The sequence below is a fragment of the Nuphar pumila genome, chromosome 5, assembly GCF_984573655.1.
Source record: "Nuphar pumila chromosome 5, dmNupPumi1.hap1.1, whole genome shotgun sequence".
Lineage (NCBI taxonomy): Eukaryota > Viridiplantae > Streptophyta > Magnoliopsida > Nymphaeales > Nymphaeaceae > Nuphar > Nuphar pumila.
The window spans coordinates 4674443-4803203 of NC_143253.1; the positions used below are offsets into that span (position 1 = coordinate 4674443).

A 128761-nucleotide genomic window follows, 5' to 3' on the forward strand; every position below is an offset into this window, starting at 1 on the left:
CATAACATGCTTCTATTTTGGTTTTGAAGCTCAAAAATGCAAACCCTATAAAGGTTTTCAACTCTGACTCAAAACAGGAAAGTTATAGGTCTATGTATCAACTTTCAACGACTGTAAAAATATAAGTTTTCGATGTTGGAGCAGAGAAATACATACTTGAGAACAAAGGTTATTCTGCAAAAAATATATATGCGATTTTCACATATATTTTCTATGATTTTCTCTTAAATATATATGAAGTTCCTTCTATATATTCAATTTCCTCCTAAGTATATGTGATTTCTTCCTATATATGAGATTTTCTTTCTAAAAATATGTGATTTTCTCTTAAACATGCGATTTTCTCTTAAATGTATGTAATTTTTTTGTTAAATATATGTAATTTTTTCTCTTTATATGTGATTTTCTTCTTAAATATATATGATTTTTATGGACAAAAAATCACATATATAGAAGAAATTCCATATTATTTAAGAAAAAATTACATATATTTAAGAGAAAATTTATATATATAAGAGAAATTTCATATATATTAAAAAAAAAATCACAACAAATATATATAAAAATCACATGTTTAGAAGGAAAAGCACATATATAAGAACAAAATCACATATATAGGAGAAACTTTGCATATATTTAAGAGAAAATCATAAAAAATATATGCAAAAATTACATGTTTAGGAGAAAAATAACATATATAGGAGAACATCACATATATTTAAGAGGAAATCACATGTTTAGGAAGAAATCATAAGAGAAAATCATATATATTTAAGAAAAAAATAACATATATAAAAGAAAATCATATATATTTATGAGGAAATCACATATATAGGAGAAACTCCACATATATTTAAGAGAAAATCACAAAAAATTTATGTAAAAATCACAGATATATTTTTTACAGAATATTCTTTGTTCTTAGATTTGTATCTCACCGTTTTGATGTCAAAAACCAGTATTTTAATAATCGTTGGAAAGCTGAGATATAGGCCAATAACTTTTCTATTTTGTGTCAGAACCGAAAACCCCTATAAGGTTCTTGTTTTTGAGCTCCAAAATCAAAATTTGAAAAGATAACATCTTGATCTATCTGTATCTTTTTTTTTCTCAATTTTCAACATTTGTAACAAGAAAATAACATAAAACAAACAGAAAAGGTGCAACCGCGTTTGTTTCAGTCTGTAGAGCATGTTTCTATTTTTGTTTAAAATACAGAAACGAGAACCCTAGAAGGGTTTACGGTTCTTACTTAAAACAAAAAAATTACAGGTCTATATCTCAGCTTTCCAACAACTATAAAAATGCAAGTTTTCGATGTCAGATCAGAGCTATAGATCTGAGAACAATGACTGTTATACAAAAAGCAATTACATATTTAAGAAAAAAATCATATATATTTAAGAAATCACATGTGCCAAGGGTAAAAAAAAAAATTAAACCGTATATTTGCAATTTTGGACATGGAGAGAATAGTGAAAATTGTAAGCCATTTCCAGAAAAGCATCATATTTGCCATATAGTACGATTATTTTTTTATATAAATTCATATCCAATATAAACCAAAGAGATCCTCTTTTAGGTAACATTTGGATGACAGGTGCAAATTTTGGTTTTGAGAAAACCAGGCTTTGCCTAAAAACCTAGTTTTAACTAAACTGTTTGGATGGCCAAAAACCTGGTTTTTAGATATTTGGTCACCAAACACTAAAAAACAAAAAAAAAAGGAAAAAAAAGGGGAGGCCATTTTCCAGCCAACCTGTACAATGAGCAGCACCATGGCCAGTACCATCCCGGCCATTTTCTGGCTGATGGGTAGCCAACAAAATGGTGGAAAGTTTACAAAATACACAACTTTTTTTAGGTGACACCGTCCCAGCCATTTCCGGCTGGTGGGTGGCTGAAAAATGGCTAGACAGTCAAAAAATAAAAGAAATCAAGATTCCAGCCATTTCTAACTGGCCACCGACAGAAAAATGACCAGACTGGTAGCAACGGGTGCAGGCAATACCAGTCCGATGTCTGCCAGGAAATGACCAAAAGAAAGGGCAGAGTAAGGGGGTTCAAGACGTGGAGGAGAAAGGGGTGGTGGGAGGTTCCAGGTTTACTTGAACCTGGTTTCACCCTAAACCTGGTTTTGAGTGTCATCCAAATCAGATTGAAGGTCGAAACATAGCGACTGAAGAAAGCAGGGGATTTGAAAAACAATGCATGAAGCGAGTATTTAGCAAATTCCCGTAATGTTGTCAGTATCACGTTGGCTCTGAATCAATTTTCAAAACAATGCACGTAGAGGGAAAATACAATGAAACAAGAAGTAAGAAAACCAAGCTCTCTGTTACCTGGACTTCTCATAAAATTTGGGAAATGTGAAATTAGTGCTTTTGAGGAGTCTTCTGGTAACTATGGTTAGAACAAAGCCCAGTCCTTCACCTTGGGCCTGGAGGAACCGGAGGAGAAGCCAAGTTTGACTAGACCCTGCCTGAGATAACTCTGACCAGGTTCAGGCCCAAAAGTTGGTCTGTTTATGTGCATTGTCAGGTGGGACTCAAGGGGATTCCTACAACCTAGGCCTGTGTCCAGCCTTATTTGGCCCATACCAAGCTATGCATAGGGCTAAGCCAATTGCAATTAGGCCCAAATAAAGCTTGCTCAAGCTCATAAGAATGCTGAATTGAGTGCAAGATAACTAATTTACTTTACCCAGTGAAGCATGAACAAGGAGTTCTTGGCCTGGCTCAGCTTTAAGGATGTCAATGAAGTGAATTTTATCTGATATCCGGCTGTATTCAATTTTGTTTTGTTGCATTTGGTAAGCCAAAACATCTGATTATATGCAGATGGGGATATCGATTTGATTTTTTGCGACTGGATCACAGAAATATCTGATTTTGATGGAGATCCGCTATGAGCTTATCACCATCCAAATCCGAATTCAAATTTGATTTAATAATTATAAGATAAATTTCTAATTTCATCAATTTAAGATATAAATAATGATTTAATAATTATTGAAAAACTGTGGGCATTACACCTAAGGCATGATCATAGAGTGCACCAAACGAGAGGCCTGAGTAACTTGACTGATCAATTCATGTGTGTGTGTGTGGACATGCATGTATCTTTGTTTGTATCATTAACTGATCAATTCATTTTCTTTTAAGACGAAAGTCCTTGTGTGTCTCTATGAGTGGACATGTGTGCTATTTATGTAAATATATTTATTTATTTATATAAATATAAAAATATGAATATATTAATACATAAATATAAAATATATAAAAAAGAATTTTTGTTTTTTTTTAAATGACTATTAGTGATGGCTAAAATTGTCACTATTGGTAAAGTGTTGTTTTTCAAAGCAAAGACCTATAGTGACAGTTGGAACCATCACTATTGGTAAAGCATTGTTTTTTCAAAGCAAGGACTTGTAGTGATGGCTGAAGCCGTCGTTGTAGGTACCCTCTTGTGACGGAACTGACCGTCACTAGAGATTTTATTTAGTGATAGTTTGACCTGTCACTAAAATATTTAGTGACAGGACATCTAATGATGACTTATATTTTTAGTCACATATTTTATGGCTTTTAATGACAAAAAAAGTGTCACTAAAAGTCTATTTTATTGTAGTGCACAACTTAATAACTTTTATGTTTTGAGTTAGAATTAAAACCCCCTTTATGGTTCTCGATTTTGAGTTCCAAAACCATAATAGAAATATGTAATATAGACTAAAACAACAGAATAATGAGTAGTTTCAGAGAACACTTCGACCCATTAAATGATGAATTCTGAAAAAACATAAAAAAGAATAAAGAAACTAGACAAAAATACATTTTCAATGACATCTGATTTTTTGAAAAACAATAAAGGGGGCTGAAATACAATCCTGACAACATTCTTAAAACTGAAAAAGGTCCTAATAAAATATATGCAAACTTGAGGATGTTCGCATATATTTTATGCAAACTTTTTCAAATTTTAAGAACATTATCAAGGTTGTATTTTAGTTTTCCTTCATCGTTTTTCAACAAATCAGGTATCACCGGGAAGATATTTTAATATAATAATTTTTTTTGCATTTTTTTGGAATCCTTCATTTTTTGGGTCGAAACTATTGGTATGTGAATATGGATTATGAATATGAATTTATTACGAATCCATATTCGTGATAAATATGTACACGTGTGATGTATTTTAGTGTTCTCTTCTTTAACCCCACTTATTATTATTATGTTGTATTAAGTGTGGGGGCAAATGTGTAAATGTATTTCTCCTTATGAAGTTATGATAAATATAATCAAAACAGCCCACACATTTCTAGTTAAGGAAACATTTTCTAAAGGCCTATGATATTTTTGTCATCTTCTTCTTGTTCATGCAGAGAAACTTATTATGGTATCAGAGTTAAGCGTGATTGATGAGACGTCTCTAAGGTATGTTTCCATAGACCTCGATTTCATTTTGTGATTTGTCTATTTCAAATCGACTCTTTCTCCTTTTTGATATTTTCCTTGTTTTTCCTCAAATATTTTAAAACTCTTGTTTCCCTCAAATCTCTCTTTCTTTTAAATCTCTCCTCAATTATGTTAGATATGTTTCTTTATTCAGATATGATTGAATTTGATGAAAATTCCATCTGATTTCATGTCAAGTCTATTTCCCCTCATTCAGATTTGATCATATCTGATTTTTTACATCAGATTTATTTTGCGTTATTCAAATATGATCAGATCTGGCTTTCTCATGATAAATTTGACCATAAGCCAATCAAATCTGCCTTCTTTCATGCCATATTTGATTGCAAAGTGCAAATTGTGTTTCCTCTATTATGTCAATAGTACTAGGCCTGATTCAAAATTGTGAATTGTTTTTTGCTTGAGTTTGTATCTTCTTCTTGATTCTTAGGTATCTAACTTTCTTTCTTTCTTGATAAACCTACTTCAAATTGTTGGTTCTTGTGTAAGATCAAATATAAATTCTTTAAAGGAAAAATGACTTATTTTTATATCAATCTAAGCAAAATTCAATACTTTCAAGGTTCACAACTTCAGATAAAAAAAAAAGAAAATAGGAGGATCTCATTTTCTGATATATATTTAATCTTATTGAAGTAGGCATTTTCTCTCTAACATCCTTTCTCCCTTTGATTTTTGAATTTGTCATACCATGACTTCTAATCCTTCTTCTATTTCTCACAATTTGTCATCAAATTTTTTACTTCAATTAGTCTATGAAAAACTCAATAATTCTAATTTCCTAATTTAGAAAAGGCAAATTACTCCCTTTATAAGGAGTCAAGGTCTATTAGGACACTTGCATGGCTCTGTTCTGGTTCCACTTGAGTTTATTTTGTAGGATATAAAAGATGAGAATGGGCAAGTTATACCATTTATTTCGGTCAGCAATCCAAAGTTTATTAACTAGGAAAGAAGGGACCAAGCACTCGTGGCGTATATTACCTCCACTGTTTCTCAGAAAGTTCTGATTAGTGTTTTAGATTACTATACAACCATGCAATTGTGGATGCATTTGGCACAAATCTATTCTCAAATATTAAAGTCAAAGGTTATGTACTCGAAGCGTGAATTCCAAAATCTAAAAAAAGACAACAACGTCAACATTTTAGATTATTTAAACATGATCAAGACCACAACTGATCAATTGGCTCTAATTAGATGTAAAGTGTAAGAAAAAGATAAAGTGCAACAAAGACTTAATGGATTGGGGCCAGAGTATCACATGCTTGTTGTTACCTTAGGTTGCCAGTCAACTAAGCTCAAGGTTGCTTGAATATGAAATCACTCTCAAAGGATTGTTTGACAGTAAAAAATCAAGAGGAGTCTCATGATGTTCTCTACATAGGATCATTTTATGGGAGAGGTCGTGGATTTCATGAAAGAAATAATGGAGTAGGACGAGGTTTATTGCCTACTCCAAGGACACCTCCTTTATCTAATAATCAAGGACACAACATTCCCACTTGTTATTTGTGCAAGAGACCTGGGCACATAAAGACAAACTATTGGTTAAGGATGATCCCAAGTAAAATACTCAGTTAAACATGGTTCAAAATAATTAAGAAGTGGAAAATCCAAGACAACTCAATGGCCAATCAAATGAGACCAACAACCCTGTGCTTGATAAGAACATATTATTGGTTGCTTTTAATGGTCTGAATTTGGGGCAACAAATCATATAAGCGGTGATATGGATAAGTTTTCTACTTTGGTTTCTTATCATGGAAAAGGTAGTGTTATAATTGAAGATGAAACTTGACATTGTATATCACATGTTGATCAAGTTTTTGTTTCTATTTCCAGTTCTAAAACTCTTTCTTTGTCCAATGCCTTTTATGTTTCAAACATAAAAAAAAATTGGATCTCTGTTTTTAAACTTGTAGATGATACAAATTCAAGCATCTCATTTTACCCCTAATTCTGTTTATGTGAAGGATCTTCTTATAAAGAAGGTGTTCGCTAAAGGGGGGAGATGCAGGAATATATACATCTTTAAAGAGAGTCAAATCGGATCTGAAGAGTCAGTTACAAAGGTGCAACCAAAGTTGAAGTTGCTGTCATTATCGTCATCTTTTTTTTTTATGTCTTCAGTATCCTTCAGTCCAATAAGCCTAAAATATGACATAGTTGTTTAGCTCATTGTAATAAGTCTTTTGTTGAGGAACTTGTTTTAAATTGTCTAATTCCTGGGTCAAGTTTAGATAAACTGGCTAATGAGTCATTATGTCCAAGTTGTCAAGTGTGCAAGAGTCATGTATTGTCTTTCTCTTCATCAAATAATAATACTTTAATGCTTTTTTAAATTATTCACTCTGATGTTTGGGGTCCTGCACTCAAGACTTTGTTACCTAGGAGCAAGTATTATGTTATTTTTGTTGATGACTTTATCTGTTACACCTGGATATATTTTATGAAACATAAATTTGAGGTCTTAAATATCTTTCATTGATTCCACATGTTTGTTAGAAATCATTTTTCTAGTCTTACCCTTAATTTTCAATGTGATGAGGGTGGAGAGTTTTGTTTAAAGGAATTCATTGACTTTTTAAGTGAAAATGGAATTAATCGTAGAATATCATACTCGTATATACCTCAATAAAATAATATTGCAGAAAGAAAGTACTGTCATATTGTGGAGAGTAGTCTTGCAATGATTCATGCTAGTAATATGCCCTTATTCTTATAAATAGAGGCTTTTTAATATTTTGTTTTTGTTATAAACAAATTGCTTATAAAGAGGTGGACATAGGTCACCATTTTACATGTTATATGGAAAGCACCCAAATTATGATGAGCTGAAGGTGTGGGGCTACATTTGCTATGTCCATGTAGACAAGTCCTTAAGGATTGAGTTTGATAAAAGCGCCCTAGTGTCTAGATTTGTTGGGTATGCAAATGAGTATAAAGGGTAGCATTGTTTTGATCCATCTGAAAAATGCATCTAGATATCCAAAAATGCAGTGTTTTATGAACTATTGTATCAAGATATGACTAACGATAAATGTGCTCCAGTTACAACCAACATTGCAACTCACATGGATTTTTATCAGCCTTGGCTTAACGTTGCCTAATTGTTCTCCATGACAAAGTGCTCAAGATATGAATGTTGAGGAATTAAAGTCTCCTATGCAGAGTATTGATCATGGATCGCTTCAAGCTAATTTTCAAAGATTCAAAAAAGGTTTTGTTTATAGAAGAAGACCAAAAGATTCAGATATAGAGCCAAGAATAGAAGAACTTTCATATGATGCATGTGACAATGTTGAACCAAGGAGATCAACTGGGATTTGACATCCAGTTGAAAGATGGGTGAGTTATGATAATTTTTCAGCAGATCATCAATTATTTCTAGCTGAAATAACTAAGCATGATAAACCTAATTCTTATAATCAAGCTTCAAGACACAAGAGATGGGTAGAGGCCATGAATGAAGAGATAAAGGCTTTACATGAATGTCAAACATGAGAGATCATACCACGACCTAAGAAGAAAAATGTTATTGGCTCACGATGGGTGCATAAAATAAAATATAAGTCAAATGGATCAATATAGCGATATAAGGTAAGGTTAGTTGCCAAAGGTTTCACTCAAGAATATGGATTGGATTATGAGGAGACATTCAACCCAGTTGTTAAAATGTGTACCATCAGATTAATTTTATCTCTTGGTGTTTATTACAAGTGGCCCTTGAATCAATTAGATGTGAAAAATATATTTTTGCACGATGACCTACATGAAGAAGTGTATATTGAGCAACTATCAGGGTATGAAACATGCCTCAAGATCTGAGTTCAAAAGTTTTTCTCTAGAGATTAAAAAACACGGCTATTATTCACTATATATTTTCAAAAGGGAAGGAATAATTACATTGTTGCTCATTTATATTGATGACATTATTGTTATTGGGAATTCAGAAGAGCACATCAAAGAGGTCAAATCTCTATTGAATATGAGCTTTTACATGAAGGTCTATAGACAATTAAAGTATTTTCTAAGAGTTGAGGTTGATAGAAATGATGATGGCGGTCTCATTATGACTCAACATAAATACACCATGAATTTGCTTGCCAAAATAGGTATGAAAGATTGCAAACCAGCACCCACACCAAGTCCAATGCATCAAAAATTGAGTAGCCTAGATGGAGAATTATGCAGAGATCCCATAAAATACAATATCATAGTAGGTATGCTCCAATATCTCACCTTCACTCGTCCTGACATTACATATGCAGTCAATCAAGTGTCGCAATTTATGCATGAGCTGAAAATCAGTCATATGGAGCCAGAAAAAGAATGTTGAGATATTTGAAAGGTACCACAGGAGATGAGTTAGTATATAAAATAAGAAAATATGCATTGCCATTAATGGCCTACTCTGATGCTGATACTGGAGATTCAGATGAAAGGCGCTCAATTTCTGGTTATTGTGTGTTTATCAGTGACAATCTTATATCATGGAGTAGTAGGAAACAAAAGGTAGTTGAAAGATCCAGTATTGAGGCTGAGTATAAAGCTATGATAACAGACACTTAAGAATTGACATGGCTGAGATTTTTTTTTATAGAACTAGGCAAAAATGTATCACGGCCTATCTTGTTTTGCGACAACTAAAGTGCGATTAGAATATCACTGAATCCAGTTCAACATAACAAAACTAAGCATATTGAAATAGACCAGCACTTCATTAGATAGAAATTTGAAGGAGAGATGAAGGCCAAGTTTGTGGGAATGGAGAACCAGGTAGCTGATAGCTTCACTAAAGGGCTGACCGTATAAGGATTTTGGTATTTGAAGAACAAATTGTTCATAGTAAAAACCATGCACCACTTGAGGAAGGCTATTGGGACGTGAATATGGATCCGATTCCGATCCATATTCACGATAAATTTGTACACTTGTGATGTATTTTAGTGTTCTCTTCTTTAACCTCACTTATTATTATTATGTATTAAGCATGGGAGCAAATATGTAAATGTATTTTTCTTTCTGAAGTTGTGATAAATATAATCAAAACAGCCCACGAGTTTCTAGTTGAGGAAATGTTTTTTGAAGGCTTGTGATATTCTTGCCTTCTTCTTCTTGTCCCTCTAAAGAAACATATTAGAAATGTCATCTGAAACTACTCTTTATTCGGTTGTTCCAGCTTGAAGGGCATATTTCTATTCCAATTTTGGAACAAAAAAATGGGAACCCTATATGGTTTTCGGTTTTGACTTAAAACATGAAAGTTATAAGGTTGTGTCTTTGTAAAAAAAGTCACATATTTAAGAAAAAGTTTGCGTATACAGGAGAAAGTTCACATGTGCGAAGGGTAAAAAGGTTTTTATATATTCAGAAATTTGCGATTTTGTACATTGAGAGAATATAAAAAATTGTAGGGGTTTTAAGAAAACATGTCAAATTAGCTGTACAATACCATCATTTTTCGGATAACTAATTTACTTTACCGAGTCAAGCGAGAACAAGGAGTTATTGGTCTGCTTTAGGGAGGTCAATGAAGCAGATTTTGTCTGATATCCGACTGAATTCAATTCTATTTGTTGCATTTGGTAAGCCAAAACAATATCTGATTATATGCGGATGCGGATACCGTTTTGATTTTTTGCAAATGAATTCCAGTAATATCTAAATTTGATGGAGATCCGGTATGAGCTTGTCACCATCCAAATCCGAATTCAAATTTGAATTTGTTTCCATTTAATCGAATATGGTATTGGCACCATCTGATCCGAATACGAACCGTTTACCTCCCTACACAGCTCATATAAGGTTGTTAGAAAGAAAAAATTATACACTTCAAGAATCATTTTTGAACATAGCACATTGTACAGTAGTTGGTTGATGTATATAGCTTGTAAGTTTTTCTTTTTGATTTAGCATGGAGACACAGGGACGTCTCATTATGGGCTGATATGTGTCACGTTGACAGTGGGTCTGAGTTGTTGCCCTCAGTTCTACATGAGCACTCCCCTCCTGCCCAGATAGTTTCCCATTTGGCTTAGGTCTTGCGGCAAAGGATTCACACACCGCGTATCGAATTGTCAACCTCCTTTAACTTGAAAGCCTTAAGCCAACCCACCTAGCCAGGTGTGCGGATCACTTGTGGGCATATAGCTTGTAGGTTCGAGGTTTATATATTGCCATTGTCAACATCACAAAAATGGTCTTAACTTGAGATAAGCCAGCTCAAGCTCAGCTCAAGCTCAGCTCAAGCTCATAGCCAGTTGAGACAGCTCGCTAAATCTAAGCCTAAACAAGCCGAGCTTAAAAAGTTTGGGCTCGGTACATAAGCCTAAACAAAAATTCACTGACTGTAAGACTGTAGAAGTTAAGCTAAACATATTGGTGCTGCCATCCAGAGAATGGTAGGGCCATCCGTATCAACATAAAAGATTAAGCAAATATTTGAAAAATTCCTCCTACATTAATTAACATATGTTGGAAGAAAACTATGGGACTTCCTTTCTCAACACCACCGCATAAAAATCAAGTAACCAACCAAAAATTTCCGTTAACTAGTAACCAACCAAAAATTTCCGTTAACTAGCTGTATAAATTAGCAATCATATGCCTAAAATCATCAACGGCCAACAAAGGAAAAATGTTGGCTACACTCTATAATGCCATACTCTTTTGCAGAAACTCACAGATGCAAGCTTTATTTGATCAATCTGACCCATATATGTGCTCAACACAGTTCGTCTTTAGGAAATGCACTAAGAAGAACATAAGTTTTTCAATCATGATGTGTTACGGGTTGTTGATATAAGTGCAACCAGACAATCTGTTTTTTATTAAATAAACCATGTATATCATATCCATAGGGCTTGATCCAAATAATAATAATAAAAAAAAAAATAGAAAGCAAAAAAAAAAGGGTTGTTTCTTCGAGAGAGTATGGTATAATCAAGTGTAGCCAACATTTTCCCACCAACACACTTAAAACTTGTTATCTAATCTCTCTCTCCTGCTAAAATGTATTATTTATTTTCCCTTGTCATATATGACAAAAGTTTCATGAGAAGATTCACATGCATATCAAAAAGATCTAAATATGGTAGAGTTGTATGCATATATCCATATTGATAGTGAATTTACATGTCTACATGATGATCCGGTACACGTTTTCCTCTTCATGATTATGATTCAGTCAGACACTTCTCGTACTTTTGGTAGCACGATCCGTAGGAATCCATCTCTGCAGCCACACACACACATGCATAAACAACCAGAAGACTTTAAGTCGGAAAAGTGAGAATAAAATGTTAGAGCAAAATTTCAACCACCAAGATTCAACCGAGGGCTCAGGATCCTCTGAGTTGAATTGCTTCTCGTGTAGGTTGAACAAGTGAGCAGGATGATTAAGCCACTAAGTTTGCTTCAAAAGCCAATTTGGCTTGTCTACATCAAAAAGATCCTATTGGCACATTAGCAACCTTGGATCATAAGGGCAGTCTTTTCCATGTCAAGATTCAGCATAACATTTACTGTTGTTCTTTGGACCAATCAGCATAATAGACAACTACATGCAATTAACTGAAACGTAGGAGAAAGAATGAGTTTCCCTCAATTTCACAGACGAATGTGATTTCTGCATTGGAAAGTTGAGACTTTCTTGGTCATTCCTCTGTAAATTGGACTACTACGCAGGAAACTAGCAGTTTGCACGAATTTACATAATAATTAAGGAGTGTTGTAGGCAGAGCTGTCCGGGAATGTTTCAGACTAGAAGAATCAAGATGATTTGGATGAAGTTGAAATTACAGTTCTGTTCAATGGACCTCAAATACAGCAAGTCTGAAGAAACCTCTGAAACTTCTTATGAGCAGAAGGAGATCACAAAGGAACCCACGCTTACTATAAACAATAAAACAGTGCTGAGCCAATAACTCACCAAAGACTCAGGCCCATGTTGGCAAGGTGTGCCTTGACACTCATACGGGTGATGTGAATCAACCACAACCTCTTGCCTATGAAGTTCCTTGCGTGGAACATTAAGGGGGTTGGGAAGAAGGTGGGAAAGGCGCATAGTGGCCGAATTGTTTGGATTCCATAGGGTGGATGAAGCTTTCCTACTGGAAACTAAAGGCAGATTTTCTACCCCAGCTTTAGAAGGAATTCCCTTCCTATCATTGTGTTGGTAATTTTGAGTATTCAGAAAACAGTAGAATCAACTGTTTTTGGGACCATACTGCAGTCTCTATTTTGGTGGAGCTAATGACCGAACAACTTATGACCGTCATAGTTGATGATAAACAGGACCTGATCATGGTTATGGGAATTTATGGACATAACTTGAAGAGCAGTTCTTTATGGCAATTGATGGAACTTCACCGTAGAGGCGTTCCATGGTCAGTTTTAGGTGATTGGAACACTACTAGGTCTACATGCGAGAGGCAAGGAACATTGGCCGAGCATCCAGACTGTTCGAGATTTAAAGAAATGATTACTAATTGTGTGTTGACTGAGTTTTGGATTTTGGAGCATCCACAGTCACTTGGCAGAATGGTCAGCAGGGAATTAATTTCAGAGCAAGAAAGTTAGACAAAGCTCTTATTAATGATGCATGGATCGATAAGTTTCCCAACACGAATTGTTTGTTGATCCCCAGATCTGTGTCGCATCACAAGGGTATTTTGGTAAATAGTTGTCCTGGTATTAAGCCATAGTTTTCTTTCAAGTTATTCAAGTTTTGGATGAAGCATCAAGAATGTGAAAATATTATCCACGCAGCTTGGACATCTACATTCAAAGGTTGTCAGATGTTTATCTTGGTTAAAATGTTAGAAATGGTTAAGAAATATGAGTAGATGGTAAAAAATAGCTATAGTTGATATACCTTGTAGAATTAAGGAGATTTTCAATAATGTGGAACAATGCCAAAGTCAGGCAGATGCGGGTGATGCAGAAAGTATTGCTAAAGAGCTTTTGCTTAGAGACCAACTTCAAGTTCTCTATGAGATAGAAGAGTCTAGGTGGAGGCAAAAAGCTCGTTGTAAGTGGATTGATGAGGGCGGAATACGGCCCTTTTTCATGCCACTATCAAGAGAAAACATTATGAGACGAAAGATCCTTATACTAGAGAAAGAGGATGGCTCTCAAGTTAACTCCCCATTACAAATTAAAGAGGAAGTTGTGTGTCACTTCTATCGTTTATTCTTAGCCGCCAATACTTCTCAGGATTGCTTTAGTGGGATTGTTGATCCTTCTGTCTCGATCGAGGAAAATAATTACTTGTCTTCACACGTCACAGAAGAAGAGATAAAGACAATCGCCTTTGATTTACACTCAGAGTGCACCAAGGCCTAATGGTTTTTTCGTGATGTTTTTTCAAGAATATGGCACATAATTCAGAGACTTTTGTAAGGCTATTAATGATTTCTTTAGAAAGGACCACCTTCTACGTCAGGTGAACTGTACTAATATAATTTTACTTCCCAAAGTAGGACAAACATGATTGAATCAATTTAAACCGTTCAGCTTGGCTAATTTTGTATATAAAGTTATCTCTAGAATTATAGTTAATCGAATGTCGAGTATTCTTCAGTGAATTATTAGTCAAAATCAACGGGCATGTCCGAAAGGCAGGAATACACGACAGTGTTCTTCTAACTCATGAATTGCTCAAATTACCTAGCCAAGAGCAAAAGAAAAGCTGCCATCTTCAAAACTAATCTCTCTAAAGCATATGAACGAATAAGTTGGGAGTATTTGGAAGACACTCCTTTTCTTTGGTTTTGATATTTGGTGGTGTAACAGGATCATGGAGGGTGTTCAATCCCCCCTTCTCAGTAATCATTAACAGAGCGTCTACTAGACAGTTTTGGAGTAGCCGGGGTATAAGGCAAGGTGATCCAATGTCTTCCTATCTGTTACTACTTGTTATGGAATGCTTATCTAGACACTGGTTTCAAGCTGAAAGCCAGGGTATTATTAATCCTGTTGATGTCTATGGAAGCAAATGACTTCACTCATTCTATGCCGACAATGCCTTATTATTATTATTATTATTATTATTATTATTATTATTATTATTATTTCTTCTTCTTGATCATGGCCTGGACATGGAGTTTAAACTCTTGGACTCCAACAGCGCCAGGATGGGTGAAGGTTAATATTTATGGGATATACAGTCGTCAGTGGCATTTAGGATTTACAATCAGAAATCATACATGCTATTTCATGGAAGCAGGATGCTTTTCAATGGATGGCAGAATCGAGGATTTAGAATGGGTAGGCTGGCTGGAGGTGATTCAAAGAATCCAAACTCCTATGAAGGTGGTCATTGAGACTTGCCAACCAGATTTGGTGACTAAGATCAATGTTGCGATGGACGGTAGGGGATGCCTCTTTTGTGTACCTGATACGCTGCTCTCTTCTTTGTATAGCTTTCAATGTGTTCATGTGGATAAGGTGTACAAAAGATGTTCAATTTTTTGTTAGATCTTTAGCAAAGTTGGCAAAAGGTGGGATGGGCAAATTTTGGAAAGATCATCCCCCTAACTGGCACCCTCTGATTGAGGGATGATTTCTGTTTTGGCTTTTGTATCTCTCCTGTGTATATCAATAAACCGGTAGGGGTCCCCCAAACCCCAACTTGCCTATCAAAAAAAAAAAAAGACTGCCCTTTCACTGTAGTATAGGACATTGCAGGCCAAGATGGTTGTATCCCATGATTTAGACAATCTCATAAATGTTTAATAGTGAAGTTAGATAATAATCACAGAATGGTTGAGTTGAAGCTTCAATTGTAATGAATGCATTTGAAATGTGAGACAAAGAACATGAGATCGGTTTCATGCTTGTATGGCATTTCTGCAAGCTAATCTTTTGGAGGAAATTTCTTCTACTGATAATGTAAGAAGTTATCTACTAATTCCCAAATTTGTACAGAAGCGAATGTAGAAGGAATAAGAATGAAATTTGTGCACGAGACTTACACAAACTCTGCAGAGACACGATCTTTGTTCACATCACTGGGAAGAAGCCAGACAATCCGGTATGGACCCTGACAAATCTCCTTCCTGTGATATGTAACTGCTGTGTCGCCCCTTCCACTTGAGCACCATTGGTTCAAACGTCTCCCGGACACCACCAAGCTAAAAAAAAATGGAACAAAATTTCTGAAAATAGAAATCTAATAAAATGAGTTTACGGAAATCCAAGTCACATAAGCCATACTTTTTCTCATCCATCTCAACTCGTATATTCTTATTACTGACACCAGGAAGTTCTATTGCAAGGATATAATTAGAGGCACACTCTGCAACATCCATCCGTGGTGACCACTGCTGACCTGTGTTAGATTTCCAGATGAGAACAATCAACCCAAAAAGTTTGAAAGAGCACATTGAAACAGTAACTTTGTACCGCAATATGGAACACCATATACTTTTGAAACAGCAGCAGCAAATGTTTAAAACCAAGAACAGCTTGATACTTGGACACAAATGGTCTAGTTAAATTGCTGGTGGTAAGCTTCTGCTTTTTCTTCTTCTTTTTCTTTTAAATATGGCAAATAAGCTAGAGAGATAGACCATGAATAGATTATGGATGAAGATGAATAATCAAATTAAATTTCACAAAAAACCATAAATTGCAGAATTCCTGCTTCAGCACCTGTTTAAAAAAAAACATCTTGACATGTTTCCGGGCAGAAAGAAAAATATTAAGAAGCAGATGATCAATGGATTAAGGATGAATATCAAAAGAAGACACTTGACAAAAATACAATATTAGGTAGACAAAAGAGAATCAAGCACGCTAAGTTATAGAGACAGATACCCTTGACATTGGCGGTTTGTTTTGAGCAATGCTGTTTTTCTTCATAACATTCACCGGCCTTACATAAACCACTGCCAGGCCTTGCAAATCTAGGAGGCTCAGTTGTAACTGAATCAAAATTATTTATCACTGGTTGGTACTCTGTGAATTTTGGAAAATCTGCTGATTTCTGAACTGTCCTAGCAAATGTGGGTGGCTCGAAATTGCCCTGTTGGCATGAATTAACACAAACAAAGTTTGAACTTTCATAATAATATAATGAGAGCTTTTGCAGAAATGCTATAACTAATCCATCATAAGAATGTTTACTAGAACTTGGGGATCAGGACATAATAAAAAACCTCCTTGATTGAAACTTGACGCATAAAGCAGGCTTGAGACATCGACCCTTGGCGTGCAAAGAGCACTCTGTTATCACGCCTCTGGATAACAGAACTCAGTGTGCTGCTGCAATTCTGTGCAAGATGAAACCGGAATAAAAAAATCTTGTAAAGAGCACCAGACGACCAATGGAAGGAAAAGAGAAACAAATAATTTATAATTATTTTGGTTAAACTTCTATAATCTTATGCTTCAAACTCCAACATTATATGCTTGGGAACACACGTCTAAATTATCCATTCATGATTCATAATAACCAATAGAAATATAATTTTTATCATTAGAAAACGAGAACACTGAATCAATGAATCCCAATTTGATGTTAAACTTTTGATGATATCTGGTTCTGCAAGTGTGTAACACAAAAATCAAAGTGGACAAAGCCTTACAAGATGAAACATGGTGTAATGAAAGATGTTCTGCCTTCTCTTGGGCATTGTTTAGTGGCGTCTGCTCAATTTTTTAAGCCTTGACAAATCGAATCTCATACAAAAATAAATGTATGATATATCCCATCAGTTGGAAAACATGGTTTCATCGGGTAGAGTCACCCTATCTTAAACAAGAATCGGTTTCGAATCCCATCAGAGACTATTTCCCGGCCTGGCTATCTGGAATAGAAGAAGAATGCATGGTTTCAAACAAATTTATTCCATCATCAACCCTTCAGCTAAACACCAAAAAACCATCCACCTCCATTAGCAGTTTGAGCCTACTCACAGGCGCCTCAAACTCTCAAGAGTATAGTCCTTAGGTCTTAGCTTTCAGATTAATGTTTTTAATAAAATCAGGTCCAAATCAATCAGAATTCGACAGACAAAACAATCCAAAGGCCCCTCAAAATTCTACAAAAAATCTCAAAAAAGAAGAAACGACAAAGTATGCAAAATTAATAACAAAGCAAGCACACAACAGCCCTCCAGATATATAATCATAAACAAAGCGTGACTAAACCAGTCAGAAATTGTTAATAAAAGCAAACCAAAGACATCCACTAAAAGAATCTACAATATTTTTCCATGAGTTAACAACAAAGAATGCAAAAATAAAAATAATAATAATCAACCAAGCAAAACACCACCCAGATACTTAAATCATAAGATTAACATTAACAAAACCAAACTCCTTAATGGGTTCAAAATTAAAATTATAAAGCATCAAAACATGCCAAATATATCAAAAGCAAAGAGAACCCAAATCAATGAACTAAACAACATGCAAATTCTGCAGCAGAGAGAATCAAACACCCAAACCAAAGAAAACCATGATTCTGGGTCTTACCATAGGGAAGAGATGATTGCCCTTCACTTCTTCACTCCCACCAAGGTGACAAGCAATCATGGACATTCTCCTCTGCACAATTTGATTCTCCATCTGAATGTTTCTGCCAACCAAATCAAAGGATAATAGAGGGCACCCACTTAAGAGTTCCCCCAGAGGAGTGAGTTTCTCTTCTTATGTGGATGGTTTTTAAGATTGGGTAGTGAAGCTTTTGTTAAAAATTTAGCTAGATTTATAGGATCTTTGCAAGCTTAGGTGGTGGCTCTACAAACCAGTGGGCCAAACTCTTGAGATGTTTAAGCTTACTTTTACCTTTTCGGAAACTGACCTACCAAAATATCTGCATCCTGTTGATAATGCCAAGTGGACAAGGAGTATCCAGTCACAAACGACTAAAAACATCTACTAAACGGCCGTTAATTTATCGTCGAAATTTAAATCTCTCATATCTTTTGCGTTTTTATCCGGAATATATCGGCAAAATGAATACATATACAAGTTAGAAAATTTTAGTCTACTGAGAATTTCCAACACCTTTGTTGCAAATCCAACCATGCAGATGTGTTCGGGTGAATTATCAACTGTTAGATCTTGTATTTTTGATGAAAAAAATATAATTTTTGGATTTTTCAATATTTATGAAGGTTATGAGTCATTGATTTTAAAGGCTTAAAAAGTCTTGTTTATGTATGCATCATAATCGGATGGTCCTTATAAAACAAAGCATGTAGATCACATCCGTATGGTTAGATTTAAGAGAAGAAAAAAAATCTATGAAAATTATGGTTCACACAGTAGTTCTCATATTTCGAGTTCTCATATTTTAATAACTCAAAAATTATGGGTAAAAGTGATAACAAAAATATGTAAAAAAAATAAAATGTCGCTTTATTGACTAATGATAGAAATAACTTGGCCACAAATGTAACAATTAAAAAAAAAACAGAAGTGGCATTTTTGAAAATAACGTTTTATTTTGACCGCATAAAATGGGTAACAACGCGATATTTGTTACACTTGTAATATCATTAAGGAGCCACGTGATATGATGGCACTCCTTTGTTCTTGTGCCTCACTATGATCTGGACCGTTAGCCATGAAGTCCGACCCGCCAGATATTGTGGGTGGGACAATCATATACGCATATATCAAGCTGGGTTTGAGATGGCAAACGGATCTTTTTGGGTTAATTAGATCCTGACCGTCAATTTTGCATATGTGTAGATCACCCCTTTACTGCAATCTACCTGTCTCTTGGTTAAGCTCAAGATATATGGGTTGGACTAATGTCCATCATGAATGGTAGCCAAGGCTCGACTGTATGAATGAAGCCGTGGTCTCATATCACAGCCATGCGATGCCATGCATCCTACCATGATATGAATATCTGAGAGGCTGTATGGGTTCCATCCACAATGGACTTATTTTACAAGGTAGTAGGGCCTTATGAAGCGGGTGGAAATGGGGCTAGATTCAGTTAGGACCTGCGATTCAAAAGCGATGTTGTCAGAATCGTATCGGACCTTGAATCGATTTTCAAAACCTCTTGGGGAATGGAATCAGCCGATTCTGTTTTATTTTTGGTCCCCTTTAAAAACCTAATCACTTGCCATAATCACATGATTCAAAAAACATGCCCTACTAAACAAACCATGTAGATCAAATCCATAACATTTGATCTATAAAAAATATGGAATTTTTGAAGAAAAAAGTAATATCTACTCATGAGTTTCGTACCTTTATTAGTAGCCAATATTTACCCTTTATAATATAATAGAGTATTACTATGGTGCTCTGAGAATACCTACTCCCACGTACTAGAAATCATGGTTGTAGGCTGTATCTTATCAATCAAACCTTATGGATGAACTCAACATAGTTTATTTGATAGGAATCATGCTTTGGAACATGTGTTTTGAACATAAAAATAAGATTTTTTAAGTCATAGAATTTTGATACATTGCGAGATGATTTTTAAAGGTCTTAAAAAACATACATGTATGCTAAAATCAAATGATCCAAAACTTGTTTTCTACTAAATAATGCTTATAGATCATATCTATAAGGTCTGATCAACAAAAAAGTTGAAATTTAAAAATCTAAAACTTCAATTAAGTGGGAGTAGGTACTCCAGGAGCTACCAATATAGAGTATTGCTATGGTGCTCCAGGAGTACCTAGTCAAACATGTGTAGGTTGTAGCTTCTCAATCAAACCTTATGGATGAAATCACCATAGCTTATTTGATAGGAATCAAGATTTGGATCATATTTTTTAACATAAAAATAAGAATTTTTAAGTCATAAAATTTTGATACATCCTACTGTAACCTCTGTCATGAGGATGATGCTGAGGGTGTAATGCAAGAGCAGTGATGATATGGATAAGCATGAGACACGTATCATATTGGGAACCATTTTATGCGCATTTAGGACAAAGAAGTCTTGGTTCTATCTCTACCCTTTCTCTAAAATATCCACACATTTACCCGTGACCATCATGTTCCCAATGACACATCATCATATCACCATCAAGTCGGCCATCCACACAATCTTTTCATCACCAAGTCTCAAGAAAAATCCAGTTTCCATTTTCACACGGTCATAATAGTCAACTACCAGTTATCTTAAACAATGACCACACAAACAGGTGAGAACGCATTCTATGTGATCATTTTCCCTTCATTGTGCAAGGTACATTGGAAAGGAAACTCAAAATTCATTTTATATAGTGTTTTTATTCATCTATGATCGATAAATTATTCACATGAATATATACACTTGCTGTACAAACAAAATGGAACTCGTCAGAACTCTATACCAGAATTCAACTGAATAGAGAAAGCAGCTCTTCCGAGATTTGTAGTAGGAACTTCCATCCTCAACACTATCCCGGCGTTTCCAGCATGTCCATTCCATTTTGACCTGCCAAGCTTTACAAGAAAAGAAGGCAAACACACCCAAGAAAATGAATAACCATGCCAACATGCCAGATTAGTTGCCTGAAAAGAAAGTTCTAATTCATCAGAAACAAAGATAATTTCAACTTGGCAATGAACCTAAACCACCGCGATTGTATTTCCCTTAATTACTGAAGTCTGGAGAAGAAAACTTAGAAGAATCACAGCAAAGGGCATTCGGAGAAACTTACTGCAACTGACGCAAATGCAGAAGGATGAGTCGTGCAGGCATAGCCACATATCAGGTTTAGTTTTTCCCTCACAGAATGGATAAGCTCGGCCCGCAATCCAGGATTATTTCCCCCAAAAGTAGGAGATATACTGTTCAACATATGACAGAAGAGAACACGTAAGCTACTATCAAACTTCAATCTCTGTAATCCATACTTCTGAATCATTATTAACTTATTCTGAAAACTATGATCAAACTTCAGACTTTGAATGAACGTAGTTTTGCAATGACAGATGTGGTCCACTGATAATGTTTCAAGCACAGTGATCAATATCGCCAATATTATGAGAATATCATGATATTATCAGGTTTTTCATAGTAGCAGATAACAACTTCAAAATATTAGTCACAACATAAATATCATGATAATATCACAATATTATAAATTTTTTTAATGTGTTTGTTTTTAAGTATATATTTTTGTGATTTTTTGTTTCATTTATTTGTAAAAACTTTCCCCAAACGTTTCATTATATTTTCATAAGAAAAATACTGCTAAAACCTATTCTTTCTTATACTTTCTAATTTTTCATAATACTTTTTAACTTTTTAAAACATGTGAGATTTTCTGGAGAACAATTATTTAAAAAAAAAACAACAGACAAAACCCAGCCGAGAAATTCCTAAGAAGAACATTTGTTGACTATGGTTGCAAGACGTAGAAACCAAATGAAGACACGAGCATCCTGACCCCAGACATAAATTCAAATCACAAGGAATCGGATATTTCATCACCTGCGTAGGAGTCACAAACCCAAGTTACACAATGGTTACAAACAAATTAAAACTCTAAATTTTCATTCTAAACAAGAATATGTTTCCATTGAACAGGGAGAGGAGAAAAAGAACAGGACCATTGCAGCATAGAAGCCATGACTAGAGCAGATGCACATTTGCTAGAAATACAGAAAAGAAAACTGCATACACAGGGTTGGCAAGGTCAGGATGTTCACACCGCATTCAAGCTTAGTAAGCAATAGCTTGAGAAAGAATTCCTAGCTCAAGTTTGTCTTGTTTTATTTGTTCTATAATGTTGCCTTTTGCCACCGGTACTCATATATTAATCCTAAATCCTATCATAAATATTATAAAAGTAGAAGGGTAGTAGGTGTCAAAAATTAGAATTTTTATAAAATTTTCTTAATTGACATTGTTGCCATGTGTATTAAAATTTAAGAATGTAATTTTTAATTTGTTTGGTCATTTGTGTATCATTATTTTCAATAAACAAAGTGGTTACTTAGATGGCATTTTGTAATTTTTCAAAAATTGAAAAGATACCATTTAACGCAAAATAAAATAATCTCTCTCTCTCTCTCTCTCTCTCTCTCTCTCTCTCTCTCTCTCTCTCTCTCTCTCAGAGGTCTCCGTGCCTAGGTCTCATTCACACACACAATTCATCAATTGCATGAAAATGAACCGTTTTGGAACTTACCATTTTCAATAAGCTTACCGGTTTCAGAACTATAGCCTTTAGTGTTGCATGCATTGGATTTTTGGAAACCCATGCATTTTTTCAGTTTCCTTTATTTAAGACCAGCTGGTGTGGGATTGTTTGCGTTTTGTCAAGGTAGGTCTATAAAACGCATTTGGGATAGAGTTGAAATCCATGCCTAAAAGTTTCAACCCGTGACTTGCTTCAAAATTTGCTCCCTTTACAAATGGTATGCTCATTTTTTTATCTTTTAAGTTTTATTTTTCTTCGATGGGCATACCTTTTAAGTTTTATTACTATGGCATATATGACTTCTTCTTTTCTTTTTAATGTGGTAATTAAATATTATTTTTTATGTTACTTTCACTTGTTGGATAGTTGGATAGACAATTTTTTACAACCTTTTATATAATGGTATTTATTTGTTTCAGTTTTTTTACTTGCATGTTTTAAATTAAACATATAGTAAGCCATATAAAAAGACCACGTAGTTGTTTTAGTTATTTTTAGTTGTATGTTTTAAATTAAAATACAATATATTTTTTCAAACACATACATTTTTTAAATTTTTATTCATTTTATTTGTCATAAAAGTTTTAATAAAAATACACCTTGCTTGGGCCCGGCCACACGGACATTAATTATGGTAGTATTCTATAAAATCCTATGTATACTGCATATGTTTTTTTTTCTATCCTTTTTCTCCTTAAAAAGTTATTAATGGCTTAAGCTATCTCCTGAATATGAAAGTGATGGCATTAAAAAAATTCAGTCATGAACAAAGTAACACACTACCAATTAATTTGAAATTCAAGGGTGTTCCGACCAACGCAAGTCAAGGACACCATTTGACAGAAAAAAACTATTAATAGGTGACATGAATTGCAGTTTATACAATAACTAAATCACTGAAGAAAACTGTCATCACTTGTTTCCTACTTGTACTTTTGAGTTTTTTAATAGCACAAGATAATATACCTGAACTGGACAGTAGGCCTAACCATGAGACCGGATCTTTTCCATGCTAATGCTTGCATTATTCCAAGAGACAGAGACTTGTCTGGCCATTGCACTGTAGACGTAAAACGTGTACCCCGCTTGTTCTGGAAGACCAAATGAAAAATGAAAACCTTATAAAGACTGAATTCAACTCGAATTAACAGAAATAAAATCACAAATCAACCATTGAATCACAAAAGGCCAGAAGTTGAACAGCTCAGAACATCTCAATTTCTGGGACCTGTAGGTACTTGACTCGCCTGAAAAGACTTTTGGACGCATAGTACAAAACCCAGGCTGAGCCCAGAACCTACCCAACTCACTCCAAATTCTGCATGAACTATATAAAAGGACATGCTTTGCCATCTCAGTGTGTCACTTCATGTAACATGAATTACCATCAAGCAACAGTGATGGTATCAATAGTGAGATGTGCACTACCATTATAAATAAAAGGAAATTTTATCCAGGTGCCATCAAATTTCCGAAAAGAGAATTTTACCCAAAAGACAAACCTAACACAATAAAAAATCCTTACACATGATTCGTAAACCATAATGCCTTGCACAAGAAAATATTGCATGCAACTTAGAATGCATTGTCAGTGAATATTTCTAACCTTGCAAGAGAAACTTAGCCTAGTTTCTCCTGGATATCGACCTTGTGCTTGTAGTAGACCACCAAGGATGGGCAAGAAAGCACTCGTAGTCAATCCCTCACCAGCAACATATGTAAGCTGGCCATTAGGAAACTGCAAGTCCATAAACGACTGGAGCAAGGGATCCAAGTCAGATACAGCCAAAATGTTGACCTGATTCATGATACACGTCTAAAAACAAGCAGTTTCAGCAAGAAATACAACTCACGGTCATTCACAGACAAGTATTCATCAAACAAAATCACTAAATCAAGGTATGCACTATTTCCAGGAACTTCATAACAGCAGAGACTGAAAACATCAAAACTATAGGGAAGTCTAGTACAAACATTGTGAGGATCGACCAACAAGCGTACTGATCAAACAGAATAAATTAAGACTCCGGAAGAAGTTCATAGGATAGTATATGATGTCTGTGAGAGATTCTAATGCACTACTTTTCCTTCTTCAGAAAAAACATACATACCATGCTTCCAATTTACCAAAATGGTGCCTCTATAGTTTGTCCATTGCATATGGCAGCAACATATTCATGAATAATCAGCAATCAAATGCAATACAAACAAATGGATCAATCTGTGATACCTGTGTATGGGATACATGCATTAATATCCCCTCCAAATAGTAGTTCTTAAAGTTGTATAATTGGTCTCTCAGTGCTGTACTTTATACAGACCTTTAGTATCTCATCTACTTGAATCATGGATGCAATAATATTTCTTCCAGGGTCTTCATAATGACCATATCAGACACAAAACAGTGATCAATATCAACATACTTTGTCTTGACATAAAGAGTCCAGTTGCAAGAACCCACGTAGCACTTTTTTTTTTTTTTTTGGGGGGGGGGGGGGGGGCAGCTACAATATGCAGTTGAGTTTATATTTGTTTTCCAGAATCAAACAAAATAACTGCAGAACTGGGATAAGCATTCTCTCTTTTCTTTCCTTTTCCTTTTTAGTTTAAACTAAAATCAAGATCAGATAAGCAAAAAAACCCACAAAGGTGAAGCAGCATAAGCATCCTACTCATTTTATAGCAGTCTAATATCCAATTTTACAACTTGAAGATGGGGAATCAAAGAAAATATTTAAATCTGTTTATAAAAAGGGTTACACTTTCTTTGAGGGAAATAACATAGCAATACTTGCTAAACCAAACTTCAAACTTACACAAGCCAAGGGCTTGAGACAAATCATTGACATCAAGAGCCATCTTCTCTGCTTCGACCATACAGCAGGGCAAATCGAGTGAACACCATTCTGTGAGAAGCAATCACACATGTATATGTTAGAACAAGTGGATATTATGATGGAACAGGGAAAGGAGTCATGTCAACATTACAGTGAGTTCTACTAGCTAAAAATCTTGGAGATAATAAAATAAATCCATTAGTACACATGAATCAAGGATATTCTCAGACTATGCACATGGTTTTCCTTTTTTTAGTTCAAAAAAGAGAAAACAAACTACATACAAGGTTTTCCTTTTTTGTTATTCCAAACAAGAGGAAAGAAACCATGTGTTAAAAGTTAAAACTAACAGATGTACCGAATGCCAAAAGGCTAAAATACTCTACAATGGAATATATAAAGTCATACACTACATGCTCCCCGTACCATTGTCCAACAACACCATCAATTATGAAACCATTGTTTCTCAAATCTTAGCGGCTATTGGTATGCAAATGAGCTCCCTTCACATGATGATATCACAAGAATAGGCCATTTTTCTTGAAGGAAAGGACCAAAGAGGTAAGACTGTTACCTAGACACACCTAAGAACCAGAAGCTTCTGCGCCTAACACCTGTGTAGATAGCAATATTCCTTGGATGCTTTTGGGTACTAAAGTTTTTAGCTCATGGTGTGTATCATACGCCGAACACTTGTTGTAGGTGTCCAACACACAGAGACATCTATGTGCCCTTCTATCCGATTTTAGGACTTTTTTTTCAGTAAGGTAACAGAGAGCATATCCCAAGGGATACAAGATTGTGACAATCTTGGGTTACCAGACTTCAAGCAGTAGGGCTCCCCCTACCCTTGTTCTTAGAAACACACTATTGTTAATATTGTCTAATGTTTCAAGCATATTGATGATTTAGTATTGAAATCATAGCTTCATGTTTTTAGATGAATCATCAAACAAAAAATATAAAATAAAACACTAGTAACTTGTTGATGTTTAGACTTTCACACATTACATTACTGGTTTGACACCCAATATTTTTTATAGTTCAAGCTTCAAATCTCCAACATCACACATTCTTCACACACACACACACACACACATTACTAGTTTAACACCCTATGTTTTTCATAGTTCAAACTTCAAACTTCAAGCATCTCAACCTCACATTCTTTACATACATACTTTTTTTAATGTATGCAACCATATATAAGCATATTCGTTGTCACATGTAAGATTTTGGTACTTTACTGTTGAGTAAGTTACTACAACACATGTCACTGTAGCAATGTATCATTTTACTATAGCAACTTGGATCAATTGAAAAAAAAGAGGAGTTTTGATCTTGTTAAATCTGGGTACAGCCCAAACTGGTTGGTGGTATCAAAGCCATCAATACTCTAGAAGCATCTGCTCCTGAACAGATATCTCTGGTTAGGATCCAAAAATGCAGTATGAAGGACATCACAAAGGCCAAGTAGTGCCATTATTGGGCATTTTGAACAAGAGACTGTTGACAAGCCAAGAGATAGCCTAACAGAGCATTCTCAACAACCAATTATATCTTTAATGACTAATTTAGTTTAAAAGTAGCCTGAAAGGACCCAATAGTAAATGAAATCTCGAAAGCTTCTTGATCTTCTATCCAAGTAAAAAATGAAGCTTGGTTTTTATGTGTGTCCCCACGAAAGACCAAGCAATTTAAAGTTTGATCTAATACATCAAAGATGAAGGGGAGAAGGTACATGGTAAGTTGGTAACTCACTTCTAATTCTCAATGTACATAAGTTTCTAATCATTATTTTGTTGAAATCCTACAAGTCCCCAGCAGTAAAAAAAATATCCTACAAGTCCCTAGCAGCCTACTAGAACAACCATATGATAAAAATGTTGAGCATTCCTCAACAAAAAATAAAATTGCCAATTCTAAAGGAATTGATTACCACAATCCTCCTCATGCCATAGATCCAGAACACAATTACATAAATTTGATCTCTAAAACAGAAAATTGCATACTCTATCGTAGTTACCAAGAAGCGAAATGGATATGGGAAACGTGAAGTGGAAGTGGGGAAGCAAGTGTTAAAAGGCAGTATGAAGCATGAAACGGGATTCATTTTGAAAGCAATTGTGCAAGGGCTGTGAGAAGCAAAAAAGGAAACATGAAAGAAACAAGGAAGAAGCAAAAAAAATAAAATATTAACATGACAAAAACAAAAAAACAAGGAGGAAGTGAGTGGGAAGCGAGGGGTAAATAAGTGAGAAACAAAGGGGATGCCAGAGGGAAGTGATTTGAGAAGCAAGTGAGAGCAACTATTGAGACTTATGAAGAAGCACAAAAAGTTATGTTCTGAAAGTGAACCTATGAAAAAATAACCTTCGAGTGATTATGGTGACTCTTGAGACTTATCAAGAAGCAACTATTGCAGAAACTACCTTCCTTTATTTAGTGGCTGAGAACAACAACTAAATGCAATAACAATTGCTTGATCCAGTTCTTCACCCCCCCCCCCAAAAAAAAAAGAACAAACAAAACAATTGATTTACAGCATCTCAAAACTCGAAAAGCTTGTAATGGGTGAATTCTGACTAAATCATTTGCTTTGGCCAGCAGCAGAATGTCTAGAAAATAAAAACCAAGGACAACAAAACAGCATCAAGAATGGGCAATGACAAGGCAAGCACTTTCATGATGAATAATCTATAGACATGCATAAATCTTGTTTCTTAAGCTTGAGCCAATGCAGTCACTACCAAAACTAATATCAATTACGCAATAAAGTGAGGAAGATGATATAGTATAAAATGACCTTGTCCATAACCAGAAATAGAAAACAGTTTCCATACTTTGATTTTGAACAATTCTTGCAATTGTAATCAGAAGGCTCCAACACATCCCATTATTCAAACAACACATAAAAACACATAAGAAACTCAACAGCTGCATATTGTTCTCTCAAGAAACCCAATACTTAAAGATACTTTGCATAGTTGTACAGATGAAACCATACCTTCCTGTCAAAACCATACCAAAGCAGGTGTTGCTTTGATAAATGAACTGGCAGAAGGAGTGTTGTATCACGAACAAAAAGAACTGGCCCAAGTTGAACAAGGAAGAGAGGTGAACTGTCGTTTCCAGATGTCGAACTACCATGAGATGCCTCTATCCTCCACAAATCCCCTCTTGCAATCATAGAACTTTCAATTCCATGTGATCTACTATCATATGTTGATGTAATATTTACACTCCCCTGGTTCCAGAACAAACCATACAAATAGTTGGTATATACAGTCTTCACATAATAATGCATGACAGAGCAATATCGATTAAAAAAAAAACACTTGAAACATCAAGAAGTCACGGATGAGAAAGCAACTTCAATTGATTGATTAAAACTACTTAATTACCAACCAAAACACATCTTACTTCTGAATAAGAAAAAAAACTTAAATATAACGCATATTTAACGTACACAAGCAAAAAAATAGAAGATAAGATCATAAGAATGCATTCAATAAGTATAGAAACGTATGTGAACATGTATTCCATAACACCCATGATGAAAAAGAACATCCTAACTCTCAACAAAACATCCATATGCATATATAAGAGTGTGGGTCAGTCCACAATAACAACTATATATATATATATATATATATATATATATATATCCTCTATGTATGTCTTATAATGTGTGCAATTGTGTACATATATGAGTGAAAAAATGGCACACCTGTGATCTAGCAAAGCGCCCCGTAGAAAAAGAAGACCGCAGGTTGACGCCAAAACCCTCTTCTTCCAATAATTCCTGCGAATCTCCCGACACCGTCATCCCTGGGCGTCCCCGCCACCCGCCCTCAGTCTGCCCTTCATCCTCCCTCTCCAATTTGAGGAATCCGCCACCACCGCAGTCCGGCTCCACCCTCAGCGCCAGCGCCCTGCCCTTCTCCTCTTGCCGGAGCTGGGGCAGTGGTGGCAACCGGCGGAAGAACTGCTCGACCATGCCACCGATGCAGGCACCAAACTCTGCTCCGGCCTGCCCCAGCCTGTTGCCGATGTCAAGTATCGCGGAGACGCCGTCGCTCCCAGAGTACCCCTTCGGGAACCCCGCAATATTGGAGGGGGGCTCCGCGTGGGGTTGGCTCTGGTGCATGGGCGGCCAGGGGAAGGATGAGGGGGGCTTGATGTGGGAATTAAGGAGGCAGGTGAATCCGTGGGCCATGGAGTTGAAGCGGTCGGCGATGTCTTGCCCCTGCCTCTGCACCTCCTCCCATGCTTCCAGAGACCTCTCCACCGACATCTCTCTCTCCCTCTCCCTCTCAAAATTAAATTAGGATTTTCACTGTGTCCCAAAGCCTTGATTCTAGTAGGGATTGAGGAAATTAGTCTTTCTCTCTCTCTCAACTAGGGCTTCACGGTGCCCCAAATATTCGATACCAATAGAGATCTGGGCGGAAATCAGGGCCTCTCTCTCTCTCTCTATAAAGACAAAATACGGTTTCACGGTGACTCAAATCCTCGATACTAATAGAGATCTGGGAAGGAAATTAGAACTCTCTCTCTCTCTCTGTGGGAAACTGGGGTTTTGAGGTGAAGGTACCTGTAAAACCCTCGATGCTGGTAAGAAACCCTGAGAAAACTAGGGTTTTCTGTGATTCTCTGAAACCCGCGACTCCTCTCTCTCTCTCTCTCTCTCTCTCTGTTGTATGTGTATGAAGGTGGGAAAGGGGGTAGAGCGGGGAAGGCGAAAAAACCAGCCTCTGCTTACCTGATGTCCATCCGTCTTTTGGCGAAGGATAACGGAGAATTCGAGATGGGGCGGACGCCCAAAAATCTCCACGGCCGTGACTAAAATCTCCATGTCATTTTTTCAATGACGAAAACGTCCCCCGTCGCTTCTTCAATGTTGCCCGTTCAAAACGGTTTTTTTATATATATATATTCTAAGGGAAAACCCCCGTCACCGACTGCACCTTGGCTGGTGAAACCCTTAAGGGTCCCCTCACCGGGAAGTACACCCAGCTATGACTTGTAGCAAGAGACGCCACCCATGGGTTTCGATCTTGTGAAGTGACATCCCAGATGACTGAAGCCCTTACGGGCCAAAACGGATTAGTTATAACTGGTAAAAACTAAAAAGTATTGAATACTGTACTGTTAGGTTGTTCAAAAGTTGTGGGTACGCTTTCACTTTTCACTTCAAACTCATATTGATATATGCGATCAACTGGGCTCTGTTTGTCTGGTAAGAGCAACTAGTACACGTCACTTTTTGTTGGGATGTTGCAGGTTCAAAACCTATTGGTATAGTTGTATAACTGGTAGGGGTCTGCTTAACCCCAGTTTGCCTTTAAAAAAAATTTTATTGATATATGATGAGAGAGAAAGATCACGTCAGAGGCAGCTCTGATGCTAAGACCTTCCAAGCTGCCATGGATGTCATCAATCTTAAAAATGAACGACACCCAACAAAATAGTAAACAGGCTTCATTGTGGGCCATTCATTTTAAACCTTTTGGATGCTGTTTATCAGCAACAACATCGAAAAAAAAAAAAGTGAGCCCATCTCATTCTACAGGTTTTGAATGTTGTTCATCTTGAAATCAATGGCGCATTCTGACCTGATCCAGTGTCGATACGACTCCACAAAACGTTAATAAGTTTTTGATAGGGTTTACCAACATGGTTTTCTACTTGTTTTGTAGGAGCAGTTAGTAATTGTCACCTTGTGTTGGAACAGTGCAGGTTCAAAACCCAATGGTATGAGTTGCATAACTGGTGGGGTCTGTTAACCCCAGCTTTCTTAGTCAAGAAAAAAAAAGTTTTTGGTAGGTTTTTGCAAGATTTTTCAAATTAGACCCCTCCTTATGTAAAATCAGTCCCCACACTTAGGGGTGACAATTTCTGACACGACCCGCCAACCTGCTTCTTAGCCGGGTTCGGGTTTGGCTTAAACAGGTTCGTGTCGTAAAAGGGTCGACCCGCCTAACCCGTTTATTAAACGGGTCAGGTTCGTGTTAGGGGTATGCCAACCCGCCAACCCGTTTAATAAACGGGTTAGTTGGGCAGGTCAACCCATTTACCCAAACCCGACCCAGCAACCCGCCAACCCTTCCGCTAACCCGCCAACCCGTAAACTTTTCAATGTAAAACCCTGAACCCAACCCGCCAACCCGTTTATTAAACGGGTTAACCGTGTCATGTCGAGTTACCCGTTTAATAAATGGGTCGAGTTCGTGTTTGCCACAGCTGATCCGTTTAATAAACGGGTCAGGTTCGTGTTGAGGTATGCTGACCCGCCAACCCGACCCTATTGCCACCCCTACCCACACTTTCCACTGTTAGTGCAAATGGGTCATTCTGTTAAAATGACGTCAAACTAACCAAGGTAAGACGTGGGCATTCTCCCAAATTTTTGACTGCCGATATTTTGCCGTTTTAAACTTTTGTCTGATTTGCAAATCGTTGAAAAGGCAGGGGCCATTTTTTCAAAAAACTATTTTTTGATAAACATTGGTAAGTTGTATTTTCTTTTTTAACGAGGAAGAAAACTCCAAGGGAGAACTTAATGGGCTTGTCTCCTAGCGAGGTAAAGCTCTAAGTTGAGGACACGACCTACGTGCCCCCCAACTATCATAAGCAACTACAGTTCCCGTGCGTCAGAGGGATTCGATCTTGGGCTTTCAGCTTGACAGAAGACCCCGCTGGCTTCATGGGTAATCACGGGTTCAAATGACTGTTTAATTTTTTTAATAATATTATAAAATACTATTTCAGTATATTTATGTTACAAGTTAAATGATAATATAAAATATCATGTTTCATATGTATCATAAAGATGCTTGTGAATTAAAACAATTAGCATGTATAATTAATTAATTATTGAATTATGGTCTTTTTATAAATCATATTATTTGAAAGGGTGAATGAAAATAGTGTTTTTGTAGCAATGACATCATTATTGGTAAATGGAAATGGTGACAGCAATGAGTTTGATACCCATTTACAACATATTTTTCATTCCTTCGTAAACACTTTGTAAACAAGTTGAACAAACCAAACAGACCACATTTGGGCTTGGCTGGTTTACCAGAGGAATGAGCTCATGACTGGGTTTGTGTTCATATTCAGCTGAGCTCGGCTCGTCCCTAAACATGAGCTCAAGCTAGACTCATGTGTTATATATATATATATATATATATATATATATATATATATATATATATATATATATATATATATATATATATATATATATATATATATATTGATGTGCTTACAACTAATTGAGTTCTCAATTACCAAAAGACTTGCTTACATGTTGGAATCTGAAGATCCAAACACCAATCTCCACTAAAAAAATCATGTGCATCACATCTGTAAGGTTTGATTTACAAAAATAATAGAAAAAAATAGTACAGTTGCTCTTATATGAGAACTGAACATATTAGACCCACTTTTCTCGTTCTGCACTGTTAGGCCCTATAGTTTGAAGTATTTTATGATAGATCTGAACCATTAAGATTTAGTGAGAATCGACTCTTGAATCATGTTTTTTCGACGAAAAACATATTTTTTGTGTGCTAGAAAAAATTGATACCTTCATATCTATTGATTTTGGATCATGAGAAAACCTTCATATATATATATATATATATATATATAGAGAGAGAGAGAGAGAGAGAGAGTTAATACTTGGTGTTGTTGAAGATACCAAATTATATAGAACCATTGAGCAAGAAATCATAGGCTGAAGCTTTATCAACTCAATCTAACTATATCTTTTGAGTCGTTAAATTTTAGTGCATTGTGGACCATTAATTTTTGAAGCCCTTAAAATATCTACTTATGTGTCACATCATACTATTAAAAACTCATTTCCCACTAAACAAACAATGTAGATCACACCTATAAGATTTAATTTACAAAAAATATCTAAAACCTATGATTTCCAACTCAATAATTGTATATAATTTGGTGCCTTCATTAGCAACAAGTATTAACCTATATGCATTAAGATTTTCTAAAGTAATTTGTAGGTGCAAACGAGCTAGCAAATGGGGCAGAACCCCTTGTTTGGGATTTTTTCTCACATTTAACACCATATATGTGATTTACAGTTTTTGTTTAGTGAGAGCCGACTTTTGAATTCCCAGTTTTTTCAGTGATCCAAAAATCAACAAATGTGATTTAGATGCTTGGTTTTATAGAATCGGACTCTTAAATCATCCAATCATAATGAGGCTTGAAAATCAATGGCTCAAAATTTTGGTAAATATTTAAGGATTCGAAAATTGCATTTTTCATCAAAAATACATGATCCAAGTGTCGATTCCTAGCAAATGGACCGAGCTGAATACATCTGCAGGGTTGGATTTACAAAAAAGATGTAAAAAATGCCTAGTTCACACTCTCCTTCACATATTTTCAATTAACATATTATAGTGGCTTTATATATATATATATATATATATATAGAGAGAGAGAGAGAGATGTGTGTGTGTTTTCCTTATATATATGTGTGTGTGTTTTCCTTAGGCCTGTTTTTTGTTAGGTCTCGTTAGGCCTCTTCAAAACTCTTTGTTTTAGGTATTTTTTTCTCAGGTCTAACACTGTAGATGTGATTTATAGGTTTTGTTTAGTGGGAATCGGTCTTTAGATCGCCACAATCTTACCCGTATACAAGTTTTTCGCGTGATCTAAAATCAATGGCCATGAAGGTATCAGTTTTTTTTACTCATAAAAACATGTTTTTTTGACGAAAAAACATGATCCAAGAGTCTATTCCCACTAAATCGATCATTCTAAATACATCTAATGGTTAAGAACTGTCATAAAATACTTAAGACCTATAAGGCAGAGCGGGACAGAACGAGAAATGGGGCTTAATATGTTTAATTCTCACATATGTATATATATAATGACTAACCATGTAAAACTATTTTAACAATTATAAGTTATAAAAAGTAGCATAATTAATATCATTAAGCGGACATCACGAGTTCAGAACCTATGGACTTCTACACTTGCCCGTACATTGCCACAAGGCTGAAACTGAGTATACTTTTTTGGTGCTGTTACTTGGATTATTCGGCCAAAAAGAAAGAAAAAAACAGATAAGTGAGGCCTTGAAAAAATCTCGAAGCATCATCATCAAGGCTTTCACTCTTTGTGAATACGACTTTATAGGTGGGGAAAAGAACATTTTGTTAAAATATTTCTATTATCTTTCACAAATGGAGAAGAATCTCAAACGTGTCCCAACGTAGATAATGACAATGGACAGGCAGTCTTTGGAATCACATCCATCCAAGATGTTCAGAACCTCCGAGACAAAAAACAATGCCATCCCCATCCATGAAGGGCATGAGAGAACGCTGTGCATGTTATCCATTTCTTATCATATTAAGGCAAAATTTCATATTTCAGGCTTTTATTAGAATATGCTTAAACCTTCTCAAGTACATTCATTATTTTCTTAAGTAAATTCTATGCTAATTCACGTGTGTAGTCATATGAATCAGAATTACTCTTTTGCCTTTACAACTGGGAGCTGCTTTCTCATTTACATGAGAATCAGAATCACAAGTAGCTTCGGGCATCTTGAATCCATTGTAAGGCGAGCGGGTTCGAGAGATCCTTGACGATACCGGAAGCAATCTGTGTGTGTGGGCATATTGACGCAAAAATTGAACGCCGATGACGACAGCAACTCATTGTCAAAAAAAGGCATATAAAGAAAAATCAAAAATCAAAACAAGATGTCAGTTTTTTATTTTTCTGGTTTAGACAAATCGACCAACCAAGCGTTCTCGATTTGCGTAAAAAAAATAAGAAGAGAGTTTGGCCCTCTTTTGTTTTTTTTTTATTTTTTCAAGGTAGAGAAAAGGAAAACTACCACCAGTGGTGGGTGGCCTGTTCATTCTGACCCTCTCTCTCTGTGCATCAAACCACCTGATTTCTCGGTGGTCGCAGTGCCAAGAAATAAAAAAAAGGAGAAGAGGAAGAGGGTTTGGTTTCCTCTTTCTTCTCTCTCTGCTAAGAGGTGTTATCGAACAGAAAATGCCTACAGAGGCTCGCTGGCGGAGGCCTTCTAAGGTCGTTAGGCAATCGTCGGTCATCTTGTTTGGTGCGGTGTGCTGTCGTCGGACTAGTAGCCAGGTGTCGTTGGGTGCGGTGTGCTGGAGCCGAACTGATACTGGATTTCTGCCTGCAGTGACAAACAAACAACAAAACGAAAATAAAAAAAGGGAACAGGCCCTTCACCTTGCCAGAGCCGGGGCATCGTCAGACAGGCCGGAGGAGGTGGTTGTTCTTTACTAAAATATCAAGCACCGAAAAACTCAACGCCTCTCCAGCGTCGCTCCGACGGGTTCTCGTCTTTCTCAGAACAAAAGAAAAAGAAAACGAAAAAGGGCTTTGTTTTAATGCATAAGCCCTTTTATATTAAAATAAAAAAAAATTAGTTTAAACCTGAAATTTCCTATAAATTCAAAAAAAGGTTGATTTTCCTGAAAAACAGAAAATAATACACAGACTTTTCGGAAATTATAGAAAAGTGGTTCCTTTCTTTTATGTTAAACTAAAAAATTTAGATATATATATATATAGTTTGCTGAATAATTATGAAAAGACTGCTGATCTTTTTTAAAATTACAGAAAGAGGGTTGAATCTTTTTGTTTAACTTAGAAATTTTTTTTGAGATTTTTGTTTTCAACTTTCTTAAAAAGGCTTCTACCTTTTTGAAAATTGCAAAAAAGTGATTTAGCTTTTCTGATAAACTCAATTTTTTTAGAAAATATCTGCTTTATTGAGTTTTTGCATAACAAGGCCTCTGAACTTTTCTGATATTACAGAAAGAGAGTTAGAACTTTCTGTTTAACTCAAAAAATTACAGAAACAGGTTTTTATGGTTTTTATGATTTTTATTTACACATAACCTCTCATATTACTTTCTAAAATTACATAAAAGTGGTTCTGAGTTTTTGAAAGTCATCTGTTACTTATTTTTGTCAAATAGTGCTTAAATTTAGCAAATTTTGTAAATTTCTTAAGTACTTAAAGACCATATTGCATGTTAAACTAGTTTAGAAGGATTAAAACTAGTTACATTTACAAATATTAGTTGGAATATCTATTAACACATGACAAAACCTTATACATATTGAACAATATAAAATCTCCACTAACTGATAAATCGAGTGAAGAAGCGAAGAAAGATCATAATAAGTTTATCGAAGATGATCAACTTGCTTGAGCAACTCTTTTAACATTTATAAAAGCTGACCTTATTTGAGTATTTGAAGACTTTGACATTGCAAAGAGAATGATGGAAGAGGTTAGAAAGAAGTATGATATGACTTTAGAAACTCACATTCAACTTCTTCTGGAGTTATACAAACTCATATAGGTTGAAAGAGTCATACAACATAGTTGATCATGTGAATCGAATGCTGGTAATAGCTAAAGACTTAGTCATTGCAAATCTCTACCATACTAAATAGCATTCCTCCAACTTGAAAGATGGTGCCAATTGCCATGAGAGTAAACCAGAAAAGTCTTACTCTAACTGAGCTCTCTTTATAATTAATTAGCCCTTGAGTAAGAGCACGTGTCAAAAGATAAGAAGGGAGAAGTTATGAATACTCAAGAATCCTTCTCGACAACCTCTCACAAGTTCAAACTTAAAAGCACATTCTTCAAGAAATTTAAGAAGAATAGATTCAACAAGAAGCGTCTAGTGCAAACTAAAAACTCCAAGACTGCAACCAGAAGAACATGTTTCTCTTATGAAAAAGTTAGGCATTTCAAGAATAATTGCTCAAATAGAACCAAGAAAGAGAATCTAGGAAAGCAAGTAAAAAGATAACGAGAATTAGTATGCACTGTGTCTGAATCATTAATCACAAATAGTGATCTATCAGGGTGGTAGATTGATTCAAGGGCGACGTGACATATGTCTAAGACAGAGGAAGGACTTATAGAGATGAAAGAATTGAAGCTTGGAGATCATAAGGTGTATATAGGAAATAATACATATAGTGATGTGGTCAAGATAGGGACCTACAGGCTTTAGGTAAAAGGGACTTGTCTTATACTAACAAATGTACTTTATGTACATTCCATGAAAAAGAATCTTTTAGCAGTGATTGATTTTGCTAAAAAGGACTTTGAAATCCTCTTTCGGGGTGATAAGATCACTATTAAAAAAGATGAAAAAGTGAAGCTCAGGGGTCGCTATGATGTTGACCATGGTCTCTTTCATCTTAATGTAACTCATTCTATTAATAATACAATAAATATTTCTAGTTATATTAATTGTGCAGTTAATATTGAGGCATATTTATAGCATTTAAGGTTAGGACATGTAAATATCAATAAAATAAAAAGAATAGTTCACATGAGATTATTACTTTTTCTTAAAAATATAGAATTTAAAAAATATGAACCATTCATATTCAGGTAAAACACTACAAGAAATCAGCAGATTAGCGATGGACACTATTCGTCGATAATCCATCGCAAATCTATCGCTAATTCATTTAGCGATGGATTGGCAACGACTTAGTGATGGATAGCATCAGTCGCAATTTCTTGGTCGCTAATTAGCGACAGAACTAATTTGTCGCTACTTCCATTGCTAATTCGAGGTGAATTAGTGAATGTCATGATCTGTCACTAAATAAGAACTGATTTGGTTTTGCGATATATACATATCCATCGCTAAGTCATCACTAAAATTTCACGATGGATACGTTTTTGTCGCTAAATTTTGTTGCTCAATTAATGACAACGTAGCGATGGATTACATTCCGTCGTAAAACATTGGTTGATTCAATTTTTGAGACAGATTAATATCTGGCGCTATATTTGCGACGGAAAATATCCGTCGCAAAATTTAAATTTTTTTTATTTGATATAGAAATATTGAGAAAAAAATTTATCGTTATACAGTTTATATAACCTGTGTATAAAAAATAAAGTACACATAAAAAAAACATATACAAAGCAAGGAAAACAAATTTAGCACAAGCTATAAGTGAAACAAATTTAACAACCCACTATAATCATCGTCAAGTACTAATTAGTTACAAGTGAACATATACAAAGAGTTTTGTTTGAAACAACAAATACTTGCAACAAATTCAACACATGAATCTAATCATAGCCAAGATTTGGAGCATCATCATCTTCATTGTCTTGATTTGCCCATTCATCTATGCCTGCATCAGCTTCTCTACGTTGATCATCTCCAGCATCCTACAAGAGAACTGAAATGTTAGTATTGATAAACAAAATATAATGAAATAAATTATATGCAATGCACCTAATCAAAGTAACATAGCTGAATGGCACATAGACTAGCAATAAAGTGAAAAACATTAACAGAATTCAGATATGTGTTCTAAGGCTAACAAAAAAAGTCATAGTGATTCAATCATGCAGATATTGTTCTAAGGTTGTCAAAAAAATGTTATAGTGATTCAATCATGCATATATGGTTTATAAGGCTGTCAAATAAATGTGTTATGTATCACAATTATTCATATATGTATTCTAAGGCAGTCAAAAAACTTTCATAGTGATTCAATCATGCATATATTTGTTATAAGGCAGTCAAAAAACTTTTATAGTGATGAAATTATTCTTATATGTGTTCTAAGGTTGTTAAAAAACTTTTATAGTAATTCAATAATGCATATATGTGTTATAAGGCAGTTAAAAAACTTTCATAATGGTGAAATCATGCTTATATGTGTTATAAGGCAGTCAAAAAACTTTCAAAGTGATGAAATCATGCTTGTATGTATTCTAAGGCAGACAAAAAACTTTTATAGTGATGAAATCATGCTTATATGTGTTCTAAGGTTGTCAAAAAACTTTTATAGTAATTCAATCATGCATATATGTGTGATAAGGCAGTTAAAAAACTTGTATAATGATGAAATCATGCTTATATGTGTTTTAATATTGTCAAAAAACTTTTATAATGATTCAATTATGCATATATGTGTTATAAGGTTGTCAAAAATTTTATAGTGATTCAATCATTCATACCTGACTGACACCAGAGCACATGTTAAATGCAGACGAAGTTCTTTTGTCCCAAAAAAAGTTGTACAACTCATTATGGACAAGGTTAAGAATGACTTCGTGTGTGTAGATTCGGCTAGAGAAAAACAAGTTTAGATCAATAAACAGTTTGGAAATAAACTAGGTATGTTCCCAAACGAGATTAACTACTTCAGAAAAGGTGAAGTTTGGCTAAAAAAAACATCAAACTTAGAGGTAACACAAGCTTACTAAATACATTAAAAAAACTTATTTAGGTAAACTTTGCAGGACTGCAGGCTTGGATACATCCTTTGAGGTCTAGCCCTGAGCTTACTTGAATTCTTAATCCCTGTTAGATCTCAATCTGGCTCACTTGATACCTAGAGTAAACCGGATTTACCTTTCCCTCGGTGTAATTCACATGAATGAAGCATCATGGCAACTACGGCTAAGAAACAAGCCTAGACATTCGTGGCTGGGCTCGTAAAGAACTCATTCTAACATTTAGAATGGGCTTGGGTAGCTTGTCTGAGCTTGTTAAGTAGTAAAAAATACATTTTAAATGTATTTTACGAGTAGGTGGTAGCTGCCGATGACCACTTTTTTAGCCTACAGCGAGCCTACCTGGATTTTGTAGGGTTTTTCATATTTTTCTTAAATATGATCATACAGATGTGTTCTACATTGATTTTGTAAGAATTGACTCCTGAATCATCTGATTTAGACATGCAGTAAATTTTTATAAGGTTTAAAAATCTATGATCTAAAATTTTCATAAACATTCAAAGCTTAAAAAATCATGGTTTTTATAAAAAAACATGACCCAACTATTGTTTCCTATCAGATCGACCCTGCTTAACACATCTCTAGAGTCAGATTTGTTAAAAATAACATAAAAACATCCGTTCACTCACAGTAGGTCAGAAAAGTAGTAGGTAGCTATCACTTTTTCCTGTATTTTACATCCTATAATACAGGGTAGAACGAATGATTGAAGTATGTGGTTTGCAAGCAATGGGTTTAGTAGTAAAATTTCATTGAATCCAGCTTTGAAACAATATACTTTTTAAATCTTATTTCTTATAGATCTGAAAACAATTTTTTTAAATAAGTCAGCTCAAGCTCGGGCGCATTAAGATCTCATACTTGGCTCGGGACTGTCAACATCTAGACAGTGTAAAAATATTCACACCCATACAAGTTGGCCGCTCTTTGCCACTAGGGGTGTGAAACAGTTGGACCTTCACCAAACCCAGATGAGCCTATGCCCGGATCTGACTCTGAGGTGCTTGTACTGTGTCCGATCTTGAGTCTAACTAGACTGATAAAAAACTAATCCATATCTTACTGGTTTATATAATCATGCTGATTAATGTGTAAATCAGAATTATTATAGAGATTCACAAAAACAAAACTAATTTTGGCAACAAAAAAAGAAAAGAGAAATTTTCAAATACCTCGCAAACATTTCGGCCTAATTCATCCGCACACCAAAGATACCTTGCAAATGCCCACCAAAGTTTTTACTTGGGTTAATCAAATGACCCTAATCATAAACTAACTTTAGGTTGTACTTGGGTTAACCTAACTCATGTTGTGAATTTTATTATTTTACCCCTTAACAAGGAAAATAAAATTAGTAGTTTACCCTTACTCTAGAAGATAGGCAAAGTAAGTTTGACCGTGTGTAGGGTTGTTAAACTCTAGCCGTTACAGCATGAAGCTTGTTATTGGTTATTTTTCAAAAATAAATTATATATTTAGACAATCAACCCAACAATTACTCGACCCACTAAACTCTTATCATACAGATCTGATCTACATGCTTAATTTTATAGGAATAGACTCTTGAATCTTCTGATTATAACATGTAGTCACTTTTTATAAGATTTAAAAATCAACAGACTATAATTTTTAAAAAATAGTCAATGCTTAAAAAATCATATTTTTTTTTATCAAAAAACATGATCCAAATATCATTTTTTAGCAAATCAATCATGCCGAACACATCTGCAAAGTCTGATTTGCAAAACCAACCCGAAACTCCTATTTACTCTTGATAGGCTCACGATAAGCTCGAAAAGTGTTAAGCGGCTACCACTTTTCTCAAATCTATTTTGGAGCAAAATTAAATGAATTAAGTTATCAGATCTAAATGAAAACCTTAAAATTAGCATAGTTGCTATCATAGCAATAGCTAATTGATCTTGATTCTTGAATTAGTAAAACTTTTGTCAAATATATATAACCACATCAGTTTTTAGGTAAAAATGGAAATGTATTTAGATATTTATCGGATCAACTATTGAGGAACCCAACGCCCAATTGAGTTATAGTAGGTCGAGTAATTGTTGAGTTGATTGGCTTATCACAATCTAAATATATAATTTCTTTTTTTATAAAATAACCAATATCACTAAACTACACACATTCCACATACTTAGAACGTCCTTCTAAAGTAAAGGATAAACTAGTAATTTTCTCTCTCTCTCTATTTCACAAAAGAAAAAGTTAATGCTACACATGGCTGAAAGCAAAAATGATCATATCCACTGACATATGATGACAGCGGATCTATGTTGATCTTAGGCATCCATCTGATGCATTGAGGCATTTGGATGGCTAGGATTAGTCCACATCCAGGCGAGAATGTAGACTAATCATAGCCCTTGGACGGTTAAGACTGAATCATGTCAGATGATGGAAGTTGTTCAACGGCTAAAAGTTATACATCGGTCTTCTTTTTCATGCACAACCGGTTGCATACTTGCATGCGATCATTTTGCAGTTTTGTGGGTATGGAACATAAACAGAAAAGAAGGCAACTGCTTGATTGCAATGAGAAAACCCTACTGTTGCCTTTCAAAAAAATGAGAAAACCGGATGCCAGTTTAGTCGGTTATAAAGAATGGTGTGCAAAGTTGAGTAGAACATGGTGGTTTTATTTCACACTTTTAAGCAAAAAAAGAACTTGGGACCATAATATGGGAGGGCAATGTGGTCCATTAAGAACAGCTTCTGGTTCACTGACATGAATCTAGAGTGGAAGCCCCAATATCCACTAAGGCCATGCTCGGAAGTGGGAAAAAGATAGAACTCTGTACAAAATATGGGGGGAAAAGAAAGCTTCGTGTTATGTCAAACGAGTGGAAAGTTTTAATATTTTTGTAGACCTTTTATCCCACATCTGAACAATTTTTTCACCTGAAAAGGTGAAGTGGTGGTGAGAATTTTATCCATATGACAAGATGATTCAAATTTTTAAAGAAAAATTTTACCACTTCCGAACACGGCCAGGCATCATCATAGAAACACAGGCTTGGTCGCAGCAGAGGTGTTTGGCATTGGCACTTGTGCAGATACTGAAAGAACCAGTAAAATGCCTTTCAACCCGTTAGGAAGGTAAATGGGTCAGATCTAAGATGGAGATTTTGAAATTTTTGGCTGTTCCAGATTCATTTCCGATCAATATCCCTATATTTTTTAGCTGTTCCGATCAAAACCCTTTGCATCCCTACTCTCCCGTGTTTGCTGAGTTGCTGGCCCCAAAGTCACGGGAAGTTTCCCTAAATGTTTTGGTCACAACTGTGATTCTTTCAATCTATGATTCACGGTCACAGGTGACCAACCTTCACAGATTAGGTGTATAGTATCACAGTTGTGATTCTTTGATTCTTCAGCCTGTGGTTCAACTTTTCACATGTTTGTATTGATATGTAAAAGTTGCTTGGCTGAGATTGTATAATCACAGGAATTTGACAAATAAAAAAGAATAATAATGGAAAGGGGGCTTTCCCCAGCTCTTTTCATCGATTTTTTTTTTTTAGAAAATCCCACTTTCACAGGGTGTTGCAAACGTGTTTGATTCTCAGTGCATTTCTCGTACTTGTAACCTCGGACATATCATGTGCTTGTAGAGGTATCATATGACAAACATAAAATTTTTAATGACCAAACAGGCAGACAACCACCTGATTTCTAGAACTAAGAATCCACTGCCCACGAGTGACAGCAAACAGCAGTCTCATTTTTCACATCCGCTTTGAAAAAGGCCCAATGCCTTTGAAAGATGAATTGCAAAAGTTCATGATTTTGTTCACATTTTAAACACCGGTCACAACATTTTTCAGTAAGCCTGTGTCTCAGCATGTCGCATGCAACCATAAAAGAGATCCCCATCGCATTCTTACGTCCTGCAAACGCGAAATATCAACCATATAGATTAAAACCTCTTAAATATTTCATCTATGACCTGATTAATGATAACAAATCTAAGCTTCAAGCCCAGGGGCAGTTAGTTGGTAAGACCCGCCTTAGATCTCACCAGATTAGGTCCTATGTCACCTGGACACAGGGTGCGGGTACATCGCAGCAATTCTAAAAAATGTGGGTATGGACACACACACACACACACACACACACACACACACACACACACATATATATATATACAAAATAAATTAAAAATAAACCGAAAAATATATATATGCTATATCTAAAATCTAAATTATATAATGAATATGAAATTAAAAATAAAAAAATTGATAAGGCATGAAAAATGACGACAGTATGCCACCTAAATGACTTGTCCCAGTAATATAGATTAGGTCATATCAAGCTCACTCTGGTATCTGCTGGAACCCAGACTGGACTTGGAATCCATTAGATCAGCAGATCCTGACGTGCCCATAGCACCTACATGCAGTCTTCTCGCACACAGTAGCACGCAAAGTACACAAAAGTGAAGGCCTATACAATATAATCAAGAAAATTGTCTTGTAAAACCATGAAGCAAACACGCTCAAACAGGAAGACACACTCATCAACCATGCAAACCGAGTTAATCTGGAGGAGAACAAGTGTTTGAAGAAGCTGAACAGGCCCCCTTTTTCTCCTGAGATGAAACACTCATGCATTTAAACATGACCAACCAAACCAAAAAATTACTAACACCAATTTTAGGAGCCATTTAAGAGAGCATTTGTACACATGCTGCTGAATATCTGGAGGCAGATGAGATAGCACATTCAGTTGAGAATGAAAGCCTGAAACTTGTGGGAAGCGGATCAGGTCATGCTGAACATGAGCGTTTTTGCTCATGCTGACATCATGGCCGTCCGATTTGCATTTTAAAAAACTCAAAAGTCAACAAAACCACGTGGCATTCATCCAAAATGCAAACAGATGGCCACGATGTCTGCATGAGCAAAAACGCTCATGTTCAGCATGACCTGATCTGCACCCAAACTTGTGTCCATGACAGCACAAGTGTGAGATTCACAAGCGTGTAGGAGTCAAATTATATTAACATAAAATAGTTTTTAAATTAATTTAACAAATTATCCATTTTCCTTGTTTGTGAACAAGTATGGTCCAACGCAGAGAAGACCTCAAAAGCCTCCACATTAAATTCTGGTCACAGTATAAAACACCATCCATTTCCCAAAACACTTTACCTCTACAACAAAGCCAACATGCGACATAAAAGGAAAAAAACAAATCAGAGAAAAAGGGAAAATTAAGAAAATCAGTTGTCGGCAGACCTGGTTCGGGAGCTCCCAAGCGTAAGCTCCAGCTCATCCGACACGCATTCCTCATGAATCCGTTCGCCCTCCCATGCCTTAACGACCACACTGTTCCCAAAGGCAAACTCCTCAGAGGCATCCATCATGCGAACATCGCCCACACCAGAGGCCAGCCCCTTGCCCGATGGCGAGCAAGTCCCACTTTGGCCTGGTGTCCACATCCAAGAGCCACTCTCCTCCTTGCCTGATGGCGAGCAAGCCCCACTTTGGCCTGGCGTCCACATCCGAGAGCCTGATGGCGAGCAAGCCCCACTTTGGCCTGGCGTCCACATCCGAGAGCCACTCCCCTCATCCTTCAAACCAAATGGGTTAGATGCAGGGCTCACCAGGCTGAACGTGGGCGACGTGGGGCCACCACAAGATGGAAGCTGGAATCCTGCAAGCAAATCGCTTTTAATGAATTTGAACTCATTTTGGTAGGGATCTTGATGGCCAGGGCTAGGAGGGGTGGAGTTGGGGACGAAAGCATAGTGGTGGTGTGGCCAAGGTGCAGCAGCAGTGTTGGAGGCTGCAGGGTCACCATTGCCTGACTCCCAGCCGGGTTTAACACGGGGTCCACGCGAGGTCGGTGAACTAAGAGGTGGAGTTACAGGGGCACTGATAGAACCAGTGTGGATATAGAGGTTAGGGAATTTGTGAGTGGAAGAGGTAGAGGATAGGTTCTTAAGCCAGGGAATGAGGGAGTTTCCATCTACATAGGAGGAGGAGGCAGTGCTTGGAAACGACGAGGAAGCAGGGGTGGGGTTGTAGGAGGCAGCTGGGCTAGGGTGGTAGGATGAACATGGGCTTGCAGAAGCAGAACCTCCAACCATGTCCATGCGCTCCACTGGCTTGCATCCCTGGTAGAACAAGGCAAAATTGCAGTCAGCACACATGCCTAAAAGATTCACAAACAAGGATACAAACTTCACTAATTTTAACTACACCAATAAGTGAGAATGCAAATCCATCATCCTCTAAAATTGAAAGAAAACTATCACCACGTCAACATCCCTAACTTAGTTTGGAAGTGCCAGTGAGTCTTACAGATGCACCAAATTGTGCCTCCCATAGACTCTACCAACTCAAATCAGTACTCCAAAGTTAAGGAAGCCTGTGCGGATATACTGCAGAATGGGAGGTTTTTGAGGTTTTCTCTAAGGCTCTGTTTGGGAGCGGAGATGAGAGTGGAGATGGTATTTAATGAGGGTGTAATTAATACCACCTACCACCACAGATGTTTGGGAACCCCATTTTGGGAGATGAGGCTGGTGTTGGGAGTGGAGATGGGTCATTTTTAACTACATCCTCAATAGGATGTTGTTGACAACTCCAGCCTCATCTCCACTCCCATCACCTCTCTCATCTCCTCACCAACACCGGCTCCCAAACAGAACCTAATTCCATATCCAAAAAAATAAACCTTGTGCCATCTTGGAAAACTAGCTCCCAGTCAACCAAAGCATAATGGAGAGAAACTATGAGATATGATGCTCCTTGCTTCAGCAAGGGATTTCAGATTCTGAAGAAGACGATGGATAACAACTAACAAAAAAGACAATAACTTTGGATTCATTTATGCAAAAGAACCTATGCACAGTGTCATACAGAAGTTAATTAGGCAAAACCCTTAAATCAAGGTCATCCAACTAAGAATAAGCAAGCATGGGAGACCGATTATTCACAGTATCACATAAAAAACATATTGGCAGTTCAAAATTGGTGAGCTTATGTTTCTTATTTAAGTGGTACACTAGATCAACTACTAAAAAACCTAGATTTCCATCTTTTAGGTTGCCCTTCTGCCCAACAGTCAAGTGATGAAGTGAGTAATCACCCAAATATGCAATGGCGGCAATGTCATAAAAAGGAACTTGGACATGGCTAATATTATCTTAAACTAAGTAATGGTGGCACTTTCAAAAAGCAACAATCGCAATGTGCCCGAGCAATAATTGCCAATTCATAGCTTCATTGTGTCTGGCCATCAAAACTAATAAATAGTAAAAGCAAAGTCTGATCTATATGATACCAAGACATAGTTGTCTTGTGACTAGGCAAGGCCATAAAGAGATTCTGTTAGCAAAATTATAAAAAGGAAAAGGAGAAAAAGAAAGGAACACAACCATGTAAGGTGCAACAACTTGGGGAAACTATGCCCTTATGCTATCTACAGATTTGGAAGGAAAACCAATAGCTCCATTGCCTCCTTTTGACAAAAAGGACATGAGCTGCACTCAAGAAGCAAATAGCTACTTAACACAAAAAACTCGTGTTCTAGAGATTCAACTTGGAAGTGTTTCAAACACTGCTGGTGCTGCTTGGAGGAGCAACTCAGCCCGTCTTTGCCATTCAAACTGACTGTGGATCCAGGAAAATAAATAGAAAGGCTCAAAAAAGACGCCATGAAGTCAACAAGATAATAAGAATTGGTTTGGAGGACATTTGGTAACACACATTTAGCATATCTTCTGTTTAATTAAGAAACTCACCCAGACTTTGTACTGTGGAAAAGACACAACATCAAGGACAAGCAAACCTTTTGGAAAGGCTTGATTTCATCAACATATGCCAATAATATGCACAAAAATCTGCTTATATGATCATACAATAGCCTAGTCATTTTCAAAAGAAAATTCTGTCCATTCAAGAAATTCAGGCTGCATTTCATCAGTAGGTACAATTTCTAAGAATCCAAGTCAGAAAAAAACTCAAAGAAACATAAAAAGTTGCAGGTTAAAAGACTTGGTTTTGTTTTTGTAACTTCCATCCTGTTGTCACTGGTGAAACAAACCACGCAAGGTGAAAAAACAAAGTGAAAGTAATTTCTCCTAAAATAGGAAAAACTGAGGTTACGCAACCCTCAAGGTCGGAAGGGCCACCAACAGCACATTGGGCCGCTCTCCTTACAATCACTACGACCGAATTCACCATTAGAGTAAAATCATGTGTGCACGATTTTTTACTACCAAAGAACATTTTCTAGAGAAGAATCAATCCAGTTTCGGCGAAACACTATTTAAAAGTTATTACAGTTCCACTGCCCAAAAGGGGCAATCACTCACCCGAGCCCCCTCACCAAAAGATCACCTTAGGACCATCCAATCATCAAAATTTATAATCATAGGTCCAGTTTGAGCCCAACAAAGGACCCAATCATTCGGAAAGATGCGACCATCATCGCAAACCATAGCTTCCCAAAATTAGCCACACTGGTACTGCTTCCCACCACACGTAGTGGCGTTTCCAACCATATAATTGACCCAAATTATACGGGATGTCCAGATATTCTTCACGCTACTATACTCACAATTTACGCCACAAACAACAAAAAAAAGAGGAAAAGGGAAAAGAAGAAGGATCCGAAGAAAACACATACCGTTCTGTAGGTGGTTCCGTCCTCCTCAACCGTCCATCCAGCTTCCTCACAGAGGGCCTTCAGGACCTCGTTGTTGTCGCAGTGCTTCGGCAATTTGTATTTCCCGTACATGCGCAGGCCCGCGTATATCTTTGCCGCTATCGCCCTCCTCCGGCGCTCTCTCCTCTTGTTGTTCTCCCTCTCCTTCCACGTAGGGAGCCTCGATCCCGACGTCATCCCTCCAAACCAATCAGACAACCAGAACCTGATTTCCCGGAAACAGAAGCCAGGAAAAAGACCCCGAATTTCCAGGAATTTGGAGGGAAATAAACCAGAAAAAGGCCCTATTCAGAGCTTCGGTGGAGGAGTTCGCGTTTTTTATATGATAGATCGGCCAGAAAACCCTAAAATGAACATCTTCGGAGAGGAAGCTTACGGGAAACCCTAGCCTAAGAGGGTTTCATCAGAAAGTGCCAATCAATCCCTTGACTCAACAACATGGCTTTCGCTTTTTCCACCTGAAGTCAAAAGGGTTCGAAAAAAAGAAACCCTTAAATTTGCCCGTTCGTTGAAGAAAGAAAACAACGAAATCACGTTTTTGCCGGATCGCCTAGCGGAAGCTTCCTTGAAAACTCTACTTCAACCAGTACACAGATCCATTTCTCCTCTTCATTCTTCCGAGCATCGATCCCCTTAAATATGATCTCCGAATGCTTAAGAAAACAGGCGAAGGACCCTAAACCAGATGCACAATCGCTCCGACCACCGGATCTGGTTTTCCGACGGAGGAAATCCTATTCTAATCCGGAGGAATACAGGAGTGCTCGCCCGCAAAACCAGATCCACTTCCGGAAAACAGGAGTTCTTTCCCCTGAGCTCAACTGAAAAAACTAGAACACCTAAACCGGTGGGAGAATCGGATCACAACTCACCAGAAACCGCATAATGCTGCAAAACGTTCTAACCAGGTTTCCGAATATCTGTCCAAAACCACCCAGAAAACCACGCTTTGCGGAGTTTTCGAAGACTTAGGCGGAGGTATCCCAACAACTTCCAGCCAGGAATCCAATAGTCAAAACGCGATCAACGTCTGATCGACTCCAATGTTCCACGAATCAGAGGCTTGAACGACAAAAAGGACTGACTTTTTACCAGCATTTTATGAGAAAAAACACTCTGAAAACCACGCAACCCGCAACTCCGGCATCAACTCTAAGGAGAAAACCGGTCTGAATCTTAAAAACCGATCAGAACCGCTCGGTAAACCAGGTTTCAACTTAGAACCTCAGAAGGCCCAACCTGGAACCAGCCGATGGGGGGTTTTGGCGTGTGGCTTTTATATCAATAAGGGCTGTAACAATGCCCGAGTCATTCGAAATAATTACATAAATGTCACTACGGAACCCACTTGCTAACTTCATTTATAGACCCCTGCTTATTACTAAACTGACATTCATGTCCTATCTTATTGTTACTGGAGCGACGGTTTAAGGACGACTGAAGACTCCTATACACTCGCTTGATGTTACAGAGATTTTATGAAATGACCATAATATCCTTTAAAGCTGGAATATAAATTTTGAAAATTTCAGGGGCATATTAATTCTAAAAAAATTCAACTTCGTTTGTGTCATTTATTACTAAGATGAGGGTATTACTAAGCTTTATGGACTAGATCCTAAATTTAAAGTACCCGTGCTGGGCTTCTTTTTATCCCCCTCTTTTTGACGAAGACTTTGTCAAAGCTTCAAAGTTAGGACGGAAGCTTCAGCTCCAAGCCACCAATCTCAGCTCATGATCTCGGCTATAGCCGGCTTTGAGGATCTCAAAATGACATTTTTACCCAACGAAATACCTAATTTTTATCCTCGACCATAACAAGTTAAGAATTAAGATAGTGATCATGTCTGACACAAGTTTAACTGTATTAAAAAAAACCCTTTTAGTTTAACCAACATGGGGTCCACTTGGAAGGAGCTAGTGGACATCACCTTGTGTTGGGACGTTGCAAGTTCAAAACCCAGTAACCCCAGCTTTCCTATAAGAAAAAAAAAATTAACCAATGTATTTTGCCATATCTGACGCGGGATGCACAGGTAAATGAAGCGCCAGTACATGAAAAAAAAAAGGATTTTGTAATAATCAATCTTTGTCAAGGTCACCTTCGTAATTAAGCAAGTTCGGCCGTTCTAACATGGCGGGGCTCCCCGGCGAAAACGGCCGTTTCGACTTTGGGTTACAAGCGAAAGGGGCATCCAAAGAAAATGAAGCTACTCGTAGGGGTTGAAACGGACATTTCAATTTCCAATGGTGGGCCCTTCCACGTGGTCGGCGTCAGAGACTCGCCCCCCTTTTTTCCAGTGAACAGCCGCGAACCTGTCCATCTCGGGCGGCCCTCCGGTCCCGGTCTCGCACGTGCACGCCGTTCATCGCACGTGCACCCACGGCGCGCTCCAAAAGCCCGCGCTCGCGGGCTGACGTGGATGCCGAGGGTTTTGCGGAGCACCGCCCTCACGTGATTCATCGGACCATCAGGGCTTGCGGTGGGGCCCACCACCTCCCGCGAAAAAGAAAAGAAAAGTTTAGGGACTCTAATTTAATTACTATGATGCCTTAAACTTTTAAGTCAATGCCGTCTGCGTCCCGTTTCCGAAACACGCACCTGCTGGGCCTGAGCCAGGGATGTGAAATTGGGTCTGAGACTCGGGCTGGATACCAACCTGGATTGGATCTGATAGGACTCGGGTTTTTTTAATAGTTTATTGGGTGAGATTCAGAAGATTTGAGTAGCAGATGGATCCCTATTTGGTTTGAAAGTTCATAGACCAGACCTAATATTTGACCAGAGATTCGATCAGGATTTGGAAATATCGTGAATTTATTGTCAAAATTTTAAAGGCTGATATTATATTAAAAAGTGATATTTATAAAGTATCACATATTTTAAAATATTTTGTGTGCATGGATATATATATATATATATACAAATACTTTTTTGAGATTTTTAACAAACAAATACTTTTAAAATATCGCCAAACCTTTCCTCATCGATATCTTCCCAAGAATGAGATTTGTAAATATTTTTTTAAACATCTAACGAACTAGCCATTAGATGAATGTAGTCCTTCTCTATTTTATTATCAATTTATAAGCATGTTAATATATATTACTTTTATGAATAATAATTTATAAGCATGTTAAAAAACAAAATCCCGAGACTTGACCCACCTGAGACTTATTCATCCATTTAATTGGTTAAGAGGCATGGATGCTGAGGTCCTTGACCTGGAAGACTATTTCCGTAATTACGTCTTGTCAGGCACGCGGAGACGGCCAGCGGTGTGGGACCACGCTATACCTTCCCACGAGGCGAGGGCAAAGAAACGAGATGCGTTCCAACCAAATGCCTCGTTTTGCCCTCCATTATAATGGAAATGACATTGTTTTTTTTTTCATTTCATTAAATTTTTTTTGATAAAAGAGCATAAAGTTTGAGCATTAATAAAAAAGCATCTAAGTTTTAATTTTTTTTAAAAAAATCATTTAAAAATATCGTTGTTAATAAAAAAAGGCCCATGAGTTTACTACCGTCAAGTTTGTTGTCAAATGTGATACTGAATTATCATTTTACTCTCAAAATCATATTTTAAAAAATGTACATAAAAAAAGAGAGGGGCCTTGGAAGGATTAACTACTAAAATAAACTCATTTGGGTTAGTGATAACTTGGGTTAAACCCACGAAAATTTGTTTTCGATTGCCCATGAGAAGTTTTTCAGTTGTTTGTGTAGCATGAGAAAAACAGAGTAGAAAAATATGAAAAAATGAGAGAGGAAGTGATGGGTGGTGGTGGTGTTGAAATGGGTGGTGGGAAGTGTAAAAATAAATTTTCTCTTGGTAGAAATTTTCCTCCCGCCTTTATGAGAGGAATGTTTTCTATCAAAGAGTATTTTTAAAAAAAACTCTTTTAATGAAAAAGTTTTTCTAGTTTGGAAGGGTCAAAAAATTCATAAGAATTTTTTTCATTTTGCATCACTTTTGCTACATCTTTCTCGCTTTCAAACGTGACCTTAGGACATGTTTGGAAGCGAGAAAAACTCTCACAGAAAAAGAAAGTTTTGCTTATGATAATATTTCGCTTGTTTGTGTAGCCTAAGAAAAATAGTACAAGAAAATTTTTGCTTGTTTTTTTGTGCATGGAAAAGTTTTTCTCCTGTATCAATGATTGACTAGTAATAAGTTAATTCAGCCATGAGAATTCTATGAATATGAAGGTATCAAGGTCTCTTGTGCACGTGTTGTTAAAAGAAAATTGTGTGAAAGGACAAGCCTTCTCATTTGAGGTTGGATTCAAACTACTTATAAGTTGCTTCAATTCCTTGTATTTATGTATATGTATGCTTTGGTAGGGGTTTGCCTAACTCAAACTTGCTAATAAAAAATAAATAAATACCAAGAATGAAGGATCAGTATAAAAAAATTTCAACAGCAAGAGGTGTTTGATGAATACCAATATGTGCATGAAAATCTTTACAAAATAGGAAAATTGGCACCATAACACATGAATAAGATTGTCATGGGGTATCCAAGTGAGGAAAAGGAAAAAAAAACTTGAAAATCTAGAACCTTTACAAGCAAAAATATTCTTCAGTTTTGAAAAACCAAAACCTTTGCAAAAAAAATGTTCCAAACTTTTGTTTTCCATATTGTTTAGTTACCAAAAAATTTGCAGAAAGATGGATGAAATGAGTTTAAGCACTAAGATTGAAACCTTGTAAGCTGAAATATCTAAAAACTTAGTGAGCAATGTATTGTCCCATTCATTTGAAGTTTTGATACAACAACCACCACATGCAGACAAACACAACTTTTAAGCTAAAGCTTCCAGTAGTTAAGTATTGAAATAAAAGATTATACCTGGTGCCAAATATCCAAAAGTATCAGTGACAACAATGATACCTATTTTTTTCAAAGCTTGTTTGTCTTGGCAAAACCCCAACAATGTATCTGATTATTGGTGCACATAAGAACACTATAACGTTGTCGCCTTCCTCGTTGTTGCAACACTGCAAACTTATTGGAGAAATCTCCTTCTTAAGAGAGAAATGATGGTGTACCTGCAAAAAAATGAAAGGGGGGTGTCTCACCCTGGTTGCATAAAAATTAAAGAGATTGTGTGGGTGTCTCTCTTTTGCTGCAGAAAATTGAAAGAGGGGTGTCTCTCTGACGGTACAAAAATAAAAGAGATTCAAAGGATGTGTTGTTGGGTCGGTTTCCGGCATCGCCTCTCATGTGACAGAAAAAAACCAAAAACTGTTATTTAAAACAGTAAATCACATAGGAGAGAACTGCGTACCTGAGGCAGCCATTGGTGGACTGATGTGGTTACCGGAGATGGTGGTCGTCGGAGGTTCTCTTCTCAGTCGGGCTGCAGCTACCACAAGCGCAAGCTTCCTCAGGCAACCGATGAGTAGACCTGTATTCCTCGTATCAGGGTCGCTCATGATACCCTGTATTTATAAAGCATAGGGTGGGAACGGTTTGCGTAACCATTCCCCCTTATCTTATACCTGGTTTATCGGATGGATCATCCTTAATGTGGGGATGTATCCACTTCATGGATAACCACCATATCAATCGTGGTGGTTAATCTAACATTCTCCCACTTGATCTGACGATAAATCTCTTTAACCAGAAAACCTTATGGAAATAACTTGATGAATAGATTGACCTTTATAATCTATTTTATAGATCCTGAGTTGAATCTCTAATCCTTATGAGATTGACAACAACCATAATGAGAATCAAGAACTGAAAGTGATTACTTTATTTATATACATATGTCAAAAAGAGTTTAACAATCTCATCCTCATTACATGTTCGGAATATAATCTCGGTGCTAGCTCTTTAGTAAGAGGATCAGCGATCATCTCTTTGGTACCAATATTAACAATATGCACTAAATAATTCTCCGTCTTTTCTTTAACAACAAAATACTTCAATTCCATATGCTTACATGACGTAGTACTTTTATTGTTGTTCGAAAAGGATACCGCAACTTCATTATCACAGTAAACCTTCAGTGGCTTTCCAATGGAATCGACAACATTTAACTGTGATATGAAGTTCTTTAACCATATAGCCTGCGAAGTAGTCTCGTACAATGCTATGAATTATGTCTCCATGGTATGGTCAGCAGTGGTCGTCTGCTTTCCACTGCTCCAAGAGATCGTGCCCCCAGCAAGTAAGAAGACGTACCCAATAGTAGACTTTCTACTATCAAGGCATCATCCTAAATTCGCATCTGAGTAGCCAATGACCTCGAGGTGATCAACTTTATGATATGTAAACATATAGTCTTTTGTCTCTTGCAAGTACCGCAAGACTTTCTTGGCAGCCTTCCAATGGGGTAAACCTGGGTTAGACTGAAATTTGCCAAGCACCCCTACTGCAAAAGAAATATATGGTCGGGAACATATCTGCGCATACTGCAAGCTGCCAACAACTGATGCATATGGATAAGCACTCATCTGTGCTTTGTCAATATCGTTTTGTGGACAATCATTTATGCTCACCTTGTCACCTTTTGATATAGGTGTAAAACTAGGATATCAATTCTTCATCCTATATCGCTTTAACACCTTATCTATATAGGATCTCTGGGAGAGGCCTAGAAAACCTTTTGCTCTGTCTCGACAGATCTCAATGCCAAGAACATAAGCAGCCTCACCCATATCTTTCATATCGAAATGTGATGCAAGAAACTGTTTTGTCTCCGAAAGCAACTTTATATCGTTAGTTGCAAGTAAAATGTCATCCACATACAACATCAATATAATAAACTTACTCCCACTTTCCTTAAGGTATATACATTGATCAATAATGTTTTTTGTAAACCAGAAAATCACAATGACTTGAGAAAATTTAATATACCACTGTTGGGAGGCGTGTTTAAGTCCATATATTGATTTGTTAAGCTTGCAAACCAAACAATCATCTTCAGAGAAACCAAGAGGTTGTTCCATGTATACCTCTTCATTCAGATACCCATTGAGGAATGTTATTTTCACATCCATCTGATATAGCTCTAAGTCATAATGAGCTACGAGGGCCAAAATTATTATTATTGACTCCTTAGTTGAGACAGGAGAAAATGTCTCATTATAGTCAATGCCCTTCATCTAAGTGAATCCTTTAGCAACCAATCTTGCTTTATGTCTCTCTATGTTACCTTTGGAGTCCTTCTTGATCTTAAAGACCCATTTACACCCTGCGAGTTTTACTTCTTTGGGTAACATGACAAGATTCCACATTTGATTTTTAGCCATAGAGTCTATCTCTTCTTTTATGGCTTCTATCCAGTGCGAAGATTGTTTGCTTTCAACAACTTTCATAAAAGTCAACGGGGCATCATCCATATCTATGAAATCACCAGGCTCTTGAAGGTACACCACATAATCAGGATGTATGGCCGATCTCCTAATCCTTGTAGATCTCCAAACAGGTCATTCTTCAAGCTCAGATTGAACCTGATCATCTTGTTCGTGCTCTTGTGCATTGTCCACAATAAGTTCACTTTGGATCTGTGCATTAACAATCAAATGATCATCCACATCATTATTAGGAATAATAATGTGGTATCTTTTGATGTTTTCCTTAACAGGTGATGAAACTGGATCATGTACTTCCTCAAAACCAAAGCTTTGAAGTGCACTTAATCCTACTGAACCATCTTCTAGGAATTTTGCCTTATCCGTTTTAACAATCTGTGGTGAGTGAGCTGGGCAATAAAACCTGTACTCTTTTGATCTTTCTGGATAACCAATGAAATATCCACTGGTTGTTCTTGAATCAAAGACTTTAATGTGGGGGTTATACAACTTAGCCTCTGCAGGACATCAACATATATGCATATAAGACAGTGATGATTTCCTACCTGTCCACAATTCATAAGGAGTTTTAGGCATAAATTTCAAAGGAACATTATTCAAAATATGCACAGCAGTCCTTAAGGCTTCACCCACAACTTTATGGGAAGTGTTGAATAATTCAACATAGCTCTGACCATTTTCTTAAGCGTACGATTTCTCCTTTCAGCTACACCATTTTGATAGGCACTACTAGGCATGGTATATTGAGGCACAATGCCTTCCTCTTTGAGAAACCACGCTAATGGTCCTTCTCTTTGCCCCATCTCAGTAAATCTACCATAATATTCGCCACCTCTATCAGACCTGACCATCTTAATAACCTTATCGGTTTGTTTCTCTATTTCTTTCTTAAATTCCTGAAACATCTGAAAAACATCAAATTTTTCTAAGATCAAGTAGAGATACATATACCGTGAATTGTCATCAATAAAGGTGACAAAATAATTTTTGCCTGTGTAACAAGGGGTAAACGATCCACATACATCCATATGGACTATCTCTAATATCTCACTATTGCATTTGACACCCTCTATATATGTGTTTGTATGCTTAGCTTTTATGCAGTCAACACACGGGTCATTGTCGGTAAAATTCAGAGATTTCAAGATTCTTTCATTTACGAGTCTCTTTATTCTCTTTTCAGAGATATGACCCATCTTTCGGTGCCAAAGCATGTAAGATTTAATCCTTCATCTATTTTCAGGAATATGTAATAAATTATATTCATGAGAAACAAATGAAAAATTACCTCTCTTTTTCAACCACTTCTTGTATTTTATGCAATTTGTCTTTCTGTGTCTCTTCTTCTTGCAAAAGAAGTACTTTATGGGATTAGAGTCAGATTGCTTATCTTGGGATGACTTATCCCCAGTTGGCTTCTTTCTAGCATTTCTCTTAAATGCATTCTTCCTTGGTCCTACCTTGGATGCATGAGAAGCCATATGTGCACTCTACACCTTCTCTCCTTTCAACCTCTCTTCTTCTTCAACACACTTGGACATAAGTTCATTGAACATTCATTCATCATTATGTGTGTTGTAAGAGATTTTGAAAGGCTCGTATTCCAAAGGTAAGGACGTTAGAACTAAATGCACTAGGAAAGAATCAGAGATGGTGAGCTTCATGTCATTTAGCTGAGACGCTATGTTCCTCATCTCTAAAATATGCTGGCGAATGTTTTTCCTCCAGAATATTTCATAGTTATAAGTTTTGACATTAAGATACTGGTTCTGGCCTTGTTTGAACTTACAAACTGTGCCTCAATGGCATTCAGGAATTTTCTCACTGTTCTGCATTGTGGGATAGCACTGCGAATATTCTTACCTACTTTAGATTGTAAAAGCAACATGCTAAGCCTATTCGAGCGCTCTCACTTCTCAAAAGCAATCTTTTGATCAGCAATGCTCTGATCAGTGAGGGCAGCGGGTTCATTTATCCTTAGGGTCAGATCTAAATCCATATACCTTAATGTAAAAAGAACAGTTTCTTTTCAATCACTAAAGTTAGATCCATCAAGAAAAGGTATAGAGCTTGAGTCATCTAAAATTACAGAACTAGAAAATGCACGACAAAAGACACGTATCAAGAAGCATTCGTACGAGACTAAAACTTTAATGGAAAAATAAAAAAAATAAAAGCCCTTAATATGCTTATTTCTAGGCGAGTGAAGGGGGTCATCAGAGTCCTACTTTGGTAAGAGCTCCGACACGCGAAACCACTTCACCTACCGACCATATTCAGTAAAACTAAGGTTCTTGTGAAGTTAGACCATCGACACAATGTACCTTTGGATACACATATGTGATGTATCTCAACACATTTACCTTATTTTACCCTACTTAAATTCTAAACACGATAAAACTACCTTTGAGTCGTTTATCATTTCATGAATCTAAGTAAAACAGTAATATTAGCTAAAACCATATAATAGTACAATATTTTGACAACACACGTATATTCAATCACTTTGGTGACATGAATTCACTAAGTTATCTAGCTATCCATAATGCCAATACTATACACACATCATTCACGCATGCAAAATTATAAATAAATGCATGAACAATAACCCAAGCCAAACTTAAAAGGGTAAAACCTTGGGTCCTCAAGCAGAAGCAGGTTTGAAAGTACTCTGAACCGGTCTGAAATAGCTCTGAACCGGTCATTCAAGGGTCCGAACCGGTTTTGAACCTTATGAATCGGTGTCAAGTATGAACAAAAGTTCATAAAAACCCTATAACCGTTTGCCAAAATTCTTATATTTTCTTATATTTAAGAAAATAAAGTCTTAGCATCTCGAAACCGGTGAGAAACTGGAAGGAACCGGTCAAAATGGCTCTAAACCGTTCCCGGAAAGGGGCCAAATCAGTCCTTGATCCGGTTCAGGCTAAATAGTGCCTGGACCCTACTAGATCCGGGTTAGAGCCGACTTTAAACTGGATCCGGGTCGGACCCGACTTGACCAGATCCGGGCTAGACCCGGGGCTTAACTGGATCCGGGTCGGACCCGATTTGATCGGATCCGAGCAGACTCGAGGCTTAACTGAATTCGGACCAGACCCGATAATAACCGGATCCGGGTCTGACCCGGGGTTTAACTGGATCCAGGCTAGACCCGGTAATAACCGGATCCAGGTCTGACCCGGGGTTTAACTGGATCCGGGTCGGACCCGGTGTTAACTGGAGCTGGGTCAGACCTGGTACAAACCGAATCTGGGTCGGACCCGGTATTAACCGGATCTGGGTCGGACCTGAGGTGTATCCAGATCCGGGTCAGACCCGGTATAACTGGAACCAGGCCGGATCAGTGTCCAACCCAGTAACGGACCCGATCCGGTTCCACCCGATTAAAAACAAAACTTTAAAACTTAAAACCCGATTTTTCTGAAGAAAGGGGGTTTTCCCCCATCTTCCTACCGGCAACCAACGTCGCCCGTCGGCGACCAACGTCGCCCACTGGCAAGCCTGCACACCTGCCGACGATACTCACGAGTCCCAGACCTGCGCAGTATCTCTCCTCACCCGACGGTAAAGAAAACGGGAAAAAACCCTTGTGCTGCATTGTCGGCTGGATGCTGGGATCGACGGTTAGAAGCAGGCTTGAAAATCGGTGACACTACGCGGCAGTATCCGGCGACGGCGAAAGATCCAGCAACCTAATGGCCTCAGATAAAAACCTGAAACCCCTTTGAAATTTTTGATGTCTGTCGCCCAACGGCGACAGTCACCGGCTGCCATTGACATAATGTCACGCCACGACGACCTGTTGTTGACAGCCATCAATGTCACCCCACGGCGATGACTCAATGCCAGAAAAAGGTATGTCACCCCATGGCGATAGTCTCCGGAAAACACTGTCGCCCAATGGCGACAGTTGCCGAAAAACCCAAAAACACCATCAAACCCTCGCAGCGGAGGCGTGGTGTGGGCCCATAACCCATTGTCGGGTCGGTTTCTGGCATCGCCTCTCCTGTGACAGGAAAAAGTAAAAAACTGTTATTTAAAACAGTAAATCCCGCAGGAGAGAACTGCGTACCTAAGGCAGCCATTGGCAGACTGTTGTGGTTACCGGAGATGGAGGTCGTCGGAGGTTCTCTGCTCAGCCGTGCTGCAGCTACCACAAGCGCAAGCTTCCTCAGGCAGTCGGTGAGTAGACCTGTATTCCTCGTATCATTGTCGCTCATGATACCCTGTATTTATAAAGCATAGGGTGAGAACGGTTTGCGTAACCGTTCCCCCTTATCTTATACATGGTTTATCGGATGGATCATCCCTAATTTGAGGATGTATCCACATTGTGGATAACCAGCACGTCAATCGTGGTGGTTAATCCAACATGTGTCTCTTTAATTGCAGAAAAATGAATGATAGACAAGAGAGAAGGCCATCTCTCCCAAGTTGCAGAAAACTGAAAGAGGGGTGAGAGAGGAGGTTGGCTGTAGAAAAAAGAAAGAAGGATGAGAGATGCCCTAACCCAGAAAAGTTTTGATATAAAAGATTCATCCACCCCTCAGGTGGACGAATCTTTTCTATAAAAAAGGGACTTTCTAGAAAAAATTTTGCAGAGAGATATTTTCTCTCGTTTAGAAAAGTAAAAAAAAATCGACTTGTATCATTTTTTCTGATCTTTTCTACTTCCAAACATACCCCTACAGTTTTTCCACATCCACTTTTGTCTAAGGTGGGCAAGATGAACCAGGGAAATAATTAAAAATTATTGGTGCCAATTTTATCTATTGGATTTGACCTCACAACCTGTGTAAGATGGTTCCTTTTCCAAAAGTTGCATTTTTCAACTAAAATTGTTTCTACATAAAACATAATTTTTTCATCCACAACTTTTTTTATGCAACATCAACTGTTGATGCTTTTTTTTTTAACTTAAAAAAGCTTCTTATACATCACAATTGGAAGATAACAAATTTTATTTTTTGCTAAGGTTGCATTTAGGGCTGGTAAATGAGTCAAACTCAGGTTTTGCTCATTAACGGTAAACCCTTGCTTGAGCTCGGCTTATGAGCTCATCAAGAGATAACTTGTTTTTCTACCATGTTTTCTTTAAAATCTGATAATATTAATACATATATAAAACATGTATAGTATGTATAAAATATATAATGCACAAATCAAGCCTACACGAGTCGAGCCTAACCAAACTTCCCCTGTTCATACTTAGCACAAATACTTGAACAAGTTAGCTTGGCTCACTTAACCCAATTCCCAAGCCGAGCTGTGAGCAATGAGCTGCTCATCTCGTTTCCCAGCCCAGCCTAGTTGCATTCAAATGCTAGGACCTCAAACTGTGCATTTGTAATTTTAAAATTTTTAAGTAGAGACAAGGAATAAAGACAAACATGTAAAAGACAAAAAAAATTTGCTCTGCCAATAAAAACATGTATATCCTAATAAATTTGTGGTATACAGATCTAAATGATTTAATCATGATTTTGCAAAAGTTTTTAATGCTTACCAATATATTTTCTTTTCTGATATTTTTCAAAATATTTTGATATCGATCACTATGGTCTAGGCTGGTTATTTTTGTCAAAAAAATATAGGCATCCCACATCCATTTGTGCATCTAATTTGGTCGATCCATGCAACTTTGGAGTAATTCATTTTATCTATTTTTTAATTGGTGTATTATATGTAAGAGAGTGAGTCTTACATGGTCAAGCATGAATTTGGTTCATATGTAGTTAGTTATTATACGAGTAATAATGGTATGTATATCCAATCTAATACTAAGAAAAACTTTGGCTACACTCTAGACATTGGAAATAGTGCCTTGATAATCCAATAAAATATATTTGATACAAAATTAAAAGTAACATTTATTATGTTAAGATCACTACGTTTATGGGTGTATTAAATAAATTGTCCATGAGATGACTAATATGATGTAACATATTATAAGGGTTCACAGGTTACATTGTAGGATAACTAGATATTTAACTTTAGGTCAACATGAGAGAACTAGTTTTTTTAGTTCTTTGTGTCTAGAATAGTTACAATTGTAGATAGAATGAGCAATTCATTTAAAATGACTAATTCACATCTTCAAAGTATGGACTTTAAGTCAAGTTCCTTTGTATCTTAAATAGTGATGAAAATAACCAATTTATTTATGTAGTTGCTATATTGTATGAAATATAAAATGACTAATTCTCATCTTCCAAGTTGGGACTTTGCATGAACACATGAGTGCTTAACTATACACCAATTGGTTGTGCATGAAAAATGATTTAAAAAACACATTTACTATTAGTAGATAATTTCCTCGTATACAAAAAAGGGTTTAGAATATCCTTTAACCTGAGAAACTTATTTATTACTAAGTAAATGATCTAATTATTTTGATTATAACTAAATAACTTGTGTAAATTTATTAAAGGGCATATATTGGATAATGAGTAAAATACTTGACAAATGATAAGTATCTAACAAAGGAATAAAAACTATATTTTTAGAGAATATCCAACATTGAGAAAAAGTATAATTCAGATTAAAACAAAACTTTAAGCTTGTTAAATTGATAAATAAAATTTTTAAATGGTTCTGTTAAAATTAATTTTGAAAAATTTTCATCAAAATTTATGCAAAAAAGTTCTATAAGATCCTACTAGTATTTTGGATCGTCAATATGCAATTATACATAGGTTATGGGTTTGATAGTGATTTCATTATTCCTAAGAAGCTTTATTGGATATAGAATTTTGGAAAGAAGTTTTTAGAAATATTTTGTATTAAAGGACATATATAAATTATCTCTCATTTAGGGGTTTAGCCTAATATATATATCTCATATCACTTGCGATTCTACTAAATGGGATAAGTCTAAAAGAGAGATAACCTAAAGCAACATATAACATGTAACTATCATATTTCTAAACTTAGTTACGTCTATGAAAGTCTATTAAATAAGGGTGGTTAGAGGTAAAAAGGTTTCTTTGTAATCTTCCTATGAGTATAGAGTCTAAAGTGGATAGAAATAACCACATGAAGTTTTAAAAAAAAGGAAAAGTAACTTTTTTGGATCAAAGCTACCATAAAATATATAATTATTTTCTTATATTTAGATTAGATGAGTAAAAACATGCAAATATATTTCTTTTGGTTTATGAGAAACCCATTTTTATTATTTTTATTGGTTTTGGGTTTATGTTTGAACTCTTATGGCTTTCAATAGAGTACAATATTCTCTTGCTGAATCTCATTCATGCAAGCTTTATTTGACCAATTTGACCCCACAAATAGTTTAGCATGGTTCATTATTAAGAAATACTCTTTGGGTATGGTGGTTTCGATGTAAAAATATGATTTTCTTAATAATGAAATTTTGATACGCTATAGGTTGGCCATTTTTTTGAACCCATCGAAAATCAACTTATACAACATGATTAAATGATTTAAAATATTTTTTTATTATAGAAAATCAGTATATAGAACATGATTAAATGATTTAAAATATGTTTTTGAGTAAACAAACAATATAGATATCTATAGGGCTTGATCCACAAAAAAATGAAAGAATGAGTGGATTCAAGTGTAGAGTACGATAGCCAATATTTTCCCTCAATATTGCATTTCACATCCATATTCAACTCATAATTTATATGTGTATTAACACGAGGCCCCAAATCCATCAAAATAAATAAGCATCCCACGTCCCACCATTTTAACCACAATAACTATATTTAAAATTGGCTTTCATTTTCCTCTTTTGTTCTATGTCAAGTAAGATGTTTAGATTAATTTTTTCTATGGTTTCCTTCAAGTGGGCCACTTAAGACAGGATGGTAGTGGGTAGGGTGTCAATGGTGGAGTCTGGTTTGTACCCAGGTTGAATCAAACCTATGAAACCAAATCCGGACCTGATTTGAGATGATTTGGATTCTGCCTCGAGTTCAATCGTATCCACCATAAGAGAAACTATACCCAGATTCTATAAGGATTACATGAACCAAACCCAAACCATACCTAGTAAAATAATATTTTTTTAATCTTTTTTACCTTAAAAATTTATAGATCTTAGTCGAAACTTGATCGGGCTCAGGTCTGGTATGAAATTTCACAAACCATACCTAACTCTATATATTAAGCAGACCCTTTAGGTCTGACCCAGATTCTAATCAAACCTTCATATTTATCGCCAAACCCTAACCCTATAGGGTTTGATACGTATCGGGTTTAGGTCAAACCTGACACATTCACACCCCTAGTCGTGGGGCCCTACCTGGGGGGTTTCCTTGACTCAGTGAGGGTTTCTTGTCATAGAACAAAAACTCCTAAAACTCTAAGTTCTAACCAAAGAGTATTAAAAGAGAAAAGTATATAAAACCATAAAAATATAATTCAAAATTGATATCATTTAAACAAATATAGATCAAAACCCCAATTCTGACATCATCAATTATGCACTTATGCTATTGAAGCATGTAGAATCATGTTTAAAGTTAATTAAGAATATAAAAATACCTAAATTAAATATTAATATTATTTAAAATAAAAAATCTAAATGCTATTTAAAAAATACAAAAAATTCTAAAATCTAATTAAATATTTATGTTATTTTAAAAAAACTAAATAAAAACCTCAATCCTAGTAAACATCATTCATAGTTTCCATGCATACGCTAATTGAAATAAAAAATAATAAAACCTCCAAATTTTTAACTAAAATCAAACATGCATATCATGTATACTATTGATTAAAAAATAGAAAATGATCGTATTATATGATAAATTTGACATTTTTCATGAAATGCCTCATAATTTATCAAAATCCACCAAATGGATAATTTTGCAACTAAGAATTTTTTATTTTCGCAGGTCATGATGCTAAAAGTTAATGGACTTGTGAAACTCGTCAACAAAATCATAACTAATATTGCAATATTCCAAAAATTATTGCAAAAATCCTTTACCTTGTGAAATTTCCAAGGAGTATCACATGAATATTGCAAAATTACTAAAAACTTATGAAAGTCCTATATTGCAAAATTCTCAAAGAGTATCACAATGGTATTGCAAAATTTTTATCTATATAAATGATCGTTCATTTCTCAAATCTTTATTTGCATGCAGATGCCCTATTTTTGTAGTCCTAGGGTTCTTTTGGTATCCAATTCTTTTAGTGACATTCCGATGATATTCTAGCTTTGCGAAAATCTCTTATCATCAATGGTTCATTACCAGTGGTTCACGATGGTGGAAAACCCCAAAAGCATGCATGCCACTTCATTGATAATGAGCTTTTTTTTGTAAAAGCATGGGCGACACTTTATTAACATTGACTTTTTTTGGTAAAATCATTAACGGTGAGAGGATTGACGATACTTCATCAACAATAAGCTTTTCTGATAAAAGCATCAATGGTACTTCATCGAAGGTGAGCTTTTTTGGTAAAAACATCAACGATGAGATCTTATGGTATGGGTGGGATAGAAAACCAAAGGTACGCGAGTTATTCGTGAGTGCAAAAGTTGATGAACTAAAAATTTGTTCTCATCAAAGAGAACATGAAGGATAATGATATAGAATTGATGGGGGCCCTCCACTCTAATAAATTGTGAAAACCTCAAAGATGTGATAGACGATGATGATGTTTTCTTCTTAATGTATGAACAACTTTATTTTATGAAATAATGAAATAAATGCAATGTATGAGCGACTTCATTTTGTAAAAAAATGATGCTTCATTTTTTAACCTTTTTTTTGTATCCAGATATCCTATTTTCATAAATCCTCAATTTTGCCCCCCCCCCCATCAACGATTTTTTCTGTAAATCTTCTATGAAGGGTGGAGGTGAATAAAAAATTTTGTAAGAAAAAAGAATTTCACAACCCCATGCAAAATTTATGAGAAATTTTAAAACTGAATTTCTTATGGAGGCTGCAAAATTCCTCACAATTTTTATATCTATAGTACAAAAATTAAGACACTGCTTGCGAAGTTCGTTGCAAAATTCTTGAAAAGTTTACAAAATTCCTGAAATGTTTGCAGAATTCAAGAAGTTTTCCATGTGGTGATAAAACTTCTGTTCAGCATGCAAAATTTCTAGTACATTAAATGCGACCTTTCATTTCCAACGAAACACAAATCGCGACAACACCTCATCGGTGGTACTTCATCTTGTTGCTAATTTTTTCCCCTAAAAAATTAAAGAATCCAAAAAAATACTAAACATAACAAAGATTCTAGACAAAAATATATTTTCAATGATATTTTATTCACAAAAAAATGATAAACGGACGCTGAGATAGAATCTTCCATTCCTAAAATAGGAGATGAACAGACACAATTGTGCCTATCCCTGTGATTATATGTTTTTATTTTGGCCACTTGTGCTAAGAATTAGAGAAAACAAAAAAATAATAGAAGTAGATCAAGATGTTAACTTTTCAATGCCACTCTGATCACGTTAATCTGATGAATGACTGAAAAGAAATGCCTTATGGAATACAGATTGTTTAGTTATAACATTCTAAAGAATAATTTTTTATTTCGGTTTTGAATCTCAGAAACAAGAACCCTAGATGAGTTTTTTGTTTCTGACTCAATAGAAAAGTCTACAATTTGTCTCTCAACATTCTAATGGCTATAAAACTATAGGTTTTAAATGTCAGATGACTGAGATATAGATATGAGACTAGAGGCTATTATGTAGATTTTTGAAAAATTTTGCATGGGGGTTGCAAAATTTATGGGGTTCGCACATGAGAAGGGTAAAAAAGTCTTAAAAAATTAGGAACTTGCAGAATTGTTCATTTAGCAAATTTGATAAATTATGGGGCATTTTTAAACACACATTATTGATGTCGTACAATATAATCATTTTTTGTTAAAAATATATAAAAATAACTAATTAATATTTTTTTTATTAAAAACCTAAATGCTAATTGAAAAAAATATAAAAAAACTTAAACCTAAATGCTAATAAAAATCCTAATTCTTACATCATCAATTATGCATATACGATATTTAAGCATGTAGAATCATGTTTAATGTTAATTAAAAATATAAAAGACCTAAATTAAATATTAATTTTATTTAAAATAAAATAAAAATATAAATGGTAGTTCAAAAAATATATGAAACTCTAAAACCTAATTAAATATTTATGTCATTTAAAAAAAACTAAATAAAAACCTCAATCCTAGCAAACACCATTCATAGTTTTCATACATAAGCTGTTGGACAAAACCCCTAGATTTCTAACTAAAATCAAGCATGTAGATCATGTATAATGTTGATTAAAAATATATAAAAATAACTAATTAATATTCTTCTCATTAAAAACCTAAATGCTAATTAAAAAATATATAAAAACCCTTAAACCTAAATGCTAATCGAAACCCTAATTCTTATATCGCTAAACATAAAAGAGGGAGAGAGGTCCTTGTCCTCTATACATTGCAGCAGCGGTGTGTCACACAACTGGAGGCTGCCTTGGTGCCTTTGGACGATGGCAATGGCCCGGTGGATGTGGCATTATGCCGTTGTGGGGTTGGACCGTCAGGGAGAGGGGGGGCATATATATATATATATATATATATATAGAGAGAGAGAGAGAGAGAGAGAGTGGCCAATGGGGTTGTGAGCAGGGGCAGAGCTGCAGAGGGCAAGTAAGAGAGGAGGCCACATGTGGGGTTGCCGGGAGGGTGATGGCCGGGGCTTGGCGAGGTGCAAGCAGTCTAGTATCCTGACCGGGCTATGGGCATCGGGCTGTATGTGAAAGTCAGCGACCCGAATGGGCAGTGTAGCATGAGACCGTGGACGGGCGTCTCAATTGAAGACTTTGACTTGGTAAGTGGCTTGTGTAAGATGCAGACAAGTTGGCCAAACTTGGCTCAGAGTCACTGGTGCCGTTAAAGACTTAACCATGTGTCAGTAGGTCAACCCAGATTGTCTGGTCTTAGTAGTCTGGTACGGACTGATTCTGACCCAGCTTAGAAGTTTGCTTTGAACGATGGCCTAGCAAAGACAAGAACAGTAGAATATACCTATTATTTTAAAAATATAAAAAATCCTTGTGATATTGTTGTATTTATAGTAGTTAAGATTGTTTAATAGTTTTATAATATTTTTTATTAAACATCATGCCTTCATTGTAACATTAACATTTTTTAAACTTTCTAACATATGGGTTATTTACCATAACATACCTGATTTTTGGATAATTCAATTTCATACCTAAAAATACTTATAATTCAAAATTGAACCTAGTTTTATGTTCAATTGTTCAACTTCATCCCTTTGATCACTATTCTTCATTACGTAGTCAATAGTAACCCTCGTTATATTAGTTTCGCCCTTATTAAAAACCCTCGTTACTCTCTCTCTCTAAAAGGGTAAAATTAATTTTTTAATGATTAAATCATGAAATTGAGTGTAAATAGGAAAGCCTAACTTAGCAACTAACCACAGGTATGTCTTTGGTTGACCATGAAATAAATGAGGTGTGCATTTGAGTGTGAGCCTGAATTGTAAAAAATTTGCTTGTTTTTGTAAATAACACTTCTTGATTTTATATTTTTATAGTTTCAATTTTTTTTTCCATATTTTTAAAATTTGCATATACCGACTCTCTCTCTCTCTCTCTTTGGGTTTGTTTTGTCATCCATCGAAGATGACAAAATGCATGTGTGTCTTCTAATAAATTTTGAACTATACAATGAAAACGAGTCAATGCTAACGATGATGTCTCGCTTTACCCATGCCGGGCTTGAAAGCCGTCCATCTCTATAATGGACGGCCTTCATTCACGAGTTGGGCTCATCCGCAGGCGTACTCGATATCATTGTTAAAGTGGGTTTGGGTGTGGACAAGACAACATGAAGGGAGAAAAGCGAAGTACGCCCAAGTCCTGACCCTCATTGAGAACGTGCACAAGAGAGAGAGAGGATAGGTGGGGTGTCCACTCACTTCCTAAATTCTTAATCTACGACTTTGGTCCACGGACCTGCAGCCAAGATCCAGACTTTGAAAAGTCGGTACTGGATCAATTGGGTCCCAAAAATGAGGTCAAGTCTAACCACGTTGTCACAAATATAACCGATATTTAGATAATCATACTTTTTTTTTCGAGAATTTGTCAAATACCCACCAAACTTTTTTGGTGAAATTTATGTGCACACCAAACTTTAAGGGGTTTTCAATTTACCACCAAATATTTGTTACTCAAATGTCCCCATCCACACACTGACGTTAGTTTGTTCTTGGGTTCGTATTTTTAAATAACTAATTTACCCTTATAATTGAACTCTAAGTAAGAATTTTTTCCATGATTGATTAAAATGCACTAGAGTGCAATATCGAATGCTATTCAAAGTAAGCTTAATCTTAAATGAACCAACTAGGGGTATCAACGGGTCGGGTTTGGTTCGGACCCAGGTGGAAGCAGACCTGGCCCCAAGTCTGCTTCCACCTGGACCTACCATAAGAGAAACCATACCCAGACCCAATAAAAACTACATGAACCAGACCTGTGTCATACCCAGTAAAACAGTATTTTTTTATCATTTTTACATTGAAAAATTAGGGGAACTCAGGTCGGGTCCGAGTCTGGTATAAAATTTAACAAACTATATCAGGGTCTATGTATTAATGGGACCTTTGGGTCCAGACTTGGGTCTTAATCGGATCTTCTTATTTACCACCATACCTGGGTAAACCTGACCCATTGACATCCCTAGAACCAACTCTTGGTGCAGGAGAGAGAGAGAGAGAGAGAGAGAGAGAGTTGTAAACCAAAAGCCCCATTTATGAGGAAAATTCAATCAACTATGAATTATTTAAGAAAACCAGGAAATAAATATGGAAATAGCAAGAAATAAAGGAAAACTGTAGGAAATTTCTGAAAATTAACTAAAAACAGAAAATAACTGGAAAAAGCTGAAAATAACATTTTATGGAATCAAACTCAAGTCTCTTGTATTCCTAGTTCTTCCCTATATTTATAGGAAAAGAATCCCAATATTGGTAAATCCAACATATACCAATTTTGATAAACATTAATTAAGAAATGTGTTAATCCTAATGATCTATTAAGTTGAAACATGGATCAAGTATTTAGATCTCATATTCATTACAAAATATTTAAGTAGCAAAAATATCCTCAAATCTAAAATGGATCCAAATAGACATGTGGACCCGTGCTCTACTCTTGTCAAAGAGAGAGAGAGAGAGAGAGAGAGAGAGAGAGAGAGAGAGAGAGAGAGGGGTGTGCATGGCTAGCTTCCTAATAATCAGATAATTTTATTTGGGAAAGATGTATCCTAAAATTGCATGGATAGAATGGACTACCAAAAGAAGAAGACAGAAAAAAAAGGAAGAAGAACCACACCAATGATTTTGCTTCAAATATGTTGTTTATATAAGTTAAATACCCAGGAAAGGAAAGCAACATTCCATATTAAACCACTACCAATTTCCTCTATTAAGTCTATATACAAAACCTGTTACAGTAAAACTATTTAAAGCAAAAGAAAATTGTACATTATAAGATGGGGGCAAAGAAAAATAGGTATAACAACAAGATAGTTCTCCATCCACTAACTATGCATGTTTGGGAATAGGGACCACTTTGAACTATTGTCTGCAGGGGCCTAGCTAGGATTCATGTGATGGGGGGGGGGGGGGGGGCAAACAAGGGTGTAGAAAAAAAATTTGGTGTGATAGTCTGGTGGATTTTTTTTTTGAGATAAAATAAAAAATGACTACAATTATTAATAAAAATCTATTTCATATGGACAAATCAAACTATTTGATGCAGTATTTTTCAACCGCAATGAAAAGTTCTTAAGCATTATCTAATGGCAATCTATAACACTGGTGCGATAATTCGAAGTTCGTAACAATGCATAAATTTTATTTATGACAAAATAAATCAAAATACAAAAGTACCAATTAAAATAGATCTCAACGGTTACCCACAACATAAAATTCATCTATAAGAGAATCTATAACTAAAGTCATAGTATATTCTCGTTCGATGTACATTGTCATACAATCAACAAGAAAATCATAGTTCATTTTGTTACGAATTTCCATCTTCACATGCTTCATCACTGAAAATGTTCATTCTGTAGTGGCCATAGAAACTGGTAATATCAATACAAGATGAAATAATCTAGTTAGCATGACATAACTTTCTAACCTTCCACTTGCAACCAACTTTTGATACAAATCAGGTAGAGTAGGTACTTGAAATCGAGGATCAGAAACCACATCAATCTGATAATGTTGGTTTCAAGTAAAATATATCTTGTGGTGTAAAAACTTGAGGATAGAACTTCTCTGCAAGCTTGAAAATATAAGCTATATTAAAGGATTCAAATGAGTTTATAGGATCCAATGTCGCACTAAGAGAAATAAGTTCGACTGATGTGTTATTAAATCTAGTATTAACCTCCACCAACAAGAAATCTATAGCTTTATTGAAAACATCAAAATGATAGTGATGCTCAACCGAGGGATACTCACGACCACGGGATCAACTAACCATATATGAACCACTGAAGTCAGGTAGGCAAATATCATTTATTGAACAAAATGATGTTACCTCTTGAAGAAATTGTTCTCAACCATCTTCTCTCAAAGCTTGAAGCACATTCTTTGTAGTGTAGACAAATCTCATAGCAATCAAGATATCTTGATTTTTCTTCTGAAGGGCCTGACATAAAATATCAGTAACTGCAAATATTCTATTCATCAAATGCATGACAAATACAAATTCAAAACTTGTAATGCAAGTGTATGCACCATCAACTTCAGCCTGAGATCTATCACTTGGAGAATTTTCAATCAGGCACTCAAATACTTTACATGTTGCAACATACATATCTATCAAGCTCTTTACATATTCATAATAAGAACTCCAACGAGTAGCTCCAGCTCTATGCAAGTTCTCAATCTGATTAGCCCCACTTCTTGTCGACCGTTCTTTAGTCTCTAACAAATGCTCAATTTCTTTTCTATGTGCAACTTTCAACTAAGCAACACACTTAGGTGAAGAAGTAATAATGTTAACAACATTATCTAAATGAGAAAAGAATTGCCAAATGTCACAAACATCCTTAGCTGCAAAAACCAATGTTAATTGCAAACGATGCGCAAAATAATGGACATAATATGCATAAGGACGATCCTTCAGAAATAAAGCTTAGAGCCCATTCCAAGCACCCCGCATATTACTAGCACTATCATACCCTTGTCCTCGCATATTTTGAAATAAAGTTTGTCCTTGATCTATTTCATTAACAGGGTGATCACACATACGCTTTCTTTTACCCAGATCTCTTTCAATATAAAAATCAGATTCTGAAGTTGGATTCATAGATGAAACATGCTCAGGTGATGAATGAATGATTGGAGTAGGACTTGGAGTTTCCTCGACTTGTCTATCTGAAAAGTTGTCTAACTTTAAAAAAAATCATAATTTTTTTTTTCTTTTCTTAGTGCTCAAAGATTGTTCTCTTTCCATTTCAAATTCGACAAATAAATAAGATACTACATGAGCATAACTTTGACTATTTTAACTTACAGAAGTATTACTTTAATTGTTCAACATAACAATTATACATAAGTACACCAAATCAAATACAATTACTGATTGATGATAAATAATAAAAAAATAATTGAATAACATCATGTTAAGGTAGTAAAAAAAACTAGAAAAAATCAAGTATAATTTTTTCACCGAATCAGATACAATTACTGATTGGTGATAAAATTATTAATCAAACATGTAAACTATCAATAATCTACATAATTAATCATTACAATTCTACACAAGTACACCGAATTAGATACAGTTACTGATTGGTGATAAAATTATTAATCAAACACATAAACTATCAATAATCTACATAATTAATTATTACAATTCTGCACAAGTACACCGAATCAGATACAATTACTGATTGGTGATAAATTTTTTAATCAAACACGTAAACTATCAATAATCTACATAATTAATCATTATAATTTTATACAAGTACATCGAATCGGATACAGTTACTGATTGGTGATAAATGACAAAAAAATACCAATATAACACTATAAGTCTATACCAATTAACAAAAGAACACTATAACAATTGACACTTAACAACTATAACAAACTAATAATTGTGCATAGGGTATGTATAAGGACAAATAACAATAATAAATTTATAAATTGCAATTAGATAAGAGTTAAACATATACTCGCAAGTCACTAGGAGATTAACTAGACAAGAGTTAGCATCGCTGAAACGATATTTACTAATTCACAACCTTCAAATATATCTTCTTGCCCTTCAAATAAATTCACTGATTCACAACCTTCTCCTACTGTTCAAAACTAATTCATTTGGATATCAGAACATTAAAACACATGTTAGAAGTCAAAACTTTTCTATAATTCTATATAATTTGAATAGATAAAGTAGATAATTGATTCTATAATTCAGAAATCAGGACTTATTCTAAAATCCAGAAGTCACTGATTCACAACTTTTTCCTAGCTTTGTTCCAACTAAAATGAGTAGATAAAGTAGAATTATCGCACCAAAAAACATAAATTACCATCAACAGTCAACATTCATCTTCCACTTTAATTTAATTTGTGAGTCAAACAATTAACATGAGATAAAAGACTGAGAGACATCTGCATATATGTATATATGTATATAATATATACATATATACATATATACATAGGAATATTATACATAGGAATATATGCATAGGAGCTCATTCAGGAACAAAAAATAGGATTTATCCCCAAAATAGGTAAATTGTTTTTTTATTTTAAATAAAATTTGATAAAAAATAAATGCAGTGAATTGTTTCAGGTCAGGATCAACTCTACTTTGGAGTTAATTTGATTAAATTCACTCCAATTCACTCTAATCCACCTACAATTTGATTAAATCAAACTAACACATATTTGATTAGTCAAATTACCCAAAAGATCGGTGTCTCTTCGTCATGCTCGGTCGGTGTCTCATCATCTTGCCCACTCAAGAGCACGGGAGCAGCGCCTGAGGCTTGGAGGAGAAGCATGGGTGACCGATGTCGGAGGAGAAGCTCGGCTGGCGTCAGAGAAGAAGTCGGGCGACTGGGCGACATTGGATCGATCGTTGGGAGTTGGGGGATTTGGGGAAGACGAGGGCAAGGTCACTCAAAATCAAGATCGAAGAAGAAGAGGAGCTGAGGGGTAATAAGTTAAATGGGTAGGATCCAGCACGGGCGGATGCCCGCCCTTTCCAGGTGCTGGATCTGACCCAGAAATCAAAGCTGGGCTTTTAAATTTTTTTTTTAACTAGGTCGGGAGGCAGGACTGGGCGGCATCCCAATCCTGCCCCCCCCCCCCCCCCCCCCCAGCTCTGCCTTTGATTGTTTGTGTTAAGAAAGGAGGGGGGTTGAAAGGGAGGTGCCTCGTATGCTGGAATTGGTGTTGACCCACTTACTGCCCATGGCTAAGATAGTGTAGGTGGGATTTTGTCCTTTTGTCTGGAACTAAAATTAAATGGTTATTAACCAAAGCCTAACATTAATTTCTATATCAATATGACTTCAAATAAGACTTTCACATCTTATCTTAGCTCTGGATTTTGACTAAAATGAAACTAAGTTTTCCTATCATCATATCGATAGGTTTTCCTATCATCATATGGTGATTTTGTTGGGGAAAAGCTTTGACAACAACTTCATTAATGACAACTGTATGGTGATTTAAAACCATAAAGAAACACATCTAAAAGCTTTTCTAATAATTGTTATATATCTATCATAGAAGCCTGCCAAAAACCACCAACAAAACACACATTAATGAAAGCCCCAACCCAATGATCGAACAGTTCTCGGCCTAATATTTGACAGTTTAACTACAAAATCTAAAACAACAGAAAAATCAACAACAAGAAAAGAGACACATAGATCACAGTGAATATGAGCTTGATTGGATATGTACTATTAAACTTAGATATCAATAACCAAAAGTGCAAAAGAACAACTTTTTTTGTATACTGATGTGGTCATATCAGAATAGTTGGCTACCCAAACTATCCTTAAATCCTTCAGAAAAATGTTTAAGTGTTGAAAATAAGGATGGACAAGAAAAGACGAAAAATTATTCCTATGATATGTCCTGTAGTAATCCTAGCATCAAGAGCGAATCAGGAAACTAAGGACTAATAGACTAAGGAGGTCCAACTGACTGAGAATAGCAAAGCCTAGTCTCACACTTTTCCTAAGGCAATCTTAGTCCTTTGTCACCCAATGTCTTGTTCTCTTTACATCCATCTCCTCCTACTATTGATTTTATATAAAAATAAAGTTTCTTTAGAAGAAAAAAAGCATTATACAAGCCATGAGATGAAACCTACAAAATGAAGCAAAAACTAAAATCTAAATCGTTATTTACTCTTGTAAGTTTGTGCTCAAGAGCAAAACATATTCAATGAAAGTACAACATGGCATATAAGCTCCGAGTTTCATTTGTTTTATTTGGTTTTCAGTGTGTTATTGATTAAAAAAAGTGTTTTAAATGTAGTTTTTGTTGAATCATATTTTAGATCACATTGTTTTACAATCAACATCATGATAGAATTCAGAATAGGTATCAACACCATAATCATGATAAACAGTCAATCGAAACATAAACAGGAAGCAAACATGTCGATTTCCATATTATACCCAAATCCAGACAAATGCAAATGACCAAACATATGCATAGAACATAATAAAAACAACAGTAACATGTTAGTATTATGTAACAAGTTAAGGCATATGAAAGTACTCCCCTTAGAGAAGATTCGTCCTCACATACGGTGCAAATAGGGTCCGACGTCCTTTCCCCCATGATACAATAGCCTCGACGATCCAGATCGATGCACTCCGACGGTAGATCGTCCTTTGAAGACAACCTCTCAAAACCGTTGTTGCAGAAAACTCTTTTCTGAGAAACGCAGGAGAGCGAGAGAGAGAGAGAGAGAAAACGAAGTTCACAAGAGTCAGGCGACTTCGTATCTGCGTAACCCCAACCCTAACCTCATTTTATAACCCACGAATGGTTACAAAATGTGGAAGAGCCCCGTTACAGAATACGAGGGCTTGTGACCCGATAACGGATCGATCTGTTATCTATTTCTCTTAACCCATAATTTAATCCAAATAAAAAACAGTAATCTGAGATAAAAAGATCATTGGACTTAGAATGGATATGGCCCTAAACGGCCAATTACCCGAACCCGAGCCTGACACGACACGACACGATGTAGCGGGCGCGCACACGTGCGCTTATGTTTGTGGCAGTCATCCCACTCCCTTGTTCTTTGGAACAAGTGTTAGAATATTCATATAGGTTATAAAGCTCACAACTTTCTTGAGATTGTTCAATATGGGACTATTCTATGCCATCAAAGTCCAAACACACTCCATAAGGAAGTGGTCCCCAAAGTTTTCTTTATTTGAATTCTCTTCTCTCTGCTTCCTACATCCAACATTCCCCCACAAATTCAAAAAATGAAAACAGAAAAAAACAAAGATGCAAGATGAAGTAATCTGCAGCAGGACATATCATGCTTTCAGTAATGGTACCTTTCGGTTTGAACCACTACCTTAGTTGACTAACTTTACCCCCACAGGAACGAAGTAAACTAAAGTCTTGAACTTGAAACTTTGATGTAGGAGTGTCCATTAGCAACAACACGATAAAGATTCTGGTTGTAATATTTTGGGGAGACAGGTTAATGGCCATGCGGTCCCATCCTATTTCATAAGTGACTTCAGAAATAACTCAATTCCTTAAACTGCGGCCACACAGTCACACTCACATAGGTGGGCTTCTCCAAATATGCACTGCTAACATCTCGCCAAGAAGGCTTTGAACTCATTCAGAGTTTTAACTCTTCCTTAACTTGCAGCTACAACACCTTTCCAGAGTAATCAGAGAAACAAACACATATACATAGTATCACATTAAGAATGCGCTATCCAGTTTATCCTACAATTTGTTATTACCACATTGAACCTACTTTATGGGATCTCCACTCAAGTAGGTTGGGTTGCCACTGTAGATGAACTACTGATGGGTTTCAGTCCCATCCCCTCTCTGGATTTCAGGACTAATGACTTATTTAGTCCTTTCATTAATGGATCAAATGTGTTCTCTTTGGATCCAACATAGTCTACAACAACCACTAACTGAGACACCAATTTCCTTACAGATTTTATTCTTACTTGGATGTGTCTCTTTTGCTTTTGATTATATTTTATGCTTTTGATTTTTACAATTATGGCCATATTGTCACAATGCACAGATATTGCAGGAATTGGTTTGCTCATTAAAGGAAGTTTCTCAAGAAGTCCTTTTAACCACTCAGCTTCCATTCATGTGATATCTAAAGCACAAAGCTCAACCTCAAAAGTAGACCATGACAAGATGGTTTGCTTTACTGATCTCCAGGCGACTGCGCTGCCACCCAAGGTAAATACATACCCTGTTACGCCATAACTCCCAGAGTTCATGGCTATCGAGCTCGCATCACTATATCTCTCAAGAATGACAGGAAATCTCTTGTAATGCAAACTCAAGGAAATAGTTCCTTTCAGGTATCTAAGTACCCTGTCTAATACCTTCCAATGAGTGTGATTTGGACAACTTGTGTATCTACTTAATTTTGTCACAGATAACAAAATATTCAGTCTCGTGCAATTTACAAGATTCATCAAACTTCCAATAATCTGGGAATATCTTAATTGAGACATAGGAACACTAGTCGTATTTTTATAAAGAGGAGTAGAAGAGTTATATGAAGTTGCTACAGATCTTTTTTGGTTATAGCCAAATTTCTCAAGTACTTTCTCAACATAATGAGATTGAGAAATAGTTATACCATCAGCTGAATGAGTCAACTTTAAGCCTAAGATCACATTTGCAACACCCATATCCTTCATATCAAAGTTTACTACTAAGAAACGACTTCGTCTCATCCACAATTCCCATATTGAAACCAAACAATAAAATATCTTCTACATACATGCATAAAATAATACATGCATCACTTTTAACTTTGCAATAAACACATTTATCAGATTCATTGACAACAAAGCCAAATGATAAAATAACATTATCAAACTTCTCATGTCATTGTTTAGGGGCTTGTTTCAGTCCATATAATGACTTAACAAGTCTACAAACTTTATTTTTATTACCAGAAGCGAGACATAACCCTCATATTGATTCATATAGATCTCTTCTTCAAGACCGCCATGTAAAAAGACAGTCTTCACGTCCATTTGATGAACCGAGAGATAAAAAATGAAAGACAGTGCAATAAGCACCCTAATTGTGGTCATTCGGGTAACCGAAGAATAGGTGTTAAAATAATTTATTCCCTCGTTTTGTTTGAACCCCTTGGCAACCAGTCTCGCCATGTATTTATCAATGAATCCATCTGGTTTTAACTTCTTCTTAAAGATCCATTTGCACCCAATAGTGGAACTACCATGGGGGAGGTCAACCAGTTTCCAAGTGCCATTAGAGACAATGGAGTCTGTTTCACTATTTATGCCTTCTTTCCAATGCCTTGCTTCAGGTGAAGTCATAGCATCTCGGAAAGTGGGGGGATCATCCTCGATAAGGTAAGTGATATAATCACTTCCCAAATTCTTGGTAATCCGAGGTTTTTTGCTCCTTCTTGGTTCAACCACTTTCTCAGACTCAATTGGTCTAGAGTGGAAACAAAATGGGTCAACCCCCATATCTGTCATCATTTCCATATGTTCGGGATTGGAACCAGAAGTTGAAGGTATATCTAAAGAAGAAAGATCCTAAGGTACACCAACTTTCATGGAAAATACATCCTCAAAGAATGTAGCTTCTCGAAGCTCAATAATAGAGTTTACATCTATGCCAAATATTTCAGACTTAATTACTAAAAACTTGTAGGCATAGTTGTTTTCTACATAACCCAAAAAGACAACATCTATGGTTTTAGGACCTAGCTTTTTCTTGTTGTACTCTAGGACAAGTACCTTTGCAAGGCACCCCCACACTTTGAGGTATTTCAAGCTAGATTTTCTATTTCTTTAGAGTTCAAATGGGCTACTGTCCTTATGCTTCTGAGGAACTATATTCAGAATATGGCAAGTCGTATTCAGAGCATCCCCCCACATATTGGTAGATAATCCAAAACTCCCAAGTAGAGCATTTATCATGTTAGTTAGGGTTCTATTCTTCCTTTCTGTAATCACATTAGATTGAGAAGAATATGCAGCGGTAAACTCATGAACTATGCCAACAGATTTGCAATATTCATCAAGTTTGTTAGAGGTATATTCTCCCCCTCTATCAGACCTCAATCTTTTAAGTTTTCTACCAGTTTGTGTTTCTGCTTTATTCTTAAAAATAATAAACTTATCAAAAGCTTCATCTTTTAGTTTTAGTAGATACACATAATCGTATTTAGTGTCATCATCTATAAAAATGATAAAATACTTTTTATGATTTCTGGTTAACACTCCATTAAACTCAAAGATATTTGTGTGCACCAGATCCAATATTTCAAAATCTCTAATAATCGTATGGAATGGTTCCTACATTATTTTGTTTGCACACATTTTTTAGTTTTATCTATGGAATGCTCATAAATCATCTTTAAGTTCATCATGCGTTTTACAGAATTAAAATTCAGATGACCCAATCTATTATGCCACAAATCAGATGATTCTATATTGTAAGCAACATTAGATAATGAATCAAAATAAACAACATTCTCTAATTTATTACTGCAAACATGTTCAACTCGAAGTTTAAATAAACCATCATCTAAATAACCTCTTGCCAATAAAGGTTTCAGAATATAAAATAACAATTTTATTACATTTAAAGTTAAATTCATAGCCGTCTCTAACTAGACATGAACTACTTAAAATGTTTCTTATAACTACAAGCATATTGTGCACTCTGTCTAGAGATAGAACTCATCCTGAAGAAAACTTCAGATCCACGTGTCCAATCCCTAACACTTTTGCAGCTGTTGAGTTGCCCATAGTCACGGATTTGCTTGCAGCAGCCTGGTATGAGACAAAGACAGACTTATTAGTACAAACGTGCACATTAGCCCTAGTGTCAACCAACCACTCAGTCGGTGCATAAACATGATAGATTTGCGGGTTAATAGAAACATACCCAGTACTAGTTCTAACGACCTCAGTCACCATATTGACTTGAGGCGTTTCATCTGTAGTCCCATGAGCCTTGGCTTTCTTGGAAGGACATTCCTTAGCCCAGTGCCCAACCTGTCCACAGTTCCAGCATGGTTTGTTCTTTGCCTTCTTCTGGATTTTGGCCTTAGGTTTAAATTGTTTTTTCATTGCAGGTTTCGGTTTTTTTCCCTTGCCTTTAAAAGATTTGGTCATCATATTGACTTTATGTTGTTCAGTTGGCATCACAACCTGTTTCTGACTCCTATGCTCTTCCTCAATGGCTATGACTACCATAAGATCATCTAGGGAAATCTTTTCTCTACGGTACTTGAGAGACATACCAAAGTCTACCCAAGACTTAGGAAAATTTTCCACGATGGTCATAACTTGAAACCTCTCAGAAAGTTTCATATCAGACTCAGCCAAATTGTAGAGCAACAACAGAAACTCGTGTGCTTGTTCAGTGACCGACTTTCCCTCTACCATCTGATATTTCAGAAACTTGACAACCGAGTACTTCTCAAGACCTTGATCTTTGGTATTGTACTTTTTGTCAAGTTGATCCCATAAGGCTTTAACAGTGGTAGACGATGAACAATATACATCGAACAAAGTGTTGGACAGAGCCAACATAATACAACCACGATATATATTGTCCTTCTCTTTCCACTCTACAATTGCATTAACGGTAGCAGGATCGGGGTCAGTCTAAAAAACTGAAGGACATCGGAGTTCTAGAACAGATAACAAACCTATAGTCGTGAACCAGATTTTCATGCGTTGTTGTCAGCGCTTGAAATTCTGATCGGCAAATTTTTCAGGCATACCAGACATGTCCACTTTTGGTACAAAACTAGATGAAGTCGACATGTTAAGAATCTTCTCTAAGACTGTTGGATCATATTTTAGATCACATTGTTTCACAATCAACATCATGACAGAATTCAGAATAGGTATCAACACCATAATCATGATAAACAATCAATCGAAACATAAACAGGGAGCAAACATGTCGATTTTCACATTATACCAAAATCCAGACAAATGCAAATGATCAAACATATGCATAGAACATAATAAAAACAACAGTAATATGTTAGTATTATGTAACATGCTAAGGCGTATGAAAGTAGAGAAGATTCTTGCCCACGTACGGTGCAAATAGGGTCCGACATCCTTTTCCCAGGATAAAATAGCCTCAATGATCCGGATTGGTGCACTCCGACAATAGATTATCCTTCGAAAACAACCTCTCAGAACTGCTGTTGCAGAAAACCCCTTTCTGGGAAACACAGGAGAGTGAGAGTGAGAGAGATAGCAACAGGGAGAGAGAAAACGAAGTTCACAAGAGTCAACAGACTTCGTATCTGTGTAACCCCAGCCTTAACCCCATTTTATAACCCACGAATGGTTACAAAACGTGGAAGAGCCCCGTTGCAAAATACGAGGGATCGTGACCTGATAACAAATCGATCCGTTATCCATTTCGCTTAACCCATAATTTAATCTAAATAAAAAACAGTAATCCGGGATAAAAAGATCATTAGACTTAAAATGGATATGGCCCTAATGGCCAATTACCCGAACCCGAACCCAAACTCGCCTTGACGGGTACGTGCATGCGTGTGTGTGGCAGTAATCCCACTCCCTTGTTCTTTTAGAACAAGTGTTAGAATCTTCATATAGGTTATAAAGCCCACAACTTTTTTGAGATTTTTCAATATGTGACTATTTTATGTCATCAAAGTCCAAACATACTCTATAAGGAAGTGGTCCCCAAAGTTTTCTTTATTTGAATTCCCTCCTCTACTCTTCTTACATCCAACATCCAACAGTTCTGCCAATTATGGTGAGACTGCACAAACCCATCATACAGGAGAAAGATTCAAAACATGGGCTATAGTACCTTGCCTACAATTGCCTGTGCATCTTTTACAACAAGATTCTGTGCTTGTACAAGGGTTACTGTTAAAAGAGGTGCTTCCAACCCAAGCACTCTCGTTAAAGGAGGTGCTACCACCCTCGGGTCTTTCTTTCTTAATATGCTATTGACATCACCAAGGGACACCAAAACATTGCGATATAGATTCTAAAGAAGAACAAAACCACCGGTCCAATGAGAATTCTAGCGCAATCACAGAATAAAGTAGAGAATGGATAAATAATCACTGAATAAAGCCTCAAAATTCAGGTTTAGTAGAAGAAAGTAGCAATATAAGATAGGAAGAAAAGCAAGATTAAGTACAAGAAAGTAGAAAGAGTGGGCATCTGCATGTGCACATATGTGTGCACATAGGACACGTGAATCACAGACATTTACACATGGGAAATTCAAGGATCAAAGTTTCAACACTAAATTTGAAGAGAGAAAGGATATGATGCAATGAAGACACTATATGACATATGCAGGCAGATTTTCATTCTTTAAAGGGCTTCTTAAAGTTAAATTTGCTTCTCAATAATGATTCATAGCTATTACTTTTTCAATTCATTAACATTTTATTTTTTTTCCAATGCTTCCATGAAGTTTCCCTCTTCATTACTTTGTGAATGCTACTTTGTTTCAGGAAACATAAACTCTACCATATCAATGTTAAGCCACAACTAACATCCACCAATATGTATCCCTACTGTACATCTGCTACACAATTCTGTATGCATTAATAAATCAACCTTCAAACATGAGCACGTATGGTCATAAACAGGCATACCTTACAAATATTTCTTCCTGAGACCCCCAGTAAGCAGCAAGTCATCCTTAACGGCAAGTGTGCTTGGAAGGAGGGTGACCCGAAGAGAAGATCCCTCACCCATGAAGAATCCTAGATGTTCAAGTGCAGACAGGTTGGAGTTTTACGCTGCCAGGACAGTGAGCGTAAGTACGGCAGGCAGAGCCAGCGCAGCTAGATCTCTGATTCCCTGAGCGTAAATATAAAAAAGAAGTGCAGCTCATGCCAAGAGGAGGAGGAGAAGGCTTGAAAGAAGCTACAGTAACAAAAGAGGTGTTGGCAAGACTACACCATTATTTTGCTGTTAGAATTGCAGCAGTTTTTCAAAATATCATTTGGATTGAAAATAATGTGGTTTGTATGTTTACATTTTTTTAATTTTCTATTATTTATATGTTTACTATAGTTTATATCAGTAGTGCGTATCCGCCTGAATCAGCCGATTTGTATTTATAAGCCCAAAATCGATAATAAACAGGTTAATTTCGGTTTCTTTTTTAAAAATGCTTAAAAATCGTCAAAAATAGTTTTTAAATATTACTTGGTGCAAGTATCCTACAGTACTGAGCACGTGCACAGGAGAGAGAGGTTTTTTTTTTTCTTTTTTGGACAGAGAAATCTGGGGTTAGGCAGACCCCTACCAGTTATACAACGGTACCATATGGGGATCGAACTTGCAACGTCCCAACACACAAGGTGACGTTATCTAACTGCTCCTGCCAGACAAGCGGAGCCCCCCATTGGTGAGAGACAGGGTTGGTAGGGTGTCCAATCAGACTCATTTCCTAAATTCTAGATCTGCAACTTTGGTCCACGGACCTGCAGCCAAGATCCAGACTATGAAAAGTAAATGAAACCTAGTCTAACCATTGCCACAGATATAGCCGTTATTTTGAAAATATTTTTTCAATAGCCATTATTTTGTTGTTAGAAATGTGATAATTTTTGAAATATCATTTCGTTTGATATTTCATGTGATTTGTAATGCGATATTGACAAGTTTTTTTTTCAATATATCCGATATTGACAAGTATTTTTTTGATATATCCGATATTGACAAATTAAAAGAGAACTTTTCAACTTTTGTATTATCTATATGTTTACTATAGTTTACATACATATTTTTTTATATATTATATAACTTTATATTATAATATTTTTCAAGTTTGTTCTAAACAACCATAATTTGAATTTTGAAGCTATGCTAGTTTTTTCCTCGCCGAGATTTTCCCAAGAAAAAAACTGAGCGTCTAACTTGAAATTCTTGAAAATTTAAGAATGACAGGTTGAATAACACACATATGTGCGTGCACATAATTTATTTTTTATTTTTTTTGAAAGGCAAGCTGGGGGTTAGGCAGATCCCCACCAGTTATTATTCAACGTACTACCGGCAATGTCTCACCATGAGGAGACGTACAATGACGGCTCTTGCCAACCACGCGGAGCCGGGCACAGAATTTTGCACCACTTGAATTGGAGATAATTTAGCCAGCAGTGGGGTTTTCACTATTTTGATGCCAATTCCAAGCCTGTATAAAGAAAGAAGTTTGGCATTGATTGTGAGCTTTTTAGACACGAGTCTAAGAACGATAGGAAATAATAAAAACTCTAGATCTTATAAAACCGACCCGGGTTGGGATCAGGGTTACCTAAAACGCTATAGGAGAGTGGGAACACATTTTCAGGGAAACCGTTTCAGAAACGGTCACTGCGTTTTCGAAATGTTTGAAAAACTAGTTTTCCATTTGTGGCAAAACACCATGAGAAAAGCGTTTCTCTTCCGTGAGATACATATTTTTTGTTTTATTAATTTATTATATCATTTTTTCTTAAACGTTTCCCATGTGTTTCCCAAATTGTTTTCCATTTCCCTTTTCACATGCACCTGAAAAGCCTTGTTTCCGTTTCCTTACACTTTCGCCTTGTGGAATTAAGTCGAAAAATAATGATAGGAGAGAGAGAGAGAGAGAGAGAGAGAGAGAGAGAGAGTCTGGATTGAACCTACTCATACATCCACAACAAGCTACAGTAGGTCCATGATTTGTTATCAAGGCTTGTGTTTTTGAAAAGAGATCTTACTAGGAATGCAAGCAGTTTGTGTTGGGTTTTCTTCCTTATGGGACCCATCTATCTTGAAAATGGATCGTCTGATAACTGATTAATTATGGTATGATCATTGGATCGATGTACATTCATTATCGTGGCAGAATTCTCAAGCACGATGCTTGATCTTCTCAAGGACGGTTTAAAGTATTCACTGGATAGCGATTCGTAGAAGTCATCACAGCTGAATGACGATTCAACTGTTCAGAGTTTGAGGATTAACAATTTATCGATAACGGTTTGTGGTTAGTGCTTTAAGTTTCATAGAGATTTGTGGTCTCGCTGGATAACAATTTGTGATAAGGCGATTCATGTGCATTGTAAGTTGTGCAAGACGTTTAGGCTTCCGCATTAAATACAGGCCTCATCTTCTATTTAAGGGATGGATGAGAGAGAGAAGTGTGAGAACTGAAAAAGCAGAAAGAAAGTGTGAAAAACACTTTTAGGGCACCGAAAGGGTGTATTGTAAATAAAGGCAAGAAGTGTTGTTAGACTTCCTTCAAGACAACTTCATGAGGCTGGTTTTTCAGAGCATTCGTTCTTTGTTCTTCAATGAGGTATATCATTTTTGTTTATTTTGTTACACCTTCGTGTGTTTGTAAGAGCTTATGTCCTTTGGCCACTTTGTAAACTCTGTTTGAAAATAGTGGAAGGTGCTGACCTATTGGTCGCTATGGACATACCTCAGTTTGAGAGAGAACCATATAAATCTTTGTGTGCTGTTTTTGTTTCCGTTGTTGGTTTACTTTTCTTTCACTGTCATCGTTGTATTGCCTCCATTGATTCACACTTGTGGGAAAACCAGTTTTTTTTTTTCCAACAGTTTGGATCCGAAACAAGTAAATACCTAGAGGTTCAAGAAGGAATATGATACAGAACAATGTAAAAAATTGCAAACCTCTATCCTGGATCCGATCCATTTGCATCCCTAGATCTTACCCTGTTCTGTTTAAGAGAAGATCAACTCATATTGATATCTAATCGCCAGTTATGTTCAATCCTCACTGAACATCTAAGTTTGGAACAGCAACAATGGGGCCACCAACATTTTCATCAAGTGAAATGTGCGGGAGGGATTGAACCGATAATTCGATACAATACAATATCATCTGATCTGCTCTTATTCTGTTTTGATCCGAGTACTCTGAATTAAATATGCACTTCGGCGGGGAACTTCGTCATCAAAATTAAATATACACATCTCTGTCTGCTTATAAAAGCAAGATGTGTGCTTTTGCTTAAAATGCTTGAGAAAAAAATCAGTGTTGTTGCTCATATGGTGCACAATGGCAATGTGTCTCAATTATAAACACAAAACAAGTCAGTTTCTAGGAACAAATTTGTGCACACCAAAGTGTGACCCATCAAGCCTCTAATGTGCAGTAACCAACTTCCACATTCATACTCAACTGACCTTGGTAAATAATGGTCTTCTGATTCAAGACATCCTATCCACAGGCTGTCCGCATCAAGTAGCCTAAATGAGCAAGGAGCTTGCTCCAAAGCAACCCCCTCGGCTTTGTCTCCAAGCATTAAAATTTGAAAAAGAAATATTTGTTATCACTGAGGCCAACATAATAATAAAAAAAAAGGAGATAATCCACAACCCTAAAAGACCTTATCCCTTTCCCTGTATAGGCTACTGCAGACACACAGTACCTTGTGAGTTATTTATGATGAATGGCTCCCTCAATAATGAAGCATTTTCCAGTTCTTAGATGCCACCTGCCTCAATTGCTCAATTGGAATGTATGTATTTGTTACAAGCAAATGAGCATACAATCTAGATAAGAAAAACATAGTTGCGAGATGTTTTCACTCAATCTAACAGTGTACATGTGTTCAGCAAGCGCAATTTGCTAGGAATAGACTTTTTGGATTTGCTAAGGAGAGGTTTTCAAGTTGTTTTTTTCAAATCTGACAGAAGCGTTAGGCATGGTTGATTTGCTAAGAAACAACACTTGGATCGTGTTTTTTGGTAAAAAAAATATGATTTTTTAAGCTTTAAATATTTATTATATTTATAAAAATTATATCATCGATTTTCAAACTTTATAAAAACTTACCTGTCTGTCGGAATGCGAATGATGCAAGAGTCTATTTCTATAAAATCAAACATGTGGAACACATCTGTATGATCAGATTTGAAAAAAACAGGAAAAATAACACTAATTCAAAAGCCCCATAAAAATGGATCGGTGTAGTCAGCTATCTTTTGGTGCCATTAAAGAAGTCATGATTGGAAGTTCAACTCTATCAAGCTCCTAGATATGACAATTTTGTTGTTACGTTGATGAAAAAAGGTATTGCAACATGTCAAATATGCATACATATGGTGATTGGAGTTCTTGTTTAAATACTTGGTTGATATAATTGGGCATGTAAAGATCTAAAAATTAATCAAATATAAATAGAGATGTGTCAAAAATGCATGCATATGCAAAAGATATGTAGTTATATATTTCAGATATGTTAGATAAGAAAAAAGAAAGGACTAGAAAACCTATATCCATGTGGATGTGCATGCAAACACTACAATATTACTACTTAACACCTCAAAATTTTAAACAAAAAAGTGTATAATTTTTTTTATTTAAAGCTTTATGGATGGCATTGCTCCAACCGAACTAAGCACCAGAGGGCCCATTTGTGCACAAATGCTAGTTTATTTATCCACTAGAACTAAGTTCAAGAAAGAGACAACCAAGGATAAAAACTCTTTATCAAAGAAAAAGAGAAATACAATGGAAAATATTTTAGTTTTGGTTAGAATTTTGAGCACAACATGAGACTGGATCCAATTCTCGTATTGGACTTAAGTCTAGGTCCAAACGTGAATTAGTTTTAACATAGGAATCTGAATCCAAAATAAAAAATAACAATACAATTCAGTAACTAAATTAACCATTCATTAATTTAAATAGATTATTTTTAAACAATTGTCAAAATCAATTGACAAGTCTTTTTATTGAAACAATTTCAGATCAAAATAGTTAGTTCTTGGCCACCACCCGCAACAATTCCATCATCGCTCCAGCTAATTGATTCATTACCTGAATAGTTACAATATAGGGGGTTAGACTCTCAGTATAAATACAATAACAATGCATGTATGTACAAAGATAAGTATACATGAAACATATATCTTTTCATAACATACACAATATAATAGAAACAATCACGATATATTCCAATGAATAACTATAGAAGTTAAATTCATATAATATATTTCAAAATTTGAATATATTCATAAATGAACATTTGCATTATTAAGGCATGTTTTCAATTCAAGTTTTTTTACAAAATAAATGTGTCCAAATGTAAGGCTATTATTTTTCTTTTTATCCTTTTTGGGGGTACGCAGTACAATTGTCGAATCAGAAGAGATCACCTGGGTGTTTGTTATGTCATGTATTTTAGTTTCTCAAGTGACTTACTGAAATAGATCCATTGAGGGTGGCCTATAACCGAGAACAAACTCATAGTGACAACAAACATGATGCATCCCAACACTTCTTAAGAAGACATGGACCTACCATCTAAGACATAATTAGTAGTCCAACCCCTAATTTTGATGACCTAAAAACTAATGGTATACTCTTGCTCTCAAAACACAAAATGGTTCAACGAAGTTTTGTACCACTTACCATCTCCAAGGTAATCCCGATCTAAATATGTTATTGGGTGTTCTTATTAAAATAAAGGTTCATGCATTACATCACATGTGCATTTTCTTATTCAACACTTCATGGTTGTATAGCTCAAATATCTCTTCAGGGTATCTTTCTATATTGTCTTTCATGAAATGGGCATCATACTACACATTCATAGTAGTTACACAATTATATTAACTCATTCATTTTAATAACTCATTTATAATGCATAGGTGTATTTAAATCAGTCGAGCATCTTGCCTGTGAATGCGATAACTATATTATTATGTATATATGTATTTTTTTAATCACTTGATGCACTTTTAGCATCCCATAAGTTTTTTTCCAACCTCTTACTCTTTCATGAGTATTCTCATGTGCGTGCATGCTTTACATGACTTAGAGTACAATATCACTACATGTCACACAACATATTTATGCATTTATGACACCACATTGGTTTTTTTAAACCATAAGCTTCTATATGTGCATGCATATTTTTTATGTCTTATATCACAACATATTATTACATAACATCATACTGCATATCTTAACATCATGTTGCATATCAAATATTATGTTGTACATGAACATGTTATGCAACTCGCTACAACTTTATGGCAAAAAATTACAGTATATCATTATAAAATTATTCACAAGTATTGACATAATTACCCAATCTCAATAGGCCCACATACTGTATAACAACATGTCACATGTTCATTTATTTTACCTCTAGAACTAAACTATGTTCATCTGATTCACTCTTGAAACCATGACATATATTCAAACACTAGTCCACAATTCATGATTGTTATCATAGAATTTCTTAGTCATTAGAAATGCTGCCATGATTCATACAAGATAATTTCATGATTGTTATCATAGAATTTCTCAGTCATTAGAAATGCTGCCATGATTCATACAAGATAATTTTGGCTCTGAGATTTTTAATGTAGCTTCATACATGTGTTACCCCCATAAAAAAAAAATCGGACCTTAACTTATCACAAATTAATAATTAAAAATTCTATAAGTATAAACAATTTTTCTCAATTCAATCTTTCTAATAAAAAATCAGCCATAAATCATACATAATGAATTAAATACTGAGACTTTTACTAAGGGTGGCTTGATATGTCTGATTCAAGTCCCGAAAAATCCAGCCTTAAATTTGATTCCAACAAAAAACTAAAAATTATGTCATATTTGTTGTTTTTATTCTTTGACAGAATAGGTTCCAGAAAATCATAATTTCTAGAGCAACTTTTTTGATTTTTCATTTTTGAACCATGAAAAATCAACCTCTAAGATTTTTATCGTGTGCTCTTATATTTTTAAACTAGCATACATAAAAATCTAATTCATAGATCTTGGGTATTCTGGAAAATATAATTTTTATAAAGTTTTTTCTGTCTCCGTAGGATCACTGTCAGGTCAGTATTCTTGAGTTGACTTGTAGATGGTGTATCTCCTAAACCATAATCATTTGAGTATAAGATTTGAACCTGAGTTTCTTTCATATGTATGAAATATCTCCATAATTTTTATAAGATTTATGAATGCATGATTTGAGAGAACCAAAATTATTTTTACAGATTGAATCAAAATACACCAAACATAAAGTTTTCAAGAAACGTACAAAAACTGTATGCTCTTCATTAAAAACTTAAACACATTTAACATTTTTTTATTCATCAAGCATACATCAGATTCATGCTTGCACACATTTAATCATGGTATAATCATAGAAACATAATACATGCTCCTAATCTACATCTGAAATAATACACTATCCTGTAGAGAACATGTTTTTTTCAACAAAATAATTAAAAAAAATTGATTTATTGAAAGCCTCTAAGCTCCAAAACATATTTGTACCTAGGTGAATTTAGGATGATACGCTTATTGATATGCATATGGAGATCATTCCACAATATGCTCATGTATTTAGCCTCATACACATACGCAAGGTTATAGTGTACCTACCTTAAAATCTGAAAAATATATCATAAAAGCTTTCTAGATTCGTGTTCCAACCAGATTTCTCTTATGTATTCACCACCTTCAGTGGATATAACAAAATTATGTAAGATTGTATATTTTGCATTATATGACAATTTATGGATTGCATAGTTGCAAAAATACAAGTCAGGCTTAGAGTTTACAATAATATTAATGGTAATAAAAAATAAAAAGATCAACTAAGTCCTACATAGGTTCAAAGTTCACATGTATGATACATGCTCCTACTTTAAGATCAAGATTATGTTAGTTTAAGGCATTCAAGTTAAGGGACGAGTTCAGTATTTAGAGTGAACACCCCTTTCCATAAGGTTGACATATGTTGAAAACTATTCCTGGTGGGTAAGTGAGTACTTCTAGAGTTTTACACTGCAGATACCAAAACAAGGTCACAGTCAATGTGACACCTCTTGGCTCATAATAGAACATCCAAACCACAATACTAGTATATATATATATATATATATATATATATATATATATATATATATATATATCCAAAATGCATGATCCAAGTATTAATTTCTAGTGAAACAATTATGTTGATCACATTTGTATGGTTAAAAATTAAAAAAAACACTGAAAATCTGATAAAATATTTCATTTGGCATAGTGCCATATTTAGCATAGATTATATATATATATATATATATATATATATATATATATATATATATATATATATATATATATATATATATATATATATATATATATATGGGTGAATATTGACTACTAATGAAGGTACAAAACTAATGAGTAAAATTTACTTTTTTCTACAAAAAAAACCTGATTTTTTGTAGATCAAATGTTATGGATGTGATCTACGTGGTTTGTTCAGTAAGAAACTTGTTTTGAATCATGTGATTATGACAAGTAATTAGGTATTTAAAGGGGTCCAAAAATCAATGGTCCACAATGTGTCAAAATTTCACAACTCAAAAGATCACATTTTTACACATCTGTGTGGTTAGATTGAGTCGATGCAACTTGCACCTATAATTTCTAGCTCATTAGTTTTGTACCTTTATTAGTAGCTAATATCTGCCCTATATATAAAGATTTTCTATTAAAAAATGGCCACAACTTTTAAGCCTATCAAAGGAAAGCTTGATGTTGTTTTGGCTTAAACACTTGTTGAACTCAAAATAAATGTCTGAGCTTGGAAAGTTCCAAAGAGCTTTCAATATGCCATGCCCAAAAAGTTTGGTAGGTTTTGTAACCATTCCCAACCTTCATGTAAGCAGCCTATATGACGACAATTTTCCTCTCTCATTTAGCTTTCTTAGTTATCTAGCTCCTTCTAAAGTGGCATTAGGAACCATACTTTTTTGGGAGCAGTTCTTGTCATGGTTTAGTGTTTAACCATGTTTCAGAAAATGTGCAAGTGGGTTTAGGCATTAATTGTTACAAACATGATGGATATAAGAGCAGCAATAATCAGATTGATGTAATTAGTTATGAAGAGTTATTAGTTCTTGATAGTGGTAAAGGCTTGCTTTTCAAACTCAACTTAATTTGGTCCTTTCTCCGGTGAATATTTTTAAATATTTTTAGGGTGATGGTGTCCGTTATGGACAACCCATCATGTACGTCCTATGCGTCAACACAAACATGGGATGCATGGACACCCGGGACAATGCATCCCGCGCATCCCTTTGGGATGTGTTTTGGTGTCTGAGGAAGTTTTTTCCTCCCTCCTGGAACAAGGGAGGACAGAACACCCTGGACACCTTTAAAATAAAAAGAACAAAAAAGTGTTACGGGGTGTCCTTGTTCAAGGCTGTCCATGGACCAGACATAAAAGGGCATGGTGTCCTTGTCCATGGCTGTCAGCGAATCAAACGCCTTGAGAAGTATTCAAGCTGAGCTCATTCTTGTGGTGAGTTCAAGCTCGTAGTTAACCTAAGCTAATGAGTGGTTCTCGGGTTGGCTTGTTCACAAAATATTTACATTTTTTATAACTGGGGAGTAATAGTCTCATAAAAAATACATTGTTTCAGATCTTAAAGGAATACGATTGTATATAAAAATCTATTACTTGCAAAACAAATATTTCAATCATTTATCTTACACAATGTTATAAGATGTAAAAGATGTCCAAAATATATTTACTACTACTTGACAAGCTTATACGAGCTGAGCTAAGCGGAGCCGAGCACTTAATATTTATGAGTTTGAACAGGTTCTTGTTGAGCCTGACACAAACTGAGCAATGAGGAGTTTGCAATATTTTCTAGCCCTTATCTAAGAATAATTTTGTAAACCCATAAGTGGCTTAATTTGCTCATCTGGTAGAGGCGATTCATTCAAGACACCAAGTTGAAGGGACATCATGAGTTCGAAATCTATGGGTGCACATCCCTTGCCACAAGGTTAAAGCAGTGTGTACTCCTTCGTGGCACCTCGGGTTTTCGTGCCAATGAAAGTAAGTGAAATGGTTTTTCTCAATTATCAAAAAAAAAAAAAAACTACAAACTGCAGACCAAGATGCAAACAATTATGTAGTATAAACCTGTCATATAACAAGCCATTTATAATACAAATTTTAGGATTTCTTACAACCCCAACTTTTTAGTCATTCATGATAAGCAACTTGCTAAGATGCATATGTTATGCACCTATCATAAATATTCAAGGGAATGGTTAATTTATTAAGATCATTGGCCAAGTTAGTATTTTAATATTTTTTTATATAGTTGTTGCTTAAATTCACGTCATTTTCTAAAGATAATATACAGGAAGAGGTAATTATGGATTCCCCGGGGGAGGAGAGAGAAAAACAAAGTAATAAAAAAATGAAGTTGTGCAGGTGTCTCCTTTTAATTAGGATGTAAATAGTCACCAAGCTGAATAGGTTGGAAACAAAGAGATGCTCATTGTTTACCACAAACATGGAGCTAGGGGTGCAAACGGGTCAAATTCAGGCTGGATCTTGCCAGATCTGAATCTGAATCTAAAATGTAAATAGTAAATCTGAATCTTGATTCCGGATTTGAATCATATCCAAGGAGGTAAGATTGAATTCAAATCTGAAATATATGTGGTAATATTGGAGGACCAAAAAAATAGAACAAAAACAAGCTATATACATGTAAAAGAATAAATGTAATTTGGATTGGATTCTGATTCCGATCAAATTCAGATACTGACTTAAAATGCTGATATGAATCCAAAAGTAATCCAATTGAACAGATCTGAATCCGATCCGAATGCACATTCTGATTTTACTTAAAGGACCCATATCCAAAAATAACTTGCTGGACTTGGATTTGATATATCCAATCATATTCGATCCATTTTCAGCCCTAGATGGCGCTGTGTGTATTTCATGGTGGGCAAGGAGGACCTGGGATCTTTACACCAATGAGATTGAGAGCAGTGAGCAGGGTTTCCTCAGTTGATGCAATTACTTGAATAAACAGATATGGACATAAAAATGCAATTAAAGCTGAGCATCATTCAGGTCAATCCGGACTTAAGTAACATGCAGGTCGGCTTTGAACTCGGATTGGATATCCAACCATATTGGATCCATTTTCAGCCCTAGATGGAGCTGTGTGTATTTCATGGCGGGCAAGGAGGACCTGGGAATTGGGATCTTTACAGGTTGATGAAATTAGTTGAATAACCAGATATGGACATAAAAATACAAAGCCGAGCATCATTCAGGTCAATCCGGACTTAACATGTAGGTCAGCTTTGAACTGTGATTTTTGTCAGATATCTGACCCAACCCCATTGTACTCTGAATTATAAGTGTTGATTTTTAGCTTTCATTTTCGGAACTCAACAAAACCCCAACCTGACTTCTTGTTATTTGGGCAGGTTCTAGTGCACCTAATGAGTGAGGCATGGTTAGGTGATGGGGCCCGAGCACTTAAACAAAGTACACGAGCCATACAAAACACAGAAAATCACTAGCATGTGGAGCAATTTTCTATGTAAAATACAAAACACAGAAAATAGCTTTCACCTAGCTAGCTATTTTCTGTGTTTTGTGTAGCCTGAGTATTTTTGTTAAGTACCCAGGTTCGATCACTAGATCTGCTCTGCCTGACGGGTTGGATACCGCACCCTCTGACAGCCTTAAATGCATAATTCAAGTTACGTTTTCAAATCCTAACTCCCTCCCTTGTTGCCTTCTCCAAACAGCATTTCTTAACAGATTGTAATCAAAATGGTCCCTCAAATCCTTGCTAGAAACCAACACTCAAGGTTCGCATTGTGGGTTGGGAATCCCCTGGTTGAAATTCATAAGGGCAAGTTGTTTTGATCAAATCTGACTCCATGGATGTGTTCAACATAATCAAAATAGTGGGATTCAACGCTTGGATCATACTGTTTCAACGTAAAAATACAATTGATAGCCACATTAGCCACCTCATTCTCATTAAGAGTTTTGTCTTCTATTGTAAGAGTCCAGCCACATTAGCCACCTCATTCACATTTTGACTTTTCTTCTCATTGTCATTATCCATTTTGGTGAGCCATGGGGTCCATTTGCCTAATTGGACTTGGACCCGATATCTCAACCTCTAGAAAATCCACCATGTACATCTAAAAAAGCATGATCCAAGGGTCAGTTTCTACTATGCCCATTAGATAACTTGTAACGGGTTAGATCTGCCAAAAAAAAAAAAAAAGAGTTTTTCACTAGTGGATTTGGAACCCACCAATATAGCCAGCATTTTCCCTAAATAAAAGCATGTAGTTGCCAAATAAAAATGAGTAAATACTTTCACAGGGACGAAACTTTTGTCGCATAATTAATTTTATCATGAAATGAGATTAGTTACTAGTTAGCCATAATCTATTATATAGATAAAGGGGCCATCAGTTTGGAGGCTAGGAACAATAGTTAGTGTCCAACGTGCATTACAGTGTGCAAACCAATGGAATACCCCCTGATTTTGGATCTGGATAAGCTCCATGAATTATTTCTTAATCCATATTTGAATCCTATGTGACAATACTAGATCCAAGAGAAAGATGATGGAAACAAGTTTTTCAACAAGCAAAAGTACAAACGAATAGAATTTGATGCCGAACTGAATGTAGATCTGGCAGAAAGTTGTGGGTTGAATCCAAATCCAATAAAATTTTGCTTGGACCACTCCAAATATGGGTCGAGTACCCATGCAGATCAGAATCTTAAAATCCATATCCGAGAATAAGGTGTCAGTTTCAGATCGGAGGTCTAACAGAATCCGATACATTTACATCCCAAGAAGCAATTAGGCAACAATCAGATCACTATTTTGGATTAGCTTAACCTAACTTTCCAATGGAAAGGAAGGGCAAGAAAATGATGTATAATCAGACCAGTAATATAATGACATGAGGTGAGACCCATTTCCAAGCATGACCTTGCTTACTTGGACTCGGAGTTGAACCAATTGACAAAGCTTCTCAGTGACTCCACGATATATATATATATATATATATATATATATATATATATATATATATATATATATATATATATATATATATATATATATATATATATTAAAAAGTAAGATTAAAACCTTCACCGAGAACTGGGTCACTTAATACAAAGCAGGTCGATGCAAAGTTATGTCAACATACACGGGAATACGAGCCCCATGTGCATGAATACATGGCGCTCATTCGACCCCCCAAACACAGACGTGGGATTCAGTGAATCATCGGGGGCGAACATACACCACCCTCTCACTTAATAGGCCTGCCTCCTTGCGAGATAAAACTCCGGGTTGAGGACATGTCCACCCAGCCTTAGCTGTTCCAATCTGATTCGGGTCAGACCTGCCGTACCCACATCCAAACCTTACGGCAGGCACAATACCCCCACATGGCAACCTCACGGCGAATAATGGTGACAGCGGATCAGATCAGGTTGGGCCTAATCTGATAGGAATCCAAACCAACTTTTTCAGTAAAAAGAATATGAATTACAGATCTGGATCATGAGATTCAATAATGCAGGTTAAATCCAGATCCAAAACATATGTGGTAAAACTGCATCTTATAAAAGGAGACCAAAATCAAGGCTTTCGCATGCAAAGAGGACAAGCACTAAAAATATTTTAATAATCTTTTTTATTTTAATTATTTTTATATTAAAAAGAAAAAAAATGGTCAATTCAGCTCGATTGGTTCGAATTCAAGTCGGCTGATTCTCTGAATCGATTTGAAAATCAATTTTCAGGACCCAAACCGATATTGACAACATTACTTCAGCTTGCCTATCAGAAAAACCAAATATAAATGAATCACATTTATATTTAAAACCAAAATATAATCAAGCTTAAACACCAATACAAATCTAATCGGCATCCATAAAAAAAATACATGTTAATATGAAGTTTCGAGCTCCATCCGAATGCAATTTCGATTCTTTATAAGAATCCGTACCCGAAATAAAGTACCGGGTTCGAATCAAAGACCCGACCAGAATCGATCCGTAGATGAGTGGCATTTCCGTAATTTACGGTCCAGAGTGGGCGGCACGGCAGAGAGGAAACGGTCGTCCTCGTCTCCAGTCAAAAGTCAAAGCGTCTCCGACTCTCGGAGACTTTTCGTGATCTCCCCTCCTTCCCTCTGTTGCTCCCCGCCATCCAAACGCGAACTCTCGAGAAGCCTTCCCCTTCCGAAGACCCCAATTCTTCGTAGAAACCCTAATTATCGTTTCTGCTGCTCGATCAAGACGTTCTTTCCATTGGGATCTACAAAATGTTCGAATCCTCCTTTTTGGTGGGAGGTAAACGTCATCTCCGTCTTTGCTTCCTTTCTACCTCTTTCGTGACCTGAAATTTTGGAGAAATTCTGACTTTTGGGTAGGGAGAAAAGGAAGAATTTGGATTCTAAATTGTATTTTTGTTAGTGGCTTTCGTTTCTGATTGCGTTGGTTATTGGGATTGAATCCGCTGCTTATCTGTTTGGATTGCCGGATCCGATGCTCATTATTTTCCACAGATGTGGTTTGTGTGGATTTTAATAGCGCTTCTGGTTGATCACAAGGCAGTCGGCTTGCCTCTTTGGATCTTCGTTATTGAGATTGAGAACTGAGATTTTTTTTAGTTTTTTTTTTGTATTTTGGTGATTTTTTGGGAGTTTTTTGTTGTGGAATTATTGATATTTAGCTTGAAGGCTTGTGAATTGAGCATCAGGAATTGAAAGGTCAAGTGGGTATTGTTTCATATTGGCAATATAAGTGGAAGTTGGCTCATTGTTTCAACATTTTGTGTTATCGTTATTGCTTGATATTAGCTTTGAGGAGGGAGCGTATTTGGATAAGTTAGAAGCGTCTGTTTTGGGGGGAAATTTCAATTGGTGAAGCGACGAAGAATATCGGACATAAACTGAGAGAGAGATTTAGCTTGAAGGTGTTCATGGTTTTATGATTTTCTTCTTGGGGGGTCTTCCAGGTGTGGGAGGAAGGTTTCTACTTGGAGAGTGGCTTCTCTGTTAAAAAGAAGAATATTGGCTTATTTTTGGGTTTTGGGCTTTGAGGAGCGAGATATTAAGCGGACACTGTTTTTAGTCATTGATCTGCTAAAGGGGGAACTCGGGGGTTGAAGATTGTTGGTCTCTTTAGCCCTCAGCTTTTAGAACTTCGATTTTGTGTTTTGTCTGTTTTGTCTAGCTATGCATCCAATGCAGAAATATTTGATCTATGGGTGACATGAAGAGCCTTGTGTTATTCATAGTTTGGTATTAAAAGTAAAATTTTTGGTGATGAGAGGGGAATTATGTTATTATTGTTGAGAGCAAAACTTCCACTGGTTGTTGTTTCAATTCACAATGAAGACTATTGGTATTTTTTCTGAGGCTTCAAGGAGTCCAAGAAATGAATCATTGGTCAAGTTGTTGAGCAAGCGGCAAAGGATTGGTATCAGCATGATAAGATGGTTTCCATGGATATAGTCTTCATTTCTAGGAGGTTAGCATTTCCACCTGGCTGACTGGAGAATGGATGGACCACAGAGCGGTACAATTGCCCCTCCTCCTTTTCTCACAAAGACATATGACATGGTTGATGACTCTTCAACAGATTCTGTCGTCTCATGGAGTGAAGGCTGCCACAGCTTCATCGTATGGAATCAGGCTGAATTTGAAAGGGATCTACTTCCCAAGTATTTCAAGCATAGCAATTTCTCCAGCTTTGTTCGGCAGCTTAATACATATGTAAGCATAGAACTGTTTCCTAATATTGATGATTTTCATTCACCATTTGTTCTTATCTTGGTTTCTGCATTTTGTTTTGTTGGATTCATCTTTTTGGTGGCTTTGATCATGTTAAGCACATGTTTTGTTTTATGAGTTATGGTACTTATGTTTCTTATGGTGTCATCGATGCTATGTTGGTTTTTGTTGGAGTTCTTATCAATCATTAGTAAGGTTTATTACTTTAATTTGCTAAGTATCTGTTGTCTTATTTTATCAATTTGCTTAGTGACCTTTTACTTTTTTGACTTGGTAAATGTATAAATGAATAGCACATATGCATTAATTTATTTCCATATCAGATGGCTGCACTTCCTATTTACTACATCATATGTATTTTTATGTCTGGCCAACTTCTTGATGACAATAAGGTTTTAAAAGGGTAAAAAGCGAGGCAAGGCTGTAGCAGTAGTTTGAGGCGACACTGAAGCATTGAAATGTACCAACGTGAAAGCTTAAAAAATATTAAGTATAAAAGAAGGAAATGCTTAAAGGTTGATTAAAATCAAGATTAAGTAAAAGAGTATAACACATGATAAAAAGTGAAAATGAAGATAGGATATCTAGAGGCGGTTAGAACCTCTTCTAAAAACTCTCTGATCGTACCTAAAAACAATAATGCCTTTTAACTTAAAGGAAGTACTTTGCTCTTAAAATGACTTGAAGTTTATCCCTCAAGGCATAGAGAACCGTGCCTCAAAATGTTGGGCAGAAATTGCAAAGATTAGTGCTCAAGTAATATTTTGACAAGCTGACTGGTCAATTGGTTGAACCAGTTGAATTGGAACTGGCTGCTGATATGGTTTTAACTTTTAAGCCAAAATTTTCAAAGAAAACCATATGAAAATAGGATATCGATGAAAACAAAGATGATTCTGGCTTGGGCAGTCTCATGTAACATAGACAACATGCCCTAGACCTTGCAGATGCCCAATTTGTGTTGGAAAAGGAAGGGGGAAGGGGGCAATATTTGTTGTTTTTCCATGCATGTATGCATGTATGTTTGTGTAAGGTACAAGGGTCATTGTTTGGTGCAATTGTGAAGTGTTTGAACTGTTGGCATGGAAATGGGTTTGAGCCATGAGGGTGACCACTTGCAAAAAAATACAGAAGGTTAGGATGCAGCTTAGTATGCCCCTCCCTAGCATCTGGCATACGAGACCACATTGGGTAGGTCCCAACTTACTATGTTTTTTTGCTTTTATAAAGTTTTGAAGTTACTCAGTGTCTTTGTCATTAATTGTCATCACCACAACTACTTTAGTGTATGCATAAAGGATGCACATTAAATTGTCTTATGTCTGCTCTGCATTCATGACAGTTAATGATTGTCAACCTATGTAACATGGATGCTTCTGCACCTTTAGATCATCCGTGTCAACATGGTGCTGGTGCAGGTGTAGGTGAGACACCTGACACATTTGGGTGTGGGTCAACAAGTGTTGGGTGAGGCCTGCACCTAGCCATTTTCATTCATTTTTGGACTTGGTCCACTTTGGCCAAGTCCAAAATTGTCCAAGTTTAGAAAAACTTATAATTGTAGAATTTTAAATGCATTATGTAGAATGTACATACACACATGCATATATATATGTACATGCATGCAACATACATACATATATACCCACACCCAAGTATTTTGAGATTGTCGTGTCAGACCCTTTGCATCCACAACTATGTAACATAGATGTCAACAAATTTAGTATAATTTTTTTTCACCTCTAACAAAATTTTGTGAACATGGTGGTTCCAAACATTAATTGTCATTGCCAGTGGTAATTAAGTTGTTTTATGAGAAGCACATTTAGTATGTCCACTCATGGTACATAAGTAACATAACTAATCTAATTTTATGCTCCTGGTGGTGACTATCAACTTGGCCATGGTATTTTCAAAATTCTTAGGGTTAAAAAACTGGTGTGAACTTTTTTTTTCTGAGAAAGAAATTGGTATGAACTTAACATTTCCAGTAGAGGTTTTGTATTAATCAATTATATATATATATATATATATATATATATATATATATATATATATATATATATATATATATAGTCAAAGGCACCTAGCCCGGCTAATCGTCAAAAAAGCTAGGAATCAATATGATTCCTAGTTTACCCCAATAGGGGTACTGACTTTCTCGACTAGGCACCTAGTCAGTGCTTAAACTGCCCTCGACTAGGTGCGAGGGCAATTATGCATAAATCTCTCTCTCTCTCTCTCTCTCTCTCTCTCGGCCCTTGCTCGTTGTTGTCTCCCTCTGTCGTGGCTCTAGGTACGCCTCTTCCTCTTCCTCTTCTTTTTCTTCTTCTTTTCTTCCCCTTCCTCTGCCTCTTCTTCTTCTTCTCTCCCCCTTCCTCCACCTCTTCTTCTTCTTCTTCTCTTCCCCTTCCCCTTCCCCTTCCTCCGCCTCTTCTTCTTCTGTCCCCTTTCCTCCGTCTCTTCTCTTCTTCTCTCTCTATCTATGTCTCTCTTTCTCTCTCTCCCCTTCCCCCCCTCTTCTTCTTCTATCTTTGTCTGTCTCCCCCTTCATCCGCCTCTTCTTCTTCTTCTTCTTTGTCTCTCTTTCTCTGCAACCAGTTTTTCTTTTTGCTGCAAATAACAGTTTAATATCTAAATTTTTTTATGCATGGATTGTCCATGTACTGAAGCTATTATTCCAGTGGCTCTATCTTATCATACTTGTTATGGATAATAATTCATGCATTGTCAAATATGTCTTTTTCGCTTGGAGATGACTTTGTTGCATCATTTTAATTTTCGCGGGCACTATCCGTATTTCATTAATCATGACATCATTGTATGAATTGAATGTGGTGCCACCTTTTTGTCGTGCATCATGCTCATCTTGTCCATCTTTTAATGGAAGAACAAAAAAGATTCTTTTGTTTTTGTGTGTGTATGTGTTTTTTAAGAATTCAGATTATGTTTAAATTGCATAGCTTTTGTTGATATTGGCAATTATTTGCTTGTTTATTCAATTCTTCTTAATTTTTGGGCAGGTTTTGTAATATAACAGGTTTACTATGCTTCACGATAGTGGTATTTTGTACTTTGTGCATTTGTTGATTAAATTTTATGTTGGATACATCTCTACTGTTAGTCTTAATAATATTTGGGCAGGTTTTGTAATACAACATGTTTATTATGCTTGACGATAGCAATATCTTATGCTTCATGCATTTGTTGTTGATTAATTTTATGTTGGATACATGTTTGCTATTAGTTTTAGCACTTTATTTTAAGAATTTAGATTACTTTAAAATTATTTTTCATTTGTTCATATTCGTAGTTGTTTGCTTTGCTTATTCAATTGTTTTTAACATTTGGTCAAGTTTTGTAATGTTCGACTTGCTTTTTTTTTGTCTATTGCTTATTGTTGATTGATTTTATGTTGCATACATGTTTGTTACTAATTTTAACTGTTCTTTTGCATATTTTTTATTTTTTTATTTGTTTAATTAAGTTACCGACTAGTCCGCCTAGTCTTTTTAAGGGTCCACCGATTAGGCACCACCTAGCGGTTTTGACTATATATATATATATATATATATATATATATATATATATATATATAAGGGTGGGTGTGCATGCCCCGAGTGCAATGGTGTTAGACACCGTTTTTCAACCATATGGATGTGTTCGCCTTGTTCCATTTGCTAGGAACTGGCCCTTAGTTTGTGTTTTTTGACAAAAAAGTATGACTTTATAACATTTAAAATTTAAAAATTTGTGGGCCATTGATTTTGTTAACCCTTAAAAAGATCTGCTTATGTGTCAGAATCGGATGATTCGAAAGCCGATCACTACTAAACTGATAATGTAAAACCTATGTCACATGGGTGCGGGTGCAGGTGTGACACGGGTGCGGCGCAATTTCAAAAATTTTGGACACGGGGACTCGGCTATATATATATATATATATATATATATATATATATATATATATATATATATATATATATATATATATATATATATATATATATATATATATATAAGACTCGGTCAAAGTTGTGCCCATTAGGGGATAGGTGATGAGTTGTGAAGGCATTCTGTACACTTTCTTCATACAGGAATAATTCACTTTTGGGCACTTTCTTCATACACTGTAATAATTCACTTTCTTCATACAGGAAAAAACCACAAAAACTTACAGGTTTTTTAGTTGTGATGGGTTTTTTTCCTTACAGCTGTAGCCCAGAAAATTTAAAAAAAAAAATCCAAAAAATGGACCAAAATGACCCTGGGTGCGTTGACCACACCCAGGGTCGGGTTGACCGAGTCCGAGCCGCACCCGTGTCCGCACCTGTGTCGGTGCGTGTCGACGTGGGTGCGGCGACCTTGGAGCCGAGTCCGTGTGACATAGTGTAAAACACATCTATATGGTCAGAATTTAAAAAAATAAAAAAACATTGGTGCAAAATTGAGTGCATTTCCGTGCTCACGGATGGTCGTACACACCTAAACCATATATATACACAGAGATAGAGAGAGATCATTTGCCTACTTTTATCCTATTCATAAGGAAGAAAAGAGTTGGACCTTCTTTGTGTTTCTCATGCATTTTTATAAAGAAAAGAACTCTTGATATATATTTACTAGTACAAAACCCGTGCAAATGCACAGGAAAAAAGTATAAAAGTATAAAAGTATTTGTTAGGCCCTTTCAAAAAAAAATTATTTGTTGGGCACAAATATTTATTTAAATTTTGGGCCATTGGTTTTCAAGCCCTAAAAGGTCTTGCTCAAGTGTCGTAATCAAACGATCCAAGACTTAATTCTTACAAAAATCAAATACATAGACCACATCCATATGGTCAGATTTAAGGAAAAATACCTCAAAAAATTGAATTCTCTCTTAGTTCATAATTCATAAGATACAATACCATGTTTCAGTAAATATGTTCCCATAACATCAACACGACCAAATACCATCGTTGAACTAACCTAATCTTCATATCTGGCAAAAGCTTCACAACATGAACACTGGATAGAAGGACCAAACTAAAATGATCCCCAAATTATATGATCACATTACCTAAATAGATGAAACTTGAGTAGACTAAGGGGACGTTTATTTCGATCACATGAGAATCACTCTCTTATTCAATTGAGAGTGATTCTCATATCACCTCAAATCTCATGTTCAACTGAACATGAGATTTGAATAGTGAAGTGATTTCGATTCTCACGAGATTCAAAATCACTCCACCCGTGATATTTTGAATCTCACGGATTGGGGTGTGATTTGAAATCACACCTGTGTTTCACGGGGTTTAAAAATAAAAGAATGTGAATGTTGAAGGTCCCCCCAACGTTCGTCTTCTTCTCCTCCCCTTCCATCCCCAACGCCACCCTCCTCTCCCCTTACCTCCACACCCTCTCCCTCAAGCGCCTTCGCGGCCTCGCCTTCGACCCCCCTTCCCTTGTCTTTGCCGCCTCCCGCCTCTGTCGGATCCACCTCCACGAGTTTTGCCAAAAATCACGAAGGTGAACATTGGGGTTTCCCCCAATGTTCGTCTCCCTCACCTTCTCCTCTCTCCTCAATCAACCCAAACTGCTGCTCTGGCCATCATCTTGGGTTGCAGCGGCGGCAACTCCGACCATCATCTTGCTGTTAAAATCTCGGGCGTGAAGGGGAAGGATAAATGAGGCCCGCAGAGAGAGAGAGAGAGAGAGAGAGAGAGAGAGAGAGAGAGAGAGAGAGAGAGAGAGAGAGAGAGAGAGAGAGAGAGAGAGAGAGAGAGGTTTGGGGTGGGGAGTGGAGGGGATGGTCATGGATTTAATTTTTTTGTTTTTTGTTTTATATTTTTTTGTTGTTTTTTTGTTTTTTTAAGATTCCATTTTTGTGGATTTAATTTTTTTTGTTTTCTATTTTAGATTTTTTTGTTGTTTTTCTGTTTTATGTTTTTTTGAGATTCTATTTCTGAAAATCTATTTTTTTCTGTTTTCTGTTTTATATTTTTTGTTGTTTTTCTGTTATATGATTTTTGATATTCCATTTCTGAAAATCTAATTTTTCTGTTTTATATTTTTGTTGTTTTTCTGTTTTATGTTTTTTTGATATTCTGTTTATGAAAATCTATTTTTTTTCTGTTTTCTCTTATATATTTTATGTTGTTTTTTTCTGTTTTATGTTTTTTTGAGATTCCATTTCTCACGTTAAACAAACATGAGAATTGAAATCACATGATTTTGAATCTCATGAGATTTCAAATCTCATGTGATTTACTTTCACTTTTGAAAAATGCAACCAAACGTACCCTAAGGGCAATAATAATCCTGGACCACTTTTAAAAAGAATTCTCACCTGGGTCCAAACACTGTCCAACATTTCAAACAGCATTTCCATAACCAGAAGGAGAAAAGTTTAGAAATATGGATTCAATATTACCAGCCACAAAATATTGTATTATCCAAATCCATACAGTCAGTAAGAAAACAAATACCAATACATTTAAAAAACAATAAGAGTCAGAGAAATGGAAAACATCTAGCAAATACAATAAATGGAAAGCTAACAGCAAAACCCTCACAAATATCTTTTCAAGATTCCTGCTACCAAAAACTGTTACCTTTTTTTAACGTGCATTTCAGGACAGCTTTTCCACTGGAGCTCGGACCAGACCTTGCCCAAGAAAAGACGATCCTTGTTTAATAACCAATTTTGCAAGTTTAGATGCATCATGCATGAATGCTCTCAAAAAATGTAATTACATTGCAGGAAACTTATCTTAGGAGTGGTGAGAAGTCATAAAATTTTAAAAGATGGAACTAATAGATTGATTCCCCATCTGAAAACAAATTTGGCACGCCAACTGCTGAAAGAAACAACATATTGTCAATGTAAAGCTTAATCCATCTATACCTTTTTAAGTAATCAAACAAAATGCAATTGAAAAAAAATACATGGTCATGACATTTCAACAGGAATGGAGTTATCTTAAAAAGGGGATTACATCATTAGATAGTGGTTGTATAATATTTTATAACATTCATCCTATGTCACAGGGACTCGGCTAGCAGGGTGCCGCACCCGCGTCGATGCGACTCAACGCGGGTGCGGGTGCGGCACCGGGTGCGGTCAACCCGACCCTGGGTGCGTTGACCGCACCCAGGGTCATTTTGGTCCATTTTTTTGTTTTTTTTGTTTTTAAATTTTGCCCTATGAAATGGGCTGCAGATGGTCCATTTTTTTTGTTTTTTTAAAATTTTTGCCCTATGAAATGGGCTGCGGAATTTTAAAAAAAAAATCTTGGGGGGGCGCTGCCCCCCCCTATAAGCCCCCGCTAGGGGCGGCCCTCCTGGACCCCCGCCCGCTGACCGCGCAGCGGGACCCGTGCCGGAGGAATCCCCGGGCCCCCCTTATATATATTTACATTTTTGCCCCTGCTGCACCCCCGCACCCGTGTTTTTTGGAAGTGCCAAATCCCCGCACCCATGTGACATAGCATTCATCATAGCATTAAAACACATACCATACAAAAATCGAAGCCAAAAAATGAAGACTAAATCAGCGGACTTTCAGAAAAGTGTCAGTCAACCCCAAGAGAAGAAAACCTATGCTGAAAAGACCATTGTTATTTGCCAAAAACAAGATTAAGGACATGCTGATTAAATATCAATCAAAAGATAACTCAACACAGGATATATTTTTTTTAACAAAAAATTAAAAAACTAATAAGTGATCATGAATCCTACATATCCAAAGTCCTAGATTTTGGAGTCTTGAGGTTGCCATTTGTTTTGGAAGAGGTATTTTGCAAACGGTTGGAGTCAGCATCTCCTTGCTAACACCATCTACTGGTGAGGCACCGATTAAGTGATTTCTGGGAGTAATTGCAGTTGGTTACTCAGCTTCTTCCCAACTCATGAGTGCCAATTCATTGCCAATTAAGCTACTGTTGATGAGTGAGAGTGAGTAGAGGGAAGGAGCTTGTGGCTTCTGGCAGAGAGAGAGAGAGAGAGAGAGAGAGAGGTTACATGAAATTAGGGAGAGAGTAAAACTGGAAAGGTTATGTGGAAACAATGTGGGCACCCATTGAGAGGAGAAGACAGGCTGGACAATCAATGCTGAAGGGGGAAGGTTACATGAGAGAGAAGGGGAAAGCTTATATTAGAAACACGATGGGCACTCGTTGGGAAGAGAGAGATAAGCTGGACATTAAATGCCAAGTTAAGGGGCATGCATTACAAGGGAAGAGGAAATAGCGAGAATGATGGCTTACAAAAGCTTTGAAACATTAAATTAAATATTAAATAAACATGGAAAACCCAAACATAGTTGAACATTCTTTTTTCTTATTGGTCAATAAGAGAGGCTTCGGTCACTTTAAACTGCCAAAGGATTGGGACTTATATATATAATAGATGTGTGTGTGTGTGTGTGTGTGTGTGTGTGTGTGTGTGTGTGTGTGTGTGTGTGTGTGTGAGAGAGAGAGAGAGAGAGAGAGAGAGAGAGAGAGTTTGCGCTCGAGTTTGTGAGACAGTGGTCCAGACATCCAGTTGATGGTTTGGTATTTAAAGGCGAAGACTTTGTTTTCTAGTATATTTTCTATTCTTTGCTTTAATACTTGTTTTATTGATATTATAGTTTTCTTTGGATTAAATTCCATCCTTTTAAACCAGGGTTTTAGAAAAATAGACCCTGATCAATGGGAGTTTGCAAATGATGAGTTTAGAAGAGGCCAAAGACATCTGCTGAGGAATATTCACAGACGAAAACCAACATACAGCCATTCTCTGCATCCCAACCAAGGGCAAGGTAATGCTTCAGTGACTTTATCTTTGTCGTTAAAGCAGGAGCTAGAGGAGGAAATACAGACACTGAAACGTGATAAGAATGTGCTTATGTTGGAGCTACGTAGACATATGCAACTGCAACAGAAATTAGATTTGCAGTCACAGGCTTTGGTGGAGAAGTTACATCTCACAGAACATCATCAACAGCGGATGCTGGCGTTCTTGGATGGAGTTGTGCACAAGCCTGAGATTATTTCTTTTCTAGTTCAGCTAAGTGAAAATTCTACGTATTCCTCAATGGCTAATAAAAAGAGAAGGTTGCCTAAATCTGATAATTCCCTTGAGGAGGCTGATACAGAAGAGAACGAAATTGTGGCTTTCCAAATGCCTGGAACAGATAGCTCAGATTTTAGATTTGGGCAGCCTTTGAACATAGAAGCATTTTACAGGATGGAATCATCCTTAAACTTTTTAGAGAGATTCTTTCTCCATGTTGGTCAGGCTTCCGGGGAAGAAATGGATATTTTTTATGATGCATGTCAGTCTTCTGTGGCAATTCATACTGAATTACGGGAAATATCTGGATGTGCAGATACAGTTTCGCATCCCCAATCGCCTAGATTACATCTGCCATCTTTTCGTTTGGTAGACATTTGTGCATCTCCTGAGATAACAGAACCTGCAACTCACCAGGAAAGCACAGGCCTTGCTCCTCTTGAACAAACCGGACATCCACAATTATCAGGAGATGGGTCAAGGAGTTCAGTGATAGACATGAACTTGATGCCTTCTACTCCTGAACTTCAAGCATCCAAGAAGCCAGTTGATGGTGTAGCAACTAGTGTTGGAGCCCGAACTGGAGCAAATGATGTATTTTGGGAACAATTTCTTACTGAGGCTCCAGGTTCTGTCAATACTCATGAGGTTCAGTCTAAATTGAGAGGTAATGATGACAAAAAGTTTGCCAATAGAACAACTGAAAATGGTAGTTTTTGGTGGAACAAGAAAAATGTTGATCATCTTACAGAGCAAATGGGCCAACTTACATCATCTGAAAGAACCCGATGTTAACTTGCAATATACCCGTGTTTGTAATGGCCCAGTCAGTATTTATGCTCTGTTCTTCTTTCGATGGATCATCTCCTGTATCATATGTTGTTTCGGAGATATATTGATGCTTACCATTTGAGTGTCTTATCATTTAACTATTCTTGTGTTGACATTTGTTTTTATCATTTAATTAGCTTCATTGCAATATGGCTGTATTATACATGTGGAAACATCCACTCTACGCCACCTAATCTATGACAGCATCCATGATATTTTCCTTTAGTTGTTGTATGTGGTCTTATATTACTCTTGAATCTTATATTATCAAAGAAACAAAGGAAACCATCTCATCAGTGACTTGTGATCTTTGTTTGGTTGCATTTAAATGTGACTTGGAGTCTCATGCAAATGAGAGAATGAATCTCATTTGAACAGCTAACCAAACGTGGAATCTCATGCAAATGAGAAACAGAATGTGGCTTTAAGTGAATCTCACGTGATTCCAAATCACATATGGGAATATGTGATTTGAAATCATATGACTTCAAATCACGTTTGGTTCCATCTCATGTAATTTGGAATCACATGAGATGCACCCAAACATAATGTTCTTTATACAGGCATGGTTGGATTGACTTGTGACATGAATAGCAACTTTGGCCATAAGTTAAGAATCCACTAGGTTGGTAGTTGTCTAAGGCAGTGAACTGCTGCACTTTTTTTTATTGACGAGGAACCCTCGCTGAAGTGAGGAAACCCCAGGTGGGGCCCCAAGACCACCCTTGCACTTATTTCATTATCAGCTCTTTACTAACTTGGTGAGGTTAGTTGGATTCACAACTTTGGATTATTTTCAAAAGACTGATTACAATTTTCCGCTACTCTACCAATTTATGCATATCCTGGCTGGCCTTACCTATTCAGTAAGTGATTTGCATCTCTTCATGGCTGCAGACTTGATGTATTTCTTACATGCTAGCCAATTATTGCTTACTTCCATGAATAATATTCTATCTGATTGATTATAGCAGGTCCTCTAATGTTTGAAAAGATTTCATGGATATAATTTTTATCATGAGGATGAGGAGAGAATAAAAGAAATTCTAATCTTTAGTTGATTGGTAGATTTTCTTCTTATGTTAGGAGGAAATGGATCTAAATTTTTATGCACCAGAAACTGATGGAGATGCAGATATACCTGTTAGTGCATACATGGTACAATGGAATGGTTGATGCAAACACAAATTTTTTTTAAAGGAAAGTTGGGGTTGGGCAGACCCCTACCAGATTTCATTAATTAAAGAAATTAAAACTAAAAGTATCGTCCCTCGAAAGGACCAGTGGGGGTGATCTTTCCAAGACTTGCACCCCCTTTGGCTAAATGAGCCAGTACTTGAATTACAGCTTGGTTTTTATATAATGCACCTCTCAAAACTGTACAAAACTTGTTTCAGTTCTTGGGAAAATTCTAAAACCGAGGTCCTCCCTTCAAGAACTCTTCTAACTTTTGAGACTAGGTCCAACCGACGTTTCTCCATGATATTTTTGGGAACCTCAGCTATTGATAATATCTTTACCTAGCCTGCCCACTCTCTGTCCTGCACTGATTCTTCAATCGGGAAGCATCCAGCCTCTTCATAGGTCCCCAAGTGGTTCCTAACCGTGAAACCAAAGTGCTACATTCCTTGAAATAAGCCGGTGAAACTGGGTCTAGTGGAAGCCATACCGAGAGACTCCTCCATTTGATTGCAATTTGGTTGTGGGAGTCTTGAAAAATCCTCAGGACCTGCTCTCTCAAGGTGTGATGGCAAGTTTTGACTTCCTGCTGTTATAAAAAACTTGTTGATTGTGCAGTTTCTACAACCCAAAGTATGGCTTGGAAAGAAGTTTCTCAGCTCCATCGGACCTTTTTATTCGGGAAGCGAAAATTGAACTAGAAGTATATATCGTTTATGAGGTGGCTGAATGGGCTCCACCGAACCCCAAACAGCCTCAAGGTGGTGTGCAAAAAGAATGTAGCAACAGGGCAAAAGGAGGAAGAGGTGAGATGGGGTCTACGTAGCAACATGGCACATCTCACATCGGCTGAAAAACTGAAAACCCAACATATGGAGTATGTCCTAGGTAAGGAGGTGATCTTGCAAGGCCCATTGGAGTGTGAGTGTAATACCTACAAATTTTCTACAATTATTCAATAAAAAAAGATGAATTTTCATGTCTCGAATTTGGGTTTAGTTGTTATACTAGGACTGATTCGATAAAGCACTCGGAGAATTAAATAACATAACATAATAAACATTGAGTGAGCTCTTTGTCTCGACGTCTGGCCCTATGAGTGCTCATAAGGATACATACAAGAGAGAAATAAAAGACTTTAAACTTGAACGTAATTATTCTATGAAAACTTGCATGAAAACTTATCCTAATAATTTAGATGCATAATCATGAACATATTCTTGTTTTATAGCTTGTTGCATAAAAGTATTGGTTATGCATGTCTAGTTGAATGTCTTATGATTATTATGTTATAGTATACATATTCTAAAAGATGTTTGATTCCATATATACTTAGTTTTATGCACACATACATTGTTATTATGTTCTTATTGGGACTTTACCAATATTTAAGTAATGAGCAGAAAACTGAAGCGATAGTGGGATGATGCGGGTAGTGTCAAAACCAAATTTATATATGCGATTAGTTTTAAAAATAATTTATGAATTATTGAGACTTGTTATTCTATTTAATTATGTTTCCAAACAATTCAATTAAATTTATAAATGATATTGTCTTAGTGCTATTTCAGATATCATATTCCTGTATTGAAATTGAATCATGAGTTGGACCTGAACCCAATAATTTTTAATCTATTAAAAAACACATCAAATCCATTCATACAAATATTTAACATGCTGTAAATACAGAAATCCAACATATAACATGAATATAACACCAAAATCAACTAATTTTCAAAAGAGAACAAGTTTTTCCTATACTATGAATAAAAATCCTTTTTACGAAAGATAAAATTAATCCAACTTAGATCCTCTATAGTCAATCTATAAAAACAAGGTTCAAAGCTTGATCGTCCTATGTTGAACCCCATACATGCTGAAAACATAAAAAATCTTGTACCTTAATGTGATTTTGTTCGATTAAAATACTGTACATAAAAATGAAGCTCAAATCATAATATAGCTCTCTCGTGACACCTTCAAAACGCGAAAGAAATCACAATATATGTAGTTGTTGTCCATAGCCAAGGTACAAACCTTGCGTCAGAACCAACACACAAAAACAAACAAAACTATCAATATGATCGACCATAAAAAAAAATCACAGAAAAAAAAAACTTACCTTGGCAACGATGGCCTCCACAAGGGCTGGTTGGTCCTCCTTCTCCCTCTCTCTTTCTCTCTCTCTCTCTCTCAATTTGGTCTCTATCTAAAAAAGGTTGGGTTTCCTCTTCATATTTCACTTCTTAGGTGACACCCCTTCTTGGAGTTTCAAAAAAATCAAACTCATAATCTTAGTTTATCTCCTAAACTAAATCACTAATATTTTCAAAAAATTGCACTCCTTAAATGGTCTCATACATGAACTATAGATCATTTTCATTATGATCCATTATCTGACATAGGGTTCACTCTTAGGATCCAACGTATAATATTAATATCTTTTTTAAACAAATAATGATAAATTAAAACGAGTCTACACCTACTAATCATTCATAATAAAAGCATTCACATCAAAATCTTATTAATTCAAGAAAAAATTCTCATTAATTAAAAAATTTGGATTTTAGAAAATGCTTAGTATTATAGAAGTGGTAGGGAGAAAGTGACAGAGTCCATAGGGATGTTTAGGGAGAACCCCGGAGGCTCATCAGTAGGTCGACCTTAAAAACCTAAGAAGTAACAAGGGCGTTAAGGGAAGTACATGGTGAGTTGCCTTGGAACGTGAGAGGGGGTCATATGCTCCTGGAAGACCAATTGTTGAGGTCTGCAGGGTGGTTATGGCTTTGAGTAGAGGTGTAACTAGGTCGGGTTTGGGTTGATTTCGGTTCAGATCTTACAAGGCCACAAATTCTAGCCGTACCCAAACCTAAATTAGATTTGGGTCAAGTTTTGGATCTTACTTTTAGTCCTGATTCGAAGTCGGGTCTGATAAGATTTGAACCGAACTCAACCCAAATCCAACCCAGTTACACCTCTACTCAAAGCAACTTATGAGGAATGGACTTTAGGATGATGTTGTTATACACACCGTCATAGTGATCAAATAATTTTACTAAATAACCTACACATTCAATTTTGACAATTCATAGTTCTCACAGTATTTGCCAATAATTACCTGTTTTGATTATTCGGTTGGGGTTTGGGCTTGAGTATGGCTGGAAAAATTAGACCCATATGGGTTAGTGGGTTCGGGTTTCAGTTAGGGTCTTGATATGGTTGGTATTCTAAACCTAATTGCCTATCAATAAAAAAATATGTAAATTAATAAAATCAACTATTCATTAATTAAGAAGATCCTATGCTAACGAACAAGAAGTTTATCAACTATTCTAAATAATGTCAAAATTTAAATATAAAAAAACATTTTCATGTAGGACATTAATGATATAACATGTTCAAAATGTGTCATAAGTTTGGTTCGGTCGGTTCACATATAAAACAATTTTGGGTACATAATCGGTTTGGGTTTGGGCCAGTACGGGTATTCAAGAATAAAATGGGTTCAGGGTACATAATTGGGTCGGGTTATGGTTGATTCAGTTTTATAATATGGGGAACTATTTGGGTCAGGTATACAGAGTGGGTTGAGTCCAAACCGGTTTGAGTTTTTATTTGCAATACCTAAGATTCAACCTGTTTTTATTACAGGTTTATATTTTGGACCCAACCAACCCATAGGTCGGGTTGGGTATAGTCAGTTTGGGAAATCAGGTGAGGTCGGGTATACCGAACCCAATTACACCCCTAGCTTTGACTAAATAGCATGATCGGATCTTGAAAATTAAGACAACACGTGTATAAGGACATTTCTTCAAGTTTCATTACACGCTCATAATTCATCATGCGTCACTTTGGTTCATGTTGCTTAGGTAGTTGGGTGATGATTTTTTAAGTTATGAAATTTTGGTTACTGTGGATGGACGGGCTTAAAAGCTATTAAAATATAACACTACCGTCCTTACAAAATGTTGTGTTTTTCTAAATACCTGTCAATTTGACAAAATCATATGCATATCCAAAATTTGGATTCTCGATTTTTATGATATTTTTACCTCTACAAACACAGTAGGATGTTTACCACTCCTAATTGTGAATGTTTTCAAAATCTTATGTCATTTTTTTTTACAAAGATGTTAGCAAATATGTGACAAATGTGAGAGTATTTAGTTAAAAAGTAAGTTCACGCATTTGGAGGACCTTGGCAACAAAAATGTGTGAACCTCCTTTAACTAAATACTCGCACATTTAGCATTTAGACCCAAAGGGTTTGGCATAGTGAGATGAGGACTAGACTCTTAGATGGACAGTTTAGGTTCAAATCTCATGGGTGCCACCCCCTTGTTTAAGTCAAAGCTTGGTGACTATTCATGGGGTTGAGGGGTAAGCCCTCGGAGTTTTACGCTGACATAGCCATAGACCGTAGTGTGGCAGGATGAGCTAGCGGGACTAGGTCTTTGCACCTGGGGTAGTTTCTTTGAGTAAAAAAAAAAATATTCTCACATTTGTGAAAAAGTGGTAGTTGCTTAATCCATAGCTACCTAAACGAAACACATGCACGCTAACCAATGGATGATCAATGCACAAAAATAAGCAGAAAACTCATAAAAATGCTTTAAAATGTAAAAATGGCACTTTGGCGCACCTTTGAAGCATCACTAAAGGTCTTAGTTCCGCTAGGACCTTGGTCTCCAAAATGCTGCTAAAAGCTCTTGTGGGGACACATCTATCATTTTTCTAATTGATTTTAGCGACGCTTCAAAAACATTAAAGGTTGAATGTCCTCGTACATTTGCGAACATTTTTCGTAAAAAAAATGACACAAGCATAAGGACATTCACAAATACAATATGACATTCATAACCATAGAGTTGCGAAAGCCATACTGTATTTGCAAATATCCTCCTGTCTGTGTCATTTTTTTTTTTATAATTTTTTTTACGAAGGTCCACATATTTTGAGAACATTCACATGTAAGAATTGTGAAGGTCCTGATACATTTGTGGTGCGGTAAAAATTGTCTTAAAAAAATAAGAATTTAAATTTTAGATATGCAGGAGATTTTGTCAAATTGTTTAGTATTTTGGAAAACACGCTATTTTGCAAGAACAATAAGATCATTTTTCATTAAAAAAATGAGTGTGATTTTAGATATATATTTGCTACAATCAAGTTAGAATCTCGTGATAGCGAGTTGTTTTGACTCAATCTAACCTTAAAGATGTGTTCAACATGCTCTATTTAACAGGAATTAACTCTTAGATCATGTTTTTTCACCAAAAAATATGTTTTTATGAGTTAGGAAAAATAGACACATTCATAGCCATTCATTTTTAGATTGCATGAAAATCCTTTACACAGATCGAATTCTACCAATACAAAAGCCGGTTTTCACTAATAAAAACATGTAGATCACATCTGTGATGTTAGATGTGAGAAACAAAATAATAAAATAAATAAAATGCCGTTTGCTAAGTGGATTTTAAATACAATCGACTGTAGCAAACATTAGCTCTATTGAACAGTTTATTGTACAAGAAGATAAACCTTTTATGCGGTTTAGTTGGAAATCATAGCTACAAGTTTTCTGTACCCAACGTTACGCCAAAGATGCGTTCTGCATGATTTGTTCAATCACAGTTTGCTTCATGCTCTTTTAAAAAGATTTTTGGCATCATGAAATTTTGGTGCATCATGGTCATTGATTTTTTGAAGCCCTCGAAAGGCTTGCATAAGTGTCGCAGTTGCATTCAGATATCATAATTATACTATTAGATCCACACACACACAAAAAAAAACAGGTGAAAAAGATGAATGTTTTCTATTGGATGGTACGTACAATCAACCTTACAGAATTTTTACACACTTTGAAATATGTCCCACGTTTTAAAGTGTTCTCATGAATACTAATGAAGGTATAAAACTATTGAGTTGGATATCATAAGTGCAAGCTGTACTGACACTTTGAATAATGTTTTCTGATGTAGGAGCATTGATTTTTCTGTTAATAAAGTTTTGGCTTCTTATGGGCGGTTTATATATCATAATTACATGATTCAAAATCTATTTGAAACTGTATGAATTTTATCTTTAACCTGAAAAAAATTAAAATACTATAAAAAAAGGTGATTTTACTCAATAGTTTTTCTGTACCTTAATTGGAAGTAGGTTATATGTGCGAATAGACTGAAGTATGAACAACTAATGAACTGAATTTTTTGAAGTTTTTTTTTTTTGAAATTGTTTGAAATTGACCATACAAACGTGGTATGCATGCTTGATTTTATAAAAACCACTCTTGAATTGTATAATTGGAATAGGCAGGTAGGTTTTTATAAAATTTGAAAATTTTATTAATATCCAAAACTTAACAATTTATATATTTTTTGTCACAAGACATGAGAAATTTCTTACAAGGAAAAAGTTTAGGAACCAAGAATAAGATTCAACAGGAATCCATGCCGAATACATGTGAAAAGATAAATTCATAAAAAAAAAACACCCATGCCTGATCAGCACCCAAACAACCTGCGAGCAGGGAGGCAGATAAGGTGCAATCACATTGCACACTTTGTCGTTTTGCTGCACCAGACCTACCCTCCATCTTCTGCTGGACCCCGCAGCCAACAGGCTGTAGCCCATTGATGGAGAGCAGTCAGGTGCAGTTGATTGCACCTGATCTGCCCTCCTGTAAGCAGTGAGAGGCAACAGCTGATGGGTGGTGGTCAAGTGTAGCAACACATGCACTTTGTGCAATGGCATCTCACCTGTGGTTGAGCCTCTAATTCAGTCCCGATCAGGTGCAATCATATGACAAAATTTGTGCATCAAACACGTGATCACCCTCCAACAGGCCTTTGCCCCCCACAAACTGATAGACCCTGTCCTCAGGATTGGAGGTTGATCAGGTGCACAAATATTTGTGCGCTCACGATCTTTTTACCGTACTTTTGGCCTCCATACAAAAATTCACTTGTACCATTCAATGAAGTGTTGTGCAGATATAATAGCCAGTGATTAGTTCATCTAAGTCATACCTACAACAACTACGCCTTCATCCCAAAACAATTGGGGTCGGCCATATGAACCAACAAAGAAAATCATTATGGGTCTTCCACATGAATCCTTCTCCTCCGTTCATTTCTATCCAATGCCATGTCCTCGGTGAGGTTCAAAGTATTCATATCATTTATTATCACCTCCATCCATGTCTTCCTAGGCCTACCCGGACTTCTTTTAACTAATATATTTTCCCATTTCTCCATCCTTCTAACTGGAGCATCATTAGGCCTTCGTCGAATATGTCCAACCCACTGTAAATGATTCTCTCTCATCTTATTTTTAATAGGTGCAACGCCTACCTTCTTACGTATCTCTTCGTTCCGAATCTTATCTTTTATTGTATTTCCACACATCCATCTCAGCATACGCATCTCAACTACACTCATTTTTTGAATATGATGTCTCTTGGCAGCCCAACATTCCGTACTATATAGTAAAGCTGTAATAACCTCAATTTTTGTAATTTATTTATTTAAATTTATTTGAAAATAACGAGTACTTTTCTAAATTTGGGCCTCGGATCCGTTACCGGATCCATAAAAGAATGCGTAAATAACCCACCATAGGGTATTAAAACTATAATTATAATATTTAAATAAATAATTAATAGTATAAAAAAAACAAGTATTTAAGGTTGAATCCGTGTTTGGATCCAAATGGATCCAACATGTGGATCTAAGATCCATATAGTGGTCTTTATATCCATATCTATAATAAAACTAATAATAAGAAGAAGAAGAAGAAGAAATAAATAAAATTTAAATTTTTATTTATTTATCCGAGGATCCACAGTTGGATCCATTCAAATCCAACTGGTGGATCCATATAGTTTGGGGGTCGGGTTACGGGCTTCGGGTCCAGACCCGAACTGTGCCCCTGTAGCAGCCCTTTTAAAAAAGTAAAGGGCAACCCGATAAGGGTTGCCCGATATGTTTGAAACAATGGAAGAAAGGGGGGGGGGGCTAGGGTTCTGAGAGAGAACCCTAACCGAAATCGCCGGAAGGAAAGAAAGGGAGGCTTGAAGCGCAGCCGCTGGAGGGAAGGGGGCTCCGATTTCGCCGGGCCTTCCTCTTCAAAAGGGGTCCCAAGTGGGTCTCTTTCCCCGATTCCTCTCTCTCTCTCTCTCTCTCTCGTTTTCGTGCTCACCGGAGGGAGCTCAGTCGCCGGCAAAGCTCCGGCTACCTGCTGCCGTCACCGACCTCAAGCGAGCACCCTGTCACGACAGTGAGAGGAGCATCACCAGCCAGCCCTACCCTCGCGACTGCGGCCTTCGATCGCTGGAAAATTTCGTCAAGAGGTACGGGCTTATGTAAAAAATTTTAGGAAATCTCATTTTGATATTCTGTGGTTTTTTTTGGCTTTCGGTGGGACGAATCACAGAGAGTTAAAGTGCGAGTTTTTCACATGCTAATATTTCACATGCTCGAAGGATTTATTTTCAGCAAGCAAGGGAAGTTTCAGCTCGAATGGGTTTAGGGCTTCAGGATGGCTTTTTGAAACCATTAAGAATCGGGTTCCTGGGTGTAAAACTGATTTTTAAATTCGATCAGTGATTTAATATGAGTTGGGTATCACTTGTTTTGTTGGGAGTTCATGATTAGGTTATGAATACATTGATTTTTCTTGTTGTATGATGTCCAAATTTGTGGATTTACCCTGATTCCAATTTAAAGCTATTCAGATTTTTTTTAGCATGTCTCAATATACTTGTATGGGTTCACGATTTGAGGTGGTTCAACATACTAAAATTTTATTTGTTTGTTCACCTGTTAGTTTGAATCCCTTGTTGCATAATGGACTTAGGGTACGTATGAGTAAGGTCTGCCAAGAATGTGAAGTAATAGGATGCACGCATGGTAGGATCCTGTTATGACAGGATATACTGATTCTTTTTATCTCATGTATTTGGTACCAAGCTCTTTACCCAGCAGAGTGATCTGTGGTTTTGGTAATGGAGCGACTGTTGTCATAAGCTCTCTACCCTAGCAAGCTACAATGACTGTTTCATCTAGATATGCAGGTTTATCATACTTAATGAGCATCCGTAGGATTTAAATTATGCCTTCTTACTAATACCTTCATTTTATTGTTTAAGATGCATACAGATCTATTTATCATCTTCATATAAGGGGTTCTCCAGTAGGTGTTATTTAACACAAGCATGTAATTAAATTGATTCTGAACTTTTGTTTATGGCTATATACATTGACGTGGAGTTTTGAGGGGATTTCTTTTTCTAATTATGCATAAGCATCCCTCAAGTTCTGAAATTTTTCTTTGGTCTTTCTGTTGGTTGTGTGCCAAACCCAACTGATTGGGTTGGCTGGGTCATTGCTTCTCAAATAAGACTACATTATACCTGTGTTAGTCCAGCTTTGCATGGTTATATTTTTTTTATATACTCATGTGTAAATGGTCATTTGCTTCAAAATTATTATATTGCTTAGTAGCATGATTGATTACTGTCATGTATCCTGTCATACCTATTTACAAGGTGATTAAGAGGCATATGGACGTGCAAAGATTGTTAGGCATACACCCATGTAATCTGTATGACGCAAACGTCATGGATGTTATCATAATTTAGCTAAACATGTAAATGTTTTCGGTTGTTGTCGTACAAGCTGTTTTCCACATCTTAAACTAAATATTATAGGTTGAGTTAAATTAGCTTGTGTAAGGTTCAGTTCTTCTTGAAATTTTCATATTTATGCTTACCTGATATTCAGACCTATGTGTGTAAGAGCATGATATGTTTTGTTTTTCTGCATTTCACACATTAAGCCAAAATCAAAGTATTTGCTGCAAAGCTACATCTTATGCATATTGTACACTAACTTGATGTATTGACACGTGCACCACCACTTGAAGGTTCACATGCTGATTTAGATGTGTAATTTCATCAAAGTGTGTATGTGACATGAACATGTATGTTAAAGCATGCATTGACAGGCTAAATAAAATCATACATGGGATATGAGCATGTGTATGGAATGAAAGCATGAAATTTAAATTAAAGTTGTGAACTCATGCATATGTATATGTATGTTATTGTTTCATGCACACCTTTAAATTGTCCTAAATGAATGCGCATTGAAAAACATGTGAAAAGAATGCATAAGTGGCATACTCTTTATGATTTTTGCTTATGCATGTGGTAATGATCAAATTAGATCATTTGTGGCTGGGTGAGCCTCGAGAACCAGTTGTTCTCTGTTTTAGTTATTTTGATACATTACAACAAATCAAATGTGAGATTGTTGTTTTACCGCACTGTTTTATGTTGTCACGAGTTGTGGTCCCGTGAAAAGCTTAGCATGCTGATGTGCAAGCTTATGTTATTAATTCTGCATGTAAATTTTGCAAATGTAAAAGAAATGAATTAATAACCAGATAAAAGAAAATAAAAACAGTGTAATTCACTTTCTCCTTGATGTCCTTGCTTTGGAGTGGGAATCTTGGATGTTGTGGTTTGGGGAAAACCGTGAGGATACAAAAACTCCGTGTGCGTTATTGCCCCTGAACTCGATATTGAGGTTCTTCTCCTGGCCACGGTTTTAGAGAGAGTCTGCCACTATTCCTGGGGGTGGTGTGTTTTGACACAACTGTTGTTATTTGGTATACCAATAAAGTGGTGTCAGTGGATGTTGTTTTTCATGGTGTCCCCGACTTTGGATGCTATTTTCTAAGGTTCCGATGGATGGTGCTGTTTCTTGATATCGAACGAGGGCTAAGTTTGGAACCCGGTAATAAAATACAAATTGTGTGTGAAGCTACCCCAGGAACCCTACTTGACCTCGGGGATTGTACCCGTTTGGTGTATCCGCGGGCAATGGTAAATTAAAAAGAGGAATTTAAAGATTTTGTGCATTTAATAGGACATGCATATGGAAAGAGGGGGAGTTTAAATGAAAGATAATAAGAGTTCATGCATCGCACATAAATCATACATATTCTTGCTATGCATTAGTTCATGCATATTTATCTGTTCACTTGGTTATTATGTGTTGATCATTGAAGGATGTTGATCTCTGTTGCATTTAATTTCTTTATTGATTAAGTTGTAATTAATGATTAATTACTTAGTGTTTCCTCATGCTTAATGTTTATTTTATTGTTGCATAACTGGTTAATTACCTTATAATTTGGTTATACTTGTATCATTCTAAAATATTACATGGATCTTATTTATGCTCTTTTCTTATTTGATTCATTAGGGAAACCTGTACGTAGAATTCTTCGGATTTCTGACCCTCTCATTTTATTGGTTTTTCCCAGATACAGGTGATTAGTGAAATTGACTCGCTCTGAGGAGACACGAGGGTCACATTTGCTTCAGATTGCTTCACTTACGGACAAAGTGGCTCTACTGTTATTTCCTTTTAGTTTTTCTTATTTTTTGCAAATTGCTATTTCACTTTTGACATTAAATATGACTTTTATTGATTCATTAATAAAAGAGTTCAGTTGGTTGGTTATGAATGATAAATGTAAGTTGGTTTGTGGTGTGTGGTTATCCAACTGAAATTGGAACTGTAGGGACCGCAGGTCTCTGGGAAGTTTTCCGCAACTCTTAGAAAAAAAATTCTTCATTTTCAAAGGGTATGAATTGAGGTCGTTACAGGTTTGGTATCAGAGCCACCACAAAGACTTACACTTTTATCATCTTTCTTGTGTTAAATTTCTAAATTTTGGTATATGAGCCCTGTCCTAAAGCGTCGACAAGTGTGACTCGTCCTCCAGTGCAGTCCTCTTTACTGGTATGATTATTTAATACTTTTACTTAAATTATGTAAATTCTGTGTGATTGATTGCAATTACAGTTTAATATTCTATTGGTATAAATTTAATAAGTCTTGGTGTGATTTCTTGAACAACTATTGTTCGTAGTCAACCCTAAGGGGGTAGGATCAGTAGAAGTCTAATTTGTAGAAGGGATGTACGTTGTAGATGTCGCATTATACTCGCAGAGGTGCTTCGTCCTCTACTGCTGCTCCCACGAATTGGCAGGAGCAAAGAGATTTCATGATGGAAGCCATTCATACCTTGACGGAGACCATGATGGCTCAGGCGACACAAACAGCGCATGCGCTGCAAGTGGCCCAGAACCTCCAGGCGGCACAGGCAGCACAAGCGGCACAGGCTGCACAGGCAGCTGCGCAGGCAGCGACTCGTGATCCTCCTGTCAATATTGTTCCAAACGCGGGTGGAGTTTCTTTCAAAAGGTTTCTGAAGCTGGACCCGCCTTCCTTTTCAAGAGAGGCAAACCCAGAGGCAGCAGAGAACTGGGTTGAGGAGTTGGAACGGGTGTTCGACGTCTTGTCTGTTCCTGAAGACAGAAAGACATCTTTTGGCACGTACCGTCTGAAGGGCGATGCCAAGAAGTGGTGGGACACTCTGCGAAGGGTGAAGTTTGCCGATTGGGACGAGATTCCTTGGGAGACGTTCAGGGAAGAGTTTCTAGACACGTATTTCCCCGCATACGCCGAAGAACAGATGCAACGGGAGTTCCTTGATCTGACTCAGGGAACCATGAGTCTGGTAGATTACACTACCAAGTTCCGGAACCTCGAGAGGTATTGTCCGAACCTCTTCAGAAATGAGAAGGCAAGAGCGTCGAAGTTCGTGCATGGACTAAAGGATGGATTATGAGCTCGCGTACTGTCAGATCGGCCTCCTACCTTGGCCGATGCAATCGAGTCAGCCACGGTTCTGACCAAGGACTGGGAGAGGTCTAGGAATGTATCACAAAAGGGAGGCACGAATGGAGGGGATGCTTCAGGCGGAAAGAGGAAGGACCCACCGATAGGCGGAAAGGCTCAGGGTGGCAAGAGGCAGCGAACCCAGGAAGGACGTCAGCATGGTGCGCATCAGGGACAACCTCAACAGAGGCAGCAACAGAGGAAAGCCCAATCAATGTGTCGTAGATGTAATGAAAGTCATCCTCAGGGTTTTTGTCCGATGTTCAAGGGAGTTTGCTACCGGTGCCAGCAGCCTGGCTATATCGCTCCCTACTGTCCAAACCCGCCAGCAACTCAGGGAGGACAGCAGCAGTACCTACAACAACAACAATAGAGACCTCAACAACAAGGCCAAAGAAAGACCAACGGGAGAGTTTATGCTGTTACGACCTCTACGCAGAAGGATGAGACTGTTTTGATCGAAGGTATCCTCTTGGTTATCGACCATTAGACTTATGATATACTTGATTTCCGTACTACCCACACGTTTGTAGCCGTTTTAATTTTGGGGACGAAATTCTTTTAAGGGGTAGGGATGTAATAACCTCAATTTTTGTAATTTATTTATTTAAATTTATTTGAAAATAACAAGTACTTTTCTAAATTTGGGCCTCGAATCCATTACCGGATCCATAAAAGAATGCGTAAATAACCCACCATAGGGTATTAAAACTATAATTATAATATTTAAATAAATAATTAATAGTATAAAAAAAACCAAGTATTTAAGGTTGAATCCGTGTTTGGATCCAACATCTGGATCTAAGATCCATATAGTGGTCTTTATATCCATATCTATAATAAAACTAATAATAATAATAATAAGAAGAAGAAGAAATAAATAAAATTTAAATTTTTATTTATTTATCCGAGGATCCACAGTTGGATCCATTCGGATCCAACTGGTGGATCCATATAGTTTGGGGGTCGGGTTACGGGCCTCGAGTCCGGACCCGAACCACGCCCCTATAGCAGCCCTTTTTAAAAAGTAAAGGGCAACCCGCTAAGGGTTGCCCGATATGTTTGAAACAAAGGAAGAAGGGGGGGGGGGGTAGGGTTCTGAGAGAGAACCCTAACCGAAATCGCCGGAAGGAAAGAAAGGGAGGCTTGAAGCGCAGCCGCTGGAGGGAAGGGGGCTCTGATTTCGCCGGGCCTTCCTCTTCAAAAGGGGTCCCAAGTGGGTCTCTTTCCCCGATTCCTCTCTCTCTCTCTCTCTCATTTTCGTGCTCACCGGAGGGAGCTCAGTCGCCGGCAAAGCTCCGGCTACCTGCTGTCGTCACTGACCTCTAGCGAGCACCCTGTCACGGCAGTGAGAGGAGCATCACCAGCCGGCCCTACCCTCGCAACTGCGGCCTTCGATCGCCGGAGAGTTCGCTGGAAAATTTCGTCAAGAGGTACGGGCTTTCTCTTTTGAAATCGGGTGAGAAAGGGGGTATAAACTGGATCTTATGTAAAATTTTTTGGGAAATCTCATTTTGATATTCTGTGGGTTTTTTTGGCTTTCGGTGGGACGAATCACAGAGAGTTAAAGTGCGAGTTTTTCACATGCTAATATTTCACATGCTCGAAGGATTTATTTTTAGCAAGCAAGGGAAGTTTCAGCTCGAATGGGTTTAGGGTTTCAGGATGGCTTTTTGAAACCATTAAGAATCAGGTTCCTGGGTGTAAAACTGATTTTTAAATTCGATCGGTGATTTAATATGAGTTGGGTATCACTTGTTTTGTTGGGAGTTCATGATTAGGTTATGAATACATTGATTTTTCTTGTTGTATGATGTCCAAATTTGTGGATTTACCCTGATTCCAATTTAAAGCTATTCAGATTTTTTTTAGCATGTCTCAATATACTTGTATGGGTTCACGATTTGAGGTGGTTCAACATACTAAAATTTTATTTGTTTGTTCACCTGTTAGTTTGAATCCCTTGTTGCATAATGGACTTAGGGTACGTATGAGTAAGGTCTGCCAAGAATGTGAAGTAATAGGATGCACGCATGGTAGGATCCTGTTATGACAGGATATACTGATTCTTTTTATCTCATGTATTTGGTACCAAGCTCTTTACCCAGCAGAGTGATCTGTGGTTTTGGTAATGGAGCGATTGTTGTCATAAGCTCTCTACCCTAGCAAGCTACAGTGACTGTTTCATCTAGATATGCAGGTTTATCATACTTAATGAGCATCCGTAGGATTTAAATTATGCCTTCTTGCTAATACCTTCATTTTATTGTTTAAGATGCATACAAATCTATTTATCATCTTCATATAAGGGGTTCTCCAGTAGGTGTTATTTAACACAAGCATGTAATTAAATTGATTCTGAACTTTTGTCTATGGCTATATACATTGGCGTGGAGTTTTGAGGGGATTTTTTTTTCTAATTATGCATAAGCATCCCTCATGTTCTGGAATTTTTCTTTGGTCTTTCTGTTGGTTGTGTGCCAAACCCAACTGATCGGGTTGGCTGGGTCATTGCTTCTCAAATAAGACTACATTATACCTGTGTTAGTCCAGCTTTGCATGGTTATATTTTTTTTATATACTCATGTGTAAGTGGTCATTTGCTTCAAAATTATTATATTGCTTAGTAGCATGATTGATTACTGTCATGTATCCTGTCATACCTATTTACAAGGTGATTAAGAGGCATATGGACGTGCAAAGATTGTTAGGCATACACCCATGTAATCTGTATGACGCAAACGTCATGGATGTTATCATAATTTAGCTAAACATGTAAATGTTTTCGGTTGTTGTCGTACAGGCTGTTTTCCACGGCTTAAACTAAATATTATAGGTTGAGTTAAATTAGCTTGTGTAAGGTTCAGTTCTTCTTGAAATTTTAATATTTATGCTTACCTGATATTTAGATCTATGTGTGTAAGAGCATGATATGTTTTGTTTTTCTGCATTTCACACATTAAGCCAAAATCAAAGTATTTGCTGCAAAGCTACATCTTATGCATATTGTACACTAACTTGATGTATTGACACATGCACCACCACTTGAAGGTTCACATGCTGATTTAGATGTGTAATTTCATCAAAGTGTGTATGTGACATGAACATGTATGTTAAAGCATGCATTGACAGGCTAAATAAAATCATACATGGGATATGAGCATGTGTATGGAATGAAAGCATGAAATTTAAATTAAAGTTGTGAACTCATGCATATGTATATGTATGTTATTGTTTCATGCACACCTTTAAATTGTCCTAAATGAATGCGCATTGAAAAACATGTGAAAAGAATGCATAAGTGGCATACTCTTTATGATTTTTGCTTATGCATGTGGTAATGATCAAATTAGATCATTTGTGGCTGGGTGAGCCTCGAGAACCAGTTGTTCTCTGTTTTAGTTATTTTGATGCATTGCAACAAATCAAATGTGAGATTGTTGTTTTACCGCACTGTTTTATGTTGTCACGGGCTGTGGTCCCGTGAAAAGCTTAGCATGCTGATGTGCAAGCTTATGTTATTAATTCTGCATGTAAATTTTGCAAATGTAAAAGAAATGAATTAATAACCAGATAAAAAAAAATAACAACAGTGTAATTCACTTTCTCCTTGATGTCCTTGCTTTGGAGTGGGAATCTTGGATGTTGTGGTTTGGGAAAAACCGTGAGGATACAAAAACTCCATGTGCGTTGTTGCCCCTGAACCCGATATTGAGGTTCTTCTCCTGACCACGGTTTTAGGGAGAGTCTGCCACTATTCCTGGGGGTGGTGTGTTTTGACACAGTTGTTGTTTTTTGGTATACCAATAAAGTGGTGTCAGTGGATGCTGTTTTTCATGGTGTCATTGACTTTGGATGCTGTTTTCCAAGGTTCTGATGGATGGTGTTGTTTCTTGATATCGGTCGAGGGCTAAGTTTGGAACCCGGTAATAAAATACAAATTGTGTGTGAAGCTACCCCAGAAACCCTACTTGACCTCGGGGATTGTACTCGTTTGGTGTATCCGCGGGCAATGGTAAATTAAAAAGAGGAATTTAAAGATTTTGTGCATTTAATAGGACATGCATATGGAAAGAGGGGGAGTTTAAATGAAAGATAATAAGAGTTCATGCATCGCACATAAATCATACATATTCTTGCTATGCATTAGTTCATGCATATTTATCTGTTCACTTGGTTATTATGTGTTGATCATTGAAGGATGTTGATCTCTGTTGCATTTAATTTCTTTATTGATTAAGTTGTAATTAATGATTAATTACTTAGTGTTTCCTCATGCTTAATGTTTATTTTATTGTTGCATAACTGGTTAATTACCTTATAATTTGGTTATACTTGTATCATTCTAAAATATTACATGGATCTTATTTATGCTCTTTTCTTATTTGATTCATTAGGAAAACTTGTACGCAGAATTCTTCGGATTTCTGACCCTCTCATTTTATTGGTTTTTCCCAGATACAGGTGATCAGTGAAATTGACTCGCTCTGAGGAGACACGAGGGTCACATTTGCTTCAGATTGCTTCACTTACGGACAGAGTGACTCTACTGTTATTTCCTTTTAGTTTTTCTTATTTCCTGCAAATTGCTATTTCACTTTTGACATTAAATATGACTTTTATTGATTCATTAATAAAAGAGTTCAGTTGGTTGGTTATGAATGATAAATGTAAGTTGGTTTGTGGTGTGTGGTGTGTGGTTATCCAACTGAAATTGGAACTGTAGGGACCCCAGGTCTCTGGGAAGTTTTCCGCAACTCTTAGAAAAAAAATCCGCATTTTCAAAGGGTATGAATTGGGGTCGTTACAAAAGCGGGCCTAATAGTCGTCCTATAAAACTTTCCCTTCAACCGCAATGGCACTAAAAAATTCACTAGTACTAAAAAAAATTAGTGTTGGGATTGGGTGCAATCACATGGCATAAAAATTCATTTATTAAGCACCTAATTGTCGTTAACCAGGCTTGAGCCCACAACTGACAGGCCTAGGATGGCAATGGCATGGCAAGGGTGGGGGGACAAGGTCTCCACCCCCACACCGTCTCAAAACCCAAACCTCTCCTTGCATGGGGATGAATTTTAACCTCCACCTCCATCCCCTGTCCAAACAGGGGCGAGGCAGGGCAGGGGGCCCATTTCCCCTCGGTCTATTGTCATCCTTTAGAAGGATTGAGGATGGGATGGGCGGGGCGGGAAAAAAACATTAGTCCATCCCGGCATGGGGATGGATTTTAACCTTCATCGCCGCCTCTATCTGTTGAGAAACTCGGTTTTGATGTCACATAATATGATACACTGTCTTATTTGATTTTGTATGATATGATAATATGTTCTCTTGAAATAATGTTATATTATGACTGAATATGTTTTGCCTTAAATCTAACGAGTATTTGATGCAAGGATATCTCACCCAATAAGGATGGAGACTTCCTGTTCAAGTACAACTATGGTGCAATCATACTCCTTGAAGAAAAAGCTTGATGAGCCATGCTTTCCTAAAGTTCAAATGAAGAAATCGGCTACCTCAAGATGAAGATTTTTCTCTTCTTTAGAGTCATATGTAACAGAACCTTCAGGAACTTGCATATTGCATATTACATACATACTATATCATAAAAGTATACGATAGTTTCAAAAAGGTTCTTTTATGAAAACCAATAAGTGTACCTTCTTACAACCTTTTATGAAAAAGATATTTTGTCATATAATAATTGTACCTTCTTACAACCTTTTATGAAAAAGACATTTTGTCATTGTACCTTACACTATATACAAGACAACATGAAAAAAAAAGAATGTAGGAAAAAGACAAAAACATAAAATCGGCTACATAAGAAAAACAAATAAAATATGTTTTTGAAAAGACTTTAGTTATCTTCTTTAATGAAATGTTTTTTTATAGGAAGAAGACAAAAACATAAAATCGACTACATAAGAAAAACAAATAAAATATGTTTTTGAAAAGACTTTAGTTATCTTCTTTAATGAAATATTTCTTAATACAAGAAGACAAAAACATAAATCGGCTACACATAAGAAAAACAAATTAAATATGTTTTTAAAAGGACTTTAGTTACCTTTTTCTCATAACAATAGAATGTCGACTTACTTGAAGTCATCATTCTCTCTACAAAGCATTAAATGCCTTCTGTAACAAATCCTTTCTAAATATCCTTCCCAAAGAATGTCGACCTTCTTT

The 128761-nt window shown here is 36.3% G+C and overlaps 5 protein-coding genes across 8 annotated transcripts; 2 read left to right on the top strand and 3 right to left on the bottom strand.

The window, feature by feature from the left end:
• Nucleotides 1-11485: 11485 nt before the first annotated feature.
• On the bottom strand, nucleotides 11486-18176 carry LOC149836547 (uncharacterized). Its single transcript, XM_090005423.1, has 6 exons — nucleotides 17967-18176; nucleotides 16646-16759; nucleotides 16305-16512; nucleotides 15702-15816; nucleotides 15461-15619; nucleotides 11486-11718 (listed from the first exon to the last, which is right to left on the bottom strand). The coding sequence occupies exons 1-6, from the start codon at nucleotides 18057-18059 to the stop codon at nucleotides 11667-11669; spliced, it is 741 nt and encodes a 246-aa protein (XP_089861549.1). The 5' UTR covers nucleotides 18060-18176; the 3' UTR covers nucleotides 11486-11666.
• A 2361-nt stretch (nucleotides 18177-20537) lies between these two features.
• LOC149836548 (uncharacterized) lies at nucleotides 20538-30987 on the bottom strand. Of its 3 annotated transcripts, none has more exons than XM_090005426.1 (7): nucleotides 29171-30987; nucleotides 28448-28687; nucleotides 25420-25509; nucleotides 24210-24359; nucleotides 23570-23694; nucleotides 21116-21245; nucleotides 20538-20897 (listed from the first exon to the last, which is right to left on the bottom strand). In XM_090005426.1, the coding sequence occupies exons 1-7, from the start codon at nucleotides 29735-29737 to the stop codon at nucleotides 20772-20774; spliced, it is 1428 nt and encodes a 475-aa protein (XP_089861552.1). In that variant the 5' UTR covers nucleotides 29738-30987; the 3' UTR covers nucleotides 20538-20771. The 3 variants fall into 3 exon arrangements, with proteins under 3 accessions (XP_089861552.1, XP_089861550.1, XP_089861551.1); XM_090005424.1 differs by having other exon boundaries at nucleotides 20538-20966; XM_090005425.1 differs by having other exon boundaries at nucleotides 24210-24419.
• A 12441-nt stretch (nucleotides 30988-43428) lies between these two features.
• Nucleotides 43429-49726, bottom strand: LOC149836549 (BES1/BZR1 homolog protein 4-like). 2 transcript variants are annotated; one of them, XM_090005428.1, is made up of 3 exons: nucleotides 48437-49726; nucleotides 45037-45917; nucleotides 43429-43686 (listed from the first exon to the last, which is right to left on the bottom strand). In XM_090005428.1, the coding sequence occupies exons 1-3, from the start codon at nucleotides 48650-48652 to the stop codon at nucleotides 43680-43682; spliced, it is 1104 nt and encodes a 367-aa protein (XP_089861554.1). In that variant the 5' UTR covers nucleotides 48653-49726; the 3' UTR covers nucleotides 43429-43679. The 2 variants fall into 2 exon arrangements, with proteins under 2 accessions (XP_089861554.1, XP_089861553.1); XM_090005427.1 differs by lacking the exon at nucleotides 43429-43686 and having other exon boundaries at nucleotides 44798-45917.
• Nucleotides 49727-97160: 47434 nt separating this feature from the next.
• Nucleotides 97161-108864, top strand: LOC149836550 (heat stress transcription factor A-4c-like). Its single transcript, XM_090005429.1, has 2 exons — nucleotides 97161-98729; nucleotides 107400-108864. The coding sequence occupies exons 1-2, from the start codon at nucleotides 98514-98516 to the stop codon at nucleotides 108582-108584; spliced, it is 1401 nt and encodes a 466-aa protein (XP_089861555.1). The 5' UTR covers nucleotides 97161-98513; the 3' UTR covers nucleotides 108585-108864.
• A 13058-nt stretch (nucleotides 108865-121922) lies between these two features.
• Nucleotides 121923-122513, top strand: LOC149836551 (uncharacterized). Its single transcript, XM_090006944.1, has 2 exons — nucleotides 121923-122218; nucleotides 122267-122513. Exons 1-2 carry the CDS (start codon nucleotides 121923-121925, stop codon nucleotides 122511-122513), a joined length of 543 nt encoding a protein of 180 aa, XP_089863070.1.
• Nucleotides 122514-128761: the final 6248 nt, after the last annotated feature.

What these genes read in the sequence shown, in the direction of transcription:
- LOC149836547 (XM_090005423.1), bottom strand. Translation starts at nt 18,059, where the DNA reads ATGGAGAATCAAATTGTGCAGAGGAGAATGTCCATGATTGCTTGTCAC. An exon ending in GTCAAGTTTCAATCAAGGAG is followed by an intron (nt 16,513 to 16,645) that starts GTTTTTTATTAT and finishes TCATGCCAACAG; the next exon opens with GGCAATTTCGAGCCACCCAC. An exon ending in ACAAACCGCCAATGTCAAGG is followed by an intron (nt 15,817 to 16,304) that starts GTATCTGTCTCT and finishes AATCTAACACAG; the next exon opens with GTCAGCAGTGGTCACCACGG.
- LOC149836548 (XM_090005424.1), bottom strand. Translation starts at nt 29,737, where the DNA reads ATGTCGGTGGAGAGGTCTCTGGAAGCATGGGAGGAGGTGCAGAGGCAG. An exon ending in GTCTCAAGCCCTTGGCTTGT is followed by an intron (nt 24,360 to 25,419) that starts GTAAGTTTGAAG and finishes CCCTTGCTCCAG; the next exon opens with TCGTTTATGGACTTGCAGTT. An exon ending in GGCTAAGTTTCTCTTGCAAG is followed by an intron (nt 23,695 to 24,209) that starts GTTAGAAATATT and finishes TTGGTCTTCCAG; the next exon opens with AACAAGCGGGGTACACGTTT.
- LOC149836549 (XM_090005427.1), bottom strand. Translation starts at nt 48,652, where the DNA reads ATGACGTCGGGATCGAGGCTCCCTACGTGGAAGGAGAGGGAGAACAAC. An exon ending in ACGGAACCACCTACAGAACG is followed by an intron (nt 45,918 to 48,436) that starts GTATGTGTTTTC and finishes TTGTTCTACCAG; the next exon opens with GGATGCAAGCCAGTGGAGCG.
- LOC149836550 (XM_090005429.1), top strand. Translation starts at nt 98,514, where the DNA reads ATGGATGGACCACAGAGCGGTACAATTGCCCCTCCTCCTTTTCTCACA. An exon ending in TTCGGCAGCTTAATACATAT is followed by an intron (nt 98,730 to 107,399) that starts GTAAGCATAGAA and finishes CTTTTAAACCAG; the next exon opens with GGTTTTAGAAAAATAGACCC.
- LOC149836551 (XM_090006944.1), top strand. Translation starts at nt 121,923, where the DNA reads ATGGCTCAGGCGACACAAACAGCGCATGCGCTGCAAGTGGCCCAGAAC. An exon ending in AGAAAGACATCTTTTGGCAC is followed by an intron (nt 122,219 to 122,266) that starts GTACCGTCTGAA and finishes CACTCTGCGAAG; the next exon opens with GGTGAAGTTTGCCGATTGGG.